General features: G+C 36.8%; 1 protein-coding gene across 3 annotated transcripts; it reads right to left on the bottom strand.

The window, feature by feature from the left end:
• Window positions 1–48,733: 48,733 nt before the first annotated feature.
• Window positions 48,734–105,640, bottom strand: LOC120862053 (NEDD4-binding protein 2-like). 3 transcript variants are annotated; one of them, XM_040238051.1, is made up of 17 exons: window positions 105,074–105,640; window positions 103,084–103,423; window positions 98,015–99,155; window positions 94,449–94,573; window positions 92,146–92,234; window positions 88,342–88,418; window positions 83,904–84,056; window positions 79,868–82,227; window positions 79,175–79,260; window positions 78,620–78,665; window positions 77,076–77,272; window positions 71,025–71,143; window positions 64,918–65,056; window positions 60,115–60,303; window positions 58,977–59,145; window positions 50,653–50,776; window positions 48,734–48,998 (listed from the first exon to the last, which is right to left on the bottom strand). In XM_040238051.1, the coding sequence occupies exons 2-17, from the start codon at window positions 103,307–103,309 to the stop codon at window positions 48,953–48,955; spliced, it is 5,286 nt and encodes a 1,761-aa protein (XP_040093985.1). In that variant the 5' UTR covers window positions 103,310–103,423; window positions 105,074–105,640; the 3' UTR covers window positions 48,734–48,952. The 3 variants fall into 3 exon arrangements, with proteins under 3 accessions (XP_040093985.1, XP_040093987.1, XP_040093986.1); XM_040238053.1 differs by lacking the exon at window positions 105,074–105,640 and adding an exon at window positions 100,550–100,642 and having other exon boundaries at window positions 103,084–103,159; XM_040238052.1 differs by lacking the exons at window positions 103,084–103,423; window positions 105,074–105,640 and adding an exon at window positions 100,550–101,079.
• Between the last annotated feature and the right edge of the window lie 4,269 nt (window positions 105,641–109,909).

The raw sequence follows: 109,909 nt of genomic DNA, 5'->3' as shown, positions 1-109,909 counted from the left end.
GGTTTTTCCTCTTGCCTCTTATATATCTTTAGTCTTCACTAAACATATTTATATATATATAACAATATATAAAACTCTTCATATATTTTAATGTCAGAGGAGGTTTTCTCAAGGGGAGTGGGAGAAGGTTGGGAGACAGCTATCTAACCTTCTCCCTTTTCTGGAAATCTTTCTTTCTCTCTCTCTCACTCTAGCTCGCTCGCTCTCGTTCTTTTAACAGACAGGGGTAGTGGTGAGGGGAGGAAGCAAATAACCTAAAATACATGTACATGCTACATGCTTAGACACACACACACACACCCCTGTGGGTCTGTAAGTTCTGAGGCTGTATAGGGCCTCAGAACAGAGATGAGGCCCAGCCTTGGGACAGAGATGAGGGGAAACCCTGGGGAATTCAGAGTGGTGGGAAGGAAGGAAATCCTGGGTGTGGAGTTCCCAGTAGGATCTGGCTTCTCATAAGCCATATTCGGGAAGCTTCCATGACAAGCGCTCACCACACTGTGAGTTGGACTAGTGTTCTCCCATAAGCTCCCACAGCACCTTCTGTTAACTGCCAAGCACTCACCAAACAGCCCTGTCACATCCAGCACAGAGCCCTTGAGGCCCAGAGCCTGGCCTTGCTTATTGGTGCATCTCAGGCACCTCATAGTCAGCCACTGACGAACCATTTGCTGATCCATGGGTTGATTCTCTCATCTAATTCTCACAACAGTCTTACATGGTAATCATTTTTTTAATATATTTTTACAGCTAAGAATACCTCAGCAGGCTAAGCAATTTGCATGAAAGTACACGATCACAAAAGCAGAACGAAGACCCCCGCCCAACCCATCCAGCTCCCAAGGGTCAGAGTGGGGCTGTGGGGACAGGGAAGCAGCCTAAGCCCTAAGCCACAGGTCCATTTTCTGTTTTCTGAGCAGCCTTCCTCTGAGATTCTCTGCCAAATACAGTTGGCTAAAGATAAAGACTTGCTTTCTCAAAAACATTTTCATTTGAAATGTCCTGGGCTTTCTTGGTGGTCCAGTGGTTAAGAGTCTGCCTGCCAATGCAGGGGATATGGGTTCAATTCCTTGTCCAGGAAGATTCCACACGCCATGAGGCAACAAAGCCACTGAGCCACAGCTATTGAGCCTGTGCTCTAGAGCCCGGGAACTGCAAACCATTGAAGCCTGAGCACTCTAGAGCCTGTATTCAGCAACAAAAGAAACCATTGCAATGAGGAGCCCGTGCACCACAACTGGAGAGTAGCCCCTACTCTCTGCAACTAGAGAAAGCCTGCACATAGCAGTGAAGACCAAGTGCAGCCAAAAATTAATTATTTTTAAAAAGACATGTCTCATTGTGTGCTAACCACTTACTTGATTCTGTTCTGTGGTGGATGTAGACAGTTATGTTTGAGCTTTGTATTTTGTGAGAACCTTAATGAAACGAAGAATTCCAAAGACAGTCAAAAAAAAAAAAAAAATAAAATAAAATAAAAAGAGATGTCTTCTGATATGCCAGACCAATAGCTTATTTTCTCTTTAATAGTCTCCTAGAATGAGCATGTTTTTTATTGAGGGTTTTAAAATAAAATAACAACTGAGTACTCTGAACTCACACATAAGTAATATTTTTGTCCATTGCAAAGGTCTCTGCCTTTTATACCAGAGAGAACTCTTAATGACAGTGTTAATTGTAGTGAATAGTAAACCTTGGAAACTGTGATATCAATCATTTACCAAATTATTTTTCACCCTGAGTCAGTAAGATGCCTGCCCCTTCTTCTTACTGTTAATGAAATTATTTAGATTTAGTGAGTAGCTTTTAATGTTTACACAGACCTTCATTCACAATATGCCACCCAATAAAATAAAATATTTCAGTGGATTCTGAAGATGTACCAACTTTGACTGTTTTGAGTTTCAAACCTAGGGCATTAGACAGACTGTAATTATCTTTACCCAGCTCCCCACTATGTGATAAGCAACTGTATTAAACCAAAACATGCATTCCTTCTGATTGAGAAATTTTATGATGGGAATTGTAAAATGTTAGCTCTATAGAAGAGAAAAAGGTTAAGTAGTATGTGTCACTTTCAGTGTAAAAATACACTTATATAAAATACCCATTAAATTCTAAATATTAAAATATCCTAGGAATGCTTCAGGCTAGAAATCACATGAATGATTACCTCCTTATGCACTTTGAATCATTATAAACATCAGCCTCCCTAACCAGATAAGAGTATCATTTCAAACATCTTTTAGCTTCCCTCTTTTAGCCATAGCTATAAAAAACCATTTCCCTTGCTGTGATTCTCATCATCTATTTTCTCTTTAACTGTTTTACTGTAACATAATGTATTGCTTTTTGTTTCAGTGAATGTCAGGTTCTCAGGATTCTCAACTGTCATTTTAATCCTGGTTTGTTTGCTGTGTATAACTGTGTTTATCGAGCAAACATTTACATCCTGGTTCTTTTTATTGCAGAGCTATAATTCATAACAATGCAGGGTCTTGTTGCAAAAGATGATAGCATTCAACGTAATCATTCAAGCTGTGGTGTAACTTTTTTTTTTTTTAAGTGTCAGAATAGAGTTAATATCGTCTAATGCCCGTTACCCCTCAAAGCCATCCCTGGTTAGTTAACGTACTTTTGCAACCCTGCTGACATCAGGCAAGGCACTTTTAGGACCTTTTTAGAACTTTTAGAGACAGCTTAATAAACTATAAGAGAAAAACCAGTAGTGTTACATTCTATTCACAACTTGCCTTTGACTCAAAGTATAATCTGGTTTGTTCACCTACCTTATTCACTGGATACAGGTCCAAAGCAAAATCAAATCCACCCAAAAAGGACAAAGATGGGCTGTCATTGACGAAATTTGAAAGAATGTGCCTCGGGCTTTGAGAGCAAATCCTGGAGAGGAGTTTGCAAAGTAATATGAGTAAAAGGAGTGTCTTTGGGTCAAATGCATGAACTCCCAGGGGAGTTCCTCTCTAATGTAGAATATCTGATTCATCTAAAAAAAAAAAAAGGCCATCACTGCTTCTTCTCACATTCATATTTTACTCGTTGTCTTGATAGGGATCTTCAGTTTGGGCACACACATCACAGGGTAACTGCATCTCTGCACACCTGCTCACAGTGGGGGTTGCAGACGGTTCAGTTAAAAGGCAGGGCCATGACTACTAACTTGCCATCTTTTCAAAATAACAGATCTCCTGCACAGTTCGAGAGGGATCAGGTCAAAACTTGAACCCAAAACAATCTGAAATTCTGGAGAGCTATAAATTTGGATTCAGATAAAGTAAGATTCAAATCTCAGTCCCACTTATGAGCAAGGAGGAGGCCCTGATCTTCCCAACTGAGAAATAGCTATAATTACACCTCCCTGGGAAAGATTTTTTAAAATTACTATAGTCTTTGGAATATAGTAGACACTCAGTACATGGTGTCTATTCATAATCTATCCTGTTTCGGACTTTCACCTTCTGGAGTTTTTTCCCTCAATTCCTACTCCCTCTTTAAATGATAACTTGACTTTCAGAATTTGAGAAGCTTTGCCAATGCCAGATTCTGGTTGAATAAAGTTGTACAAGCTTATACATCATGCACAGGATTCTAAGTCCTATGTTGATTGTCTCAACAGTTTTACATGGTCTAGAAAATTTTAAAACAAATTGTTACTGGTAATTTATTCCTTTTGCACAATTTGAACAATCATGGAATCTTCAGAAACATCTTCTGAAGTCGTCTGCTCACCACCCTACAAACATCTTAAGATAAATGAGGATTTATTGTTTCCTTTCTCACTCAACAAATATTTATTGAACCCTTGCTGTAATATTTATTGAACTCTGTGTTAGGCACCAGGGAGACAGCCGTGAACAATAACAACCACAAAAATAAAACAGCCTGCTCTCGTATATCTACTGGAAAGAAAAGTGATGAAAGAGATAATTCAGTTATATGAAATGTTACAGAGTGCTAATTACTAAAAAGGAAAATAAGGCAGGGAAGGACAGGAAGCTTGGGTGGGATGCATATTTAAACAGAATGGCTCAGGAAAACCCTGGGTGGGAAGATGAAGGAAGTAAAGTCTTTCAAGGTTCAATAACCACTTTAATGAGTAGTGGTCCTTAACATCAGCATACATCCCTAGATTTGATGATAATTGGCCTTCTCAGTGATGCAAGATCTGCTTCCTCTTCTACTCAAACTTGGGAGAGGGGAGCCAAGCACCCAGCTCAGTGGGGCAGCTCCCCTTCCTCCCTTGACTGAAAGGGAAACTTGTGCATGCTCACCTGTCAGGCCCAGGCCTTCACTTAACCGCTCACTTCTCCTCCTTTCCTGGTCCTTTCTGACTCTCTCCTCTCTGAATCTTTGTAAGTCATTTTCCTGATGGACTGCTGATAACTCCAAAGATACATGTCCAGAACTAAATACCTAGTGGAAGATTCCAGAGTAGTAAGAGTTTTTTCAGATACAGTGACTCAATGCTGCCTTCTCCTTCAACTTGCTATTATTCTCTCTTCCCTTGATCTTTTTAACCAAGTCATAATAACAAGTCACACTGGCTTGCCATTTATTGCACATTTAACATGTGCCAATCAAGTACTTTATACGCATTTTCCTAATCATCCCAATAATTATGAGGTAGGTAGCATTATTATCTTCATTTGCAGAGGAGGAAACTGAGGCAGAGGGAGGTCATGAATCTTGTTCAAGATCTCAGAGCAGTAAATGGCACACCTGGATTCCATTTCCATCTGCATTTCTTTATGATGGTAGCCTGTTGAATTTTGCCAATATCTTTGGTAACCTAACTACAGGATACAGTTATATCTTTTAAATGTTATTTATTGGGTCTCTCACACCAGATGGGTACATCAACATCCCAAACCTGTTCGCCTGATCCTGAATTACCACATGGCTTGTTGATGAAGATGGATTTTAAATTTCAAAAGCTGTCATTATGCTCATTCAAAAAATATATTGTTTTTTCCTCCTTTTAAAGAATAGTTCTTTGACCCTTTTTTGTCTTTTTTTTGTCTTTTTTTCCTAAGATGACTGAATGTACAGGCGAGAATGTTAGACATTTTTGTTTTTAGGTCCTATTTTTGTTAGTTAGTGCCACTATACCAATAAGTAAGAGGAATTTCACCCACTACTGAAAGTTGTGCTGACAACATGAAGGACACGTGTAAAAATGGCTCTCATATGTTCTCCTGAATAAAGTTCTGGAAGCCGTTACAAATATATGCTGATTTATAGAAGAGGCAATTCACTAGTCTTAAAAGCACATAAAACTAAAATTTATGTGGCTTGTCAGGGTATATTGAGTCGAAAAAAAGATGACCATTGATGCTTTAATTACATATAGCAGTCTAAACTTTTTTTGCACAAATACCAGGAATGTATGCAGATTTTTGGCCTTGGATGAATGTTGTTTTTTGTTTGTTTTTTAAGATGCTGTTTACAGTATTACAAATGGTTAAGAAAACCAGTTCATGATCTCTTTAAGCTCACCAGAAAGTAGCAATACTTCTTAAGCCAATGTTTACTTTAACAGAAAATTTATATTTGTCTTGTTTGGTAAACCTGGAATAATGCGGCCTGAGCTTTGGGAAGCCAGATTCAAATGAGCTTAGCTCTTCTTCCTTAACAGTTAACTTCCTGTGTTGGAAATACCCACTTCCTTAAATGATAAATGTTGACTCAATGAAGTAAAATTATGAATTCCATTCACTTTATTACTGACACAGCCTTCATGGAGAGAACTAGCTTGAAACATATGTGCAAAAATTTTCATTTAAAATATTTATCAGGCCAATAGATCAAACAAAGCATCATGTCATTCAGCTGAGACTTGACAACAGTTGGCATTGCTTATTAGAAACAATGGTTATGAGTGCAATGAAAGAGAGGCTGGTGTAGGCAGTAGAGGCAACTACTTGCTTCTGCAAGACACTGATTTCATCTCTTGACTGATGGTGACTCAGTCCTAAGAAGCAAGCAATTTCAGCTCACTATGAATCAAAAAGTGCTTAATAACATGGAAATGTGCACACAATATATTGTTAATTCAAAGAAAAACAGGACAAAACTTGAATTTCAATTCAACAAATATACACACATATGCAAATATTAATAGAGTAACCCTCTAGGTGACAGGACACCACTAATTTTTATGTTTTCCTTTTCTGTATTTCTCAAATTTTCTATATTATGAAAACCAACTATATGAGCCATATAGAAAAGTACTGTTTTTTTTAATTGCATTGAGGAAGTCTACCTAACTTTTCTCCATAAACCCTTGTTACTGCTTCCGCCGCAATATGTTTTGCATAATGACCAGTGATTTTATAGCAGTTGATTCTCAGAGGAGAATCTCTGAACCAAAGCTGAACCTTGCAAAGTCATCTTCCTCATTGCTCAGCCTATACAGGGTCACATTTAAATGATTCCAACCAAATGCAAATTCTACTTCCACATAGACTCAAAAACAAGGGATTCTAAAGGCTTTCACATTAAACCTCTTAGAAATCCTATCCTAAATTTCCCTTAAAATAGGAATCAAAGCTGGGAAAGAGCCTAGGCTATTTAGTAACTTTATCTTCTCATGGGAAAGATAAAGGAGTACTCAGAAATAAAAGTGAGGTTTCCGGGAAATTTATTCAGTGTCTGAGCTCAAAAAGAAAGAGGTAGTGGGAAATGCTTGGTGCTTATGAAAGGTAAACATGTTTGTGACAAGAGCAGTCAACGATTGCAAGATTTGGTTTCAAACTAAACCTGCTGTTTTCTTATGACTATTATTACCTAAATTATTATAGCTGCATTTTTTTAACCATTTTGGAGAAAAGAGATTATTTTTGTAAATTCTCCTTAATGAGTGCTTTCTGTTTAAATGACACCTAGAATTATACATAAAATTTCAAGATTCAGTTCAGTTCAGTCACTCAGTCGTGTCCGACTCTTTGCAACCCATGAATCACAGCTCTAGTCCTAAACAAATGTTTATTTCCTTTACTTTTTTTTTTTTACCACATAAACCTTTAAAAAGGCAAAATTTCTATTAAAATATTTTTTCCAAATAAATATTTTAAGTTCTCAAAGATTTATTGGAAATAGAATGGTTTTTATAATTCTCAACAAAGCTATTTCTAGGGTGTGTTTATTATTCAAAACATAAAATAAGATTGTTTTGCTCTCTATAATTCCTATCCTTTAAAATAATCTTCAAAATGAAAATAATGAGTTTTTTTAATGCTTTGGAAGAAAAATGCTAAGTTTTCTTATAACTTTGAATCTTTGTCTTTCAGATTCAACTTACAACTTACAAACTATTTTTATGTACATTACTGTATTTGGTCCTCACAAGATCACTGTAAAATAGCAAAACCAGTATTAATATTATTCTCAGGAATCTCATTTTATAAATGAGAAGACTGAAACTAAAAAAGATTAAACAATTTGTATAAGACCACGCAGCCAGTCAGTAAGAGAACTCTCTAGATCAATTTATTTCTATATTATTTTCCCTGCCAAAAAGCAAATTACTTTTACGGATTCATTAAAACATAATACAAAATAAACACTGAAGTTGTTGTTCAGTCATATCTAACTCTGCGACCCCATGGACTGAAGCACGTCAGGCTTCCCTGTCCTTCACAGTGAAGAGAGACATGCAAAAAAAATCCAGAAAATCTGTTATTTTTATATGGTCATAGATTTACTAGTATAAAGAAGAAGATACAAAAATAAAGTATCTGTGCAATGCAATCCTAATTTTATATGAAAAAATTATTCATATGTCTAAAAGACTGAAAATAATTATATCAAAAATTAATAGTGATTATCTCTGAATCATGAAATTGGAGATAATTTTTCACTTATTTTTCTCTAATTTTTTGTATTCTTCAAATATTTAGCCATAAGTAAGGATTAACTCTGTAATCTGTCAAACAAACATTACCAGCTTTCTTTAATAAAGTGATCTAAACATACTGTTTATTCTCATCAGTGATTCTCTATGTGGTTTCACTTCAGTTTTTTGATTTGCTAGGAATTTTTAATTTAAAAAGGCATATGTGGTTTCAGTCTTTTTTTTAAAGTAATGTGAAATCACAGTGCCATATTCTGAAGAGTTGATTCTCTCTTCTAGCCCATGTAGCAATATAGGGCAGGTTTTTGAGATCGTAACCTGAAAAACAATTCTGCAGTTTTCTTCATGTCTGCAATAAGTCCCAAAGTTTACTGTTAACTTTGATGACTACCTTCCCAATAGCCATTTCTTCTTCCTTGGTAGAAGAATCTCCATTTGATGACAGGCAAAGTGTCCTGAATCAGGGGATAAATCATGATGTCTAGTCTAAGGTAGTGTGAGAGATTCCTCTGGTTTCTGGCTTCCCAACCTCCCTTGCAGCTATGGGTAGCCATGTGACCCAGTTCTACTCAATGAAATACTCAAGAAAGTTTTTTGGCTGTTCCAGTAAAAAGTATTCTTCACTGGTTAGAACAGTGAGAAACATCCAAAAAATACCTGTGCTCCTTTCATGCTTTGACTGTTGTCATATGAGAATTTGATGTTCTGAGGGCTATAGCAGTCATCTCTGGACAAGAGGGAAAGCCCAAAACACTGAAGAGACACAGAGCCAGAACACTGTTGACCCACTTGCTACCTCTTAATTTTTATTATGTGAGATAATTAAATGCATGTATTATCTAAGCCACAGTTTGTTATTCTAATAACAATAACTGAATTCTAATAACTTGCAACTGAATGTCTTCTAATGATGTAGTAACATACAAAAATTTTCCAATTGAAGCTATCAACATCTTACAAAGTGTAAAAAAATTAGCCAATACCCAAACTAAATGGCCAACAGTGCAGAATGTTATAGAGAAATGGTTAGATATTCATCATATGTCATATATGTCTCAATAAATCTGGAAAAGAAAAACAGTGGTTAGGTATATTATTTTACTGGGCTATTACAAAGTCAGTTAAAAGTAACGTGGGAAAATCATGTGGTTACATGATGTAAGATTACGTGGGGGGAAAAAGAAGAACAGGACTTGGAATTGTATAAACTCTATGATTACAATAATGTTTTTAAAGATTGTGAAGAAACAACCCCAAATAACTATCAGGAATTGTCTTGGGGGATAAAATTACCAATAGATTGTTTTTATCTATTCCTCTTTTTTTTAAATACTGGGCCTCACAGGTTACAATCTTTACATTAAAAAATATAAAATAAACTCACATAGACAGGCATACCTTGGAGATATTACAAGTTTGGTTCCAGACCATCACAACAGAGCAAATATCACAATACAGTCACACACTATGGTTTTTTCCAGTAGTCATGTATGGATGTGAGGGTTGGACTATAAAGAAAGCTGAGCACTGAAGAAGTCATGCTTTTGAACTGTGGTATTGGAGAAGACTCTTGAGTCCCTTGGACTGCAAGGAGATCCAACAAGTCCATCCTTAAGGAGATCAGTCCTGGGTGTTCATTGGAAGGACTGATGTTGAAGCTGAGACTCCAATACTTTAGCCACCTGATGCAAAGAGCTGCTGACTCATTTGAAAAGACCCTGATGCTGGGAAGGATTGAGGGCAGGAGAAGAAGGGGACAACAGAGGGTGAGATGGTTAGATGGTATCACCGACTCAATGGACATGAGTTTGGGTAAACTCTGGGAGTTAGTGATGGACAGGGAGGCCTGGCGTCCTGCGGTCCATGGGGTCACAAAGAGTCAGATATAACTAAGAGACTGAACTGAACTGAACGTGCATATAAATGTTATGTTTATAATATAGTCTATTAAGTGTGCAATAATATTGTCTCTAGAAAACAATGTACATAGCTTAATTTTAAAATACTTTCTGGGACTTCTCTGGCGTTTTAGTGGTTGAGACTCCACGCTTCTACTACAAGGGGCATGGGTTCTATCCTTGGTCGAGAACTAAGATCCCACATGCCATGCAGAGCAGCCAAGAAACAAATTAATAAAATAAAATAAAAATACTTTTTTGCTAAAAAATGCTAACCATCATCTAAACCCTCAGCAAGTCATAGTGGTAACATCACAGATCACTGTAATCAATATAACAATGAAAAGTTTGAAATATTGTAAGAATTACCAAAATGTGACTGAGACACATGAAGTAAGCAAACGCTGTTGAAAAATGGCACCAACAGACTAGCTTAATGCAGGGTTTTCACAAACCTTCAATTTATTTTTTAAAAAATGCAGTATCTTTGAAGGACAGTAAAATGAAGTGTAATAAAATGAGGTATGGCAGTATATACCCCTGGAAAAATTTATATCAACATAAGAATATGTTTGACTCCCTACTGTCAATCTTGAACTTGCCAGTTTGACTTTCAAAGCCCTTCCAAACATGGCCCCTGCCTACTCCTCTAGCCCCATCCCCCACTACACGTCCAGTTCCAGCCACAGTTAACACTAATTCATGGCCGAAAAGTCTTGCCTTTTGTGCAAGGTAAACATTGCCAGATGTGGCAGAGACTGCTGATTATCCCCTCAAATCCCTTTCTTCAATAGAGAATGATTTTCAACTGAGCACACCACAGCCAAAGATAAAGGCAATATGTCCTAGCCTTCCTTTCAGCTGGTCATAGTTATATGACTTTGTTCTGGCTACTGAGGTGAGCTCAAGCTCCAGGAATGTCCTTAATAGGAAAGGTGCTCTCTTCTTTGTCCTTTCCTTCTTAGATCCTTAAGTTTGGGAGGCCAACTTGGACCATGGAAAGAAAGCCCTGAGCTGAGCTTGGAGGAATCAGAAGGCTAGGTCCCTGATGAGCCTGTTACTGCCACTCCAGCACTGGAGTGCCTACCTCTCGGTTTCATTTCCACAGAAGAGACAAATAGAGAATTTGCATATCCCACTATTGTTTTTGAGTTTTCTGTCACATACAATCTATCCTAACTGATATATTAATTTATGATATAAGCTCCTGACAAAAACGGTTCTAGAAGAGGAATGACAACAATATCATTGAATTACTATCCAGAAGACATGAACTGAAAGTTGGAGGTTTGGGACTGGCATGCAAAGGAAAACAAAAGGCTGAAGAAGGGGGTGGCTGGTGGTAGGACTAGAAATATGGGGAAAAGCCAGGGCCACCAATGACTATCTGGGGGAGAAGATAAGGGTAAAGAGTTGACTAAAGTAATTTTAAGAATAAGATGACTAGTAGTAAACATTAAGCTCCCTATTGTCCTCTGCTACAATGTAATTCCTTAATGTCATCACCAAATTCTCAGTAAAAATCTAGTGTACACAGTAGCCTGGTATGAGCAGGGGTTTTTGGAAATCAAGGCAAAGGGTTCAAGGCAGAAAAAAAACAACAGCAGAAATGAAAAAAACCAAAAGGCTGTTCATTCAGTGGAAGCTGGAAATTAGAGCTTATAATAAAGCATAAGCTTTCCAAATCCCCAGAAAAACAGGCATAAGTGCTATATTTCCCATTCAATATGGAATGATTTTTAGGGCCAATATTTTGCATATACTAGCAAATTTTAATGACATGTTTACATATACCTTGCATATCATTTTTCATTGTACCAGAAACAGTCATGCTAGACATATTGTTTTGCAACATATTTTCTTTTGGTTTGGCTAGGTTTTAACCAATCAATATGCCACAGACATCTTTTCAAATAGATTCACCTCATCCTTTAATAAAAGCATAGTCTTCCTTCATATAGAAGTACCATAATTAATTTAACTACTCCATGTTTTTTGTTGCTGTTGCAAACAGTGCTGTATTTGTGCAAAACATGTAACACTTGAATGCAACTGTGCATGAGCAATTAACTATTCCTGTGGAATAAACGACAGGAAGAGACTCTGCAGGCTTGCTGGACAGATATATTTTTATTATAGCTGCTGCTGCTGCTGCTAAGTCGCTTCAGTCATGTCTGACTCTGTGGGACCCCATAGACGGCAACCCACCAGGCTCCCCCGTCCCTGGGATTCTCCAGGCAAGAACACTGGAGTGAAGAAAAAAAAGAACACTGGAGTGGGTTTCCATTTCCTTCTCCAATGCATGAAAGTGAAAGTGAAAGTCCCTCAATCGTGTCTGACTCTTAGTGACCCCAGGGACTGCAGCCCACCAGACCCTTCGTCCATGGCATTTTCCAGGCAAGAGTACTGGACTGGGGTGCCATTGCCTTCTCTGTTTATTATAGCAGATACTATCAAATTACATTTCAGAGAAGTCCACCAATGATGAATGAGAGCACCTATTTCCTTGTACTCTCACCATAGGAGGTATTATAAATCTTTTTAGTTACTGTCAGCTGAAAAGTGGTATCATGCTAATTAATTAGTGAGATTCAACATCTTCTCATGTATTTACTGGTCATTTCCGTTTCTTCTCTGAAATGCATGTCTATATCCTCTGCTTATTTTTCTATATTGAATTTATTGTTTTCATATTAATTTAGAAAAATTATTTATATGCTAAAGATGTCAATAACTTGTCCCTGTATATTTTATAAAAGTATCTCTAGGTCTGTTATTCATTTTTTATTTTTATTTATGGTGCCTTTGGCTGTGCCCAAGTTTTTAATTTCCAAGACTGATTAGACTATTTACCACTCCAAAATGTAAACAGTACTTTCCTATAGTTATGATTTATCATTCTTTCAAAATTATATGACAATAATGTAATAGTTAAGAGTACAATCCTTTGTACCAACCTTCCTGAGTTCAAGGCCTGACTATGCTGTGTAAACTCAGGAAAGTTATTTAATTTCTATGTGCCTTGGTTACCTCAACTGTTAAATGCAGATAATACTAGTATCTATGTCACAGAACTTGATGAACAATGATTTAGTACATACCAGATGCTTGGGACATTCCTTGCAACATATAAAATTTCAATCAACATTAGCTACTATTATTTTGCTGTGTCTTGATAACAAGAGTTTTCCAAAATGTTTTAATATCTGATAATATAATATATAATATAAATATATGATATATATATAATATAAATGCTCCAGAACACATCCAATCCTTATAAATGGTCTTAACCTTTCTGCCACCTGCCTAGATTAGTAAAATGAAACTCTGCAACTGAAGATAGAAAACTGAAGACTGCAAATGAGAAAATCAGTGTCACACACAAATCAAAAAGAAGTAGCAGCTGCAAAAGCTCAACAAGTCAGAAGCAAATAGAAGAGCCTAAGGCAGGAATTACACATTTTAACTATGAGTCTTGCCCTGACAGGCAGGACTCTCAAACAGCAGCTGCACAAACCAGTTTTACCTCATCTGAGACAAATGTGCCCTTAACATGCAAGGGAACCTTATTTCCTATACGTTTAGCTAATATACTGAGCAAGTCCCAGGGATGATCCTGTCTGCAAACCTTTCAAAACCTTTCTTTAGCTTGAGCAACTTTATGTTATTTAGAGACTTTGATCACTGTCCTTGTTACAATTTGTAGCTAAAGATCAAGCTTGTTCCTTGATTTTACAGTGATAAAGTATGCCCATGTTTGTTAATAATCATGAAAATCTACTAAAAAGGCACATGTTCCCAAGTACCAGGTCCCATTAGTTTTTCTTGTAATGCCTTTATCTCTCCCATATCTGTGAGTATCTTTTTTATGCCTAAAGTTGAATTATTTTTTCTTTTTCTTGGTGAGTCTTGCCAGAATTTTCTCTATAACATTTATGTATCTTGAGGAACAACTTTTGGTTTAACTTACCAACTCTTGCTATATTTTTATTTTCTATTTCATTCATTTCTGATTTTATCTATTTCATTGTATTGACACTGGCAGGCAACAGAAAAATAGACTGTTTTTTTCTATTGTACTCATTTCTGAGTAAACAATTCACTCTTCTGTTACTTTATTTTTTCTTTGTTTTCTTAAGTTGCTTAAAGTTAAATGCTTAAACTCTTTTTCAGTTACTCTCACTTCACAATAAAAACATTTAGCTGTGGCAATTTTATTTGAATTTCAAAGGACAGGGTGACCCCAACAGACATCTAGGCTACATGTGATTTATAAAAGTAAAACCTGCTCTCACACACACAAAAAAGACCTGTGTGTGGACTGGAAAAAAAATTAATAGAACTATAAGTAACCTTGAGGTGAGCCAAGATCCTACACAATACAAATGAGAGCTCAGATGACAGACAGATAATTTGTCTGACATTAAAAAGTCAGATATCTTCATACTAAGTCTGTGCTCTAGTTGAGCAAGAAGTCTTAAGAAGCAAAGCAAGGAACAACTATGGGCTTTCCCTCCCTTCCTTCTCTCTGCATGATAGCAGATCACCTAAAAGTCCCCAATGGACCTAGGAAACCATTTCCTTTCATAAGCACCCTAAGTCCATACTGTGCAAATTCTGTTTTCAAAGTTGAGCTTCAGTTGGGCACTGCTCCAGGACTCCTCCTCCCCTCCTGGAGAAAAATCCTAGAAGACAGAACACTGCCTGTTGGTGACGTCTACTCTGACTTCAAAGTTTAGATGCAAACACAAGGAGCTTGAATAATTAAAGTAAATTCGGTAGAAAAAGGCATGTCACAGTTAATGGGGCCATTATTATAGTGCCTCTTGTCATATTTTCTCTCCATTCACCACAGAGTGATCTCATTGCCTTAATCCTGCAGTTAAGGAGCTCAGGGTAGGCTCTGCCTACCAGAACCCTCACCTTGAGAGGGTTTTATTGTTGAAATTATATACTCTCCACTCCTGGGAAGATAAACAAGATCTAATTGTCCAAAAACAGGACAACATATTATGCTAAGTAATCCATATTACAGAATATGTTTATAACCATTCTCATGACTTTTAATAACGTTAAAAAAAGATTCATGGTTTCCCACTGTAAAATGCAGGATACAAAAATATATGCAAGGTGTGATTTCAACTATTTAAATATTTAATTTATATACACAGCAGAAAGTTGGAAGAAGAAAATCACCAAAATGTTAGCAGACCTTTGTTTTGAATAGGATTAATGGAGAGTTTTAAAATTCTTTTTTTAATTATAATTTTTTGTTGTTGTTGTAAAATATTTTTTCAACTTTATTGAAATATAATTTATATACAAGATGCGCCCATTTTATTTTTTTTAATTTTATTTTTTTGCTTAAAATTTTTTAAATTGTCTATCAGGTGAGTTTGACAGAAGTATTGTTAACTTTGTGAGAAAAACATGCTAGTAATATCTGGTGGCTCATAGCCAACTTTCAGTGATTATAGTCTCTTCATATAATTACTCATGGTAATCCCTTTTATATAAGCATCTTAAAAACCTGCTTCTCTCACTAACCAAGCCTGACCAGTTAGAAGAGTTTTAAAAGGACAACAAATCTTTTTAAATTACAGAAGTAATACACATCTGTGAAAAATTCAAACAAGATGAACCCATTTTAAATGTGTAATCAGTGAGTTTTGACAGATATCTACATCTGTGTAATCATCTCTGCAGTCAATATGAAGAACATTTCTGTCACCCTCCCCAAATCTCCCTTTGCCCATTGCAATCATCTCTCTCTACCTAACCCCAGACATCCAGTGATCAGATTTCACTGTAGATCAGTTTTGCCTACTGTAGAGCTTCATATAAATGGAATCATACGGTATGTATCCTGTGTATGGCTTCTTTAATTCAGCGTTATATTTTTGATATCCATCCATGTTTCTGTGTATATCAATAGTTCATCCCTTCTGTTGTGGGGTAGTATTTCATTGTTGAATATACCACAGTTTATCCATTCACCTGTTGATGGACATTTGTTTCCACCTTCCAGTTTTGAACATTCCCATACAAGTCTTGGTGGATATGTATGCACTTTCCTTGGACAGATAACTTGGAGTGAAATCTTATAGATTCAATGCAATCCCTATCAAGCTACCAGCGGTATTTTTCACAGAGCTAGAACAAATAATTTCACAATTTGTATGGAAATACAAAACGTCTCGAATAGCCAAAGCAATCTAATTATAATTTAAAGTGAGAAACTTTACAAGAACTCTACAAACATAAGTTCATTTGTTTGTTTTTGGCCATGCTAGGGCTTTCTCTAGTTGTGGCGAGCAGGGGCTACTCTCCGTTGTGGTGTGAGGGCTGCTCCGTGCAGTGGCTTCCCTTCTCGGGGAGTGCAGGCTCTAGGGCATGCAGGCTTTAGTAGCTGTGGTACTCGGGCTCTAGAGCACAGGCTTAGTAGTTGTAGTACCCAGGTTTTGTTGCTCCTCAGCATGTAGAATCTTCTCAGAACAGGAACTGAACTCTTGTCCCCTGCATTGGCAGGTGAATTCTTAACCACTGGACCACTAGGGAAGTCCTTTTTATTTTTTTAGTTTCTTTCTCACAAGTTTCATTGCTTTTATAATCATAAATAAATCAAGAACAGTTTATGTGTAGAATTTCAAATCTATATCTTCCATTTCTTGAAATTAGTTCTGGGAAAAAGAAAAGGAAGATGAGGCGAGGGGAGGAGAGGAGAAGTTACAACACAGAGAAAAGGAAATATTGTTGGTTTGCTAATAGGAATGATATTCAGAGTATTTAACTGGAGTCCAGCCCAGGCACCACGCAGTGAGAACCCAATTTGACACTAACTAACTGATCCACTCATACTGATGTATTCTCACTGAACATCAGCCTGATTTCAGGCTACTTTACAAGGCAAGGTGTTATTGGGAATATTCTGACCGTCACGTTGAGTATTTGTATATATTTTCTCCTTGAACAGAGCACATTTAGCTCCAGCTCCATCTGCAAAACCCCGCTTAGGTGTTCCATCTTCCATGAACCCTTTCAAGGTTCTCCTGGAGTAAATTTATGCTTCTCTATAGCCTTTCCCTATAGTATTTATCACAATAGTGGTGCCCTGTAGTATAGCAATTATGTGTCCTACTCTCTTATTCCATATCCCCACAGTGCCTACCATGGTAGAGATCATCACATTGAGTCCTCATCCAGCTACTTTCTAAGCAAGGACCCTTTGTTGTCATAGGGTACCTTCCAAAGAGGTCCCAGAGTTACGGCAGCCAACTTCATCTTGCAATTTGGGGTTGTGGACTTGTTCACACCCAGGATCTGAGCAATCTCCTGAGGTGGGATAACAGACAGGTTTGCTAAATTGCCCTCTCCTCTGAGAAGATGAGGGGCTCATGGGAAAGTTGGCCCGATTGCAAGGGATGCCCTCTACTGACGGTGAGAGCAGAACTAGATATATGTAGCACCTGGGGTGGGGAGTGGGGAAGAAAATAGACAACATCAGGGAAGTGTCAACTGTACCTATTCCCAGAGATATGTACAGGGGGAACTTGGTGGTGCTTCTGCAAAAAGACAAAAAAGTTCTTAGCTTTGAAATATCATAGATTCAACATAATCATTTTTTTCATTTTGTCATCAAACATCAATACCCACTATGTGCTGGATGTTGGGAGATTATAATGTATATTGTGGGGAAGGTTGTGTTGAAATGGTCACTCTCACAGACTTAAACAAACATAGCTGAACTGAACTGATCTAAACTCAATAGTTTGCTAGGGCTGCCATAACAAAAGACCATAGACTGAGTGGTTTAAACAGCAGAAGTTTATCCTCTCAAGGTCTGGAGGCCAGAAGTCCAAAACCTAGGTGTCAGCAGGGTTGATTTCTTCTGAGGCTGCAAGGGAAGGGTCTGCTCCAGGCCCCTCTCCTCTTGGTTACAGAGGGCCCTCTCCTCCCTGTGTTTCTTTACATTATATTCCCTCTGCATATCTCTGTGTCCAACTTCCTCTCCAAAGGATCCCATTTTAGCTCAGTTACCTCTGTAAAAACACCACCTCCAAATACAATCACACTGTGCGATACTGGGGCTTAGAACTTAAACGTATGAATCTTGGGAGAATACTATTCAACCCGTAATACCCAGCCACATCTTAGGCGACAATCCAGAGATAAACTCAAACGCCATCAGACAGCCTTGATGGTCTGTCAGGAGGTCGGACCCCTGCATTTGCAGTGCCTTCATTATCTCTGCTCCTCGCTCTTAATATAAACTTACTCCCTTCTGAAATGCTCTGTGTCTGGAATTCTTTTCCAACCCAGGCTCGGACTGCCTCTCTGGCTATGTTGCATGGGGACTAGCACCCAGACTAGAGGCAAAGATAGCAGGGACCCCAATCACAGCAGCAGTAGGTAAAGTACAAGATGCACTCTCATCTTGCCAAAGGGCTAGCAGCCTTCTCATGCAGCTTAAATCCTATTTTCCTGGCTCTTAACCCTAGCAGCAGAGAAAGGCCCACAGCAAACAAGGACAGTGGTAGCATGCTCTGGCACTTCATTTTGGAGGGCTTTGCCAGGGTCAGAAGACAGACTGAGAAAAGTGGAAGCCCAGTCCTTTATATATGCAGCTCAGCAAGACAGGCCAACATATCCAGATGCCTCTGCCAAACCCCAGGGTAAATGAGAAAATCATTAAATTGTACACCAAGTAAAATATGCTAGTCTGAGTCCACTAAAATAGGAAAGCTGAATCCTCAAACAAGTTCCAAAAAACAATTAAATCTCTCAATTGTCAACATGGAAAATATGTATTTCATATTATTTGTGTGGAGTCCTATCCCAAGGCCACAGGTGCTAGGGCCTCGAACCAAGGCCACAGACCAGAACCAAGGTCACCTCCAAAGCTGACTAAGCCCCCTTTGTAACCTTGCCAAAAGTCCCCCTGATCCTTCCCGGCCAGCTTTCTGACCCCATATTAGGCAAAAATGCCCACCCAGTACTCACCTTACAGTGCCCTATACAACCTTCCAGGAGGAGTTTTCTTTGTCTTGAGGCTATAAAAATTGGCCAGGAAAAGCGTCTGCTCTGCTGGTCTGTCAGGAGGTCGGACCACTGCATTTGCAGTGCCTTCATTATCTCTGCTCCTCGCTCTTAATATAAACTTACTCCCTTCTGAAATGCTCTGTGTCTGGAATTCTTTTCCAACCCAGACTCGGACTGCCATGACAACCTGTTTCTTAGTTTCAATCACTTTCCAAACACCAAAGAGGAACCAAAGTAGGAAAGACATCATTGAACAAAAGAAGAATATCTGAAATACAGTTGCACTGTGTTAAATGACCCACGACACATTAACTCAATCATTTAAGTTAATGCATACCTCAATATAGCTATTGAACAGGAAACGGTCTCATTGGTAGCATCTAGCCAAAAAGATACAGCTGAAAATATATAGAGCATCAACAATTTCCAATCAGAACATAAAAAATGGATGAGTTCTGCTGAGCTGCTTATTAGAAGTCTCAGTTCAGTTCAGTTCAGTTGCTCAGTCGGGTCCGACTCTTTGCAACCCCATGGACTGCAGTACACCAGGCTTCCCTGTCCATCACCAACTCCTGGAGCCTACTCAAACTCATGTCCATCGATTTGGTGATGCCATCCAACCATCTTATCCTCTGTCATCCCCTTCTCCTCCCGCCTTCAATCTTTCCCAGCATCAGGGTCGTTTCCAATAAGTCGGTTCTTCGCATCAGATGGCCAAAGTATTGGAGTTTCAGCTTCAGCATCAGTCCTTCCAATGAATATTTCGGACTACATAGTTCATTTATGTTGGGATGGTATATTTAAGTGTGTTCAATGAGTAAGATTAGAGTGAAGACTCCAAGTAATCTAGTTGCTAAAATGTGGTGTAAAAAAGTTACAAGGGTTCCCTTTAAATCTCAAACCTATCTGATTAGTGTTCTGAGCCTCCCCAAAAGTAGAAAACAAAGGAAAAATACATAAGGCATTATTTACCAGCATGCTCTTGATGAAACCATGTAGGATTCATGGGCTAAATTCTGACCCCTAGTGGTAAAGTTTTAATAGGGTCTTCAAATACATCATACTAGATTCTGAATTACTGCTACCATTGTGGAGAGAAACCATCTTTAAAGGATTAAGAGGAAGACCGTCACCCACAATCTCGGGCACTGGCCTCTTTGACTCTAGGTCATTCAGTATGTTAGCAAACTCCTTGGCTGACTTATATTTCAACACTGATTTCAGCCTCATGCAAACAAGCATTACCCAAGAACACCAGACAAAGCAACAGTCCTTCAGTTTATTTTCAGACTCTTTTCCTCTCCCAAACCACTTCAGAGTACTAGTGATTAGTAGAAAACCCAAAAACAAGCACGCAGAGGAAGGAAAGAAAGATGTAGATATTCAATAACCATGTAAGTGCTGACAAGTGCAGGTGTAACACTAAATGAGGTGTTTCCAAAAATAGAAAGCAATAATGATACTCCAAGGGGATCATAACATTTAGACATCAGAAAGTAATTCTTCCACTATCATTTAGAACCAATTAAATCTAGAATTTTTGAAACCATAAAGTGGATGTAACTATTAAAACATTGGCCCCATAGGTCAAAAATTATATTGACACAATATTCTTATTAAAATAATAGAGCAAATATAAAACTTGAGAAGAAACTTCTTTTTCAAAAAACCCAAATTATATTCCCTTAAGATAATAGGGTGATCACTTTGACTCAAGCCTATTTCTGTTCAGTTCAGTACAGTCACTCAGTCAGTCCGACTCTTTGAGACCCCATGAATCGCAGCACGCCAGGCCTCCCTGTCCATCACCATCTGCCGGAGTTCACTCAGACTCACGTCCATCGAGTCCGTGATGCCATCCAGCCATCTCATCCTGGGTCGTCCCCTTCCTTCTCCTGCCCCCAATCCCTCCCAGCATCAGAGTCTTTTCCAATGAGTCAACTCTTCACATGAGGTGGCCAAAGTACAGGAGCTTCAGCTTTAGCATCATTCCTTCCAAAGAAATCCCAGGGTTGATCTCCTTCAGAATGGACTGGTTGGATCTCCTTGCAGTCCAAGGAACCCTCAAGAGTCTTCTCCAACACCACAGTTCAAAAGCATCAATTTTTCAGTGCTCAGCCTTCTTCACAGTCCAACTCTCAAATCCATACATGACCAATGGAAAAACCATAGCCTTGACTAGACGGACCTTAGTCGGCAAAGTAATGTCTCTGCTTTTGAATATGCTATCTAGGTTGGTCATAACTTTTCTTCCAAGGAGTAAGCGTCTTTTAATTTCATGGCTGCAATCACCCTCTGCAGTGATTTTGGAGCCCAAAAAAATAAAGTCTGACACTGTTTCCACTGTTTCCCCATCTATTTCCCATGAAGTGATGGGACCGGATGCCCTGATCTTCGTTTTCTGAATGTTGAGCTTTAAGCCAATTTTTTCACTCTCCTCTTTGACTTTCGTCAAGAGGCTTTTTAGTTCCTCTTCACTTTCTGCTATAAGGGTGTTGTCATCTGCATATCTGAGGTTATTGATATTTCTCCCAGCAATCTTGATTCCAGCTTGTGCTTCTTCCAGTCCAGCGTTTCTCATGATGTACTCTGCATATAAGTTAAATAAGCAGAGTGACAATATACAGCCTTGACATACTCCTTTTCTTATTTGGAACCAGTCTGTTCCATGTCCAGTTCTAACTGTTGCTTCCTGACCTGCATACAGATTTCTCAAGAGGCAGGTTAGGTGGTCTGGTATTCCCATCTCTTTCAGAATTTTCCACAGTGTGTTGTGATCCACACAGTCAAAGGCTTTGGCATAGTCAATAAAGCAGAAATAGATGTTTTTCTGGAACTCTCTTGCTTTTTCCATGATCCAGCGGATGTTGGCAATTTGATCTCTGGTTCCTCTGCCTTTTCTAAAACCAGCTTGAACATCAGGGAGTTCATGGTTCACATATTGCTGAAGCCTGGCTTGGAGAATTTTGAGCATGAGTTTACTAGCCTGTGAGATGAGTGCAATTGTATGGTAGTTTGAACATTCTTTGGCATTGCCTTTCTTTGGGATTGGAATGAAAACTGACCTTTTCCAGTCTTGTGGCCACTGCTGAGTTTTCGAAATTTGCTGGCATATTGAGTGCAGCACTTTCACAGCATCATCTTTCAGGATTTGAAACAGCTCAACTGGAATTCCATCACTTCCACTAGCTTTGTTCATAGTGATACTTTCTAAGGCCCACTTGACTTCACTTCCAAGATGTCTGGCTCTAGATTAGTGATCACCTCATCATGATTATCTGGGTCGTGAAGATCCTTTTTGTACAGTTCTTCTGTGTATTCTTGCCACCTCTTCTTAAAATCTTCTGCTTCTGTTAGGTCCATACCATTTCTGTCCTTTATCGATCCCATCTTTGCATGAAATGTTCCCTTGGTGTGTCTGATTTTCTTGAAGAGATCTTTAGTCTTTCCCATTCTGTTGTTTTCCTCCATTTCTTTGCATTGATCACTGAAGAAGGCTTTCTTATCTCTTCTTGCAATTCTTTGGAACTCTGCATTCAGATGCTTATATCTTTCCTTTTCTCCTTTGCTTTTTGCCTCTCTTCTTTTCACAGCTATTTGTAAGGCCTCCCCAGACAGCCATTTTGCTTTTTTGCATTTCTTTTCCATGGGGACGGTCTTGATCCGTCTCCTGTACAATGTCACGAACCTCATTCCATAGTTCATCAAGCATTCTATCTATCAGATCTAGGCCCTTAAATCTATTTCTCACTTCCACTGTATAATCATAAGGGATTTGATTTAGGTCATACCTGAATGGTCTAGCGGTTTTCCCTATTTTCTTCAATTTGAGTCTGAATTTGGTAATAAGGAGTTCATGATCTGAGCCACAGTCAGCTCCTGGTCTTGTTTTTGTTGACTGTATAGAGCTTCTCCATCTTTGGCTGCAAAGAATATAATCAATCTGATTTTGGTGTTGACCATCTGGTGATGACCATGTGTAGAGTCTTCTCTTGTGTTGTTGGAAGAGGGTGTTTGCTATGACCAGTGCATTTTCTTGGCAAAACTCTTATTAGTCTTTGCCCTGCTTCATTCCACATTCCAAGGCCAAATTTGCCTGTTACTCCAGGTGTTTCTTGACTTCCTACTTTTGAATTCCTTCCCCTATAATGAAAAGGACATCTTTTTTGGGGTGTTAGTTCTAAAAAGTCTTGTAGGTCTTCATAAAACTGTTCAACTTCAGTTTCTTCAGTGTTACTGGTTGGGGCATAGACTTGGATAACTGTGATATTGAATGGTTTGCCTTGGAGATGAACAGAGATCATTCTGTTGTTTTTGAGATTGCATCCAAGTACTGCATTTCGGACTCTTTTGTTGACCATGATGGCTACTCCATTTCTTCTGAGGGATTCCTGCCCACAGTAGTAGATATAATGGTCATGAGTTAAATTCACCCATTCCAGTCCATTTTAGTTCGCTGATTCCTACAATGTCGACATTCACCCTTGCCACCTCTTGTTTGATTACTTCCAATTTGCCTTGATTCATGGACCTGACATTCCAGGTTCCTATGCAATATTGCTCTTTACAGCATCAGATCTTGCTTCTATCACCAGTCACATCCAGAACTGGGTATTGTTTTTGCTTTGGCTCCAACCCTTCATTCTTTTTGGAGTTATTTCTCCACTGATCTCCAGTAGCATATTGGGCACCTAATGACCTGGGGAGTTCCTCTTTTGGTATCCTATTATTTTGCCTTTTCCTACTGTTCATGGGGTTCTCAAGGCAAGAATACTGAAGTGGCTTGCCATTCCCTTCTCCAGTGGACCACATTCTGTCAGATCTCTCCACCATGACCCATCCATCTTGGGTTGCCCCGTGGTCATGGCTTAGTTTCACTGAGTTAGACAAGGCTGTGGTCCTAGTGTGATTAGATTGACTAGTTTTCTGTGAGTATGGTTTCAGTGTGTCTGCCCTCTGATGCCCTCTTGCAACACTTACCATCTTACTTGGATTTCTCTTACCTTGGGCATGGGGTATCTCTTCACGGCTGCTCCAGCAAAGCACAGCTGCTGCTCCTTACCTTGGAAGAGGGGTATCTCCTTACCGCCGCCGTTTCTGACCTTCAACGTGGGATAGCTCCTCTAGGCCCTTCTGTGCCTGCTCAGCCATCATTCCTTGGGTTGCTCCTCCCAGCCACCGGCCCTGGCCTTGGGCGTGGGTGGCTCCTCCCAGCTGCTGCCCCTGGTCTCGGACGTGGGGTGGCTCCTCAGGGGCACCACCGCTGGCCTCGGGCGCGAGGTGGCTTCTCCTGGCCGCCCCTGACCTCGGACATGGGGTGTCTCCTCCTGGCTGCCACTGACCTCGGATGCGGGGTAGCTCCCCTCGGCCACCGCCCCTGACCTCGGACGGGGGGTGGCTCCTCCTGGCTGTTCCTGTGCCATCGTTTGAAGCTTTTCATAGGCAATAAAATGGCAAATCCCTCAATCTTAATTCTGAGTTCAATAGAACCAGTGCTGCTTGAGAAGCTCATGGCATCTAGTCTATATTACAGTTCTTTCCACTGTTCTAAATTTTTTCTTCAGAACCTACATATTCATCCAACATCGCCACACCCACTCTACAAACTTTTATCTCTACTACCCGAACTTTCTTATATTTGTACATATGTAGGTAGATATGAGTAGAATATAGATAGATAGATAGATAGATTTGGCCACATAGCACGGCATGTAGGACCTCGGTTTCCTGACCAGGGATATAACCTTTGCCCCCCTGCACTGGAAGCATGGACCACTGGACCACCAGGGAAATCTCATCAGTGTACTGTTTCTCTTTGTTTACCGCTCCCCTCCACCTCACCCAGCAATCAAAGTTAACTACCTACTGTTTATCTTTACATAGCCTTCTTCCTGTTCATATAATCATAAGTACACACACATATCCAAGTTGCCATTAACTGTTTTACAAAAATAGAATTATATACCCTTTTCTGATTTTATTGTTTGTTCGCTTAACAATACATCATGGGATGCCCTAACTGGTAAGGATCTGTGCAATATTTTATTTTCCGAAAATAGTCACAATGGTATGTCCTGTTCCACATGCTCTTCCACGACCTTTCCGCCATCCCATAAAAATGTGCAGTCTATTTCCCCTTTTCTTGAACCAACTGTGCCTGTGAGCATCTTGACAAATGTGGCAAAGTTGATACAGTGTGACTTTTAAGACTAAGTTAGAAAAGATGACACATCTTCCACCTATTTTCTCTCTTCTTTTTCTTCCTTTCCCTGTCTCCCTGTCTCTCTCCCTCTCAACCAGCACCATTTTGTGAGGGAGCTCAGGCTACCTACCCTGGGAGGCCATGTGTAGAAGTTCTCACAGACAGTTCTAGCTGAAGTCTCAGCCAACAGCCAGATATGTGAGTGAATGAGCCTTCAGAAAACTCCAGATCTCTTCCATCAAGTCATCCTCAGCTATTGCATCTTCTGAATGAGACCTCGGACACCACAGAAAAAAAACCATCTCCATTGTGCTTATAGGCTCTGCTGTACCTTGTCCAAATTCCACCAAATTCATGAGCATGATAAAATTGTTGTTTTACATCAGTAAGAGTTTTAGGAACTCATGTTACATAGCAATGGATAACCAGAAAATGATTAACTCATCCTTTCTATGGCTCAACTTCCCTGGTGGCTCAGAGGTTAAAGCGTCTGCCTGCAATGTGGGGGACTGGGGTTTGATCCCTGGGTCGGGAAGATCCCCTGGAGAAGGAAATGGCAACCCACTCCAGTATTCCTGCCTGGAGAATCCCATGGACGGAGGAGCCTGGTGGGCTACAGTCCATGGGGTGGCAAAGAGTTGGACACGACTGAGCTCACTCATGTTTCTATAGGGTGGCTGTAACAGTTTGTCGAAGCAGTGTCTTCTCAAGGACACTTTGTTTCCAGTTTTGGTCACTATGTGTGTGTTAGTTGCTCAGTCTGGCAGACTCTGTGACCCCATGAACTTCAGCTCACCAGGCTCCTCTGTCCATGGAATTCTCCAGACAAGAATACTGGAGTGGGTTGCCATTCCCTTCTCCAGGAGATTGTCCCAACCCAGAGATCAAACTCAGGTCTCCTGCATTTCAGGGGATTCTTTACCATGTGAGCCATCAGGAAGCTAAACTTTGGACACTATGAATATTACTAAGTAAATATCTTTGAATATATAATATTTCTTGAGATTTTTAAGTTTTATTCCTGTAAGAACTGTAGAGTTAAATTGCTAGGTTAAATGTGTATTTTAGTTTTTACTAGTTTTTTTTTTTTCTTTTTTACCCTCTGGGTCATAAGGGGTTAATTTTGGGAGAGGTGCTTTTGATTTATCTTTTCTACTATTTTCTACATTTCACCAAATTAAGTCTTTATTTTTATTAATTTCCTCTTTTACTATCTTCTTGGTTCTTTTCCTAATTTTTAAAGATGAATACTGAGTTCTTATATTTCTAATCTTTGCATACATATTTTGTTGGGTCTTATCAGTTTGGTTTTGTTGGGGTTTCCTTTCTCACTCTAGAGTTCACAATTTCAATTTTACTTTCTAGTTCTATGCAAAGATTATTTAGAAGGGTGGGTGCGAGCATGCTAAGTCACTTCAGTATTGTTCGACTCTGTGACCCCAAGGACTGTAGCCCGCCAGGTTCTTCTGTCCATGAGATTTTCCAGGCAAGAACACTGGAGTGGGTTGCCATGCCCTCCTCCAGGGGATCTTCCTGAACCAGGGATCAAATCCATATCTCTTATGTCTCCTGCATTGGCAGGCAGGTTTCTCACCAGTAGCATCACCTGGGAAACCCATTTAGGAGGGTAGTCTTTCTTTTTTGGGGTGGACTGTTTTCCATTTTAATATTTTTTATTGAGAGACAGTTGACATTCACTATTACATTAGTTTCAAGGATACATCACAATGATTTGACCTGTATCTTATGAAATGATTACAGGATGATAGTCTTACATTTCAAATAATTATCTTTTAAAAGTTTATTTTAATTTCATTAATTTACTTCTAGGACTTTCCTGGTGATCCAGTGGTTAAGAATTCACTTGCCAATGCAGGAGACATGAGTTCAACCCCCGGTCTGGAAAGATTCCACATACCTAGAAGCAGCTAAGCCTGCATGGCACAACTGCTGAGCCTGCTTGCCCTGGTGCTGGTGCACCGCAACAAGAGAAAGCACCACAAGAGAAGCCAGGGCACCACAACGAGAGAGTAGGCGGCTTGCTGAAACTAGAGAAAGACTGCAGGCAGCAACGAAGACCCAGTGTAGCCAAAACTAAATAAACAAACAAATAACTTACTTCTAATTTCATCAGATAATGTGACCTGTAAAAATCTCTACTTTAAAATTTTCTTATTGGTTGTGTGTGTGTGTGTTGTGTGTGTGTGTGTGTGGCAGTTTATGGTCAGGTTTTGTATATGGTCAATGGCCATTTGGAAATTACATGTGTTCTCTGAAGAATACAAGATTTATAGATATTTAATGATGCACATATGTTGATTATATTAGTTTTTGTATGGTCTTATTTTTTTGTCTACTAGATTTGTCTAGTTCTGAAAAATGTATAATAAAAATCTAATTTTATTTTTATGAAGTTGTCCTATTCTCTATGTGGAGGGAAAGAAAGGAAAAGCAAAGAATGAAGGAGGGTAACAGATGAGGCCTAGCACTGGCAAAGATATCAAGGAGGGTTTTGGTGAAAGAGGGAGAATAAGAAATATAGGGCAGAGGCTTTGGGATATCTATGGGATATGAGAGAAGGGGAGACAGAAAGAAATTCTGTAATTCTGGTAATGTATAGGGAACCAGTGACCGAAACCGCCCGCCCTGGCCAGACACAATGGTAAGCACTTACATGTTATCTTACAACAGGAGGTCCTGGTAAAGAACACAGAACTAACAAGCTACCACCAACCAGAACAATTTGGGAAAGGTCAAAAAGAGTGAGGAGACGCCAGTCCATCTATCCTACCAACCTTCCAGAATCCTTCTCGCTGGAATCCATCTTGGCAGAGAGATGGGTGAGTTTCCAGGAAGGACCCTGAGTGAGAAATGATTGACCACAGACAACCTGAAAGCAATCCCATCACCATAAAACCCGAGACCATAAGCCATGTGGCAGAGTAGTTCTCCTGGGTTCCTTTAGCCTCCTATTCTCTGTCCAGGCACCCTTTCCCAATAAAGTCTCTTGCTTTGTCAGCACATGTGTCTCCTCGGACAGTTCATTCCAAGTGTTAGACAAGAGTCCACTCTTAGGCCCTGGAAGGGATGCCCCTTCTGCAACAGGAATGCAGACTTAAAGAAGTGCTCATACAAGTTACATAACACATTATATAAAATGCTAGTGATGGTCTTATAAGTTCTTTGAAGAATACAAATAAAAATTAGAATCACTTTTACTATCTTCTGTACGTGATACCCTCTTGAAACCGAGTAGAACCCTATGGTCCTTGCTCCCCCACGTCTTCTGCCTGCCTTTGTCTCTGTTAAACTTTAGTCAAAGAATAAGATCAGAGAAATGAGAAACAAAAACAATCAAAGGAGACTAAATAGTAATAATGTAGCCATTAAGCACAGTCAAGGACCTTTAGTTCTTTCTCAAGGGCTAAAGATAATATTCTGAGCCATATCCTGTGAACTGTCTTGTAGCTAAAACACCAAGTGGAGAACTTAATTACACGAGGATCAGACTATACCCAGGATATGAGCTGCCACAATTCCGAGAAATGGCCACAAGGAAATGGGAACAAACGGACCCTGGAACCGATGATTAACTGTATATAAAACAATCAAGATGATGCTGGTCAGACCACTGATGACCAATTTGAAAATGACTGCCAGAGCTGACTGCTGTTTCTACACGTAGCCCCCCATGCCACCCCCACTCTGTCAGGGGAGGGGGAGTCGGCCTTTGGACAGATGTCTGCTACCCTCCCCCTCCAATTGCTAGCATCTGAAACAAAGCAAACTTTCCTTTCCACAAACTTGACCTGTTTATTGGCTTTTGAGTGGCAAGCAGCCAGACCCTACATAACACATTCCTTTGGTAACACTCTGAGGCTGAGTCATTAAAGTCCCAGGTTCTATTCTGTTCACTCTATGTGTGAGTTTGCATTCGTGTGTGTGTGTGTGTGTGTGTGTGTGTGCATGCTTGTATATGTACACAGAAAAAGAGGTATAGTATACAAGTGGATTTATCTTGTTTTTCAGTTGCTAAGTTGTGTCTAACTCTGCGACCCCATGGACTGCAGCACACAATATAAGTGAATCTATATATATTCTTTTCAAAAAACAAAATTCTGTAAAGCAATTCAGTTCAGTTCAGTTTCTCAGTCGTGTCCGACTCTTTGCGACCCCATGAATCGCCAGGCCTCCCTGTCCATCACCATCTCTCGGAGTTCATTCAGACTCATGTCCATTGAGTCCGTGATGGCATCCAGCCATCTCATCCTCGGTCGTCCCCTTCTCCTCCTGCCCCCAATCCCTCCCAGCATCAGAGTCTTTTCCAATGAGCCAACTCTTCGTATGAGGTGGCCAAAGTACTGGAGCTTCATCTTTCAATTAAAATTTAAAATTTTTTTAAAAAACACAAATGGGATCATACTGTAAAGTACCCTTGTGCACCTTGCTTTTTTCCCCCTTAAATATACAGATGTATTTATTTATATCCTGTCTGTTTTCTGAAAAGATCTGAGTTAGTTCACAGTGAAATCACAGGCACATGATGGAAAACTGTTAACATTACTCCAAGGATGAGAACAAGAAATACAAGGGCTAAGGGAGACAGTATATTCAGAAAGTCTAGAATGAATTCATTTCATGAGTGTAATAAAAATTTAATAAGGTGCTTTAAAAACAGATTCTTAAGTAACCAAATGCCAGACATTATTTTTAAAGGGGAGAAATTAATTTTACCAAAGAAAGACAGAACAATGAAAAGAAAAACTTAGCCCAGACCTTCAAAAGACAGTACTTTTTACCATACATCTTGACCTGCTCCAGAGTCTGAGCAGAGATTCAAGAGAGTGTCATTAATTCTCAATGAGAGGGAAGCTGAGAGAATCCAAAACAGCAAGTGATTTTTAAAGTATATTTCATTGGTTTTCATATATTCAGTGGATAAATGAACAAGAAAGAGTGGCTTCAAACACAACCATGAAATCCTACTGCAAAGAATTATTTCAGAAAGACCCTCCCCACAAAAAAAAAAAAAGAAAAAGAAAGACCCAAGAAACCATCCATTTCCCACAATCCTCTCAGCTCCTCCCGATGACCCTATCCATCTCATCTCTCTACTTGGTGCAAAACAGCAGATCAAAGTTGAATAATCCTTACAAATCTTTCTGCAAAGCATGGCTGTGTTGAGTCAGATCCTATCAGTGTGAAGGATGGGGACCATGCAAATAAAGAAAATATTTTCTAATCCATCCATATTTTCAGCAGACTGGCTTTCAATCTTCCTTTACCCTCCACTGCCTGTCATCTTCCTGGGAAACATGTACATTAAATGGATGATCCAGGAATTTGACGTTAGTTCTATGACCTTCTCCACTCTGATAACCATCATCTCCATTCTCAGCCACAAATCAAACTCTGTTGGCAACAAATATTTGCATCCCTCATATCTTGTTCTCTGAAATTTCTCTCCCTACCTGCATGTCCTTCCACTTTCCCTCACATGCTCTCAGTCTGTTCTTTTATCTTCACTATTCACCTCCATTTCCCCAGTCTACCAGTCCCCTCTAGGTGCCACTCGACTCCTCACCCAGTCTGTATCACGGTCGGCCATTTCAACTTCATGTATACAGCATCCTAAATTCTTTCTCCTTTCCTTCCCACAGTGATCCGCCACCATACCTGCTTACCGACCAGACTCTGCTTAACCCAAAGTATGTTTCTGTTTCTCCTCAACTCCTAAGAATTTCTAGAAAAAAATCACTTAATCAGTACAATATACAAATACCAGGTTTGGGGGATATTCAGATGTCAATCTGAAACTTGGTTCTGCTATTTATTACCTGGGAAAGTTTGGGCAAGTGACATAACCTCTCTGAACATCTGTTTTCTAATCTGTAAAATGGAGTGCATCCATTACAATGCTTTCAGCTTAAAAGAAAACCAACCAACTTATGTTGCATCCCATAACAAGGTGGTTAAGATCTGTTCTACTATAAATCAACTACACTCCAATAAAAATTATTTTTAAAAATTCTACCATTATTTCCTCATCATTTAGATTCTAAAGTGTACCAAAATATATTAAAAGTTTTGCTTTGCTGGGAAAAAATAAAAAGACTGGGGACTTCGCTGGTGGTCCAGTGGGTAGGAATTCACCTGCCAATGCAGTGGACAAAGGTTTGATTCCTGGTCTGGAAAGATTCCATATGCCTCATGGCAACTAAGACGATGTGCCACAACTACTGAAACCCCCATACCTAGAGCCTGTGCTCTACAACAAGAGAAGCCTCCACAACACAACTAGAGAGTAACCCTCACTTGCTGCCACTAGAGAAAGTCTACAGGGAGCAACAAAGACCCAGCAATGCCAAAAATTAACTTAAAAAAAACAAGATTTATTCTGGGGTTAATTCAGTGGTTCGGTGATATCATCAAAAACAAAGGTTCTTGTAAATGGCATTTGCAGCAACATGGATGGCCCTAGAGAGTGTTACATTGAGTGAAGTAAGTCAGAGAAGTATCATATGACATCCCTTATATGTGGAATCTTAAAAAAAAAAAATACATGATACAAATGAACTTACTTACAGAACAGAGACTAACAGACTTAGAAAACAAATTTATGGTTGCGGGGGGAAGGGAGAGTTAGGGAGTTTGGGAAGATCATGTACACACTGCTATATTCAAAATGGATAACCAACAAGGACCTATTATAGCATATGGAACTCTACTTAATGTTATGTGCCAGTGTGTATGGGAGGGGGTTTAGGGGAGAATGAATACATGTATATTCCTTTGCTGTTCACCCAAAACTACCACAACATTGTTCACTGGCTATACCCCAATATAAAATAAAAAGTTTAAAGTTTGAAGTTTGAAAAAAAAAAAAGAACAAAGTCTTTCCTCTTTAAACTCTACCATGCTTAACTCATGGAGTTTAGCCTTGGGTATATCCACCCTCTAACCAGTCACCGACAAAGGGAAATGGGAGTGCAGTGATTGCCTTTTCCTCCGATTATGATTCACCCTCTCGAGCTACAGAGGGGTCAGTCTTTCCTGAGCACATTGCCACCAGATACCTGAATAAAGAGAGTCAGGATAATGAGAACAAAGAATAGCTGTTAGGCTAACAACTTTTGCCATGTAGGTAATGATACCTGTCTTGAGCATGGTTATAAAGATAATATTGGCTACATCTGCAAAGTACCTAATGGTGCCTAGCACAAGGTAGACACGATATTCTTTAAAGAAATCTACCAATTCTTTGATAAACTTTCCTTCAAAAAGTAGAGCTAATTCCCCTACCTTTGAATGGAGTCTATTTTTAGTGACTTGCTTCTAACAAATAGAATTTGGCAAAGGTAATGGTGTTGAGACTCACAGACATAGAGAACAGACTTGTATTTGTCAAGGGGCAGGGCTGGGGGAGAGATGGATTCGGGGGTTAGCAAATGCAAACTATTACATGTAGAATGGATAAACAAGGTCCTGTTGTATGGCACAGGGAACTATATTCAATATCCTGTAGTAGACCTAATGGAAAAGAAAAATATAATGACATGAGACTTCCAACAGTATAGCTGTATTAGTCACTCAGCCATGTCCAACCCTCTGTGAGCCCATGAATGGTAGACCACCAGGTTCCTCTGTCCATGGAATTCTTCCCATTCCTCCTCCAGGGGATCTTTCCCACCAGGGATTGAACCTCAGTCTCCTGAATTTCCTGCCTTGCAGGCAGAGTCTTTATCATCAGAGCCACTAGGGAAGCCCGAGACTTCCAATACTAAGTCATAGAAGTCATTGTAGCTTCTGTTTGTTCACATGGATCGTCCACTCTGGGCATTTAAGGGCATTTAAGCAGCCGGTGGAGAGGCTTGCATGGGAAGAAATTGAGGATTTTTGCCAAGAAACCAGCACCAACTCACCATATGAATAAGCCACCACCTTGGAAGTGGATTTGCAAGCCTCAAACAAGCCTTCAAATAATTGATGCCCCAATCAACATGCTGGCTTCAATCTCATGACAGACTCCAACCTAGAACCTCCAAGATAGACCATTCCCATAATCCTAGGAAACTCTAAGGATAATAAGTGTTTTGCTGTTTTGCCACTAAGTCTTAGAATAATTTCTTAGGCAGGGATAGACAACTAATACTAATTTTGGTATCAAAAAGGGGTTCTGCTATAACAAAAATCTAAAATGTAAGAGTAGTTTTGGAACTTAGCACCTGGAAGAAGTTGGAAGAACCTTGAGAAAATTAGTGAGAAGTTAAAGGGTCCTGAAGAGACTGTTAGTGAAGCCTATTGAACTCTGAGGAGACTGCCAGAGAGGGCAGGAAGGTTCACAACTTCCTATGCCAGTCCAGATAACGTGTATCTTGGTGTTCTCCTTGATAAATTTGAAGTCTGAGCTTCTTGGACCATTGCTAGTAGGTAATATGCATCACAGTTAAACACACAGGCTTTGAAACCAGATTGCCTTAGTGTGAATCCCAGTCCCATCACCTCTTGTCTGTGTAATCTTAGGCAAGTCACTTAACCTCTGTTCCTCAGTTTCCCTCACTGGATTGTTATAAGAATTAAGTAAGCTACTCTATATAAATTTAAAAGAGTATAGGGAAGAAGAGGAGAAGGAAATGGCAACCCACTCCAGTACTCTTGCCTGGAAAATTCCATGGATGGAGGAGCCTGGTAGGCTACAGTCCATGTGGTCGCAGAGAGTCAGACATGACTGAGCGACTTCACTTTCTCTCTTTCTATAGTTCCTTTTGGAGAGGAAATGGCAACCCACTCGTGTTCTTGCCTGAAGAATCCTGTGGACAAAGGGGTTTGGTGGGCTACAGTCTATGGGGTTGCAGAGAGTCGGACACGACTAAGCAACTAACATACACACACACAGGGGAGAGGGGAGGAGAGGGTGAGACACATGGAGAGAGTAAAATGAAACTTACATTACCATATGTAAACTAGATAGCCAATGGGAATTTGCTGTATGTCTCAGAAAACCCAAACAGGGGCTCTGTGTCCACCTAGAAGGGTGGGATGGGGAGAGAGATGGGAGGGAGGTTCAAGAGGGAGGAGACATATGTATACCTATGGCTGATTCATGTTGAGGTTTGACAGAAAACAACAAAATTCTGTAAAGCAATTATCCTTCAATTAAAAAAAAAAAACAAACAAGTGCCTATTTCTTTCTGAGTCCCAAGGCAGAGTTAATTATGTTTGAGGACCTGCAAACCAGGATTGTAACAGAAGCCAAGAAACACTACCTTGAGTAAACTGTTCAAGAGAGGCTATTCAACTAGGGTAGCATTTCTTAAGGTATGGCCTACCTGCATGATAATCATCTGTGGTATTTATTTAAAATTCAGAGCCTAGTTTCCTGATTCAGGAAGTCTGAAGGAAGGCAAAACTCTGTATTTTCACTGAGCATTTTGTGGACAATTATTGTGTATCTGAGGGGCTTCCCTAGCGCCTCAGACAGTAAATAATCCGCCTCCAATGAGGGAGACCCAGGTTTGATACCTGGATCAAGATCCCATGGAGAAGGGCATGGCAACCCACTCCAGTATTCTTGCCTTCGGGAATCCCATGTACAGAGGAGCCTGGTGGGATACAGTCCATCAGGTCACAAAGTCTGACATGACTGAAGTGACTTGGCACGCATTGTGTATCTAAACTTTGAGAAGCTACTTTGGGGAAAGGGAGTCCAGGTAAATGGCCTAAAGATTAATCTCATTGAACCCTACTGTTATACTTTTTAAAATTAAGGCAAAGTTTTCTATTCTTCTCCATAATTTATCCATTTTTGTTTTAATATACAAGTAAGGTACATTATATAATAATGTGCATATTTGCCATCAAGTAAAATTAATGCTCCTGAAAGACATGCGAAATTTACCCTGGGTTTGTGGTAACCCCTCGCATATCTCTACATACCTTAGTTGACACACAAGGCTTTTGTGATAAACACATTGACCTACTTTATTTCTCGTGCATGATTTGACAAGTACCATCAGTGTTGTAAATATGTACATTTGACCATTCAGCCTCCAGCTCCACTTTGAGACTTTTAGTAGTAGAGGCTAGAAAGTCTAAAGCTACATTTCCTAAACCCCTCTTGCTTGTAAAATTCTGAATATAAAAGATTTTCCATCAATTAGATATACTCTTATGAATCTGGAAGGCAGAAGTAAGTTGAAAGCCATCTATTTATTGCTATTGCTCATTCTGCTAAAAAGTCAAGTTATGGGTTCAGTTCAGCTCAGTTGCTCAGTCGTGTCCAACTCTTTGCGACCCCATGAATCGCAGCACACCAGGCCTCCCTGTCCATCACCAACTCCCAGAGTTCACTCAAACTCACATCCATCGAGTCAGTGATGCCATCCAGCTATCTCATCCTCTGTCGTCCCCTTTTACTCCTGCCCACAATCCCTCCCAGCATCAGAGTCTTGGAGTTTCAGCTTCAGCATCAGTCCTTCCAATGAACACCCAGGACTGATCTCCTTTAGGATGGACTGGTTGGATCTCCTTGCATTCCAATAGACTCTCAAGAGTCTTCTCCAACACCACAGTTCAAAAGCATCAATTCTTCGGCAAAAGCCTTCCTCAGCGATCAATGCAAAGAAATAGAGAAAAACAACAGAATGGAAAAGACTAGAGATCTCTTCAAGAAAATTAGAGATACCAAGGGAACATTTCATGCAAAGATGGGCTCGATAAAAGACAGAAATGGTATGGACCTAACAGAAGCAGAAGATATTAAGAAGAGGTGGCAAGAATACACAGAAGAACTATACAAAAAAGATCTTCATGACCAAGATAATCACGATGGTGTGCTCACTCACCTAGAGCCAGACACCCTGGAATGTGAAGTCAAGTGGGCCTTAGAAAGCATCACTATGAACAAAGCTAGTGGAGGTGATGGAATTCCAGTTGAGCTGTTTCAAATCCTGAAAGATGATGCTGTGAAAGTGCTGCACTCAATTTGCCAGCAAATTTGGAAAACTCAGCAGTGGCCACAGGACTGGAAAAGGTCAGTTTTCATTCCAATCCCAAAGAGAGACAATGCCAAAGAATGCTCAAGTTATGGGTAGATAGTGTCAAATTGAGTTGAACTGTAGAATATCTGCTGGTGTCACAGACAAGTTGCCTGGTGTGGGGGAAAACACCACGCATTTGATGAGCAGAAGTAAAGTGTTCTATGTGAATGGTAAAGGAGACACACAGAAAAGAAACACACAGCAAGAAAGACTGGGTTTTCCTAACGCAACCACAGTAACATCACCTCTAAAGACAGGTTCTTTAATATAATTAAGTATAATTAAGTACTGTTTTCCAATCAATCTTCACATTGCCAATTGTCTTGTTATTGTCATAAAAATTTTTAGTTTTTTTTTTTTTTCCTGAACCAGCACCCAAATAAGGACTACAAATTTTAACTGGCCAATGTGCATCTTAAAGCTCAATGTATAGGTTCCCTTTCCATTTGTGGGGAGGTTGTCCCTTCATAATTTTTGAAGAAACTGTTAGTTTCCCAGTCTGTATTTTGGTGGTTGCATCCACAATGTTGACACATCCCTCTATAATTCCTATAAACTGAGTGTTGGATCTATAGGCTTGAACTAGTATCTGGGTTTGTTTTTGGCAATATATGGTAATTTCCACTTATTTTTGAGCACCTGATTCTAAGTATTAGATATCTTTATGGGATAGTGAAGTGAAGTGAAGTCGCTCAGTCATGTCCGACTCTTTGGGACCCCATGGACTGTAGCCTACCGGACGCCTTAGTCCACGGAATTTTCTAGGCAAGAGTACTAGAGTGGGTTGCCATTTCCTCCTCCAGGGGATCTTCCCAACCCAGGAAATGAACCCAGGTCTCCCGCACTGCAGGCAGACGCTTTACCGTCTGAGCCACCAGGGAAGCCACCAAAACAAACAAAACCAGAACATTCTGCATTCAATCAGATGGGACCACAACTATAGAGTTAATGGGGATAAAGAAACTGACCCATCATTTGGATATCAAAGGCAGGAAATCTTTTCTTACAGTATTATCCAATTGATCTTTTAATTTACTATACTCTAAAGAGATAGTACTACCAAGACCCACCTAAAAAGAAGCCAATTCATTAGCTTATTATGATAGTTTCAGGTAAAATCTGTCTTGTTTTTCTCTTGATAAACTATAAGTCTGAGCTTCCTAGACTCCCTTGATTGTTGATTTTAGCTTATATAAAGCTGAGAGTAGGAAACTTTCCAAAAGCCATTTGGATAATGGTTTCCATAACTGGTCAAAATTACATGTGTAACTATACCCAAAAGTCTACTTTCACTGCTGACTGCTACGGCCAAGCACAGGTCTCTCAAGAGAAAAACGTTTTACTGTTTTCCTTGTTTCTGGGAAGAATGACATTTCCAATAAAATTTAAATAGCTTAAGATCCTGCGTAACTGTTTTTCATTTTACTAACTGGGCTAAGGAATTTGAGCAACCTCACTGTATTATTAGTCAGGGTTCAGGTCACAGAAGAAAAACAATTCCAGGTATTTTTTCAGAAAAAAATCTCAATTACTGTAACCGTTGGTGCCACCATGCAACGTTAGCATTAACAGAAGATATCTAAGCATAAGTTTCTAGAAACAAGCAGACTTTGACCTCCTCCCACTCCCCACCCAACAAGTTATGTATTTAGTGGATTTCAAAGCAGAGGGTTCAGTTAGTCGTTCTCCCTAGTTCATGGCACACTATCATCTTTGATCTGTGTAAGGCCCCTACATAGTATTGATTTAATTCTTTTCTGCTGCTTTCTTCATTTCCATATCTTTTCCTCACCGCCAGGCAAACTTTGTATTTCCATGTGTATCACTGTTAGCTGTTGTTGTAAAAGATGTATTGTTGCTCATATGTATTTTTAATTTACACTGTATTGTGTAATACTGTTTAAACAGTACTGTGATGCATAGCTTTTTTTCACACTCTACTATTCTTAACATATGTCCACATTGCTGGGTGTACATCATGCCCACTGCTTTTAAATCCTTCACAGTACTCAATAGTGTATTACCCATCACTTTCATATTCCCCCAGTGACAAAGACCCAAATTACCTCCAAATTCCAGCATTCTTGTGAACTTGTGGAGAAATCCCTTTGCGATACACCCGGAAGTATGACTGCTGTGCCATGGATATATAAACATTTTAACTCAACCAAGAGCTACCAGAATGTTCTTCGGGTCTTTCATCAGTGGTGCATGAGAGTAACATGTAGCATTATCCAGGTTTCCATTTTGCCAAATGAGTAAGTATGAGAGACTATCTCATTTTTAATGTATTAACTGTAGTTCTCTTAGTAGAAATAAATTTGAGCATCTGTTTATTGGCTTTTAGAGTCTTATTGGCTTTTTTGAGTCTCACATTTCTGTAAAATGACCTTACCATATTCTCTGACCATTTTCTATTAGATTTATTTTCACCAGAGTTCCTCTTATATTTGGAAACTAGTTCCTTGTCACTCAGACATTGCAAATATTTTCTATTGTCACTCATTATGTTCTTCAGTTCAGTTCAGTCATTTAGTCAAGTTCAACTCTTTGAGATTCCAGGCACTGCAGTACGCCAGGCTTCTCTGTCCATCAGCAACTCAAACGCATGTCCATTGCATTAATGATGCCATCCAACCATCTCATCCTCTGTCATCCCCTTCTCCTCCTGCCTTCAATCTTTCCCAGCAGCAGGGTCTTTTTTAATGAGTCAGCTCTTCACAACAGGTGGCCAAAGTATTGCAGCTGTAGCATTAGTCCTTCCAATGAATATTCAGGACTGATTTCCTTTAGGATTGACTGGTTTGATCTCCTTGCAGTCCAAGGGACTCTCAAGAGTCTTCTTCAACACCACAGTTCAAAGCATCAATTCTTCAGCACTCAGCCTTCTTTATGGTCCAACTTTCACATCCATACATGATTATTGGAAAAACAATAGCTTTGACTACATTTTCCTTTGTCGGCAAAGTAATGTCTCTGCTTTTCATATGCTATCTAGGTTGGTCATAGCTTTACTTCCAAGGAGTATACACCTTTTAATTTCATAGCTGCAGTCACCATCTACAGTGATTTTGGAGTCCAAGAAGATAAAGTCTCTCACTGTTTCCATTGTTTCCCCATCTATTGCCATGAAGTGATGGGACCAGATGCCATCATCTTCATTGTTGGAATGTTGAAATCTTAAGCCAGCTTTTTCACTTTCTTTCACCTTCATCAAGAGGCTCTTTAGTTGCTCTTCGCTTTCTGCCATAAGGGTGGTATCATCTGCGTATCTGAGGTTATTGATTTTTCTCCCAGCAATCTTGATTCCAGCTTGTGCTTCATCCAGCCGGCACTTCACATGGTATACTCTGAATGTAAGTTAAATAATCAGGGTGACAATAGACAGCCTTGACGTACTCCTTTCCAAATTTGAAACCAGTCAATTGTTCCATGTCTGGATCTAACTTTGTTTCTTGACCTGCATACAGATTTCTCAGGAGGCAGGTAAGTTGGTCTGGTATTCCCATCTCTCTAAGAATTTTACAGTTTGTTGTGATCCACACAAAGGCTTTAGCCTAGTCAATGAAGCAGAAGTAGATGTTTTTCTGGAATTCTCTTGTTTTTCTGTGATCCAACAGATGTTGCCAATTTGATCTCTGGCTGTTCTGCCTTTTCTAAATCCAACTTGAACATCTGAAATTCTTGGTTCTTGTACTGTTGAAGCCTCGCTTGGAGAATGATGTTCTTCATTAAGCAGAAAACTAATTTTTTTATCAAATGCACTATATTTTGGCCTTGCAACTTTTGTTTCTGGGGCTTTAAATTCTTTCCCATCTCTACATCACAAAGATGTTTTCTAAACTATTTATGATATTTAATGAAACCTCATATGCACCATATGAAGATGCATACTGATTTCAGAGATGCTTAACTGTAGAAAACAATGGCCAATGGCAATTATAAATATTAAGTCTATGGTAAGGCTCATCCCATTTTCAGAAATAATAAATCAGGATTCTTAAAATTGATATCATGCACAATTTTATAGCTTCAACTGTCACAACTGTCTTTAATCTTTCTGGAGCCCACATATGTATATTGTTAGATAGGAATTCAGTTTGATTTTAACTCATATATAGATACAGTTTCCCAATCTCAGAAGGCAAGATTATAGTATTTTACATTTAAGTATATTTGTGCTTTTAACATAATACTCTTTATCAGACTAAAGTAATTCTTCCCTATTCTTAATTATCTGAAATATTTTACCGTGATAAGTATTGAATTTTATCACATCTCATTTCTATATCTAGGAAATTAATCATAAAATTTTTCCTTTTTTCTCTTCCTTCTGTTAATGTGGTAAATTATATCCTTGTATTCCTGAAAAATTCACTTAGTTGTGATATATTAACCTTTTTATATACCAACCACTGGATTTATTTTTCTAACATTTTGTTAAAATTTCTGCATATCTGGTCCTTAAGAACACAGGACTGTGTTTTATGGTCTTTTATGATTTTTACGATTATGTTTTAATCAATTTTTTACAACAAAGATAGTTTATACACATCTGTTTCTGCTCTCTTGTCTCTACTGGTCATCACTCTTGCCATATATGACAAAGCAACAGCTAATGTCATGCTCGATGGTAAAATCTCACACTGCCAAAGGCTGGAGTTCAATCAGCAGTCATGGAACTAAGATCCTACAAGTCAAACATACGTGGCAAAAAATAAAGAAAAAAAGAATAAGACAACACTGCCTACTCTCACCACTCCTACTCAACACAGTAACTGAAGTCTTAGCCAGAGCAAGTATGCAAGAAAAAGAAATAAAAGGCAACCAAATCAGAAAGAAGTTAAATTGTCTGTTTGCCGATGATATCATCTTACATATTGAAAATTCTAAAGACTCCAACAAAAACTGTTAGAACTAATAAACAAATTCAGCAAAGTTGTAGGATACAATATCAACATACAAAAAGTAGCTGTGTTTCTCTATACTAACAATGAACTATCTCACCAAAAAATAAAACAACCCCATTTACAGACCTCTCTGGTGGCACAGTAGACAGGAATCTGCCTGCCAATGCATGGGACATGGGTTCAATTCCTGGTCTGCGAAGATTCCACATGCTGCAAAGCAACTAAGCCCTGTGCCACACAGCTTCTGAGCTCATGAGCCACAACTACTGAGCCTATGTGCTGCAACTACTAAAGCCCACGGGCCTAGAGCCTGTGCTCTGCAAGAAGAGAGGCCACCAAAATGAGAAGACCACACACCACAATGAAGAGTGGCCCCCACTTGTCGCACACAACTACAGAAAGCCCGTACAGAGCAATGAAGACCCGGTGCAACCAAAGAGAACAAAAACTGTTAGAACTAATAAAAACAAAACAAAAAATAAAAACAAAACACAAAAACAAACAAAAATCCATTTACAATAGCATCAGAAACAATAAATACCTAAGAATAAATTTAATCAAGGAAGTGAAAGGTATGTACAATGAAAACTGTATGAGGCTGATGAAAGAAACTGAAGATACAAGCAGGTGGAGAGACTATCTCATTCTCATGGATCAGAAGAGTTAACATTAAAATGTCCATATTATCCAAAATTATCTATAGATTCAATGTAAGGAAGTAAGTGTCAGTCACTCAGTTGTGTCCGAATCTCTTCTATCCCATGGATTGTAGCCCACCAGGCTTCTCTGTCCATGGGATTCTCCAGGCAAGAATACTGGAGTGGGTTGCCATTCCCTTCTCCAGGGGATCTTCCCAATCCAGGGATCGAACCCAGGTCTCCCACATTGCAGGCAGATTCTTTACCGTCTGAGCTACAGGGATGAACCAATGTAAATTCAATGTAATCCCCATCAAAATTTCAGTGGAATTTTTCATAGAAACAGGACAATCCTAAAATTTGTATGGAACCACAAAAGATCTTGAAGAGCCAAAGTTATCTTAAGAAAGAACAAAGCTGGAGACATCACACTTCCTGATTTAAAACAATAACAAAGCAACAGTAATCATCAGAACAGACACAGAACAACAGAACTGAACAGAGAGCCCGAAAATAAACCCAATGATACCTGACAATAATAGGCAAGGGGAAAGGGACACTCTCTTCAATAAATGGTGCTGGAAAAACTGGATATTCACTTGCAAAACAATGAAATTGAACTCCTATCTTACACCAGTCACATAATGAAATTTAAATCAAGATTACCCAGAGAAGTGCTCCAGAACCTATGAATGGTATAACTGTATGGTTATACATGGAGAAAAGTCATGAATTTGCAGTGTTTAACCTTTTTCCTACACAATAATTAAAAAAAAAATCAAGAGAATAAAGTTCAAGTTTACCACCTCCAAAAAGAATGATTTACCTCCCCTCTATGCTTTCACGATTTTTTATACACAGCTTCTAAATCTCAGGACATTTACATATTTATATCCCCTACCCTAGTTTGGGCTTCCCAGGTGAACTAGTGGTAATGAACCCATCTGTTAATGCAGGAGACCTCTAAGAGATGCGGGTTCAATCTCTGGGTTGGGAAGATCCTCTGGAGGAGGGCATGGCAACCTACTATAGTATTCTTGCCTGAAGAATGCCGTGGACAGAGGAGCCTGGCAAACTACAGTCCATAGGGTCGCAGAGTCAGACACGACTGAAGCGACTAAGCACGTACACACACACCCCAGTTTACTTGGCTTTACATCACTTGTACCAAGAACTGAGCTTGTATACATGGATGGATTACAGAATGTTTAAGAAAACACAAATGTCACTATACAAATATATTAACTAAACAGTATCACTAGAAATAACTTACATACTTAATCTAGTTGCCACAATTGAGTTATTAGATCAAAAGTGATTGCATTAGCAGTTATCAACTGAAAACCCATTCCATCAGCAATGTTGGTTACTATTTGAGTATTTAAGTTAAAATACATACAACTGTTGAGTTCCTTTGTTATTCCTAGCACATAGTAATCAACAAAGACTTGTTGAAAAAAATTTATTGGAACTAATTTTCACATTATTTGCATTCAATAATCAAAAATAATGTGGCATAGATTACATCTCATTCCCTTAATATATTTTTCTTCCTCCAAGAGAATGCCCAAATTTTAGCAGAACGTATGGTAGTATGAAACAAAGACAGCTTCCCAGCCTCTCTTGCAGCTAGACATGCCCACACAACTCAGTTCTGGCCAGTGTAAGACATAAGTGGAAGTGCTCTATGGCAGCTTCCACAATTCTTATGCAAAACACCACTGGCATTTGCCCACTGCTCCCTTCTTGTCTTTCCTCCAAGAGAATAATATAGATGCGATGATTAGAGCTATAGCCACCCACACTGCTTTAGGGAAACGAGAGCCCTCCTTGGATCGGCTACAGTGATGAGCTAAAAGGATCCTAGATCTTCAAAAACTTCATGGAAAAGAGCATGCCCATCAGTCCTGGACTCTCTTTATATTTCTGAAATTTTAAATGAAGAGAAAAATCAACTTATCTTTGCCATTGGAAAAACCCATAATAGCAGCTTTATCCTCCTAGATAAAGGAGGAAGACAGATTTATAAATGACAGACTTTCACAGACATACACTGTGGAGCCACATCTCTCTCAGTTGGGGATAACAGGATATTATCTCTTTTTCAGCAATTATTCTTACTCTTAAGACAGATACAGTTGCTCTATACTAGGAGTCACAGAATCCAGGTTGAAGTCTTACCTCTGCCACTAACTAGGCAAGTCTATCTAAGCTTTTGTAGGACACCTATGTAATAAAATTTCCTTGAGTCTTAAAATATAATGTATTTGAAAAGTGTCCCACCATATAAATTACCATACAAAAAATAGGTGACAAAATACCTGTAGAGAGAAGCTCTTTCTGTCTCACTTGGTATCCCTATTAACAAATGTCCAATAAATACTTATTGAATAAATATTTTTAACTCCTTGCTAAATGCATAAATTATTCTGTTTTGGAGTTTAATAAAGTTCAAAGGACTTTAATATTAATTGAAGTATTACTTGAATCCTTTAGAGACACAATTCTTAACTGTGACATCAGTCAAAAGACATAATGGTATGAAAACATAAACCTAGCTAATCCATTTATCTGGTTCAAAAGCAGACCCCTGTTTGCTACAGTAGTAGTAGTAGTTAGTTGCTCAGTGGTGTCCAACTCTTTGTGACCCCATGGACTGTAGCCCACCAGGCTCCTCTGTCCATGGGATTCTCCAGGCAAGAATACTGGAGTGCGTTGCCACTCCCTTCTCCAGAGAATCTTCCCGACCCAGGGATTGAACCTGGGTCTCCTGCACTGCAGGCAGATTCTTTACCATTTGAGCTACAGGGAAGTCCTTTTTCGCAACAGCAAAATAGTTTAAATTAGAAAAAAAGTTGTGGTATAAAAATAAAAAAATTTTGACACTTTTCCCGTTAAATTACAAGTTCAGTTCAGTTCAGTCATGTGCAACTCTTTGTGACCCCACAGACTGCAGCATACCAGGCTTCCCTATCCATCACCAACTCCCAGAGCTTGCTCAAACTCATGTCAATCAAGTAGGTGATGCCATCCAACCATCTCATCCTCTGCCATCCTTTTTCCTCCTGCCCTCAATCTTTCCCAGCATCAGGGTCTATTCCAATGAGTCAGCTCTTTGCATCATGTGGCCAAAGTATTGGAGTTTCAGCTTTAGCATCAGTCCTTCCAATGAATATTCAGAACTGATTTCCTTTAGGGTGGACTGGCTGGATCTCCTTGCAGTCCAAGGGACTCTCAAGAGACTTCTCAACAACACAGTTCAAAAGCATCAATTCTTCGGTGCTCAGCTTTCTTTATAGTCCAACTCTCACATCCATACATGACTACTGGAAAAACCATAGCTTTGACAAGATGGACCTTTGTTGGCAAAGTGAAGTCTCTGCTTTTAAATATGCTGTCTAGCTTGGTCATAGCTTTTCTTCCAAGGAGCAAGCATCTTTTAATTTCATGGCTGCAGTCACCATCTGCAGTGATTTTGGAGCCCAAAAGAATAAAGTTTCCCCATCTATTTGCCATGAAGTGATAGGATAGGATGCCATGATCTTAGTTTTTTGAATGTGGAGTTTTAAGCCAGCGTTTTCACTCTCCTCTTTCACCTTCATCAAGAGGCTCTTTAGTTCCTCTTCGCTTTCTACCATAAGGGTGGTGTGGTATCATCCTGGAGGAAACTTCTTCATGTCGAGGATGGGGTGGAGTGGAGTGACGAAGTCCTCTGTCTCATCCTTTTGTCTGTCCTGCTGGTCTTTACTGGTCCCTAAGCATGTATGCTTTTGCAAATGAAAGTCAGGAAAACTCCTTTGGTTTTCCTCTCTGCTGATCATATCCTTCCCCTGAAGTAATGGAAGAAAGGCCTAACTGCTTGAATGGAGGTGAGGAGGAGGGAAGCGGAGATTGTGACCATGTGAAATATTAAATATTAAGTTACACATAAAAATGTACTTTAATATTTAAACCACTAACCCCACCACACTAAATGAAGGATATCCTCACACTGAGCAGTGGTTAAAGTGTTTTATTAAATTAAGTATGTAATTTGCAAATGGTTTCATAAGAAATTTTAAAAGCAAAGTTATAAAACAGTTTCAATAAAAAAGTACAGTTAACAGCAAAATTACATTTTCTTTATAGTACAAATAAAAGGATTTTGTTTCTAATAGACTGAAGATCTTATAATATATTCTCCAACTGACAGTTGCAATATTATATTTTAATGAGAAATCTCATGGTTAATTCTCAATCATATGTTAATAAATGGGTTCATCATTTGGACCATAAAAGTCATTTTCTCAACTTTAAGGAAAACAATAAAACTTGTCATCATATAATGTGAAGTTATAAAAAGCTCTTCAGGATGTAGATGTATTCTAGCCTATTTCTCTAATAAATTTTGCAAAGAGACATTAAGTAACACTGTAAACTTGAATTACATTTAAAAATAAGCACCATTTACATACATTCTACCTAAACTTACTTTACCTTTTAAATGACAAGGTTTTTTGGCCACACAAAAGAGTTAAATCTGTTTTCTTTACCATGTAAATAAAAATAAGCAATATTTAACCACAACACAGAAAAATTATCAAACTTCACCTCAATTGTACAATGAAAAAGCAATTGGAAAAAACAGCACACATTATTTTTGTGTCTTTTTTATACATTTTGTCATTTTCTTAAATTGAGAGCAGTTAAAACATTGTCAGAGCAATTTCCTGAGTTTCAAAGTTTCCAATTTCCAGCTCAGAAACAACCAATCTTGCTACCATACATGTCTTTTTTTCTAAGCATACAAAACACTTAAATTTAAAAAGGACAAAATAAAGGATTGGAAACAATCCAACAGAATTATTTAGCTTTTCTCTCCAAAATGTGTTATAATACACAAGACACTTTAAAGTGTTAAGTCGGGGTTTCTACTATACAGTATGTCCCACATTTGAAGGCCTTAGAATTGCAGGCAGTACTGAAACACTAAACTTGAAATAATATAGAGATACTTGAACAGCCAATAAATGTAAGACAAAATACTTCCGTTTCTCATGTTTAAGGAAAGAAATGAACAGACTGAAAATACTGTTAAAAGTCCCCTCTGTCCAACCCCACTTTCCCTGTGGTTTCCATATTAGTGCTCATCTTCCCCTGGGAGATACTGGTAAGAGACTATTGAAAGAATATAATTGTTATTAAAATCTTCCAAAATTACAGACCTGTTGTACTTTTAAAATATTAATAACTTTGCAAAGAGCCATTCTAGTAAGTCATATATTAGCACAAATATACCAAAACATACATGAAAACTCTGATAAGTCCCACATTATCTTTAGTTTTGACACACAGGATTTAGAAATGAGTAAAAGAGAAAAATTTGATAATCCTCAAACTCTGTTTACCTTTGGCATACAGGATTTAGAAAAAGGCAAAACAAGAAAAGAGCCATTATAAAAATTTCTTTCAAAATTACATGTTGCTTAAACTATGCTAGATAGTGGGATAGAAGCCAGTCTGGTACTAAACAACTTTACAAAAACATTTATAATGTTCAAAATGTCTCCATATATTTATAAATGATGATTAAGAAGAAATGCCCTAGATTTACCAAAATAAAGCATAAAATTAGAGTTGGTACAGTTCAAAACATAGGTTCTTTCATTTGATTTCTGCCCACAAAATACCTCACCTCTTGTTCTTTTTGACTGCTCCCATATTAATCATAATTATAATAACAAATACTGAAGTAAAGTCTAGTTGAAGCACTCAAAAGCGATGTCTTTTTTTAAACTGGGATGAGGAAATATAAAAACACAGAAAATGAGTATGCAGCTGCACACACTCGAATAATCCTAGGTTTTAGTACTGTTATACACATTTCTTAAATCATATCAATTTATACACAGAAAGGTTTTATTTCATTAACAGTTGTAGTTTTATAATTAAAGTTGTTGAAAGGAATTGTTTTATTTTTAATGTATACAACTCTTCTAGACCGCACAAAAAACATATGCCAAACTGTTGGCATTTTTTTTTTAACAAATTACCACAAACATAACAATGTGAATAATACTTCAACACCAGTTACTATTTCTAAGTAACAAACATATATTTTTATGGAAATAAATTCAATGATATGGCTCTTCTTTTACAAGCATGCTTTCATGATATATAAAAACATGTTTCTAAATTTTATTTTCATTAAAATGTCTGTTCTTCTGGGAATTCTTTCAGTAATAGCGCAATCCTAAATCCTATCACCGAGTCCAAATAATTTTTAAGCTTATCAAAAATCAATACAGTTGTTTGCTAAAACTATGTATGTTGAAAATACCCTTTATATCCAAAGTCAGATTTATTTAAGCCAGTGTCTCATGTTGGAAAATTATACTTTATCGCACTAAACTTGTATAAAGGAAGTTATAACTGACAAGTATACTAACAGGGCTTTATAAGCTGACCAAGAAAAAAGATGTCAGTGAAAGTTTCCTTTCAGAAAGTTGGTTCTTTTTAAAAATAAAGGTAAAAAACTTTTAAATTGTAAGAATTTCTTTTATGATTATATCAAAAATGTTTTCTATATCTGTTTTAAGTTAATAGGATTTTGACCTACTCTAGTTTAGAAATTACATGCCTCAAATACAAAATATAGCTCTTTAGTACTGTCTTCAATAAATATGATTTACACAGGCAGTGCTATAAGACTCGGAGCAGTTCTAGAAGACAGCAGCACTCCTTCTTTGAAAACTTGTCTGCCTATGGAAGGTATAAAACTGTAACATAATCTCAGACCCTAACTTCACTTCTAGGAAATGTACACACCCAGAAAGAAGGAACAAAAGGTAAGTGATCACAACCATATACAAAGCAGAAGTGCAACAGAATGTCTTCCTTCCTGTAGAATATGGCAAAATGATTTTTTGTATTGTTTTGAAATCAAGAAGCACTCAAAGGTTTCTGTTAGATCTCCTTTCTTTCTGTACTACTACTACTAGATCTCAAAGCACTTTAAATACCTCTCATAGAAGCCTTTAAGACTTTACGAAACGTCAAACAACAATGAATATAAAGGTAACATTTTCTGTCTGAGGAAGTATCAGAGCATTTCAATCTTTAAAACCACAGCTGATAATTTTCTTAGACATCTGGTAATCAATAAAAATTCTCTTTAATATCTTTAATAGATAACATATTTGGCATTTGATTCAGTAAAAATTAAACTTCTCTTGAATTTTGAAAAACATCATGTTTTTCTAACTGGACATCACTACTAATAAAACATACATTTACATAAAATTGACTAAATCACTCAAATAAAACTAATTTTAAGCTACAAACCTCCACACTTTTTAGTCAAGGATGTTTATTTTACTTTAGCATGACTTTCAAGCACCCTGGTTTAATTTCAGAGAATCTGCAAAAATGAAAAAAGAGTTAAAGATAAAAATTTCAAATTGATTAAGAACTATATCTTGTAACCAATTCTAAGTACCTATGCTAAACATAATATTCACTATCAAAGCACTCTCCTTTAAGTTAAATCAAGGACTACTATCTATGCTTGTGTTCTTTTTAATCTACTGTCAAAATAAACACATGACTAAGGCTGGGGATTACTCCTAACAGCAGTTATTACAATTTAAGATTTTTTAAAATTCTCAAGCCTGATTTTGATGTTAATGAATGAAGGATATGATGATGTCTGAATTACATTCTCTCTCTGCATTATAAGACTACCAAGAAGAAATTTCCATAGGTAAGTCTGATTTATCAGAACATGAAACCCCCTCAGTGTGAAATTTAATTTAAAGAAACACCATCAGTCTCTAAAACAGACGATTAATTCCAATATGATAATGTTCTAGCCTATTTCTTTTGTAAAAGTAACCCTAAAATGTCAGCTGTTTTCATGCTCAGAATTAATGCGACCACTTTCTATAACATAGCCAACATTTTATTACATGACATAAACAAAACAGGCTGTAATAACTGAAACTAGAAGTAAGGGAAGGAGGGTACTGGGATTCCTCAGGGAAGCTATCCATCAACAAATCTTTCTTCTTGAACTTTTCTTGCCATTGGCTGTTACTGAATAATAATCACTTAATGAAAAAGGATATTTCATATTTGCCAGCTAAGACTAATAGTGGCACTTAATTTATGAAGATGTATAAATTCATAACTGACTAGAGATTTCCACTAAAGTTTAAATACATACAAATTATAACCACATTTTAGCAGGAGCTCCAAATTCTTCCAAAATCCACAAGCATGTACTTCTTTTTAAAAGAATTAAACAATAACCTTAGGGTGGAAGGAAAAGGCGACGACAGAAGATGAGATGATTGGATGGCATCACTGACTCAATGGACATGAGTTTGAGTAAACTCCGGGAGTTGGTGACGGACAGGGAGGCCTGGCGTGCTGCAGTCCATGGGGTCGCAAAGACTCTGACACGACTAAGCGACTGAACTGAACTAAACTGATGATATGTATAATTTAACTATCTTGAATAACATAAAAAAAAGAATATTTTAATTTTAAATCTATGATAGACATAGTTTTTTCAAATGATTACTTCAACAACAAACAATTTTTCTTTCATTTCTGGTTTACTACTGCTGCTGCTGCTAAGTCACTTAAGTCGTGTGCGACTCTGTGCGACCCCATAGACGGCCTCCTACCAGGCTCCTCTGTCCCTGGGATTCTCCAGGCAAGAACACTGGAGTGGGTTGCCATTTCCTTCTCCAATGCGTGAAAGTGAAGTCACTCAGTCGTGTCCAAGTCTTAGCGACCTCATGGACTGCAGCCTACCAGGCTCCTCCGTCCATGGGATTTTCCAGGCAAGAGTACTGGAGTGGAGTGCCATTGCCTTCTCCATTCTGGTTTACTAGACATCAGAAATCCAGAAGGGATGTTACATATGATAATTTAATCATGAATTTGTGGTTAAAATCAGGTGGTTAAATTTAGTAAACTATCTTAACAAATTGTTCTGAGCATATTATTAGTGTATACTATCTGCATATGGGCAACTGCCATTATCGATAACAGAAATCTATACTCACCTAAAGTTATGGCTTGTGAGGTATTTAATGACGGCTGGTTTGATGCGAGCAACTCCTCCCTGGCTGTGGTTTCCTCTCCCCGTTATCACAGAGAGATAGGGCTTACCACCATTCTGCTTAAATTCTGTTGCAACAGAAATTGGAACAGTTAAAATTTATTTATCTTACATTCGCAACAGAAAACGAATCTTTACTCAAACACATATGAAATTGTTTTCATGAGGATTTAAAGATTTATTACTTCAAAAAGTCCTACACTGATGTTTTTAAATGTATGTTTCATCTATACTTTTAAGTATAGAAGCTTCATAGCAATTGATCCACCTAAAGACTTGAGTGGAACTTCTGTGGGGAGAGAGACATGCATGTGCTACCAGAATTTCCCTCTGAAATAATGATGATGACAATAATATTAACGATACTGAACAATTATTACACACATGGATTCAGGCATCACTTTAAGTGACTTATATTTATTAACTAAGAATCTTTATAACAACTCTACTAAATACTCTGAAGCCAGACAGCTTTGATCTTTATTATAAGCAGCTCTGCCACTAACTGACTGTGTGTTGGGACCATGGACAAGTTTCTTAGCCTATCTGTGCCTATTTTCTTGTCAGTAAAATGGGGTATGAGGCAACTGCTTTATAGGCTATAACTCTCAGGAATAGTCATTAGCAAACCCACTAATTATAGCATGGACTGCAGTCTTACTGTTAAAGATAATCAATTATTAACTTAAGAAAGTCTTCCAAATAGATGATTTTAAAATATAGAATGAACCTGAGCCTCTTAAAAGACCATAGCTCCTGCTTTGGAAATGAGCCTGTGAAAATAAAGTATATAAATCTGAAAGTAACAGCTACAATAAAATAGCAACAACAAAAAACCTGTTTATAATATGAATTGATTTCACAATTCAGTAGATATTTGCTCCTCAGTTTTAAATAGCACAAGTTATGACCTTTAGCATAAAATACATATACCCATAAATATTCCATACTCTGTTCATTCAGTTGCCATAAAACTCTGCTGCTGCTGCTGCTAAGTCACTTCAGTCGTGTCTGACTCTGTGCGACCCCACAGACAGCAGCCCACCAGGCTCCCTCGTCCCTGGGATTCTCCAGGCAAGAACATTGGAGTGGATTGCCATTTCCTTCTCCAATGCATGAAAGTGAAAAGTGAAAGTAAAGTCACTCAGTTGTGTCTGACTCTTAGTGACTCCATGGACTGCAGCCTACCAGGTTCCTCTGTCCATGAGATTTTCCAGGCAAGAGTACTGGAGTGGGTTGCCATTGCCTTCTCCAGCCATAAAACTCTAGCAGATCCACAAACATTGTTTTTCAAGTCTCATATCTCCAAGGCAATATTTAGTCTGGAATTAAAGTGGACATGTTGCTCTTATATTTATAATTCCTATTTAAACTCATCTAAAGCATTTCTCAGATTTCTATCATTTCAACTATAAATATTTCAGTACATATTTTAAAAGATAAAGACTCTCTAAAAAAAAACATAACCACAACACTTTACTGTCTGAGCCACCAGGAAGAGTCAATCATATCTTATAAAGTTAAAAATAGTTCCTTAACGTTTCTAGAAATGGCTAAAAATTTCTCCCAATAGTCTCAAAAACTGTGATTTGTTTGAATCAGGGTTGAAACATGTCCACACATTGTATTTGGTTGATATATTTCATAGGGCATCCCTGGTGGCTCAGACGGTAGAGAATCTGCCTGCAATGCAGGAGACCAGGATTTGACCCCTGGGTATTTGGTTGATATACCTCTTAACTTTTAAAAGGTTCTTCTTCCCACTGTGTGATGGGGTTTTTCAATTTGTTGGAAAAATGAGATCGTTTATCCTAAATATTTACAGTCTGGATTTTGTATCCCCATGGTGTCATCTAACATGTTCCTCTATTCCCTACAAATCTGAACAAAGCAGTTCAGTTCAGTTGCTCAGTCGTGTCCGACTCTTTGCAACCCCGTGAACCGCAACACACCAGGCCTCCCTGTCCATCACCAAAGCAGTAGTCAGATCTAAAGTCAGATCTATCTGCTTCTGGTTATTTGGGGGCAGAAAGCTTCATGGGTAGTTGTGGTATATATATATTTCAATCAGAAGACACAAAAGGGTCAGAATTCTTTTTTTAATAATTCATCCCTAATTTTGACCATCAGCTTTTACAACTACAAGCAATGTAGGACAGAGCCACAGATTGTTCCCCTGGATACGTTTCTGTTCAAAAAATACTACCATCTGGTGGTGACCAACCATAATTACAGGTCACCACAGGTAGCGTGCATAGATGGGCTTTGGCTTCCAGAGAGACTTTGTATCTTGGGTCTGGCCAAGTAGAACCTTAAATAAGTTATTTAACTCTTTTATTCTCATAATTTTTTCTACTGAAATAAAATTCACCTAACATAAAATTCACGATTTTAAAATGTACAATTCAGTGTGTTTTAGTACATTACAATGTTGTGCAACCATCAACATGATCTAATTCCAGAACATTCCATCATCTCAAAAAGAAATTCTGTGCCAGTTAGCAGTCAGTCTCCATCCCTGGCTTTCCAGTCCCAGAAAACAATAATGAACTTTCTGTTTCTATGGATCCTATTCTAGACAATTTATATAAATGGAAATCATATAATATGTGGCCCTTTGTGTCTGGCTTCTTTCACACTGCATGATCCTTACAAGGTTCATCTGTGTTGCAGCATGTGTCAACATTTCATTCCTTTTTATGGCTTAATTATATTCCACTGTATCGATATTGGAGAAGGCAATGGCACCCCACTCCAGTACTCTTGCCTGGAAGATCCCATGGATGGAGGAGCCTGGAAGGCTGCAGTCCATAGGGTCGTTGAGGGTCGGACACAACTGAGCGACTTCAATTTTACTTTTCACTTTCACTCTTCACTTTCATGCATTGGAGAGGGAAATGGCAACCCACTCCAGTGTTCTTGCCTGGAGAATCCCAGGGATGGGGGAGCCTGGTGGGCTGCCGTCTATGGGGTCGCACAGAGTGGGACACGACTGAAGTGACTTAGCAGTATCGATATACCACATTTTTTCCATTCACCAGTGGATAGACATCTGGGTTGTTTCCACCTTTGGGCTATTATGAACATACATAAGTTTCTGTGTGGATGAATTGTGTTTTCAATTAGCCTGGGACCAGAACTGCTGCGTCATATGGTAACTCTATGCTTAACCTTTCAAGGAATGTCAACCTTTTCCACAGGTTGCACCATTTAACACTCCCACCGGCAATATATGAGGGTTCCAATTCTCTGTATCCTTAATCACACTTACTATTTTCCACTTTATTAAACTTACTAAATCATCAGTTTCCTTATCTATAAAATGAGAGGAATATCTACTCTTCATTCTGTCACTTACTCAAAAGGTTTTTAAAGTGTTGAATGGAAAGCAGAATATACAATAATGATTCAATAATTATCTTTAATTCAATTATTGGCCAAAAAGATGGGCATTTAATAATCAATTATAGGGACTTCTCTAGTGGTTCAGTGGTTAGGAATCCACCTGCCAGTGCAGGGGACATGGATTTGATTCCCAGTCAAGAAAGATGCCACATGCCATGGAGCAACTAAGCCCGTGCATCACAACTACTAAAGTCTGCACACCTAGAGCCTGTGCCCCACGAGAAGAGAAGCCACTTCAATGAGAGACAATGAGAAGCCTGCACACCACAATGAAGAGTAGCCCTCACTCGTCGCAACTAGAGAAAGCTCGCATGCACCTATGAAGACTCAGCACAGCCCGCATGCAAAAAGTCAACTATATAAGAAGATTTTGTAAATACTGTGATACACAGGAGTACTAGCAGAAGTTTTTAATAGGCAGCCTAATTTAGTCTGAAAGTCAATAAGCGGTAACATAGATAAACATAAAGAAATGGAAGAGAAGCAAAACACAAGACAAGGATAAAGACACAGGGCAGAAAAAACTATGTAGGGATGTGGGGATTTATGCTAAATGAAACACGGCAACCTATCACAGTGCTAATTATGTAACTAGTCATTCACTATCATCTATTCTACTAGATGGCAAACTCCATAAAGATGGTAGTTGTGTGTCTTTTTCACTGCTTTATGTTTGATGTCAAGAATATATATAAGATCATCAAGTTTTTATTGAGTAAATGATGTATTCATCCTCTATAGACAAAATATTCCCTTATAATACTTCTATATAGGAATTTTTCTTTTCTCTAGATTAAATAATGTATTTATCTCTTTTGATCTTTGTTGCTGTTTTCTAGATTTTCTCTAAGATTTTCAAAATTATATTTAAAAAACAAGTGGGGGAGGAAAACCCTCTACTCTATCAAAGAATGTCTGCTAATAAAACTTCCTTCCTTGTATGAAGGAATACAAATTATAAAAACACCATTATGGAACCACCAAGAATACACAGAAGAACTGTACAAAAAGGATCTTCACGACCCAGATAATCACGATGATGTGATCATTCACCTAGAGCCAGACATCCTAGAATGTGAAGTCAAGTGGGCCTTAGGAAGCATCACTACAAACAAAGCTAGTGGAGGTGATGGAATTCCAGTTGAGCTATTTCAAATCCTGAAAGATGATGCTGTGAAAGTGCTGCACTCAATATGCCAGCAAATTTGGAAAACTCAGCAGTGGCCACAAGACTGGAAAAGGTCAGTTTTCATTCCAATCCCAAAGAAAGGCAATGCCAAAGAATGTTCAAACTACCACACAATTGCACTCATCTCACATGCTAGTAAAGTAATGCTCAAAATTCTCCAAGTCAGGCTTCAGCAATACGTGAACCGTGAACTTCCAAATATTCAAGCTGGTTTTAAAAAAGGCAGAGGAACCAGAGATCAAATTGCCAACATCCACTGGACAATTGAAAAAGCAAGAGCAATTCCAGAAAAACATCTACTTCTGCTTTATTGACTATGCCAAAGCCTTTGACTGTGTGGATCACAATAAACTGTGGACAATTCTGAAAGAGATGGGAATACCAGACCACCTGATCTGCCTCTTGAGAAACCTATATGCAGGTCAGGAAGCAAGAGTTAGAACTGGACATGGGACAACAGACTGGTTCCAAATAGGAAAAGGAGTACGTCAAGGCTATATATTGTCACCCTGCTTATTTAACTTATATGCAGAGTACATCACGAGAAACGCTGGGCTGTAAGAAGCACAAGCTGGAATCAAGATTGCCGGGAGAAATATCAATAATCTCAGATATGTAGATGACACCACCCTTATGGCAGAAAGTGAAGAGGAACTAAAAAGCCTCTTGATGAAAGTGAAAGAGGAGAGTGAAAAAGTTGGCTTAAGGCTCAACATTCAGAAAACGAAGATCATGGCATCTAGTCCCATCACTTCATGGCAAATAGATGGGGAAACAGTGGACACAGTGGCTGACTTTATTTTTCTGGGCTCTAAAATCACTGCAGATGGTGATTGCAGCCATGAAATTAAAAGACGCTTGCTCCTTAGAAGGAAAGTTATGACCAACCTTGACAGCATATTAAAAAGCAGAGACATTACTTTGCCAACAAAGGTCCATCTAGTCAAGGCTATGGTTTTTCCAGTGGTCATGTATGGATATGAGAGTTGGACTATAAAGAAGGCTGAGCTTCTTTATAAAAAAGAATTGACTATAAAGAAGAATTGATGCTTTTGAACTGTGGTATTGGAGAAGACTCTTGAGAGTCCCTTGGACTGCAAGGAGATCCAAGCAGTCCATCCTAAAGGAGATCAGTCCTGGGTGTTCATTGGAAGGACTGATGTTGAAGCTGAACCTCCAATACTTTGGCAACCTGATGCGAATAGCTGACTCATTTGAAAAGACCCTCATGCTGGGAAAGATTGAGGGCAGGAGGAGAAGGGGACAACAAAGGATGAGATGGTTGGATGGCATCACCGACCTGATGGACATGGCTTTGGGTGGACTCCGGGAGTTGGTGATGGACAGGGAGGCCTGGCGTGCTGCGGTTCATGGGGTTGCAAAGAGTTAGACACGACTGAGCGACTGAACTGACTGATGGAACCACCAATAAAATAACTGATTCAGACAAGGATCATAAATGGATGCTAAAATCATAAGGCAAAATGAGAACAGCTGTATGAAAATAGTTATTCACACAGTCACAAAGAATCAATCACCAAAATTTACTAACTGATTACAAAGGGAGAAAAGGTACATTTACAAAGCAAAATCTGATATGATAAGAGTTCTATATCTCAGCTAAGAAACCAAAAACACCACCAATAAGGGAAAACTGACCATATATGTCTTCTAATGAGTTCACCAAGGATGACCTAACATCACTTATGCAGCATTTTTACCAAGAAAATTTTAAACCGAATCTAGCCATGAAGAAACAATCAGACAAATTAAAATTGTTCGACAATTTACCAAACGACTGACTTGGAATCTTTAAAAATGTCAATGACATGGAAAACAAATACTAGACAAAGGAACTACTCTATATCACAGGAGGCTACTGACTTGGGACCATCAACTAGAACATGGGATGCATGACTGAATCCTGGATTGGGGGTAGAAAATGGCACAGCTACATAAGACCTTTCCATACAACTAGAAAATACTAAGTGTGGCCTGTACATTAGACAACACTTTGTTAACAATGTTAAATGTCTTAAAAGTCATCATGTATTGTGATTGTGTCAGAAAATGAATTTTTCCTCAAGTGATAAACATGCTGAGGTGTTCAAAAACAAAGCACCACAATCTTTAAAACTTATTCTCAAATGGTTCAGCAGAAAGCTATTTTAGAGAGAGAAAAATGTGGCCACATGTTGACTGGTCAGTCTACAATTCATTCAACTTCTCTGTGGGTTTTAAGTTTTTCAATATAAAAAGCTAAAAAAAAAAGATAGTGATGAGTAGACATATACGTTGATATGCAAAATAAAAATGCCCATCAACAGAGAGATGGGCACATTATGACATGGTCACATAATACTATACAGCAATTATAATTTAAAAAAAACACAATCCATTAAGATGAGTAGATCTTGAAACTAGATTGGGTGAAAATAAGGAACTTGGCTGATGATACAGTGTGACACCATATATGTTGATTTTTTAAAACTCACAAAAGGAACAAATAGACTGATGATGAATGCAAACTGAAGGGTGTTGATTTCCACCAGGAAGGTAAGAGAAAAAAAATAAATAAAGAAGCACATACAGTAAAATGTTACCACTTGTTACTTTATACTCATGGGTACAGAGGTGTTCTTATTTTACTCTGCAACCTTTTCAACATGGTCTGCATGATAAAAAAATGAATTCTCAACCTTTTATATCAATTATATTCAATCAAGTATTGAACTAATAATACAACTGTGTTGAACTGATAAACTTATATAGTATACAACTTTCTAAAATATATATAAACGAATTAACCGGAATACAGCTATCAATGACAGAGCAGTATGATGGAACCACAAGGAAGAGCTGAGGCATGGATTTTATGTCTCCACAATAAAATGGAAGATAAAAAGAAAGTCAAGTTGAGAATTCAAAATATCCTAGCAGTGGTAAAAGGAGATGATTCCCTAGTATTAGATGATTCCCTACTATTAGTCTGGGTACTACAAAGATTGAATTTTCCTAAGTGCTACCATCTGGTGATGAAAAGGAAACAAGATAATAAACCAACAAGATACTTTAATGTATATAAAGTACATAATACGATTTTAAGAGGCAAGCAGCAGCTTTCCTATTGACCTGCAAAGACTAAATACAAGCAGAAAGGGAGAAGGGCACACTATTATAATGCAAACACTCAGAAATCCTGAATTTATGATAATTCTATAAAAATCCTATTTACTTCTATATTTTATTAAATCCTTATTTACTTCTGTATTTTATTAAATATCTGTTGAGCAACTGACATCTAATAAGTATCTAATAGCTCTAGTAAATGTCTACAAACAAAGACATATAATATTACTGAAAGGTCCAGAGAATTCTCAGATTATATCATGCCCTCCCTTTGAGGCCCAAAAGTTGGTTTGATATATATACATGCCCAGTATAACAAAGGAATAAAAACATGACTGAAGCAGGAAAATAAAAATGTTAATGGCCAAGGCAGTTAGAATTCTTTCCCAAGGTTTTCTTGAAGAATAAGTCTAATACCAACATCTATCAGTGTGGCACACATATCCTTAGCCTGCACATTCAGACTCCCTTTTGAATTTGCAAGTTATATCAATATAAACAAAGATATACTTTCTATTGAAATTGTGTAATGACTACAGTCCTACCTTCAGTTTTCTGCTGTAAAACTGTCGTCAAATGTTCTATAGCCTCATCCACATGCAGCCCATGGAGGTCTAGAACATTCTGAGGCAATAGGGAGGCATTGACTTTCTCAAATATCTCCATGGCAGCAAGGTGATTGGCTTCTTTCATCTTCTGCTCATGGAGACTACCCTTTAAATATAAACATATCACCAGTGATCACTTTTCATATCCGCTACTTAGTAGGCAATGAGAAAACAAACAGTGCCCCCAGTGGAACAAAAAAAATAAAAGGAAAAATTAATCTAAAATTTTTAATACAATAGGCTAATATGCACCAAATATTAGCCTAATACGCACCAAAAATTTAGGTGGATTTCAGTGAACTAATAACATAGTTCTTAAACTACTGGATCATCATTTCTAACACATTCTCTGATCCAAAAATCATAGAAGAGGGACACAAATAAACAACATCCATCTCAAGAAGGAATCCAGTGGTTTACCTTTTGATAATCCTGAGTCTCAACCCTCTTAACAACTTGAATTACCCCTGAAGCCTTCCCTTAAGGTCTGCTATTATTGTTCACTAGGTAATACCAGTTAGATACTTTTTCTGCTCAGTCATAAAAAAGTAAGCTATGTGGAACCACAAGAAAACAAAAAGTCAATCAATCAGGTTTCTTTTAATAATATGCCAAATGGGGTCACAATGAATCGGACACGACTGAAGTGACAGAGCACATGCATGCCAAATGAGCCTAGGTAGAAATTCTATTTCCCTGAAAGATATTAATGTAACTTTCTTCTGACTAGGAAAAGTGATACCTAACTAAAAACTCAAGCATGACAGAAAGCACACGTTCTCTGTAATCCCACCTGGGAAGGTCAATACTAACATTCCACTGTGTTTCCTCCATAAAACTTGTAACTGTTTAGAAGTAGTAGTGAATGAGAGAACCCAACCTAAAAGAGATTAGGGACTGTTGGAATTTTCAGACCATACAGTTCTTATGGAATAGGCTACTTTACATCACTTATAGAATATAATCTACATTCCCCAGAATAACTTCATCTAGTCACAGTACGAGTATTCTCTCCTTCAAGATTATTCAGACATCATAGATGACAAATAAAAAAAGAACTGGCTTTCCTCTTTACCTGCTGGGCATAAAATGTGGCAACATTTTTCTTCCCCATCCGATAAGCTTCTTTTGCCTTGCTGTAGCATTCCATCCTCTTCTGCTGGTGCAGGAAAGCCTCTGCCCTGTAGTCATCATACTCTGGGTACTCAAAGTCCTGGAAAGATGATTCACTTGGTGTATCTTCAGTCTCTTTCAATTTCTTTGCCTGTAAGGTGTTACACAATAAGTACAACCCAAAGAAAAGAACACACAATCTTTACCTTCAAAATCTGTACATGAAAACTGGGCTCTACTAATTTTTATCTTTCTTCTTACAAAAACAGACAATATTTCCCTACTGTCTTCCTAGTAAGTCATGCACTTGTCAACCATTATTAACTTTTTCATACCATTTTAACCACTCTTATCTAAGGAGATGTTGAAAAGTTCTCTAAAACTATTGCAATAAAAAAATCAAGCCAAAAGAGAGAATATAAAATATTCAAAGAATAACATTCATTTATCTAATGCAATATTTTCCAAATTTTAGTTTGCAAGCCCATTCATAGGGTCAGTCCAATCACTGAAGGAAGTAATGGCATATTTCAATTTATATTTTTTAAAAAACCAATCAATAAAATAACTGAATAATATTCTTTTGAAAACAGAAGAGCATATGGACTGACCATGCCTGATAGTAGGTAAAAATCATAAGGAGGTTCATAGGGCAGTTTTCAATCAATTCAACCAACTAGCCACTATGGTAGTGTTGACTTTTTGAGCTTTCTGAAATATGATCAAGTAGCTGTTAGCCATATGGAAACTTAAAGAAACTAAACTAAATAACTCTAATTTAAAACATGAGATCATGAAAATAATTATGCAAATTAGCCTCAGCACTAAACCAAATAAAAAGAATAACATAAATGTGTCACCACATTCCTAACTCATTACTAGAGTCAAAAATCTGTAAATATATTTTTATTTTTGCAACCAATACCCACGACTCTCCCTTACCTAAGAATATTCATAGGCCCTACATCCTTATGTCATGCTCACTAATAATCATACTACTGTTTAACTCTTTCATATTAATGTTTAAATAGTCTATGAGTATATAGCTTGTATCCTGGATAAAACCAAAGATTTTGCAGAGAAGGGATTAAAAAAAAGAAAACACTTTTTATGACCTTTGAAAAGCCATAGTGCCTAATACTACAAATATAAATATTTGCCTTAAAAGTCTCTATTGATATTTATACTAAAAAATGCAAATCACATTTGGTTCTCTGGGAAGAGACCCTTCATTTCTTATTTTTTAAAAAGAAAAAAAAAAAACAGGGAATTCCTGGGCTGTCCAATAGTTAGGATTCTGTGCCTTCACTGCCTAGGCCTGGGTTTGATCCCTGTTCATGGAACTAACATCCCACAAGCCACGTGGCAAGGCCCAAAAAAAGAAAGGAAAAAAAAAAGTATATAATGAGAGCTATTCTCATTTTAAAATAAAACCAAATTTTATTTTTATATCCCTTTCATAGTGATATGGTTTACTATAACTTCACTAACTAGGGCCAAGTGAAACATGCTTCCTAAGAATTCACAAGCCTGGTGGGCTGCAGTCCATGGGGTCTCGAAGAGTCAGACACGACTGAGCGACTTCACTTTCACTTTTCACTTTCATGCATTGGAGAAGGAAATGGCAACCCACTCCAGTGTTCTTGCCTGGAGAATCCCCGGGATGGGGAGCCTGGTGGGCTGCCGTCTATGGGGTCGCACAGAGTCGGGCACGACTGTAGCGACTTAGCAGCAGCAGCAGCAGCATTCTCTTGAAAGCATGATGTACTGTAATATTAAAACCATTTCCAAAGGTAACAAACTTGCAAATTTCATTAACAACTAAAGGGAAAAGGTACTAGTATTAACAAAACACAGTTTTAAATAAATGTTAGTTTCTTGAACAAAACTGGGAAACCAAAATGTTACCGGTATCATGATACTCTCTTTTAGTATCTCTGGTCCTTTAAGGTCCTGGGATATCAAAGACAGACTGTTCTGCCCACAAATCTTAACAATATTTTTATCAGTGTTGTGACATCTGCCTACATTTTTTTGAGAAAGACTAAGTATAACTTATCTCCAGTATAACTTATTCAAATTTATGTTTTGGCCAACGTGTACACAACTCACAAACTCTTTGATTCCAACATCTTCTAACCACAACTCACAAACTCTTTGATTCCAACATCTTCTAACCATCTCCCACTTTCAGCAAGCACACTTCCCAATCACTTCCTCTACTGCCATAATGACCAAGAGTGCCTTGCTCTATTATCAGGAGAAAAAGTAATCTTTATTCCCAGTCTGGCACTGAAGGTCTCACCATCATCTTGCACTCTTTGAATCTTGTAACATATTACACCTACCCATGACACACACAGCCATCAGTGGTACCACATACTTCCTGCTCCATGTACACACTACCAGATCACAGGAACACCAAAATTACCCAAGTCCTATCAGCTAAATTCTGGTGAAATAGTCAAAGAAAAAAAGGAGCACACAAGTTTATCCATAAGTGGTCTTATTAACAAGTAAAGCAGGATAATTGAGTACTATTTTTAAAAAAAAGTCTAAAACTAATACAAGATTAATATATAAAATCAATTGTACTTCTATTTGCAGTGGATAAGCCAAAAATAAAATTAAGAAAACAATTTCATTTACAATGGCATCAAAAAAATAAAATACCTTGAAATAAAATTAATAAAACTCATGTATAACTTATATTCAAAACTACAACACACTGTTGAATGAACTTAAGAGGAACTAAATAAATTGAAAGGTACTTCCACATTCACAAATTGGAAGACAGCATTGTTAAGATGGCAATACACCTCAAATTGACCTGCAGACTCAGTACAATCCCCATGAAAATTCCAGCTGGCTTCTTTGCAGAAACTGACAAGCTGATCCTAAAAGTCACACAGAAATGCAAGGGGACCAGAATAGCCAAAATAATCTTAGGGGGAAAAAAGAACATAGTTGAAAACTCACATTTCTCAATTTCAAAACTTACTATAAAGTTACAGCAGTCAAGACTATGACTATGGTACAGGCATAATGATAGACACACAGAACAATGGAATGAAACTGAGAGTCTAGTAAAAAATTTACAGTCAATTCATTTCCAACTAGGGTGCTAAGAAAATTCAATGTGGGAAAAATAATCTTTGCAACAAGTGGTATTGTGATAACTGAATATCCATATGCAAAAGAATAAACTTGAACCCCTATCTCACACCATATACAAAGATCTAAATGTAAGCACTAAAACTATAAAAGAATTTAAAACTATAAAACTATAAAACTAAAACTATAAGAAAACTTGGGTGTAAGTTTGATGACCTTGGATTAGGCAATAGTTTCTTGGGTATGACACCAAAAGTACATCCAACAAAAGAAGTGAATTGCACGTGATCAATTTTTAAACTTTTGTGCTTCAAAGTTCATCAGCAAAAAAGTGAAAAGACAACCCTTGGAATGGGAAAAAGTCTGCAAGTCATATGTCTGAAAAGGGACTTGCATGTAGACTATATAAAAACTCATATGACTAAAGAAATTTTTTTTAATTGTAATGGGCTACGGATATTAATAGACACTTCTTCAAAGAAGATATAATACAAATGGCCAATAAGCACATCAAAAGATGCTCAACGTCACCAGCCATCAGGGAAATGCAAATCAAAATCACAATGAGATACCACTTATATATTAACTATGTCTTTTATTTCTTATATTCTGATGCTTTGACATGAGGCCTTGCTACTCCCTAGAGACAAAGCCCCCACCTTGGGGTCAGCTAATTCCTAGAGATTGGAAACAATTCACTTGCTGGCACACTTTATACATGCAAACCATCCAATCTAGAACCCATAGCCACAACCACTTCCCTTATGGGCTCTCACTCTCTGGCCACCATTCACATACCCTAATCACTGAAGCCAAGCACCAGAAAACTAGGAACAGTTCCTATGCCCCAGAGTCTGCTGAAATTATTCAAACTAGCCAATCCTGAACCTACTTATTACCCTGTTTTGCAAAGTCTTTCCCATAGAAACCACAAAAAAAGGCTCTTGTGCCCATTTCCCCCTTCTCTCTTTGTCTCCTTGACCCTGGTGCTTCTTCATGGGGCTCTGGGTGGTAGGCCATACCTCATGCTTCTGTAACTATAATAAACTTCTTCCTTCATGTCATTTCCATACCTGGTGTCTTACCATACCTGATTAAAACAAATCCCAGGTATCCATCAAACAACTTCACTTCTACTCAGATGGCTTTAATCAAAAAGACAAGATGATTACAAAATGTCATAGAGGATGCGGAGAAATTCTAACCCTCATACACTGCTGATGGAAACGGAAAAGAATGTAACCACCTGGGGAAAATGCTTGGCAGCTCCTCAAATGGCTAAATGTTTCTGGGCTTCCCAAGTGGCTCTGCCTGCAATCGGGGAGACCCAGGTCTGACACAGTTATACTCTAAGACTCATCATACTGCATTCCATAGTTATTCAATTAAACCTCATATGTTTCATGTGTAGTCTACACAAGAAAAATTACAGAAATTCAAATGTTTGTCATGTACAATGACACTGAAGAAAAAAATATAATCAGCTATAAATTCATTATTTTGAGCAGATATTATTAGCCAAATATGCTATTACTGGTTAAATTTCCAGTCTACAAAAAATGGTGAGAAATAAACATTCATCTAACAAATCAATTATATTCCATACATAACTATTTCTACCATTATTGTAAAAAACTAAGAAGCTCTATACCTTTTTCTCCTTAGACTTCTGTGCAGTATGAGAAGTGATGTTCTCATTTTGGTGAACAAATTCTTGTGCTACCACTGTTTTTACAGGGTCTCCTTCAAGAACACAATTTAGAAATTGCACTGTGTGTTCTAATGAATAGCTGTAGAGAGTTGAAGTACAAATATGAGGTCAGTGAATTAAAATAAAAGTTATGTGGAAACGTTAACAAAGGCAACCTTTAAAACATCTTAGAAGAATATGAAAAATTGGCTCACTTCTTAGTTTTAAACATCAAAATTAAATGCTCATTGTGCATCTCAAGACTCAAGAATGAACAGAAAGTGTAAAGTTAGAGGCTCTCAAAAATTAATTTTTTAAATGAATACCCCAAAGTAACATATTAATAATTAATTCATATTCTTATATTTTATTCCAGACAGATTTTCCACAACTCTTTCTTTCATCTTATCACACATACTTAGTCCCCTCTGAATTCACACGTTTCAGCTTCCTTCATACATGAAAAACAGACAATAGATCTTTATGCTAACATCGTATTCTGTCAAATTTCACATTTTACTTAAACCATGGGGTTCCAGTCAAAGAAATTCTAGCAGAGATATGGAAAGCAAAAAGTGAAAAACCATCCTACCTCTCACCACTACATTATTTAGGCATATTTTCATGGTAATACTACATTATGTGGAATATGAAATTCTACAAAAATTGACAAAAGCCTGAAACACTCATGTTCCCATAACCAAAGAAACTCTTTCCAAAGCAAATTATAAATGATTTTATACTTATTACTTTTTATGACTCTGATCTCTTCCAAAGGCTAGATAATGAAGAGCTGACCACAAAGGACTATTTTTGAAATGCAATACTTATGCAAAATACTGTGATATTTTGCTATTCTTCAATTTATTAAAGCAACCCCTGAAGGGGAATCATTTGGGACTACCAATTCCACTTGAGCACTCTCATCTTACTGCCTAACATATACTCAACAAATAGGAGTTTCTTGGGGGCTAGAAACTACCAGAAATTGTCCACATCCTAACTAGTCCTTAAAATCAACTAGTTTGCCCACTTTTACGGCTAGAAGCCAGGCTTCCCTGGTGGCTCAGACAGTAAAGCGTCTGTCTACAATGTGGGAGATCCGGGTTCGATCCCTGGGTTGGGAAGATCCCCTGGAGAAGGAAATGGCAATCCACTCCAATAGTATTGCCTGGGAAATCTCATGGACAGAGGAGACTGGTAGTCTACAGTCCATGGGGTCGGAAAGAGTTGGACTCGACTGAGTGATTTCACTTTCACTTTCAGGGCTAGAAGCCAGTCTCCACCACAGGTGTTGTTAGGAGTATATGGCTCTGGAAGATTACACTGCAGGCATATAATGCAGTAAGTAACTGACTGAACCTTCTTCAAGCCAGGCTTCAGCGATACATGAACTGTGAACTTCCAGATGTTCAAGCTGGTTTTAGAAAAGGCAGAGGAACCAGAGATCAAATTGCCAACATCCACTGGACAATTGAAAAAGCAAGAAAGTTCCAGAAAAAACATCTATTTCTGCTTTACTGACTATGCCAAAGCCTTTGACTGTGTGGATCACAACACACTGTGGAAAATTCTGAAAGAGACCACCTGACCTGCCTCTTGAGAAACCTATATGCAGGTCAGGAAGCAACAGTTAGAACTGGACATGGGACAACAGACTGGTTCCAAATAGGAAAAGGAGTACGACAAGGCTGTATATTGTCACCCTGCTTATTTAACTTATATGCAGAGTACATCACGAGAAACGCTGGGCTGGAAGAAGCACAAGCTGGAATCAAGATTGCCGGGAGAAATATCAATAACCTCAGATATGCAGATGACATCACCCTTATGGCAGAAAGTGAAGAAGAACTAAAGAGCCTCTTGATGAAAGTGAAAGAGGAGAGTGAAAAAGTTGGCTTAAAGCTCAACATTCAGAAAACTAAGATCATGGCATCTGGTCCCATCACTTCATGGAAAATAGATGGGGAAACAGTGGAAACAGTACCAGACTTTATTTTCTTGGGCTCCAAAATCACTGCAGATGGTGACTGCAGCCATGAAATTAAAAGACGCTTACTCCTTGGAAAGAAAGTTATGACCAACCTAGATAGCATATTCAAAAGCAGAGACATTACATGGCCAACAAAGGTCCATCTAGTCAAGGCTATGGTTTTTCCAGTGGTCATGTATGGGTGTGAGAGTTGGACTGTGAAGAAAGCTGAGCACCGAAGAATTGATGCTTTTGAACCGTGGTGTTGGAGAAGACTCTTGGGAGTCCCATGGACTGCAAAGAGGTCCAACCAGTCCATCCTAAAGGAGATCAGTCCTAGGTGTTCACTGAAAGGACTGATGCTAAAGCTGAAACTCCAATACTTTGGCCACCTCATGCGAAGAGTTTACTCATTGAAAAGACCCTGATGCTGGGAGGGATTGGGGGCAGGAGGAGAAGGGGACGACCGAGGATGAGATGGCTGGATGGCATCACCAACTTGATGGATATGAGTCTGAGTGAACTCCGGGAGTTGGTGATGGACAGGGAGGCCTGGTGTGCTGCGATTCATGGGGTCGCAAAGAGTCGGACACGACTGAGCAACTGAACTGAACTGAACCCTTCTTATCAGAGTGAAGCTGACACTACTGCTGAGACAAGTATCCAGCTGTTGGCAGACAAATGGAGGATCACTGAATATCATAACACCTACCCTTGGGACCTGACTGATCAATCATTCTGAGTACTGAAAGGAAGTACTCAGTCCTCTAACCTCACCTGGGACCCACAACTCTGGGTAGTTTCATATCAGACCTTCTTGCCCTAGGTTCCCACAGAAGAGAATTGCCATATGCCAGCACCAACCCTCCTAACCCCCAATGCCTGGGTTTTTTTAACACATAATTCTAAGAAAACAGCTGCTCAGGTAACAAAAATAAATAAAAAATTTGTGGCTGAAATAATACCACGAAAAACTTGATTCAAGTGACATATTTAGAACTCTGCATACTCAGCAGAGAATATTCTTTTTCAAAAGCACCTTCATGTAATATTTATAATAACTGATCATGTATTAACCATAAAGAAAATTTCAAATTCCCAAAAGCAGGACTCTTTCAGGCTGCATTCTTATGCCTCAACACAACAAAACAAAATAAACAGTAACCACCACCACCGCTACCATCACCACCAAACTATCAATCCATTTAGAAAATTTCAAACTCTTGGATGAATGAGAAAATCAAACTGAATTAGATTTTTACAGAAAAAATGAAAGTACTATATATCAAAATCAAAATATCACATATATATATCAAAAACATAAAAGAGAAAAATTCATACCCTTAAATATATTTGTTATCAAATACTGAAAGGAAACAAACTAACCAAAGAATTGAAGATATGTCAACAAATTTAAAGAGAAAGGAATCAACAAAAATAGAAAGCAATTATCAAAAATAAAAGCAAAAATAAATGATTAGAGAATATAAAACAGACTTTGATCAATAAACCAAGAGCTTGCTCTTTAAAAGGGCCATTCTGACAAACAGCAAAAACAAAGAAAACAGAAAAAAAAAAAACTTAGGAAAGGAAAAAAGGATATGATCAAATACAAAACAATAGTTTTAATTATCACAGAATATTATATACAACTTAACAATAATAAACCTGAAAATCAAGGTAAAACAAATGGTTTTCTAGAAGACAAACCACCAGAAAAGACTCACAGGAAAAAAAAAACAGACAAATATTTGAATAAAACAATACCCTTAAAAGGTAGTGAAAAGTTCTAAAAGACTTCCCTAAAAAGGCACAACCCCAGAACCTTCAAGGTACCAATTTATTTAAATTTTCCAGAGCAAGTTGCTCAGTCGTGTCTGACTCTTTGTTACTCCATGAACTGTGTCCCTCTAGATTCCTCTGTCCTCTGGAATTTTCCAGGAAGGAATACTGAAGTGAGTTGCCATTTCCTTCTCCAGGGGATCCTCTTGACCCAGGGACTAAACCTGCGTCTCCCGCGTTGCAACTAGATTCTCTACCATTGAGCCACCAGGAAAGCCCTTTTATTAAGCCAAATGCCAAATAAAACCCTAAAGCCAAATCTGACAAAGACAACAAAGAAACAGAAAATTACAGACTAATCTCACTTAACAACTGTTGCAAAAAGCCTGAAATCAATTCTGATATTGCATTAAAGGAAAAAAACAAAAATATGAGAGAATTTTTATTCTAGAAATTACTGGTGATTGACATAAAATATACTAGTAAACTAAAGAAAAAAATCTGTATTAGATTCTCCAAAGAGCCTGAAAAGGCACCTATTTAAAACAATTCTTGCTAAAATAAAAATTTAAGGAATACATTAAGATCAAAACTATGTATTACTCAAACCAGAAGCATTCCCAACTACAATATTGAAAATAAAATTTAGGACCAAATGGCTCAATGGAATCAAAGAGTCAATAAAAGAAAATGTATATTTAAGAATGTGAGAAATATTAGTGGCTATATTTTATATCAGCATGTAAAGATGACCTATCTACCCAGTTTATCATTCAGAAAAAAATTAAGTTAAATCTCTACTTCATACTAAACATACAAAAATGTTAGGTAAATTTTTTAAATTTCATTATTAAAAATACTGAACGATGGTCGAAGATCCTGTGTGCTACAGCTAAGATCTGGTGCAGTCAAATACATAAATTAAGAAAAATAAATTAAGGACTTCACTGGTGGCTCAGTGGTAAAGAGTCCACCTGCCAACGCAAGGAGACATGGGTTCGATCCCTGGTCTGGGAGGATCCCACATGCCTCAGAGCAACTAAGCCCATGTGCCACAACTATTGAGCCTGTGCTCTAGAGCCCAAGAATCACAACTACTGAAGACTGTGCTCCAAAACAAGAGAAGCCACCGCAATGAGAAGCCTGCATGCCACAAGTAGAAAGCAGCCCCTGTTCACCACAACTAGAGAAAAGCTTGAGGAGCAACAAAGACACAGGACAGCCAAAAATAAATAAATAACAAAATTATATATTAAAAAGTTTCTTTTAAAAAAAAAGCAAATTTAAAAATAAATACTGGAATAAATATGGAATAAATAAATTCCATAATGTTGGGGTAGGGCAGATTTCTCAAAAAGAGTTAAAACTCCAAACCAATAAGGGAAACAATTTTCTGATAAAACATGAATTAAAAAATGTTTATGACCAATGAGATTTTATCAAGAAAATTTATTATAATCTATATTAACAAAGATAACTACACATAATATATAAAGAATTTTCATAAATGTAGAAAGAAACACAAAGAGCCAAAAGAAGACAGGCAAAATGAAGCAATTTAATAGAAAAAGAAATCAATGGGAAAAAAGCTCAACCTCACTACTAATAAAAATTTAAGCAACAATTAAATACTTTTCCCACCAGACTGGCAAAAAATTAAAGATTCTTAATGTTCAGGGCAAGTTACACAATCAGTGCATATAAGTAATATGGAAAGCCCTTATAAAAGGAAATTTGGCATTAGCTATAAACATTTTTAGTGTAACAACTCTGATTCAGCAATTTCACTTTCAGAAACTAGCTTACGATAACATTCACCCATGCACACAAAAATGTATGTTCAATGTTGCTCAGTGAAACATGGTTTCCAACTTTTCTTAAAAGCCTGTAAACAGAGCATGTTTAAACAAACAACAGTACTTTAAGAAATCACTTTCAGAGTACTATGGAATACTCTGTAGACATTAAAAGGAAAAGAGTTATTTATTCTCTCACAAAGTATGGACAGAAAAAATAAATAACAGCAAAACTACAAAATAGTATATAAAACACAATCTATATATATATAGTCACCAAAATAAATAGGTGCACATGTGTACACATACTTACTATATGAACACGAGAAAAAATTGAGGAGGAATATGAACCAATTGACAAAAATTTCTCACTTTCTACATTATTGCATTTAAATGGTTTATAATACACCTCTATCATTTTTGTTATCAGAAAAAATAAAAATAAGATATTAAAATGTATGACATACACTTTCAATCACATCACAACAGAAACTGCAGACAACCCTTCTAGTACTCACTTGTGGTCCTTGAAAATGTCCACCAGGAAATTTTGGTTAATGGCTGGAAATATCTTAAAGAGTTGCTTCTCCTTTAGCTTTGTGGCACAATCTTTCTCAAACATAAGCGTCTCCCTTTTCTAAAACAAAAAAGACAAAACTCATTCTTACTATGGAATTTACAATACTAGTTATGCTGATCCAAAACCACGGTTATTTCATTGCAAAAACACTAATAATTTCAAAGTAACCACAGACTTTCTTCATTGTTTAAAGGCTGAAAATAGTAATATAAGTATTCTTGCACTGTTTATTTATATCCCATTTTTTACCAAGTATTTGAAGCTGCTTATTAATACACACACATAATCACACATATACATATTTATGTGTGTGCATGTGTGTATATATATATATATACACTCTCACATATGACACGTGCTGTGTCGCTCAGTCGTGTCCAACTCTTTGCGACGCTATGGACCGCCCGCCAGGATCCTCCGTTCATGGGACTCTCCAGGAAAGAATACTGGAGTGGGTTGCCACGCCCTCCTCCAGAGGATTGTCCCAACACAGGGATTGAACACAGGTCTCCCACATTGCAGATGGATTCTTTACCGTCTGAGCCACCAGGGAAGCCCACATTCGATCCTATATTACACATATAAAAACGGTGAAGTATATACATATAAACAGGATATAAATAAATGAAGAAATCAGAGAGTAGAGAAAATAAAAGTAAGAATACAGGATAAAGCTAACAAGAAAATTAGTATAAATAAATGCATGCTACAAAATCCTGTACAATTGCTAAAGGTGGGTCACAAATTCAGTTCTGAGCTTCTCAATGGCCAAAGCAAAGGAGAAAACAAAGATTCTCAGTGTCCATGAAATAAAAAATCAGCTGCTCAGGAGAAGAACAGCTTTTTCTGGTACTGAGACCTGAAAGAAATTTCTCGCATGGGTCCTCATAAAAGGGACACTGTGTGATGCTGTGAACAACATCCTTAAAAACACATTCTCCTCAATGGGCAGAAACTACAACATACAAATGAGGTGCAAATTCAGGTTGACAGAAAAATCCACATTAAAAAATTTTTTTCACAAACATATTTATTCCAAAGGAATTGTATGAGAATTGCTAAGTGTTATTTTTTCAAAGTCGTATTTGGATTGTTTAAATTGCCAAACCAAACAGGCTTTTCTAATATGTGCTAATTTAATTCTAATTAAGGATTATAGTAATCATTTGTAAAAGGATTTCTAACTCTAAGACAATTTGTTAACATTGTGATTTAACTATGTAATATTTTTGTTTATTCCAAAAGTCCTAGTGTCTAAAAAATAACTTCCTATAAAAGTTCAAAGGGTCTCTGAAAATGTAAAAATTACAATAATTTGGGATAGTCCTAGAATAGCTATTGGTTTGAAACCTAGCCATATTTAGGCCATTTATAATACCAAACAACAACAGGAAAAGAATTACAATAGGCAACAACCTGACCAGTCAAAAAGACTGGTGAAGCTGAATATATCACATACCACAAGAGTGATGAAAACAAGCCACCTCAAGAATTTTAAATATTTCACATCTTGATATACATTATAATCTGATCTTACTAAAAAATTCATTGATTTTTTTTTTTGAAAAAAACCTCAGTGATCAGATTTACTAGCACCTGCCAGGTCATAGAGTATCTCTAAACTACAAGTTCTAAGGTCTTATCAATTAACTGAAAACAGCAAGGAGATCAAATCAGTCAATCCTAAAGGAAGTCAACCCTTAATACTCATTGGAAGGACTGATGCTGAAGCTGAAGCTCCAAGACTTTGGCCACCTGATACAAAGAGTCAGCTCACTGGAAAAGACCCTGATGCTGGGAAAGATGGAGGGCAGAAGGAGAAGGGGGAGATAGAGGATGAGATCGTTGGATGGCATCAGCGACTCAATGGACAAGAGTTTGAGCAAATTCCAAGAGATAGTGAAGGACAAGGAAGCTCGGTGTGCTGCAGTTCATGAAGTCGCAGAGTCGGACATGACTTAGCGACTGAACAACAACAATCATCTTACAATTAATTATCTTCTTCATGCATTATGCCTAATTTTTATTTTGTATTCTTCGCTTTAAAAGAATGTAAAGTGTATTTCTCCTTTGGAAAATTCTGAGAAATTTTTCCAGAAATTCTCTCACTGAGGCTCTACTTAAGCAGGAATATCTTTAGGATCAAAAGAGTATAGCTTCTAGTATCAAATTCACACAAGACAAGAAAAATCACTGACAGAAAAAAAATTAAGTTGGAAAGTCAAAGAAACTTATTTGTTCATCATTATGTGAAGTGAAGTGAAGTGAAAGTCGCTCAGTTGTGTCTGACTCTGCGACGGCATGAACTATACACAGTCCTTGGAATTCTCTAGGCCAGAGTACTGGAGTGGGTAGACTCTTTCTCCAGGAGATCTTCCCAACCCAGGTATACTAAGAGATAAAAAGGCAGGCTAGAACCATAAAGAAAAGTTACAGCAGCAGAAAACACCATTTCAACAAAAAGTGTCTCATCATTTGAGCGTAAGTTCTAGGCTTTCCTTATATGTAAATTGAAGAGGATATCTGAAACAACACTAAATTATAAGATCCTACTGAAGAAACTGTTCCTTGGATTATATAAACACGTAAAGTTGGTAACGGTAGCATATTTCCAAATTAATTAACAAGTGGAGGAAATAAATATGAAAGTGGAAGAATCCCATCATTCTTTCTAAGCCCCCATTCTATCAATATATATTTCAACCAATATAAAGGTGTTCCTTTGAGCAGTCAAATAAGTAGGAAAAAGAGGGGAAAAGGTTGTAAGATCACCAACTAAGAATTTTTTTTTTTCCTTGAGAACTGAACTAATAATCTCTAAGGTCTTTTCCCTTTTGATGAAGAAGCTGAAGTTGAACAGTTCTATGAAGACCTACAAGACCTTTTAGAACTAACACCCAAAAAAAGATGTCCTTTTCATTATAGGGGACTGGAATGCAAAGTAGGAAGTCAAGAAACACCTGGAGTAACAGGAACATTTGGCCTTGGAATACAGAATGAAGCAGGGCAAAGACTAATAAGAGTTTTGCCAAGAAAATGCACTGGTCATAGCAAACACCCTCTTCCAACAACACAAGAGAAGACTCTACACATGGACATCACCAGATGGTCAACACCAAAATCAGACTGATTATATTCTTTGCAGCCAAAGATAGAGAAGCTCTATACAGTCAACAAAAACAAGACCAGGAGCTGACTGTGGCTCAGATCATGAACTCCTTATTGCCAAATTCAGACTCAAATTGAAGGAAGTAGGAAAAACCACTAGACCATTCAGGTATGACCTAAATCAAATCCCTTATGATTATACAGTGGAAGTGAGAAATAGATTTAAGGGCCTAGATCTGATAGACAGAGTGCCTGATGAACTATAGACGGAGGTTCGTGACATTGTACAGGAGACAGGGATCAAGACCATCCCCAAGAAAAAGAAATGCAAAAAAGCAAAATGGCTGTCTGGGGAGGCCTTACAAATAGCTGTGAAAAGAAGAGAAGCAAAAAGCAAAGGAGAAAAGGAAAGATATAAGCATCTGAATGCAGAGTTCCAAAGAATAGCAAGAAGAGATAAGAAAGCCTTTCTTAGCGATCAATGCAAAGGAACAGAGGGAAACAACAGAATGGGAGACTAGAGATCTCTTCAAGAAAATCAGACACACCAAGGGAACATTTCATGCAAGGATGGGCTCGAGAAAGAACAGAAATGGTATGGACCTAACAGAACCAGAAGATTTTAAGAAGAGGTGGCAAGAATACATGGAAGAACTGTACAAAAAAGATCTTCACGACCAAGATAATCATGATGGTGTGATCACTCACTTAGAGCCAGACATCCTGGAATGTCAAATCAAGTGGGCCTTAGGAAGCATCACTACGAACAAAGCTAGTGGAGGTGACGGAATTCCAGTTGAGCTGTTTCAAATCCTGAAAGATGATGCTGTGAAAGTGCTGCACTCAATATGCCAGCAAATTTGGAAAACTCAGCAGTGGCCACAGGACTGGAAAAGGTCAGTTTTCATTCCAATCCCAAAGAAAGGCAATGCCAAAGAATGCTCAAACTACTGCACAACTGCACTCATCTCACACGCTAGTAAAGTAATGCTCAAAATTCTCCAAGCCAGGTTTCAGCAATACCTGAACCATGAACTTCCTGATGTTCAAGCTGGTTTTAGAAAAGGCAGAGGAACCAGAGATCAAATTGCCAACATCCGCTGGATCATGGAAAAAGCAAGAGAGTTCCAGAAAAACATCTATTTCTGCTTTATTGACTATGCCAAAGCCTTTGACTGTGTGGATCACAATAAACTGTGGACAATTCTGAAAGAGATGGGAGTACCAGACCACCACCTGATCTGCCTCTTGAGAAACCTATATGCAGGTCAGGAAGCAACAGTTAGAACTGGACATGGAACAACAGACTGGTTCCAAATAGGAAAAGGAGTACGTTAAGGCTGTATATTGTCACCCTGCTTATTTAACTTCTATGCAGAGTACATCATGAGAAACGCTGGGCTGGAAGAAACACAAGCTGGAATCAAGATTGCCGGGAGAAATATCAATAACCTCAGATACGCAGATGACAACACCCTTATGGCAGAAAGTGAAGAGGAACTAAAAAGCCTCTTGATGAAAGCGAAAGAGGAGAGTGAAAAAGTTGGCTTAAAGCTCAACATTCAGAAAACTAAGATCATGGCATCTGGTCCCATCACTTCATGGGAAATAGATGGGGAAACAGTGGAAACCGTGTCAGACTTCATTTCTGGGGGCTCCAAAATCACTGCAGATGGTGACTGCAGCCATGAAATTAAAAGACGCTTACTCCTTGGAAGAAAAGTTATTACCAACCTAGATAGCATATTGAAAAGCAGAGACATTACTTTGCCAACAACGGTCCGTCTAGTCAAGGCTATGGTTTTTCCAGTGGTCATGTATGGATGTGAGAGTTGGACTGTGAAGAAAGCTGAGCGCCAAAGAATTGATGCTTTTGAATTGTGGTGTTGGAGAAGACTCTTGAGAGTCCCTTGGACTGCAAGGAGATCCAACCAGTCCATTCTGAAGGAGATCAGCCCTGGGATTTCTTTGGAAGGAATGATGCTGAAGCTGAAACTCCAATACTTTGGCCACCTCATGTGAAGCGCTGACTCATTGGAAAAGACTGGGATGCTGGGAGGGATTGGGGGCAGCAGGAGAAGGGGACGACAGCGGATGAGATGGCTGGATGGCATCACTGACTCTATGGACCTAAGTCTGAGTGAACTCCAGGAGTTGGTGATGGACCGGGAGGCCTGGCGTGCTGCGATTCATGGGGTCGCAGAGTCGGACACGACTAAGCAACTGAACTGACTGAATACTAATTTTCAGAATTCCAAGAAAAGTTAAGAAAAAGAAATGCAAAAGAAACCAAATTCTCTTATGAATTCATATAGTTCAGTTTAGTTCAGTCATATAGTTAGATAGGCTGAAAAAGAAAAAAAATTAAATTCAGAACAAAGTGAAGTATCTGTTTGAACTTGTCTTATTGAAAAGTTAGATAGGAAAAGAAGAGTACTTAATTTAAGATTTGAAAGTTTCTAAAATTTTCCTCTAAAAAATTTTGCTTCAAATATGAACTCTTCAATAGCAAAACAGTCATTTCTTATTCTAACTTATGAATGAAATTATCTTCAAATGAAATTTCTTTCATGTTTTTCTAGAATGAAAAAATTTTACACAAGTAAAATTATAGACAAGAAATATACATCTGCAAAATTAAATCCAAAACAACAGATTTAACATAACTGGCTTACTGTTATAGAATGTCAACTAATTTTGCAGAAGTAAAAACCTTTAACTTCAAACTACATTTAAAACATTTTTCAATTTTAACACTAACTTCCATCAGGTTAAAACAGATTCCAGACTACAGAAAGTAGAATCAAATGAAAATCACAAACTAAACATATAATCAAACTAGAGTAAGAAACAAAAGCTTAATATTTATACTAACTCATACCAAATCATGCTTTTCCTGTAAGGCAATTTCTTCTGACATTATTTCTCTGAGTGATACTTTTTTAGTTTGAGTGTTCCAATGATCCAATAAGGGTAGCATTTCAGGTGCTGCTAAAGTCTTCAGTAATTTTTTGCCTGTTCTCTGAGATGATTTTTGTTCTGAATTATCAAGACCAACATGCCCAACCAGGGAAGGATCTATAAAAGCAGTTATCAATAGTGTCAGACCGTGAATAACAAATGTACAAATTAACAATTATTCTGATGTAAATATATACCTCAGACAGACCCAGAAAACATGACTTTTTACTCTTTGCTTATAATACAGTTTGCAAACTTCAAAATATATCTTCACATAATTATAAGTAGGAAATATATATAAATGTAGGAATACTTCAAATGAGCAACAATCTGAGTATCACTGTAAATCAACCCAATGCTTCCTACTCTTTTTCATATCCCTTCAACAGAGAAAACAGTAACACACATATACATTGATAAACAGAGGAAGCTGCAGCCAGCCAGGAGCGACTAGCTAGAGCAGCTGGTCAGCTCTGCCTGGCTACTCTAAGAACTGAAAGGATTAATATTTTTGCAAATCTGTAACCCACTGAAGGCAGACAATAAACACTGAACATTGATACTCAAGATAAAGAAGGAACTGAACATTCTAAGAAGTTCATAACAGTAATATTTAATGTATATTTCAGCTTTTCTAAGAGCAACACATTCTGATATATACTTTTGCTCTCCTGGAAAGTGAAGAAAAAGCTAATACTGTCATCTGAATAACTGATACTATTTGGGAACCTCCAGCTCTCAAATAACTTTGGTTCTTGAAGCTACAATACAGGTCTAGATTAAAGTTAAGAATCTTCACTCTAACCATCTTCAGTCTGGAGTCCTAGTATGAAGTGGCCAAAAGCATCTAGAGAAACTCAAGCACAAAAGCAGGACCTAGAACAGGTCTGCCACTTTGCACTAACCACTTAAGACACTACATCTAAGAAATCTTCTGGAATTAAATATTTTCAGTTTGACAGATATACCCAAAAAGCAGGCTGACTTTTATGCTCTAATCATATTAACACCAATAAAAATTTAATAGCCAAAGTAATATTTCAATGATGCTATCAAAGATAGGAATATTTTATTGCTCTCAAATCAGAACAGTTTTCTATCATTCAGAACAAAATCATTAACAGGAAACATTCTGAATATATGCATTAGAGCACACCTAGGTGCTTCATAGCCTCATAGTTGAAAAAAAAAATTTCAATTGAAGTATAGTTGATCTACAATGTTGTGTTAGTTTTCAGTTATAACCTGAAAGTTAAATAATACAGTTAATAATAAGTTAATAATAAAGTTAAGGTTTATTTTATATCAATATTAAATGTTAAAATTTTTTAAACTTATCTACAAATCAAAATTCTTTGGTAACATATTTTGTGGAAGTATATTTAAAATGAGTTGAAATTCACACACACACATCAAGTTTCAACATCCAGGTAAGAACATCAGAAGTGAAACTATGTGACTTACCTTGCATTAACTTGCCAAAAGATACCTCTTCTTGTCTTTGTCGCTCCTAAACACAAAGGCAGAATAGGGGATTGGCAAAAAAGGGTGCATTAGAAAACAAGCTTATGTTATTTTTCTCAGTAGTCATTTCTCCTTATAAGACTGTCAATCAATCTTGCCAAATCTAATAAATCTAGATAAATATAAATTATGACTATATCTATGTATCTTTTCCACTTACAGAGCTCTTATGCTGTAATTTTTAAAAAACTGTTTATGAAACTATCTAGCATTTCAAGTCTTTAAGGAGCAAAAAACTATTAATGATTTTTTTCCCTAAAATAAAAAATCAATCATATTGAGCTCCATCATTTATTATATAGTTTGGTCAATCTGGATATAATCTAAAATACTGGAAAGAGAAAAAATATCAGTAATCTGTTAACTGGTAAAATTCATTCTCTCTCAAACTAAAAATTCAACAGAATCTTTAATATAACATAACAGATTGTAATGAAGAGCAAAGGTGACAAAATGGACACAAAAGGAGCTCTTTATAAAAAGAAGCCTACCAACCATTACAGATTCTTTCCATTTCTCATGAATCACTTTAGCCAGATTGAGATCTATATGAACCACACAATCCTCAACTGTTAGGGACCCTTGTGAGGAGAGGAAAAAAAGAAAAGAAAACATGACCATTACTCATTATACATTTGCAGAAAACACACTCAACTACCTTACACATCGTAAAAAAAATCCGTATTTTTTAATTACTAACCTATGTCTCTAGTTTTAAAACTCTTGGAATATTTTTATGTAACATGTCATTGTATTCACACTTCTTGGCAGATGCAATTACACAATGTTTCATATATTTAAGTTATTCATGTCCATTACACTAAATATATTTAGTATGTTCACTTCCATTAAGACTTTCCAATAAGTGTGTCCTAAGGAATTATCTTGCCTTACGTGTATCTGGAGTAGCATCAAGGGATTAAAAAGATGTATCTGTGCCAACAAGTATGAGGTAAATATCAGAAAAAATTTTCAATATATGCATGGGGAAGAATACAAACTCTATACTGTTTCTTGAAATTATATATTTAAAAATCCTCTACAAACACATGGTGCCAAAAACAATAATGCAGTCAACAGACTTTTCCATTTGTTAACATACAAAATAATTTTAAAATTGAACTAAAACTATCTATATTCTGGTCACAGAAAAATGCACATATAGGTAATAATTTACTTTTTCCTTACCTGAATCAATACCAACAGGGCCAAATAATTCATTGAGCTGAAAAGCCAGTTCAGGGGGCAATGCCAATTCAAGACAGTCTATGGTCAGAGATTTGGTTGTCAATGGAGTGGGATTCAGTGCCTCAGCTTTATCTTCTCCAGTAACTCCAGCTGACAAAGTACTCCCTGCCATCAGAATTGTCTCCATTTCCTGTTCCTCTTCAATCATAAATTCTTCTGTGTTTGGAAATTTCACATAGTCCTTTGGAAGAGTTTCATTTTTATTTATTTCAAAAGAGTTAGTAAAATAAGTTTCTTCATGTAATTCAAGATTTGAAGTGCTTGATACAGAGTTCAAAATGTCAGACAAATTCAAAGAAGAAGGTATATTATCGCCAGTCTCTGCAACTTCTGAATTCTTTTCCATTTCACTCACAGTTTTAGTGGTAGTAGCTTTTAGAGTATCTGGAAAAAACTGCTTCACATTATATAAACCTGAAAGTTCTGTTTGACTATTAGGAAGTACTTCATTACTATTATTTAGCTCTACAGTAGGAAGTATACTTGTTATTAATCCAGATTTTTCAGTAGTTATAGCTCTTATTTCTGCCTCCTCTAAGTTTTCCTTTTTGGAATTACAGGTAGACTGTACATCAGTGTTATTGATATCAATTCCATGCCTAAATTCTGGTACAGAAAAATTAGAATCCTCTAAGCTTCCTCTTTGGCTAATAATTTCCTTCAAATTCAGTCCCAGAGAAAATGGCCCAATTTGTGCTTCATCGTATGATTTTTTTATATTCTCAAATTCGGTATCCTCACATAATTTGGTTTCAGAATCCAATAAAAGGCTTGTGGCCCAAATAATATCTTTGTTACACCTCTCATATAAGTCTTTTAGGGCTTCTAATGAAAAAGATCCAAATAGTTTACAAAGAATGTTAAGATTTTCAGATTCATCAGCACTGGTAAGCTCACTTTCTTCCACATATGTGCTTTTGTCATACATTACCCTATATGGAATTGTTTCTTGAACATCCAATTTTGTGTTAGTATTCAAAGTTTTGGGTTTAAATCCATCTAATCTTCCTGTTAATACTCTCAGAGAATCGGAAACACTAATTTTATTTTTTTCTATTTTCCATAAGAGAGCAAAATCCTGTGGTTCAGTCTGGGTACACATGCCTACTCCTATTCCAGGGACTCCTTTAGTCTTTTCTTCTGAAAATTCAGCTAAAGTTTGTGGTCCTACTTCTCCCCGGACAGTTGGCACACTATTGATATAAGGAAGAGACAATGTGTGTTCCCTATGAATCTTTTTACTTGGACAAGTCTTACTCTCATAGGTCATTTCATTGGGCAACATTTCAGAACTTCCTTGAGTACAACTACCCAATGTTTTTAGCTCTTCAGGGCTTGTGCCCCAACAGGCCTCATGTGAAGAGTATAAGGATATTTCATTCATAGTGTTGTTGGTTCCAAATTCTAGGTTGGGTTCATTTAAGCCAGCCTTTGGTATTCTTGATCTGTGCTCTCTCTGAGCTAATGAATCAAGGGAAGGCCAGTCACCCACAATGTTGAATGAATCTCTTTCAGATTTACAGCTACTGAAAGATTCCGAGGCATCATCACACTGTGACATGTTGTCATCCTCTACATTTTCATATGGAGATCCTTGTGGCTGGATACAATCTACACTCACAGATAAACTATTATCTAATATTTTATGTGACTGAGGGCGATTATACTTTTTGTCATTTTGTACAGATGAGGCTTTTTCCATTTTTCGGTTCCTTTTTGTCCTCTGACCAATACTCTTATCAACTGGCCAGTCACCAACAAAAGACAGCTCGTGTTTTGGAAACTTTTCCGAAGTTGATTTGCTTTTCTGTTTTCCAAAGGCTTTTTTCTTTACTGCCGCTCTTTCTTCCAATATTTCACTAGATAAAGATTTTTCATTTTGATGGGGTACAGGATTTGAAAGACCGCAGTCCCCTTGATTATTTTCACCATAACAACTACTTGGTGACATTCTCTCTAACAAACTATCTGCATTGGTTTCACTACATTCTTTTTCAAGAGCCATTTCTACTGGCTCTTCTTTTTCACTTTTGTCTGTAACTTGTACTTCGCTTTCAAAATCAGGAAAGTAAGTGTTTGGAGATTCCTGAATGAAAGCATTCTGAATATTGGGATTCATATCACTTATTTCTTTTTTTCCTTTGTTTAAGTCAGCGTTAGGGAGATATGCAATATTCTCAGGTAACATATTTTCTTTGGTCACATCAAGTTTCTTCTCTTCAGTTAACTCTAGATGCTTCAAAGACGAGGATAAAACATTTTCTTCTTTCTCAGAAGTAATATCTTCATTGTCTCTTGGGCTGTAAGATTTTTTTTTTAAGTATTATAACGAAATCTCTTACTGTTATAATTAGTAATATTAATACTGTTAATATATTTAAACTAAAGAACATTAATATTATGATTTAAACTAAAGAATCTTTCAATTGAAAGACAAGATACCTGATCTTTCCCTAATACATGATGAACACACCCCTTTATTGTAATCCCAACACCTAGCACATTGCCTGGCATACAAGAAGCACTCAAACTGTTTTTCGAATTAAATAATTAACAGGAGATTTTCAGTTAAGGTGTTTATTATGCATTAAATATTAAAGTTAAGATTCTAAATTTGTTCCCAGAGCAGGACACCTCCCAGGCTCCTTTCCAACTTACTTAAGCTTAATACATGTGAAACTAGGTCTGCCTCTGTACCACCTGTCATTTGCTACCAAGGAAAATGCTTAAGATTGATTTACAAAGTCACAAAGAGTCAATCAACATGATTTGCACAATTAAGTCAAATGAGAAAAAGGGAGGACAGCTCTCATTTGAGATGTCACTTGCTAATTTTTTTTTTTAAACCACCCTCAATGTTATTTTCAGACTCAGAGCACTTTTGCCAAATCATTATATTAATACTTTCAACCTCAGTGCATTTTCCTTATTTGTCAACTCATCTTCCTTTCTATATTGCAGGAGTTCTCAAAGGCCCACCTCTCCCATGAAGCCTTCCTAAGTGAAATCACACCTAACCAGTTTTCTATATCCAGATGCTATTGTAAGTCCTTTACAAGTATTAATTCATAATCCTTATGAGATCCTTATAAGCAAAGTGTTATTGCCATTTTTCAAATGAGGAGCTGAAATATAGAGAGATCTTATAATCTGTCAAGATTAAGCTTTGGGATATGAAGCCAGGAAATACAGCTAAGAAGCCCATATTCTTATCCATTTTGCAACACTGCAGCATTTATGAATCTTCTTTTCCTAACTCCTTTTCAACAGAGCCTCTCATACCCTACCATCAAAAAATGTAAGCATTCAGACCTCTCTATATATTTAAGGCTCATCTTTCCTCACCTACTTAATCAATTGTTTATTTGCCCTAAATACTATCAGAATCAGTACTATCCTGAACTACAAACTTCCAAAGGCTATGACTGTATTATTTAATCTAAGTATACCATGAATAATAAATTTTTATGATAACTTCAAAGTATTTTTATTAATATCTAAGAGAATTAAGAAGTAATGTAACTACAAAATAACAACAGAAGGTAGATAAGGTAACAGATAAATACTGCAGTAGCAGCAAGTTAAATATTCATATTCATAGCATAAAGATAGACCTACATAAATCAGAAGACAATGAAACTCCCACATGTCATCACTCACATAAACTTTTACTTCTCTTGCTAACCATAAGTATCCTGCTCTAGGTAAAACTATATCTAAACCTTATAAACAACAAATGCCTAACTTATTTTTACATTTATTTCACAGTGATTTTAGAAGTTTCAAAATTATCTCTTTTTTTAAATTTTTTTCTGGGCTTATGGGATCTAGTTCCCTGACCAGGTATCAAACCTGGGCCCATGGCAGTGACAGCAGAGTCCTAACCACTGGACCACTAGGGAATTCCTTCAAAATTATCACACTTTTAAAATTAGGTTTTCAAATTGAACTCTGGTACATAAAGACTTTAACCTACCTAGTACTTCTGTCACAAGAATATGCACACAACTCAACGCGTTCGATTTTCTCTGGAACTGAAGAACTCATGATTATTGGCACTGAAACAAAACGTTGATAGTGTTCCAACATTCTTGTTATTTTTTCTTTGCTTATCCCATGAATATTACGCCTAAAAATTCCAGGGGGAAAAAAGGGAAGGAGGAACATCAGTAATGACATTTTTTAAAAAATCGGCTCATACAATGTCAAAAAAACAAACATTTCTAATATGTAAAAATATCAAAACTGGTTTATTATGACACAATGTAAACTATTTAATTTTAATTTTCATTTTATTCAGGATGTCTTAAATTACTATTTTCTTAATCATGCCACACAGTCTTTTCCAAACATCCTTTATCATGTTGGAAAAAAACAAGCAAATCTTAATAACTTTAAAAGAACTTATTCACAAGTGCTATTAAAAAAAAAACTCATAAGAATATGGCCATCATTTTAGTTAATTACTAACTAGTGACTAAAAAAATTCTACTCAGAGGCTCTTACTCACATCAGTACAGCAGACAAGATGTCCCAAAGGACTCTCCTATTACAATAAAATTGGATCCCATATAAATTATACACACACTTTAATACATCTTAAGTTCAAGCAAAGAGAAAAAAAATTCCTATTTGAAGTTTCTGGATGTCCAAATATGAAATCGGCTATAATTGTGCTTTCACTCACTGTAGCTTATTTCTTTGTTTTTGTTTATAAGCTCGTATACTTAGCTGAATCTAATACATGGGAATCCTTAGGCCTGAAACTGAGGGTGCTTTCATGCATACAGCATCAGGAGTTGCATCTGCCAAGAGGCAAGATGGTATGCTTTAGTTCTTTAAGAGTTTTATCTTAACGAAAACATCTCAATTGCAACTCTCCTATCTCAGGTTGGATCCAAGGTTTAGTGTCTGGATCCTGGGAGTAGTATCAGCATTTGCCAGCTGAACAAATCTGGCTTTCATATTTACATACCTCCATCTTGTCTGGTTTCAGATCACAAAGAAGCAAAGAGATAGAAAATATGAAAGAGAGGTTAAGAGACGTAGACATAGAGGACAGACCAAAAAGGTCTAGTATGTATCTATCTAAGTCCCAGAAAGAGAAGAGAGTACATGTGGGACAGAAACAATTTAAATAAAAATGGTTAAAGAATTTTCCAGAACTGATGAAAGACATCAATCTCCTAATCTCACAAGTTCAACAAATCCCAAGCAAGATAAATAAGAGATCCACAACTAGAAACACAGTACTGAAATTGTCACTCACCAAAGATAGAAATCGTATTAAAAGCAACTAGAAATTTGATAAACAAATTATCTACAAAGAAAACAACCATTAGAATTATACCTGACAACAATAGTAATGGAATCCAGAAGACAGTTAAATGTTATCAATAACAGAAACTGTAAATCTAGAATATATACACTCAGCAAAAGCTTACAAGAATGAGCACAATAAAAGAACTTCCAGATTAAAAAAAAAAAAAAGTTTGACATAAAGCATGCCTAAATTGTAAAGGAAATTCTAAAAGAATGTCAGGCAGAAGAAAATTCTCAGATCAAAGGCCTATGATGAAAGAAAAATTAAGCACAAAGCAATAACTAAATGAGTGAAAACAAATACTACCTGTACATTCTAGACAGTCAGAGCCTGTAAGCTGGAAGGGAGGTTAATTATCAGAGTTAATATGTTTGAAAGTTCTTGTATGTGGGAGGAGGAAGGCTAAGAAAATGGTTTAACTTAAAAGTCTGCACAATAAAACCTTTAATGTAACCACTAACAGACTTAAAATAGTATATATAATCTCCAAACTAGTAGAGAAGGAAAAAATGAGCAAGCAAATCTGCATTCAATTTTTAAAAATCTGAAGTAAGGCAAGATAGGAGGAAAAAATCAAATACTTAATTTTCTGTGATAGGAAAAAAAATCACAAAAAATGTGAGATAAATAAAAAGTACATAGAATGAGACAGTAAGAGAGAAGACCAATTATATGAATAACCAAAATAACTGTAAAAAAACGAAAATATCAGTTAAAAGCTAAAGACAGAGTGAATTTTTTAAAATCCAGCCATACTGGATTATAAGAGATACACCTAAACATAAAGATACTGAAAGGTTGAAAGGAAAAGCATAGAAAAATTAATAACACTCAAATACCAACTAGAAAAAGCTGGTATATTTCTATTTATATTAGACAATTAGATTTTATGACAAAAAGTAATACTAATAAAAGAAAATCAGTGGACAAGGATAAAGGCTTCAATTAGAGTGATGCAAAGATCTTAAGATTATATGGACTTCAAAAAATATCCTCAGCATATTTACAACAAAAATAGAATTATAGGGAAAGACTAATATAATCAACATAATGGTGATAGAGGAAGATTTCAACACACCTCTCATAGTAGATTTTTCTCATCCCTCTCTTAAAGATTAACCCATTAAGCAAAATTTTCAAAAAATAAAATTATATATAATGTGCGCAAATGAATAAGCATGATTTAATGATATAGTAATATACTGTAACCATTATAAATTCTTACCAAGCAAATATGAACATTATAACAAACTGATAATGAACTAGTAAAACACATCTTTAAAAATATCAGAGAATTAGTTTGTTACAAACCACACAATCTTATCTACTGCAGTAAAGTTGAAAATTAATTTTTCGAGAAGATAAATTTTATATTCATCTACTCAAAAATTCAAAATATAGTTCTAAATAACCCAAAAGTTAAAGAATAAAAGTAACAGTAATGCAAACTAGAAAATAAATGATTAAAAGAAGATATTACACAGTAAAATTCTAGGAGCAGCTAACATGGTAGTTAAGGAAATATATAGCATTCAATGCTCATACTAGAAAATGACCTGAACTTTCAGTTAAGCCTTACAAAAATAACAATAAACAAAGCAAAATAGTGTTTTTTAAGCAAAGAAAGTAGAATAAAAGAGAAGCAGAAATGAATCAAACATAAAACAAACTTATAATAGAAAGCTCAACAAAGCAGAGATGTTTATTTGAAAATGCTAATAAAAAATCTGATCTCTGGTGAGAATAAACAAGAAAAAAAGATACACGTAAACATATTAGGATTAAAAAGGGGAACTAAGTATAGATGTAGCAGAGATTTAAACTTGAAGAGAATATCAACCATCTTAATAAAAAGTCTTAATAAATTTGAAAACTTTGGTATAATGGACAAATTCCAACTGAAACTTCTTACAAAGAAAATATACAATACAGACAGTTTCATAAGTAAATCCTATCAAACATTCAAATTCACATAAACTCAGAAAAAAGAGAAAATACTTCCCAACTAACTCTATGAACCTAAAACCATCATACCAAAACCAGGCAAGACAGGGCAAAGAATAAAAACTGTAAGTCAATCTCACTCATTCATGCAGATGCAAAAATCCTAAACAAAATTATTAGAAAACCAAATCTAGTAATGTATCAAGGGGATAATAAAAAGGAATAAAATACTGATACATGCTACAACATGGGTGAACCTTGAAAACATTATGTTAAGTGAAGCTGCCAGACACAAAAGTTCACATATGATTCCACTTACATGAAATGTTCAGAACAGGCAAATTAACAGAGACAGAAAAGCAGATTAGTGATTGCCAAGGGGTAAAGTGGAACTGGGAGAGACTAGAAGTAGCAGGTACAGGGTTTCTTTTTGAGGTAATGAAAACATTCATTAATTAGATAGTGGTGATGGTTGCACAATGTTGTAAATATCCTGAAGACAAGATGTCCTTCAATTAGTACTGAAATCAGTTCAAATTACCAAGAAGAAAATACTCTGACCAAAATTAATTTAGGGCCAACCCTATGGGAATACAAAGCACAAAACAAAACACACTGTCCGTGTCCTGAATAACATTTTCATCCAAATTAAACAATTAAAGAAAAAAGTATAATCTTGTACTTTTACAAGATTATAAAGCAGAGCGGGTAGTGAAAAACCCGAACAGCCAACATTTGCTACTCTTTCTGTTCACACGTTCTCATTTCCCTCCAGCACTGTAAGTTACCAGGCAGCTACAACAATTTGTTCCTTCTAAGTGGCACATAGTTCAGGTTTGCCAAACCCTAGTCTCTTCTAGTTTCAGATACTGACATTATATTTTTAATAAGTAACAAAGTACTGGCTATATAAGACATCTGGAATTTTTCTGTTTATTAACCCAATTTCAGAATAAAAAAATTCAAATTCTTCATAAATTGAAAAAGAGAACCTACAGGCAATAAAGTATTTGTCAATTTTTAAGTGGCAAAGCCACAATCTGATCCATTTTGTTTTATTCATTATTTATAAGAGGAAAATAACCTAGATGGACTTTCTTATCACTATCACAAAACTAAAACATTTTATATAAGCTCCAAGTTTTACCTTGCAAGTTCCTTCGGTTTGAATTTCCACCATGTATCTGGTTCCCGGAAAAGGACTTTATATTTATGTTTTTGAGACTACATACAAAAAAGACAAATGCATTTTTAAATAATTACTTTCATGAAATTAAAATTTTCCCAAATTCACAGCATGTTAAAACTGAAAGAATATAAAAGATTATCTATCTTGATGAGTGTGTTATCTGGCAAGATGAAGTCTCTTCGATCCAACAACGAACTTCTAGAAATTTATGCTACTGATAAAAATTTATATCAGAGTGCAAAATTATATATACAGCAGAATATCTAATTCATCATTATTTGTAATAGCAAAAGAATACACACAACTCAGTGTCTATTAATATTGAACTGGCTAAATAAAGGAGGATAGTCATACACTGAAAATACATAACAATGGCTTTTAAAATCCTCTATGTGTTAATGAGAAAATGTTCTTAATGTAAATGTTAAGAAAGTAAGATATAGAATTTTCACTAGAATAAAAAAAGATTAATCAGCATATGTACAGAAAACTTCTGGAAGGAGTCTCAAAAATACTATGAAAAGCATCTACCTCAAGGGAACAGGACTTTAGGCTTTCTTTTTTATGGCTTGAATACCTATCAGAATACATACATGACTTTTATAATTTAAAAACTATTTTAAATGACAACGCATTCTTTTTTTTTTTTTTTTTGCGCCACATTGCACAGCTTGAGGGATCTTAGTTTCCCAACCAGGGATTGAACACGCACTGTCGGCAGTGAAAGCAAAAAGTCCTAACTACTGGTCTGCCAGGGAATCATGGAATTCCCAATGACAGCTACTGGGAAACTATTTTTCAAAACTCTAGTATTTTGGCACCACAATGCCAAAAAAAAAAAAAAAAAAAAAACAGAGAGAGAGAAAAACTATTCTACCTGAACTTTTTCCATCTCAACTGATGTCAATCTTCAGTTACACAGGCCAAAACCCAACTTGATGCCATACTTTATGCCTCTCTTTCTTTCACATCCGTGCCGCTGCTGCTGCTAAGTCGCTTCAGTCGTGTCCGACTCTGTGCGACCCCATAGACGGCAGCCCACTGGGCTCCCCCATCCCTGGGATTCTCCAGGCAAGAATACTGGAGTGGGTTGCCATTGCCTTCTCCAATGCATGAAAGTGAAAAGTGAAAGTGAAATCGCTCAGTCATGTCCGACTCTTAGCGACCCCATGGACTGCAGCCTTCCAGGCTCCTCCGTCCATGGGATTTTCTAGGCAAGAGTACTGGAGTGGGGTGCCATCGCCTTCTCCATTCACATCCGTATCAATCCAATGAGAAATTCAATTGGCTCTACTTTAAAAATATATCCAGAATTGAATCTCTACTCACCATGACCTCCACTGCTACCATGTTGGTCTGAACCATGTCATCTCTTACTTTAACTACCACGAAAGCCCTTTAACAAGTCTCCTTCCTGCTTCCATTCTCCCCGACTCCCAAGTCTGTTCTCAACACTGCCCTACAGTGATTCTTTTAACAGTCAGATCATGTCACTACTCTGCTCAAAACCCTGTTATGAACTAATAAATTTATTCCCTCAAATCTTGTATGTGGAAACTCCCATTCCACCATGTGACTGCTTTTGAGGACAGGACCGTTATGGAAGTAATTTAGGGTTAAATGAAGTCAAAAGTTTAGGGCACTGATCTGGTAAGATTAGTGTCCCTATAAGAAGGGATACCAGAGAACTTGCTCTCTCTACCATGTGAGAACACAGCAAGACGACCATGCAAGAAGAGAACTCTCAATAGAACTTGATCCTCCTGGACCTTGATCTGGGACATCTAGTCTCCAAAACTGTGAGAAAATAAAATTCCTCTTGTTTAAGCTATCCAGTCTATGGTAATTTTTATGGCAACCTGAGCAGACTAATGTATCTTCCATGTCACTCAAGGTAAAATCCTAAGTCCTCACAGAGACCTATGCATAAGCCCTTACTTAAGTCTGCCCTGCCATCTCCCTGACCACCATTACATGTCTGACCTCACCTCCCACTATTGATCCCTTCAGTTTTATGACAAGATGCCAATAGTGGTCATTGCTATTTTTTGTCATTCTGACAAAAAAGTCCAAAGATCAACCCAGACACCAAGGTAGGTACTGACACGATACCCCGTAATGAGCCTGCTCACTTCCATCTCCTCACCTCAGCACCAAATTTCTATAACTTATTCAATGGCCGGCAATAGTCCAGGTCTCTACCTAAAGGGGTATATTTAGCTCTTAGAATCATAATTTTAAATGCACACATACACACAGAGAAAAAGAGACTAAGCATTTAAAGACTTTTTCAACTCCCATATCAATGGACAAATCTTAACAATAAGTTATATTACTTAAGAGGATTCTGACTTAGGTCAACCTATATGACAGCCCACAAGGGAAAATACTACTTTGCCATATTTATATTTAGCCAGTAGAAACTAAGCTACTTGACTGCTCCCTATTTATCCCTAACTTACTATTTTAGCTACTTTTGTGAATGACAGTCAAGATGGTAATAGACTATTATCTCCAATCTATCCCACTCTTTTCTATACCTTTCATTATCTTAATAACAAAAGAAGCAAAAGGTGATCCTCTTCTCTACAGTAATTCATGCATCTACTTCTTTATGAAAACAAAAGCATTTGGCATCTAAGATAAACAGGAGTCCTTCATATTTCTAAGTAGAGTTGGAAAGAGTCAAGGAATCAGTATTGGAAAAAGGATTTATATTTTTAATTATTATATAGTAAATAAGGGAAAAGATAACATTATAGAAGGCTGAAGCCTAAATGAAAATCAGAAACATATAATTTGGGGACTTCTTTATTTTCTACATAGGAAAATAAAGTATTAAAAAATTTTCTAAGATGACAGCAGGGAGCTAAGAAAAACCTACAGAGGAGTCAAGTAAGGTTAAGGGGGAAATACGTCCCTGTGGTAAATATATTAGTCTAGAAATTAGGAACTCCTAAGGCCAGAAAGTGAACTGAATTTCAGCTCCCAAAGAAGTCTGTTTCCGCTACGACGCTGCACAGAAGTAAAATCTCACTTGCTTTCAAAGGAAACATAATTTTCTTTAGCAAAGTAAAGAATCACACCTTCAAAACAGTACAAACACACTAGGCACAGTAAAGGGGGTATAAGCTGGATGTGTTAAAAATACAGAATAGCCAGTATAACATTCATTAACTAAAGAAACAAGCTGAGCTTCAATGTGCCAGACATGTGCTAATCTTGGGAGAATAAAACAAATAATACACATACTCACAAAAGCTTCACTCATCAATTTACTCAACAAATATTTATTCAGTATATGCCAGTGCTATACTCTATAGATTCAATGATGAATAAAACAATAGCCCTACCCTCAAGAAAAACAGATGGCTTAAAGCCAAATTCAGCCCATCAGCCAATATTTGAACAGATTAGGAACTAAGGATATATATATATATATATATTTATGTTTAAAGGATTGTTTAAAAAGAATATGCAACAGACTGTGGCCTGCAAAACCTAAAATATTGGCTATCTGGTGTTTTCTAGACAAAAATTAGTCAACTCATGACCTACTGATAAAAACAATGTACTTACTGCTATAACAGAAATAAGCCAGAGTGCCATGAAAGAAGAGTGCCCAAGTCAGATTTTTAGTAAATGAATGAATGCTAACTTACTAAAAAGTCAGGACTGTCTGCTTGAATTCACTTAAGTATTAGTATCCCCTCAAAATCCCAAACCCAGTATTAAAGACTTATGACAATTTATGGTACAAACCAAAGCAACATATGGCTTCATTTCCCATGCCTGTAGGTTTGTATTATCTATTATTACAGGAGACACCTTCTTCTCAAATGCTTCTTTTGCTGAAAAACAGAAAATGAGAAATCACTTTTAATAACAGTATGTTTTAAAAATCTAATCTTATTGATTAGATTTGAAATTTCATAATTTGAAAATCATAGATATGTGCTAATTTTACTCACAATTCTACTTCTAAATACGCTGAAGAAGGAAATGGCAACCCACTCCAGTATTCTTGACTGGAAAATCCCATGGACAGAGGAGCCTGACGGGCTACAGTCCATAGGGTCACAAGAGTCAGACAGAACTTAGCAACTAAACCACCAGTACTTCTCAATACTATTTTGAGTATATGAAAAACTAAAGTAAGGAAAATGCTGAATAATAAATCTTAAATACTAAAATTATAATCAGATATTAAATAAAGACTGTCTGGTCTAAGTTTGATGTGTATATTAAATGTATAGTCAGCATAAATGGGGGGAAGTTTTCATTAAAACCAATAAAAAGACAATAATCCAATTTTAAAATGGCAAAAGATCTAAATAGAAAGCTTTCCAAAGGAGATAAACAAGTAGCCAATAAACAGACAAAAAAATGGTCAACATCATTAGCCATCAGGGAAATGCAAATCAAAACCACAATGAGATACCATTTAACACCCACCATTAGGATAGCCATAGTTCAAAAGATCAGATTAAAAAAATTTTTTTAATTAAAAAAAAACACAAGTGTTAGTAAAGATGAAGAGAAGTTGGAACTCTCATAAACTGCTACTGAGAATGTAAAATGGTGCTCTTGCTTTGGAAAATAGCTTGGCAGTTCCTAGAAAGGTAAAACATAGACAGGTATATTCACAGCAACATTATTTATAATAGCCGAAAAATGAAAACCATACAAATGTCCATCAACTAATGAATGGATAAATGAAACGTGGCATATCCACATAATGGAATATTATTCAGCCATATAAAAGAATGAACTACTGATACTTTCTACAACACAGATGAACCTTGAAAACATTATGCTAAGGGAAAAAAAGCCATTCACAAAAGACCACATATTATATGATTCTACTTGGATAAAATGTCCAGAATAGATAAACCTATGGAAAGTGAAGTAGTGGTTGCCTGGGGTTGAAAGAGAGTTAAAGAGAAATGAGGGACTGCTAATGGGTACAGGGTCTTTCTGAAGTGATAAAAATGTTCTAAATTTGATTGTGGCGATGGTTGTACAACAAGGAACATGTTTAAAACTATCTGACTCTTATCTCACTCAATAAACCTTTTTTAAAAAGTTCTGCCTACTAATTTCAAATTATTATTGCTGCAGTTGTTGTTACAGAAAGGCAAGTTGAACTACTACTGATAAGCACTCTTCATTCTCATTTAACCTTTATAAGAATTCTGAGGGTTTAGTACTATTAAAGTCTTTTACAGATGAGGACACAGGATCCTGGAGAGTACAAATAACTTGTTTAGGATCACACAGCTGGTAACTGGCAAATCCAAGACTGCACTTGATCACATCAGACTGTTTTATTTTTGTGTTGGTATTTTCATATTCCTGATTTTCACTTTAATATTTAGTTCAAGATAGAACATAGAAAAATTTAACCATGTCTAAAGATGACAAACTCAAGAATAGCCTTCATAGTGCATTTATCACAAAAGAAAGGCTAAGTAAAATACTGTCTATATGTCTTAACAAGAATTTCCCATATAAAATTCAAACTATTCATAACTAAACATTTCATGATAAAACCATCTTCAGTGAATAGTTGCACAACCTTCCTGCAGGTTTAGTTTGAGGGAAGTCATTTTCCACTCTCACACAATCCTCTACAAAAATTAAGCCAATCTAGGGAAGACTAGTGGTTAACAATGCAAATTCTCTTTTAGGAAACTGGAACCAGAGTGTGCCAAACAACTGTAACCATCTTAAGCTATTTCCAGACCAATGTAGAAAAGCTGACTTACTTCTGACAAGATCTCCACTGACTAAATAAAACTTAAACATTCCAAGCAATGTTCTAAGCTATTTTACAAAAATTAACTCATTTAATCCTCATCACAGATCTATGAGACTACCTCCTCCACTTATTATATAATAAGAATTGCTATAGTTATAATTTTATCTATATTATACAGGTATAATTTAGAATGAAAGTTAATTACAACTTAAAAGTTGTATGTCACTCAAAATAAAAACACTCGGCGGATTTTTTCCTTTATATTGCTCTTAATATTACCCATCACCTGATGTCTAATCCTTACCACGATTCTGGTTCCATTCATGTGCTTCTCCTAAGTATCTTACATCAAACTGGTATTGTCCATTTATGTAAAAATAATCATCAGTACTAAGAATGACTCCACTTGGATTATCCTCTTGCAAAGTCCTGTGAACGGTAAATATAATTATTTTCATTAATTTTTCTTCTAAATTCTCTCTCCTGATTTTTGCAAGGTCATAATCCAAATTAAAAATTCAAGTATCATTATTTAAAAGAATAAAGACACTTTATTTCTCAAACAGATCACATTGAAAATCTCTAAGCAGAAGTCTGACTCCCAAGAAAACCAACCTGAGGCAAGTCTACTTTGCTGTATGTAAATTATTATTTCAGAAACTTTTAAAATATATTATGAAGTCCTTTGTTCTTACTATAAAGGTATGAAGGTTAACACAATTTTAAATATCAAGAAAACCAGTAACTAACAATGCTTCAAAATTCTTATCAATCGCATGCATCTCCCTCATCTGGTCACTTGATACACACAGATCTACCTTACTTCCTCTAAGCTGAAGGTCACTTCCAAGTAGGCAAGTACCTTGATATTTAATTCTACTTCAAAAGTAGAGGAAACTCTTAGACTATTAATTTAATCAGCTCAATTATACAAAGTTAAGGACTTCTCTGCTGGTCCTGCTACTACTGCTAAGTCGCTTCAGTCGTGTCCGACTATGTGCGACCCCATAGACGGCAGCCAGCCAGGCTCCCCTATCCCTGGGATTCTCCAGGCAAGAACACTGGAGTGGGTTGCCATTTCTTTCTCTGGTGGTCCAGTGGTTAAGAATCCACCTGTCAATGCAGGGGACATGGGTTCAATCCTTGGTCTGGTCCAGGAAGATTCCATGCGCTGCAACTTAGGGCAATTAAGCCCATGTGCCACAACTACCAAAGTCCCAAGGCCCTAGAGCCCATGCTCTGCAATAAGAAGTCACTCCAATGAGAAGCCCATGCACCGCAACTAGAGTAGCCCCCACTCACTGCAACTGGAGAAAGCCAGCACGCAGCAATGAAGACCCAATGCAGCCAAAAGTAAATTTAATTTTTAAAAATTTTAATAAATAAATAATACAAAGATAAGATAGTTTGATAGGGGTTTTCTGACTCCTCTCTTTCTTTTGGCCACATTAGCTTGCAGGATCTTAGCTCACCAACCAGAGACAGAATCCAAAGCGTGAAGTCTTAACTACTGGACCATCAGGTAAGTACCCCATCTCTCTTTGTTGACTCTGGAATTTATCTTCTATATAATTGAGATACAAGTAAAAAATAAGCAAAGAGAATCCACAGAGACATAATAGTGCTACCCTCTTGACATATACGTATATGTAAAACTGATCCACTTTGCTGTACAGAAGAAACTAACACAAAATTGTAAAACAACTATATGCCAATAAAAAATCTATTTTATTTTATTCATTTTATTGTACTGGAGTATAATTTATTTGCAATGTTGTATTAGTTTCAGGTGTACAACAAAGTGAATCAGTTATGCATATATATATATCCACTCTTAGATTCTTTTTCTCATATTAAAATATATCTTTTGAATTTGATTTTTATTAGTATCTATTAAGCAAAAATGGGATTCCCTGATAGCTCAGTTGGTAAAGAATCCACCTGCAATGCAGGAGACCCCTGTTTGATTCCTGGGTTGGAAAGATCCGCTGGAGAAGGGATAGGCTACCCACTCCAGTATTCTTGGGCTTCCATTGTGGTTCAGCTGGTAAAGAATCCACCTGCAATGCAGGAGACCCCTGTTTGATTTCTGGGTTGGGAAGATCCCCTGGAGAAGGGAAAGGCTACCCACTCCAGTATTCTGGCCTGGAGAATTCCCATGGACTCATGGGGTCACAGAGTTGGACACGAATGAGCTACTTTCACTCTCACTTTAAGAGAAAGAGGTGCTGTTTTAATCCCTGAGCATCCATCAGTAAATTGCATTCACTTACACTGTAGTGAATGCTCACTTGATCTCACTTTCTAAGACTCCTGTATTTATCTTCTCTTTTATCTCTAAGCTTTCCCCTCGGACACTTCACATCTATCTCAGCTATCTTTTTAATTTTTAACCACACTTTAAAGATCCCTTTTTAACTGTTACCCAACTTCTCTCCTTAACTGCTTTAGTATAAATGCTTTTTTAATGTCTTAAGGTCTTCCACCTTTCCAGGGCAACAAAACTATTTTTCAAGACAGCCATTCATGGCCTTCTTCCCAATAAATCTGAGTCTTTTTTCATCTTTTATTTTCCTTGGGCACAGCAGCTTAACACTGTTGTGCCACTCTCTCGGAGAAAACTCAGCTACCTATCTCTGCACTTCCCAGTTATTTCTCTCTTTTCATTCAAATTTTAGCAAGCTCCAACTTTGTGACAAACATTTCTTTCTCTTCCTAATCTCTAACTGTAGCTGCTTCTGGCTCTCAGGCCTCTGAAACCTACTTCTTCAAACTTGTGTCACAGCTCTATTACCTTGTAAGGTAACTCCTTTTGTTTCAGTCTTTCACAAAATGAAGTATCATAATTGACTGTAATATCTATAATATTATTTCCTATTCTTGTGGTCATTAAATCAAAGAGAAAGGCTATGTCTATAGAAGAATATATTTATAAATATATGAGTAGAATATGTGGAAATTTATTGGAAGATAAATCCAGACTTAGAAAGGACATTAAAAAAACAACTGAAAATGAGCTTATCAAGGTATACATGAATATTCCCAAAGACTAGATACACCTAGGATCAAATAGAAAAGACTCAGTTGAGAACAGTAAACCATGAGAGAAGACAGATAAAACTTAGAAGGAAAAGGGAAAAACTGGCAAAAATAAATAAATTAGATGTAAATATTCTGGAATTTAAAGAAGAGGATTGAAGAAACTTTGAAAACAACACCCTTTAAAGAAGTATCACTGAAAGTATAACGAAGTTGCCTCTAACCTTGACTCTGGTCTCTGAGACCAAGACATCCACAACATATCTTAACTACAAAAAGCACATAGATGGGATATATGAGATAAAACAACTGAGGGTACCACATTTTGCAAGAAAAAAAAATCACTGAAAATTTGAAGTTCTCTGACTACCAATGGTTCATCCTATGTTCTCTTCCTTCATATTATACATTTCTAAACCTTATTTAACAATATGCTACAATTCCAAATTTCCAACTACCAGCAGAATTCTTGTTAAGACTTCCTTGAATTCAAAATCAATTATGGCCCTTCATCTATATAACCAAAGCTGAATTCATCTTTCTCCCACTCAGATTAGTTCTCTTCCACATGAACTTCTTTCCTTTGATTTCACAAGCTCACAATCTTGAAATCACCTTTAATTTTTTTTCTTCTATTCTGTCTCTCAAAATGATATTCTAAGACAAAAGAATTCAATAAAAACTTCTGGAGAAAACAGTGCTATTAGCTACAAAGTTAGAAAAAATTAGTAAACATCTCTATGAAGTAAAAACATTTCACACAGTCAAACTATTATAAATATTCAAGTTCACACATTATACTCATTTTTTTAACTCAATTAAACCTCATACCTTGCCAAAAAAGATTTTCCAGATCCTGGAAGGCCTCTGAGAAGAACGAGAACTAGTCCAACATAAGATGATGTCTTCTTTCTTACCACCTGAGAAACTGGAGTTTCTTGTACCTGGTAAGCACTTGTTCCCTCTTTACTTCTCCATACCTTTGTTGGGGAAGTATGAGAAATAACTGGGGGTGGAAATGTATAGCTGACAGGCCTCCAGTGTGCAGCTGTGGTTACAACAGGAGCTACAAAGCCATGGTTTGCTTGAAAGAGGTCAAAAGCAGGAATCATTGGATTCCACATTGGTGGAGGGGGAGGAGGAGGCAGCAGTAGAGGGAGGGGGGTTAGTACTGGGCAGTAATTCACATCCTTCCCCTTTGATGGCAGTTCAGTATGTTTGTGTGGCTGGAAACTGAATTCTTCAGAAGGTACAAAAACATCAGGGACAGATGTGGATTTCTGATCTCCACCTGTACCTATTAAACCAGGCCCTGGATTTTGTACAGCAAGATTTAGAGGAGCCTGAAGCTCACTGGCATCCAAATCTACAGGAGCTTGAGAGAACTGAGTCTTAACACACTCAGATTGCGAAAGCTCGCTCTGAATTTGGTTGCTGCCATCCATCAAAGTGTCATTATCTGCATTTAAAGAACTACTGAGAAGAGAATCTTCCAATGCCAATGTGTTATCTTTTGTAAAACTTTTGGACCCATTTGAAACTGAATGTGAAGTTAAGGAATTTGAACTTAATGCAGAGACAGAATGCTCTAAATTTTCACTGTTCAAATCCATATTTTGGGTAGAAAGAATGGGAGTCATATTACTTGAATCTGAACTTATAAATGAACTCGGGTCACTAAAATTATTAACATCTTGCAAAGGCAAAAATGAGTACGCTTGGTCATCAGGAGAAGAGTTCAATTTCTCAAAAGCATTTTGTATTAAGGAATCTAAGTCTTCAGTTAGCTGCATGTCCAAAAATGAATCCATTTTTGAATCTTCTCTCTCTTCTTCTGGAGGACACTTTTCCATTATTTCACATTCCACTGCATTTACTTGTTTCTCAGAAGCAACGAAGTTTGCTGAAGATGATTCTTCATTCTTAGCATCAGTGGCTGATAATTCTAATAGACAATCCATGGCATTTTCAACTGTACAACAATAAGAACAATAACAACAATAAAATATATCTATATGGATTGAAATAGTAAAACATAATTAAAATTCACATAAAATTATACTGACTTTACATTGAATGAAATGTCAAGAAATTTATAAATATTCAAGTCATTTTTAACTTAACACTTTACTAATATATAATTCTGTATAGTGAAAGGTTTGAATAATGGAGACATGCAATGTTGTTACTTTCAGACAAACAGTAATAAGCTAGGCCAATAAACTGCCATCAAGTAGACATTCTCTGATGAATTTATTGAGTAAAAGAAAAATATCTGGAACTGTATACTTTAGGGTTGTTTATAAAGATCCTAAAACCAGTTGACTTAATCAACAAATACTTACCTATTACATGCTGCTTTAAGTATGAAGTATTTTATTTATTAATAAGTATTCTAATAAATCTAATTTGTTCATATGGTCCATACTATGAATTTGACTTAACACAAAAAATGTGCACGAGCATGTAATACATATCAGACATACTTTGTACAAAAATGAATAAGATAATAGTTTTTACTACACTCAAAGGATTTTCGCAGTCTAATGGAAGCAAATGAAAATGTTAGAAGACAATTATACTATAATATAGATTAAATACTGCACACTCTTAATAATATACAAATGCTTAAGCAGCCTTATAGGAAAGTAAGGAAAGGTTTCACATGAGGTGATGTGTAAACTGGGAGTTGAAGATCAAAAAGACACTTGTCAATAAAGAAGGGAAAGGCAAACCCAGTCCTGAAAACACACAGCATGTTTAAGCTATTGAGTTTGTTGGAATGCGAATATACAGTAATATGGCAGATAAGAGAAGGAGATAAAACTGGAAAGGGAAATCAAGTAAAATTGGGAAGGGTCCTCTAATTTCATGGTAAGAAATACTAATTTTATTTTCCAAGGGAACTTGAAGGAAAACTACCTGTTATAGCATTTGGGCTAGATGCTTTGTCGTCTCATTGAATCTTCAAATTATACTACAAGCTATAGTATTCCCAGCACAGAGACAAAGAAAATGAAGTTTAGAAAGTACATTAACTTAGCCCAAGTCACACAGATAATAAGTGACAGAGTCAGGACTGGTGTGTCGACTCCAATGCTGAGCTCCTTCCATTACAACATAAAAATACAGAGAAATTAGAATTGTTAAACATCTGAAATCTGAGGCTTTTTCATATTATTTCTGTGTATTAACTTAAGGAAGATAAATGTGGAAACGGCACAGCACAGTAGGTAGAAGCTCTGGTCAGGAATCAGAATGACATTTAAATCCCTACTTGCTGGCATGAACACTCTGAACAAGTTAGTTAACTTTCCTAAGCCTTGATTTTCTCATTTGCAATGTGTGGATAACAAAAGTACCTACCTCATAGGGTTGTTGTGAGGATTAAATGAGATAATCCATGAAAAAGGGCTGTGCACAAGGACTGGCACCTAGTAAGCACCCAATTAGTGTTCCCTTAAGAAGAAAAACAAAGAGGGATTGGAGGGGGCAAGCCTGGCAGAGAGACCAGTTAGAAGACTATAGCAATAAACATGGAAAAAAGGGGAAAAAAAAAGGGAAAAAAGCAAATATAAGAAGAATTTCTAAGAAAAAACTACATGATGGAAAAATCACAAAAGATCAACCAAAAAATTAATGTGTATATAATGAAAAACAGTATATGTAAAAAGAAGTAAAAGATCACTATATATATAAAACACAGAAGTTTTTACAGTTGTATAAAACAATGACAAACACACGAACAATTCACATAATACAAGAACTAATAAACAATCATATATAAAAATGTTAACATTTCCCTTTATCTAAAAAAAAAAAAAAAAACATTAAAGAAAAGGTAAAATCTTATTCCCAAAATCTTAAAAGAATACCACTCAATGCTGACAAGGCTGTAATGAAACCCTTATACAGTGCTAGTGTCATTACAAATTGGCACATTTATTTTATAAGGTAAATTTATTTTTTAATTAATTTTTATTGGAGTATAGTATAGTTGATTTACAATGTTGGGTTATAGTTTTTGCTGTACAGCAAAGTGCATCAGATATACATATACATATATCCACTCTGTATTTTAATTCTTTTCTAATACAGGTCATTACAGAGTATTGAGAAGAGTTCCCTGTGCTATACAGTAGGTCTTTATTAGTTATATACTTTATATGTAGTAGTGTGTATATGTCAATCTCAGTCTCCGAATTTATCCATCCCCCCGCTTTCACCCCTGGTAACCATATGCCACACCTCTTTAGTAGGCAATTCAGCAATATGTTTCCAAGAGCCAAAAACTGTCCTTACCCTGTGATAGAAGAAAATAAAACTTCGGAATCGGGAAAAAGCCAAAAGACGGAAAAGGTTATTCATACAAAGATGTTCTTTGCAACAGTAATTATTCATGTAAAATATAGCTATAATTAAATAAATTAGAGCATAATAACCCAATAGAATATTAGAAAGCTATTAAAAAATATAAAGACTGCAGCCAACTGAAAAAAATGCTTATATTAGGTTAAGTTTTAAAAGTAGAATAGAATATATAACGTCATAAATGTTATTATTCAAACTACTCAAAACATCAGTATTTATGAACGAGGTATAGAGAAGATCCTGGAAAAGAAAAATGTTTTTTGTTAGGATGTAAGGGTAACATACTGATATTTTCCTTGTACTTCTTCATTGCTATTAGTGTACGTGCAAAAATAAATTTTAAACACACCAAAATAAGGAAATATATGTTGAAGCCACAAGTAAAATTGTAAACACTATTGTTTCTGAGCATCATGTAGACTCCTGAAAACTGGTTTTCTGCATACATAGAAGGATAGATAAGATAGGCTCACATCACAGACTGTGGAATGTAAAAAAAAAAAAAAAAAATTGAAGTTTACTCCATTACCAAAATTCCCCAAACCTAGAATAATTTTACTTATACTAATCACGGCCAATAGCAATACTAAAAATCAATATTTAACTTACTCATCCATTTAAATTTGACAGTTTTCCCTGTCTGCAAACATACATCTAAACAATTTATTACAAGTCATTAATAATTTACTGCACTGAAGACTTTATCAAAACAAAACAAAAACTCAATCCTTACTGGGAAAAAAAAGAAAAAGTCCTATGAGGTACATACTATTATTTTTCTCTTTAACAGAAGAAAACTGAAACCCAGAGAGGTTAAGAGGTAGAGCTGGGAAACCAACCTAAAGCCAATTTTAAATCACACTGGTCTATTAGCCTCAACTCTTAATCAGCTCTCATTTCCATAATTATAATTACCTTTTCACTCAATAAATATTTACTGAGGTCCGAGCAAGTCATTTGGTATTTAGGGGCTGGAGATACAGCAGTACAACAAAACAGTTTTTTAAATCCCTCTCTTTATAGAGTACTCGAGGTCAACAGCTCTCAACTGGAATGATTTTGCCCCCCAGGGAACATAAGATGATATATAGAGGCATTTTTAATTGTTACAGCTGCAGGGATGGGGTAGGGGATGTGCCACTGGCATCTAATGGGTACAGGCCAGAGATATTGCTGAACATCCTATCATGCCCAGGAAAGACACTCACAACAAAGAATTATCTGGTCCAAAATGTCAATAGTGCCCATCTTTTCGAGTGGGAAGATAAAAAGAAATAAAACATAAAAGATGAAATCTACACATACATCTTATACCTAGCACTATACATTTCTTGAAAGAAGAAACGATGTTTTATTCTTCTTTATATCCCTCATAATACTAAACTTAGTACCTTACCCCACAGCAGATTTTCAAAAAATAATGAACAAAATAGAAATAACGTAGTCATTTTCTATATTACTACTGGTCATGGCATAGTACATAAAACCTTTTTATAAAATGCAAAGGGTTCAAACTAAACTTTTCTCACCTTTGAAATCACATTCAGAAAGCATCAAATACACTACATCAGGATCCAGATCAGAAAACATCTCTGAGACACTGGTGAAGAGTTCTTCCTGATCAACCTTTGTCTCATACACGGAAGGAAGAGTAGTGGTTGGCTCCTCATGACTAGTAACACTGGATACAACTTCCTTAGAGTTTGTGGTCTTCCGAAAAGGATTTCCCCCAAGATTTTTCCTTCTCCTTGGCATTCTGACTTCCAAAACTAAAATGTCTCCCTTTTCTTATTTAAGATGTTTGATATTTAAGTCATACCTCAAAGAAAATAGGGTTAAATATCTTGCACAATCCAGTAGTAAAAGGACCTAAAATAGAAAGCAAGTTGAAACACTCAGACTATAGTTATAGTTCCAGATCTAAAATTGGAATGACATCTTTATTTAACTCTAAAAAAGTACCATCAACTCTGGTGGGCAGCAAAGCCCAAGAGCAGTCAAACAATTTCCCTCTCCAAAATATTCAAGTTTTTCAGGATTGAACATGTTAAAAATTAAGATATTAACAAATGTAATATAGTTTCAGAATGGTGAGTACACTATTTTAGCACAATTACTTCATTTAAAAAAACAACAACACAGTATTCATAATGAGGATGCCTACTGAACACCTATTTGGATGTCTAATAGGCATCATAAATTTCACATGTCCAAAACTGAGCTCCTTATCACATACTTCACACTTGTTCTTCCTAGTCTTTCCCATCTCAATTAAGGCGACTCTGTCCTTCCAACTGCTCAGGTCAAAAAGCTTGGAATAATTCTTGACTCCTCTCATCCCACATCCAATTAGTAAGCCAATTTTGTCAATGCAACCCTCAAAATGTATCCAGAATATAATTCCTCACCATTTCCACGGCTACCACCACCTTGCCTGGATTAGTATAAAAGTCTCTTAACCTCCTTGCTTCCACCCTTGCCCCTTCAGTCTACTGAGCACGACAACTAGAGTGACTCAGTTAAACCACAGGTCAGATCACACCTCTCTTCTGCTAAACTATCCACTAGCTTCCCATTACACTCAGGATAAAAGTCAGAACCCTTAAAATGGCCTATAACCCAGACAGTTTTTACTTTGGTACAGTCATCCCTATTCCTCTTTCCCTTGCTCATGTCACTCGAGCCATACTTCATCTCCTTGTCCTTCAAACATCAGTCATGCTCCATCTTAGAACTTTTGTATTTGGTCCCTTCTACCTAAACTTATTACCCCAGGTATCTAAAAGATGTATTTCCTATCATTACTCAATTGTTACCTTCTCAGGAAGTCAGTTGTCCAACACCACTTATCCTTCTTTCCTTACTTGAATTCTCTCCATAAAACTTACCTTCTAAAATAGTATATGTGTTTCATCCACTTGTTTTATTTATTACCCATATTCCAGTAAAATGTAAGCTCCACAAGGGCAAGGACTCATAGATCTGGAGAACTCTGACAATCTACTTGCTTTCTCCTCTTGGATCTAATGACCAATTCAAATGTAACATTATCTAAAACCAACTGTCTGATATTTTCTCTGAAACCTGCTCAAAACATTTGGTCTGGCTATAGTCATCCTCCATCTGTATTCCTGTCTCCTAAATGGTCTCCCTGTTTCTACACCTCTTGTCCCCTACAGTCTATTTTCAATATACCAGCCAAAACGATCTTCATACAACATAAGTCAGAATGGTTACAGTATGCTTTAAATTCTCAACTGGCTCTCCATATCACTCAGAGTGAAAGCTAAATTTCTTACTATGGCCCACTTCCACTTTCGGCTTTTAATATACTTTTTCCCAAGATATTTGCATTGTTAACTCTTTCACCCCTTCAAATCTTTGTTCAAGTACCACATTCAATGATTTCTTCCTTGATTATCTAATTTAAAGTCATATTCCCCACTTTTTCTTTCCCAATTTCCCTTTTCTGTTAACCACCCATTGCCCTTAACACCTTCTACATTCCATAAAATTTACCTTTTAATTAAATTTATTGTGTCATAGCTCTCTCCATCTTCCAGGACTGCAATGTCAATATGGCAGCCACCAGCCACATGTGCCTATTTAAATTTAAATTAGTTAAAATTAAGTAAAATTACATTTTATTTATAAATATCAGATAAAGTAGATTTTAGAGCAAAAAAAAAATCAGCAAAGATAGAGAACACTATATAAAGGATCAGTCTGACAAGAATTCAGAGCAACCCTAAATGTGTAGGCACCAAACAGAGCTACTAAATCAAGTGAAACAAAAATTGACAAAACTGAAAGGAGAAATAGACTAGCTTATAATTATAGTTAGAGACTTCAACACCCCTCTCTCAATAAGAGTAAGTAGACATAAGATCAGCAAGGATACAGAATAACTCAATAACACCATCATTTAAGGATCTAATCAACACTTATACACTCCATTCAACAACAGCAGCAGAATGCATATCCTTTTCAAGAACCCAAATAACATATACCAAAATAGACCATATCCTAGACTATAAAACAAACCTCAACAAACTTGAAAGAACTGAAATCATATAAAGTATGTTCTCTGACCACAATGAAATCAAACTCAAAATCAATAACAAAAAGATAATACAAAAATCTCCAAACACTTGAAACATAAGTAAAATACTAAATAATCTATGGGTCAAAGAGGAAGTCTCAAGGAAAATTTTAAAATACACAAAAATGAATGAAAATGAAAATATACCATATCAAAATTTGTAAGACACAGCTAAAGCAGCAATGGCAAAAATTTATAGCAAATTGATAACTATAAATTCATATATTAGAAAAGACTAAAACTCTCAAATCAATAATTTAACTTTCTACTACAAGAACCTAGAAAAAGAACAACAAAATAAACCCAAAGCCAGTAAAAGGAAGAGAATAATAAAGACCACAGCAAAAATGAATAAAACTGAAAAGAGAAAAACAATCACTCTAGACCCTGCAGACATCAAAAGACTAAGAGAATACTATGAACCAGTGTACATACAGAAGTCTGACATCTTATAGGAAATATTTATTTCTCAAAAAACACAAATTATCATAACTCACCCAACAGGAAATAGATAAAAAGAAATTTCAGGCCTAAATACCCTCAATGGAGAAGTCTACCATATATGGTCTCTTTCAAAAATAGAAGGAAAACTTCTTAATTCATTTTATCAAGTCAGTACTGTTACCCTGATACCAAAACCAGACAAAGCAGTACCAGGGGAAAAAAAAAAAAACAAACCTACAAACCAATATCCTTCATGAATACAGACATAAAAATCCTTAGAAAATATTACAAACAAAAATCAGCAATTTATTTTAAAAGAATTATATATCATTATTAAATAAGGTTTATCCCAGAGATACATGGTTTCTTCAATATTCAAAAATCAGTATAACCCATTATATTAATAGGCTAATGAAGAAAACCTTGGTTGCATGAATAAATGAAGGAAAAAAGTGACAAAATTCAATACCCATTCATGATAAAAACTACCCCAAAAATAGGAATATATGAGAACTTCCTCAAAACCCTACAGATTATATTTCATTTACTAGTAAAATACTGTATGTTTTCATCCTAAGATTGAGAACAAAGCAAGGATGTCCACTCTCACCACTCTTATGAAATACAGCACTGGAAGTTCTAGCCTATGAAGTAAAGGAAGGAAAGGAAATAAAAGATATACAGATTCAAAAGGAAAAAATAAAACTTTCCTATTTGTAGATGACACAGCTATCAATGTGGAAAATCCCAAGGAATCAATAAAATCTTCAACATGAGTTCAGCAAAGGATACAAGATAAATAGACAAAAGCAACTGTATTTATATATCCTACCAATGAATATATGAACATTGTAATTAAAAATACAGTATTATTTACAAATGTTCAAATAATAAAATATTCTGAATAAACCTAACAAAACATATATAAGACATATGCTAGAAATACAAAATAGTGATGAAAATTTTTGAAAAAGTAGATAAATGGATTTATGAGCTGCTAAACTCAATATAGTAAAGATGTCAGCTTTTCTCAAGTTGACATACAGGTTTAGCACAATTCCTATCAAAACTCCAGGAAGATTTTCTCTGGATATAGACAAGATTATTCCTATATTTAAATGGAAAGACAAAAGAACTAAAATAGTTTAAACATTTTGAAAGAGTAAAAGGATTCAGTTGACTCCATTTTAAGACTTACTATAAAGCTACACTTATCAAAACTGTATGGTATCAGTGGAGGGGCAGGCATACAGATCTGACAACAGATTATAGATTAGGAAACAGAAGAGACCAGCATGAATATGCCCAACTGACATCTGACAAAAATGCAAAAGCAATTCAATGGAGAAAATATAACCGTTCAACAAATGGAACTGGAACAAATAGACACCACAGATAGAGAAAAACTTTGGCCTAAGTCTCACACTTTATTAAAAAAAAAAAAAAACTCAAAATGGATCAAGGACTTAAATTCATAGTACTATAAAACTTTTAGGAAAAAAAAGAAAATCTTAAGGATCTAGGGCTAGGCAAAAACACCAAAAGTATGCTTCATAAAAGGAAAAACTGATTAAACTACACTTTATCCAAACTTAAAACTTTTACTCTGTGAACAATCCTGTTAAGAGTATAAAAAGAAAAATGACAGGCTGAAAGAAAATATTTGCATACCATGTATCTGACAAAAGACTAGTATCCAAAATATATAAACAAACTTTATCAAAACTCAAAGTAAAAGCAAACAAAAACCAAGTAAGTCAACTAGAAAGTCGGGGGGGGGGGGGGGTGGATTTCACCAAAAGGATATACAAATGGCACACAGGTACGAAAAGAATTTCAACATCATTAGCCATTAAGTAAATGCAATTTAAAACTACAATGAGATATTATAATACTTACACATCTATTGGGTTGGCAAATATAAATAATAATGACAATAGGAAATCCTGTCAAGGACACAGAGAAATAGGATGGCTCCTATGCTACTGATAGGAATGTAAAATGAAAAAACCACTCTGGACAGCAGTCTGGCAGTTTCTTAAACTAAATCTGGAACTACGATACAATTAAGTAATTGCACTTATGGACATTTTTAAGAAATGGAAAATTATGTTTACCCAAAAACCTGCACATAAGTATTTGTAGCAGCTTTATTCATTATAATCAGAAACCAGAAAACAATTCAGATGTCTTTCAATGGGTACACAGTTAAATACACTATGTCACTTCCATCCCATGAAGTTAATAGTCAGCAATAAAAAGAAACCTACTATTGGCACACAAGACCTGGATGAAATTGCAGAGAATTAGGCTGAGTAAAAAAAGCCCATCCAAAAGGCTATGTATTGAATGATCCCCATTTGCTTAACATTCTTGAAATGAGAGAAATATAGAAATAGAGAATATTAACAATTGCCAAAGGTTGAGGAGGAAGGAAGAGGGAGTAGTGGATGTGGCCGTGAAAAGGAAATTTGAGGGATTTTTGTGGTGATGGAAATGTCCTATATCTTGACTATATTAATATCAATACCCTGGTTGAGATGCTGTAAGTCATTTTGCACATGTTTCTTTCATTGGGGAAACTGGGTGAAGAGCACAGGAGATTTCTCTTTATTATTTATTACAACTGCATGTGACTCTCAGTTCAGTAGCTCAGTTGTGTCTGACTCTCTGCGATCCCATAGACTGCAGCATAACCGGATTCCCTGCCCATCACCAATTACCGGAGTTTGCTCAAACTCAAGTCCATCACGTCGGTGATGCCATCCAACCATCTCATCTTCTATTGTCCCTTTCTCCTCCTGCCTTCAATCTTTCCCAGGATCAGGGTCTTTTCAAATGAGTCATTTCTTCACATCAGGTGGCCAAAGTACTGAAGTTTCAGCTTCAGCATCAGTCCCTCCAATGAACACCCAGGACTGGTCTCCTTTAGGATGGACTGGTTGGATCTCCTTGCAGTCCAAGGGACTCTCAAGAGTCTTCTCCAACACCACAGTTCAAAAGCATCAATTCTTCGGCACTCAGCTTTCTTTATAGTCCAACTCTCACATCCATACATGACCACAGGAAAAACCATAGCCTTGACTAGATGGACCTTTGTTGGCCAAGTAATGTCTCTGCTTTTTAATATGCTGTCAAGGTTGGTCATAACTTTCCTTCCAAGGAGTAAGTGTCTTTTAATTTCATGGCTGCAGTCACCGTCTGCAGTGATTTGGGAGCCCCAAAAAATAAAGTCTCTGTTTCCACTGTTTCCCCATCTACTTGCCATGAAATGATGGGACCAGACGCCATGATCTTCGTTTTCTGAATGTTGAGCTTTAAGCCAACTTCTTCACACTCCTCTTTGACTTTCATCAAGAGGCTCTTTAGTTCCTCTTCACTTTCTGCCATAAGGGTGGTGTCATCTGCATAGCTGAGGTTATTGATAATTCTCCCAGCAATCTTGATTTCAGCTTGTTTTTCATCCAGCCCAGCATTTCACATGATGTACTCTGCATATAAGTTAAATAAGCAGGGTGACAATATACAGTCTTGATGTATTCCTTTCCTGATTTGGAATCAGTCTGTTGTTCCATGTCCAGTTCTAACTGTTGCTTCCTGACCTGCATACAGATTTCTCAGGAGGCAGGGAACGTGGTTTGTTATTCCCATCTCTTTCAGAATTGTCCACAGTTTATTGTGATCCACAGTCAAAAGCTTTGGCATAGTCAATAAAGCAGAAGATGTTTTTCTGGAACTCTTGCTTTTTTGATGATCCAACGGATGTTGCCAATTTGATCTCTGGCTCCTCTGCCTTTTCTAAATCCAGC

The sequence above is a fragment of the Oryx dammah genome, unplaced genomic scaffold, assembly GCF_014754425.2.
Source record: "Oryx dammah isolate SB20612 unplaced genomic scaffold, SCBI_Odam_1.1 HiC_scaffold_3, whole genome shotgun sequence".
Classification (NCBI taxonomy): Eukaryota; Metazoa; Chordata; class Mammalia; order Artiodactyla; family Bovidae; genus Oryx; species Oryx dammah.
This window is presented reverse-complemented; position numbering and strand designations above follow the sequence as displayed.

Excerpts from the sequence above, each read along its gene's own strand:
- LOC120862053 (XM_040238051.1), bottom strand. The coding sequence starts at position 103,309 with ATGCCAAGGAGAAGGAAAAATCTTGGGGGAAATCCTTTTCGGAAGACC. Across the intron at positions 94,574-98,014 it reads GGAAAATCTTTTTTGGCAAG|GACTTTGCAAGAGGATAATC; the intron begins GTATGAGGTTTA and ends TACCGTTCACAG. Across the intron at positions 88,419-92,145 it reads TGAAGCCATATGTTGCTTTG|TCTCAAAAACATAAATATAA; the intron begins GTTTGTACCATA and ends TTTTGTATGTAG.